Source organism: Sceloporus occidentalis, unplaced genomic scaffold (assembly GCF_023333645.1).
Source record: "Sceloporus occidentalis isolate IW3139 unplaced genomic scaffold, rSceOcc1.0.p SCAF_87, whole genome shotgun sequence".
Lineage (NCBI taxonomy): Eukaryota > Metazoa > Chordata > Lepidosauria > Squamata > Phrynosomatidae > Sceloporus > Sceloporus occidentalis.
In genome coordinates this window covers 2,429,116-2,554,354 of record NW_028317067.1, presented here as the reverse complement: position 1 = coordinate 2,554,354, position 125,239 = coordinate 2,429,116, and the positions used below count along the sequence as shown (strand labels likewise).

The following is a 125,239-nucleotide window of genomic DNA, read 5'->3' as shown; positions in this document are numbered from 1 at the left end:
ATCCGTTCTGCGTTGTGTATTAATGATAAATGTAATACCCTTGTTACCTCCTCCAAGAACTAACCTATAACTAGACTTGCGCATTCGTCTTCGGGCGAACATGAAAACGAGCACGAAGAGGCCGTTTTTTTGTTCGTTCCGAAGACACGCCGAAGAGAATACAGTGCCGGCAAAACGTAGGAAAAGACGAAGACTCACAACCACGAAGAATCGAAGATTCTTCGTGATCGTCTTCGTTTTTGCCGCGCAGCCGGCAAAATTTCAAACAGGAGTGAGCTGATCTCGTCTGTCCAATCAGCTCACTCTTGTGACGTCACGCTAAGGGTCTCGTCCAATGCCTGTGCTGCTGTTTTTTGAATTCTGAAGGCGCCTTTATAAGACCAGAGCTTGCCTGAGAGATCCATTCATTTTTCGCTGTGACTGCTTTGGCAACACTGCTGTGCTGCATCCGAGCGTTACAGAGAGATTGTTCTGTTCTGTGTGAGACTGGTAAGCCTTAGCCTGCCATTTCTCACAGTGTACTTCATCCTCACTTCAGTGCTACTTAATATAATTAATAATAATAATTTGATTAATTTAATTTTTTTTATTTAATTTGTCATCAACTGTAGTGTAAGTGCTGTTGAGTTGACAGTGCACCCAGTGCCTCAGTGGCACTGGGGTGCCCTTGCCCTGGGCTGGCACTAGTGCCTATTGCCTGTCCTGCTTAAATAAATTAAATAGAATTTATAAATAATAATTTAATAGAATCTATAATTTAATAGTTCATTATTATATATATATATATATATATATATATATATATATTTGTCAGTCATATATATATATATATATATATATATATATATTCTATAGTATACTAGTGTAGAGTGTACTGTAGACATTCATCTACTAGTGTCTAATTTAAAATCAGTAATATTAATTAATATAATTAATAATTGAATTCATTATAAAATTATATATATATTTGTCAGTTATAGTTAGTAATAGTATACTAGTGTAGAGTGTACTATAGACATTCAAGACATCTACTAGTGTCTAATCTAAAATCAGTAATATCAATAATTCTATAATTCTTTCTTGTCTTAATAGTTAATTAAATTAGCTATAAATAAAAGTAATAATATTAAATAATTACTACTAGCGTATAGTTCAGCTAATCTTATTAGTACTGGTGCTGCAGCTCTATAGTTTGTGCTTTGTTTTAGCAACAGCAAGAGACCAAGTCAATTTTTCTTAATTAATCTTTCATTTTATTTCATTTGTTTTGCTCACCTCAGTCCATCAGTGAAGTGAACTTGTTGGGCTAGTGAGTGCAGCCGCATAAGTGCTGTGTTTTTTTTTTGATCAGCAAGCAGTGACGTTAACTGTTTTGCAAAGATTTTCTCATTTATTTTACATTTTATTTCAATTTTATTAAAAGTACCCTTAGTGTTTTGCTCACCTCAGTCCATCAGTGAAGTGAACTTGTTGGGCTAGTGAGTGCAGCCAGCAGTGAAGCTAACTGTTTTGCTGTGACATTTTATTTTATTTCTAATTCTTTTCAAGAAAAATTGACTGTGACGAGCTGTACTAAGCAAAGCTTCAAGCTACTAGCTGTAGTACTAAAATAATTCTAATCTTCTTTAATCTTAATCTATAATATATTATAAATAATATATAACAATATAAATTCTAATTCATAATCTATAATATAAGTAATTCTAATTCTAAATTCTAATTCATAATCTATATTCTTCTATCTATAATACATAATATATAAGTAAATTATTTCTAATCTATTAATATTATATAACTTAATATTAATTAATAAATCATATACTGAATCTGATTTAACCTCACTTTAGCTTAGTGGGTTTGAGAGCGTCTGCCTAGAGGTAGACTTATAGTAAGCCTAAAGCTATATTTCCTAGCATAGTAGTAGGCTAAGCTCTTAGGCCCGTGTAAATTCAAATTAAAAATAAAATACTGCTAGTTATTAAATAGTTAATCTTGAGTTAATAATTTAAATAACTTTAGCACTTTGGCAGATTGCACACAGCACAGTGCAGTAGTGCATAGTTTTACTTTTTAAGCAGTAGCACTGAAGAGAACTTCCTCTAATTTTTTGTCTTTAATTCGTTTTTCCTTTTTTTTTTATTTTTTTTTATAGTTTTTTAAACACTACACTACACTACACACACAACACAAAATTTGAAATGGATCCTCCTTTTGGGACTAAGGAGGGACAAGCTCCATCTACCACCGCCGCCACCAGCACCACCACCAGCACCACCACCAGTTCTAAGATGCAGCCTTTGCGTCAGTCTAGTCGGCCAAGTAGGCCAAGCTCTCGCTTATCATTTGGGGAAGCATTGCTTGAAGGATCATCAAGTAAAGGAAAGGCACCAAAAGCAGGCAGTAGTAGTGCGGCTAGGCCCACAAGCTCTATGGTTTTTTACGGAAAGCCTAAAGCACCAGAAGCACATTCAAAGTTAAAGGGTAGCACAAGTAGTACCAGCCCAGTGACTAAAAAGAAGTGCCTTTTGCCCCAAGCAGCATCTTCCCCATCCACCAGCAGCATGCAAGGTACCAAGCAGAGCCAAATTAGCAGCAAGACTCAGAGGGGTCCCAAACCAAAGCGATCTCATTTCTTTGTAGGGAAAACCACCACCACCACCACCCCCACCTCTACCGCCTCTACCACCACTAGTGCTGCGCCTACTGTTCCCACTGGTACCGCCACGCCATGTCCTCCTAGTACCTCTAGCAAGCCACCAAGTCCTTACAAAATTTTTGTAAAGACAGTTAGAGAGAGGGCTACACATAGTGGAACTCCACCTAGCGAGGTAGCAGAGGAGCCTGAGACTGAGAGGCCAAGTGCAGAGTCTATTCTTCCTGCTCGCACTACTACTAGTCACGAGTCTCACGACGATATCAGTCTTAGCTCCAGCCTAGCAGGAATTCCATTCGATCTGGCTAATGAAGAGCTAGACTATGAGCCAGAGGAAGTAGAGGAGATGAGTGGTCAGGAATCAGATTCCTCAGGGAGCAGTGTCCAAATGACTAGTGCACAATTTTCCCCTGAGCCTCCACCTTCTCCGCTACGATCATCACCACCACCACCACCAGCAGCAGCAGCAGCAAAACCTAGCAAATCTAAAGCAATTAGCAGTCCCACTATGGCCAGTACTGTTACCACCAGTCCCACCACCACTAGTTCTGCCTCTGTTCATCCACCCCGAGCAGTAGGAGCAGCACCCAAGGCACACTCCAAGGCTATGCGCGCCCCAATTTGGGAGCACTTTGAAAATGTTGAAGAAGGGCGCTATGGAAAGTGCAAACATTGTGGGAAGCTAATAAGCAGAGGGAAAGTGTCTGGCCATTTTACCAGTGCTAGCATGAAGCATCACCTCAGCACTCAACACAACGCTGTGCTATTGGGGAAAGATGCAGAGGGAAAACTTAGTGCAGGCAGCATAGCTGGTGGCCGTGGAAAAACCCCAACAGCTTCTTCTTCTGAGCCAATAGCAGCAGCAGCAGCAACTAGTGCTGGCAGCCAGAGACCAAGGCAGGTTGGAGCACTGCATGTCCAGCCCACCCTGGAACAATTTGTGGCATTCCAATCCAAAAGGTCAATGCCCAAACAGCAGGCCAATAAAGTAACGCGACTGATTGGTCAGTTCATTGCTGTTGGAGGGGCATCCTTCTCTATGATCGAAGGGGAGCCTTTCAAACAATTGATGGCGGCTGTGGCTCCACAATATACAGTTCCGTCACGTTCCACTTTCAGCAGGAACATTGTCCCCTCATTGTATCGGTCCTGTGTTGCAGCAGTGAAAGAGGAGCTTTCCAAGGCTGCTGGTCAGTCTGTTCATTTCACTACAGATTTGTGGAGTGCACCTAGCGGCCAGCATGCCTTTCTTTCTTTGACAGCACACTGGTGGCAGCCCGGTGTGTCTAAGGAAGCTGCTGCAGCAGGCTACCGATCTTTCCTTCTCCATGCAGAAGTGATGGATGAAAAGCACACTTCCCAAAACATTCTGCATGCGATGAGGAAAATGTTTAGCCTTTGGGTGGGAGCAGAGGCGGGCACCAATGTTGAAGTTGGTTTTGTGGTAACTGACGGAGGTGCCAATATGGTGAAAGCGCTGCGAGATGGTCATATTGTTGGTGTGCGCTGTGCAGCCCACATCATCCATCTTGTAGTGAAGGCAGCAATGTCAGAAGGAACTAATGTGGCAGCAGTAGTTCTGTCCCGCTGCAGAAAGATCGCTGGGCACTTTCACCATAGTGTTAAGGCTAGCCAACTTTTGAGGGAAGAGCAAGAGAGGTCAGGTCTTCCCGTACACTGCCTACGTCAGGAAGTCAGTACACGGTGGAACTCCACGTTAGACATGCTCGAGAGGATTTTGGAGCAGCAGAGGGCAATCCATAATCTTGCCTCAGAGCACAATATTGGGATTACCTCTCCATTGAATAGGGAGGATTGGACAGTGATCGCCCAGCTAGTGGCAGTCCTTAAACCATTCAGGGATGCCACAGAAAATTTAAGCTCAAACACTGCCAGTCTGGCCCAGGTAATCCCAGTGTTCTCCCATCTAGGCAGCAAGATGGATGTGTTCCTTGGAAACCGTGAGGCTGTTCAAGGTGGCACTCTACATCCTGACATAGCAGCCATAGTCAGGAAGCTGAAGGATCTGCTAAAAGTACACCTTCGCAAACGAATGGAAGAGAGTCCCGAAATGATGCTAGCGTGCCTTTGCGATCCAAGAATTAAGGGAAAGCTAGCTTTGAAATTTAATGTTCTCAGTAGCTACCGGGAGCAATTGGTCAACAAGGTGCGTGACTGGCAGCGTAAAATGGGAATGCTGTCCGAGGAGGGAGAGGTGCAGGAGGAGGAAGAGATGATGTGGTCTGCTACTCCTAGCAGCAGCATCAGCAGCAGTGCCACAAGCAGCACAACACAGCTGAGTGGAGCAGCTGCGTTTTGGGAAGAGGCACTTGGGAGTATAGTTGGACCATCTGACAGAGCTAGCAGCAGAAAGGAGAGTAGTGCTGCTGAAATGGTCAAACTTTACCTCTGTGAAGATCCTTCTGCGCCTAATGTTGATCCTCTTAGCTACTGGGATGAAAAGAAGAGTGTGTGGCCTGCACTCTCATGGGTTGCGCAGCAGCTACTATCATGTCCGCCAACCACTGTTCAAAGTGAGCGCGTGTTTTCTATGACTGGAAACATACTGAGTCCACAGCGCTCACGCATGGCACCTCATCTGATGGAGCAGATTGCCTTCCTTAAATTCAATCTGCCCAAGTTGGGTTACCCAGCTTTTAGCTTGGAAAGTTAATTTTTTTTATCTGTAATGTTTAAGGTAGTTTCTCCCCCTGGTTGCACGTGTTTGCGGTGTGGCAACGTCTGCTACCTCCGCCGGTGTAGCCAATTTACGCTAGGGCCTAGTGTCTGAGTTCTGGAAGTCCGCTCCCAAACGCCATGGACTGACAGACTTTCATGCTTTGCCCTGGGGTGAAACAGGTGAGCGGGTCGTCAATTGCCCACTCATTCACCTTTTTCCTTTTCCAACGGTGCTGCTGGTGGTGGTGCCAGCATCTTTTGCCAGTTCGCTTCCTGGCTGAAATCATGCCTCAAATGTCCCTAATGGAGAGGGTAGTTTCTCCCCCTGGTTGCACTTGCTGCGGTGTGGCAATGCCTGCTACCTCCGCCGGTGTAGCCAATTTACGCTAGGGCCTAGTGTCTGAGTTCTGGAAGTCTGCTCCCAAACGCCAAGGACTGACAGTCTTTGGATGCTTTGCCCTGGGGTGGAACAGGTGAGCGGGTCGTCAATTGCCCACTCATTCGCCTTTTCCAATGCTGCTGCTGCTGCTGCTGGTGGTGCCAGCGTCTCTTCTCTGCCAGTTCGCTTTCTGGCTAGTGTCATGCCTTAAATGTCCCTAATGGAAAGGGTAGTTTCTCCCCCCCTGGTTGCACTTGCTGCGGTGTGGCAACGCCTGCTACCTCCGCCAATGTAGCCAGCTTACGCTAGGGCCTAGTGTCTGAGCTCTGGAAGTCTGCTGCCAAATGTCTAGGACTGACAGTGTTTGGATGCTTTGCTCTGGGGTGGAACAGGTGAGCGGGTCGCCAATTGCCCACTCATTCGCCTTTCCCAATTCTGCTGCTGCTGCTGCTGCTGGTGGTGGTGCCAGCGTCTCTTTGATGCCAGTTCGCTTCCTGGCTAGTGTCATGCCTCAAATGTCCCTAATGGTAAGGGCAGTTTCTCCCCCCTGGCTGCCTCTGTCTGCGGTGTGGCAACGCCTGCTACCTCCGCCGGAGTGGCCAGCTTACGCTAGGGCCTTGTGTCTGAGCTCTGGAAGTCCGCTGCCAAGCGTCTAGGACTGACAGTGTTTGGGTGCTTTGCCCTGGGGTGAAACAGGTGAGTGGGTCGCCAATTGCCCACTCATTCGCCTTTCCCATTTTTCAATGCTGCTGCTGGTGGTGGTGGTGCCAGCATCTCTTCTCTGCCAGTTCGCTTCCTGGCTAGAGTCATGCCCAAAATGTCCCTAGTGGTAAGGGCAGTTTCTCCCCTCTGGCTGCGTCTGTTTGCGGTGTGGCAACGCCTGCTACCTCCGCCGGAGTGGCCAGCTTACGCTAGGGCCTTGTGTCTGAGCTCTGGAAGTCCGCTGCCAAACGTCTAGGACTGACAGTGTTTGGGTGCTTTGCCCTGGGGTGAAACAGGTGAGTGGGTCGCCAATTGCCCACTCATTCGCCTTTCCCAATTCTGCTGCTGCTGCTGGTGGTGATGCCAGCGTCTCTTCGATGCCAGTTCGCTTCCTGGCTAGTGTCATGCCTCAAATGTCCCTAATGGTAAGGGCAGTTTCTCCCCCCTGGCTGCGTCTGTTTGCGGTGTGGCAACGCCTGCTACCTCCGCCGGAGTGGCCAGCTTACGCTAGGGCCTAGTGTCTGAGCTCTGGAAGTCTGCTGCCAAACGTCTAGGACTGACAGTGTTTGGATGCTTTGCTCTGGGGTGGAACAGGTGAGCGGGTCGCCAATTGCCCACTCATTCGCCTTACCCAATTCTGCTGCTGCTGCTGCTGCTGGTGGTGGTGCCAGCGTCTCTTCGATGCCAGTTCGCTTCCTGGCTAGTGTCATGCCTCAAATGTCCCTAATGGTAAGGGCAGTTTCTCCCCCCTGGCTGCCTCTGTCTGCGGTGTGGCAACGCCTGCTACCTCCGCCGGAGTGGCCAGCTTACGCTAGGGCCTTGTGTCTGAGCTCTGGAAGTCCGCTGCCAAACGTCTAGGACTGACAGTGTTTGGGTGCTTTGCCCTGGGGTGAAACAGGTGAGTGGGTCGCCAATTGCCCACTCATTCGCCTTTCCCATTTTTCAATGCTGCTGCTGGTGGTGGTGGTGCCAGCATCTCTTCTCTGCCAGTTCGCTTCCTGGCTAGAGTCATACCCAAAATGTCCCTAGTGGTAAGGGCAGTTTCTCCCCTCTGGCTGCGTCTGTTTGCGGTGTGGCAACGCCTGCTACCTCCGCCGGAGTGGCCAGCTTACGCTAGGGCCTTGTGTCTGAGCTCTGGAAGTCCGCTGCCAAACGTCTAGGACTGACAGTGTTTGGGTGCTTTGCCCTGGGGTGAAACAGGTGAGTGGGTCGCCAATTGCCCACTCATTCGCCTTTCCCAATTCTGCTGCTGCTGCTGGTGGTGATGCCAGCGTCTCTTCGATGCCAGTTCGCTTCCTGGCTAGTGTCATGCCTCAAATGTCCCTAATGGTAAGGGCAGTTTCTCCCCCCTGGCTGCGTCTGTTTGCGGTGTGGCAACGCCTGCTACCTCCGCCGGAGTGGCCAGCTTACGCTAGGGCCTTGTGTCTGAGCTCTGGAAGTCCGCTGCCAAACGTCTAGGACTGACAGTGTTTGGATGCTTTGCTCTGGGGTGAAACAGGTGAGTGGGTCGCCAATTGCCCACTCATTCACCTTTCCCATTTCCTTTTCCATTTCCATTTCATTATTTTCCTTCTGATACACAACCAACCAAACATAACACACACAATAACACAAATAAAACAGTGACATAACACATAACACACATAACACATATAACACAGTGACAAGTGACAACACACATAACACACATAACACATACACGTACAATGCAAAAATCACAAGGACCTTTCCTCTTGTTATTTGTCCTGGCCTTCATTTCTACACTCACTAGCATTAACGCTATAACTCACACTTCATACTATAACATTTTTCCATCCACATACCTGCCAACAGACCCAACTTTTTCAGGGACAGTCCTGCTTTTTTCCAGTCCTGTCCCATCTAATTTAGCTAAACTAGGTATGCAAATACACGTTGGTAGTTATAGCTCGGTAGGTAGCACTAGTATAAACATTAAATAAATATAATAAAGTACTAAATAATAAATCTAACTTTAAAATACATTTAAATAAACCCCTAATTTTTTTTTAAAACCCATTAAAATTAAATTATTATTTAGACATAATACATCTTTAACCAAAGCAGTGCACTGCTACTAATCTTAAACATAACCGTACATTAACCCTAAGCTATTTTTTAGTTCTTGTCCAACATTTTTCCATCCGCATACCTGCCAACACACCCAAGATTTTGGTGGACAGTCCTGCTTTTTTCCAGTCCTGTCCAGTAAAAGTTGGGTTGTTGCAAAGTATGCCATTGTAAATAGGTAGCAAATGTTAGGCATGTATTACAAGTGGTCCAAAATCAATTTAAAAATGTAAAATAATCCCTATTCTTTTATTAAACATCTATGGATGTGTGATTGTGTATGATAAACGGAGGCCAAGTTCCTTGGAGCATTTGTCTCTAGGTCATTTTGTGTACAGTACACCTCAGTACGTGTGTGCAACTCTATTGGTCGTTTCGGCAGGGGGCTGGCCTGCCATCAACGAATGAAGTGCGTTCTGCAATTCACTAGTTGATGCCAGACCAGCCCCCTGCCGAAACGACCAATAGAGTTGCACACACGTTCCTTCACGGCAGCTGCTGCTGCTCCGATGTGTTGTTAACCCCGTATTAACCCCTGCAAGGCAACCGGGAAGGAAACGAAGATTAAACGAGCACGAAGAATGTCCGCGAATATTCGCCCGAAGAGAAGACAGGAACGGGCGAATATTCGCGGAATACAAAGGTTTTTTCCCCCCCGAAGACGAGCACGAAGACGAACACGAAGAGCCCCCTGGTGCCCAAGTCTACCTATAACCGTATCCCCTTTTCCAGATAATATATATGTCTAGTTCTACTAAGGTTTTCTACCTGATATTACAATAAAACAGCCAACCCAAGATTCTTACCAGAGGGAGAGCTTTAATTAGAATCTACCCAGATTAATGTTACAGCAAAGACAAAACCAGATTTACAGTGATATACAGATGACAATCATTCATACCACTCACAAACATCCCATCTATCTAATATCTGCTGCTAAGTGTGTGTGCTGTGTGTATGCTGTGTGGGTGATGTGCCAAGGGTGAGACTCACCAATCCAGTCTCTTTCTATGTGTTTCTACAATGTCTTTTTAAGGGATTTCTCTATTGATGTGTAAATGAGATCCCTGTCCTGTGTTCCCAAGACCCCACCGTGTGATGTTATTGACTTGCTATGTTTCCCATGCCTATCTCCAGGTGATGCATTTCCTTCCTTCTCTACATAGTGTATAGGTGTGATATCTTCTTACAGCTGTCTTTCCTGTTACTTCCCCCCTAAGTGGCTTGCAGCTATCATACATACATATATACACACATAAACTTAATCAAGCACATATTAATTACAAATATACATACTTTGTATTTACCCCAACAAACATTATTCTATATTACGGTTTCCCTCATGCCGACATTTGCTTATTGTAGAAACATTTATTTGTTATGGTATTCGTGACGGGACGCCCTGTACCCCGACTGGGTACTCCTGCCAACTGTTGCTTCCTCCTGCCGGGACAGCAGCAATTAACCCTTTCAGCTGCTGCACCGGAGCTGCGTTGGCACTGTGGCTATTGTCCTGAAAAGGACAATAAAGGATCATAGCAGCTCACCCCAAGCACCAGACAGCACTCATCTTGAGGTGAAAACAGGATTCAGTTTATTTGGAAACACAGGGGTATTTAAAAAGTACAAGGGGTAATTTGCATACAATAGACATCAAACCACACAAAGTTCTCCATCAGGTCCTCCTTTGCACACGGCTCAGTATTTGCACTCGGCCCACCTCAGCCCAGTCTCCCTGACTTCTGGCTGAAACCTGCTGGACATCAGATTGAGGTGCAAATACTGGCCATAGAGGTCTCTGTCCTGTAAGTCCTGACCCGATGGAGAGTAATAACACGCATAAACCCCCTCCCAAAATGCAGGCGCCCCAAATCTGTTTCCGAGCTCCACAGTCTTTAGAGTCTCTGGTACTTAGGGGAAACGTGGCACTCCATACCAGGGCCCATAGTCTGTAGGAAGGAGGCTGGCACTCAGTCCCCTCCAGAAGCCCATGGCACGGGGGCTCCGATGACTGATCGCTGCTTCGCCAAAGGTCACCTTCACCACAAGTCATCTGGCCTAAGTCATCGTATTGTGGTCACCATGTTCAAACAGAGATATGAAGATGTATCCTAAGATCTCATCTGTGTAATGAACATGAAAGGATGTAAGGTGTAGCGAGGTGAGCTCCTGGTGATGCTGTTTATATTAGCAGCTGATCAGAGTCTTTAGTGGTCTATGAAATCTGATCTAAAGAAGAAGGACCAGAGCCCCCATGGAGCCACAGTGGGAACTGGATGCCCAACCTTCCTCTTCTGGGAATGCACTCCCTACATGGAAATGAATCCCCTTTCTTCCCTCTATGACAAAACTCTAAAGGAGGGACATATTTTCTAGGTCCCCCTTGTAGGGTAGACCCACTAGTAAATATCATTCAATCCGAAATCCCTGTGGTTGTCTTATATACAATTTTTGCGAATAACATAGGGTTATTTAGGGATATCAGTTACATTGATATCTGAGGTAGGATGGTGTTCACTCCCATCCCAAGTAAGGCGGCGCAGGAATGGATGAGAAAGCAGATTACAGAGATGCATCAGCTGTTGTGGTTTTGATATTTGGCTGATTGGCTCATTCAGTGTCATCCACCGGGAATTCCTTTGCTTTGTGTGTTACATATTTCCTTTTCCACTACTAAATTAAAGTACATACACTTTTAACATAGTGGCACCTTTGCCCCCAAACAGCTTTTCTGTGCCATCTGTTCCACCAAAGATATCTGTGCCATCTTTGTCTCCAAACAGCTTGTCTGTGCACCCAAACTGTCTGCCTGTGCCAACTCTGCCCCCAAAACAGCTTGCCTGTGCCACCTATGCCCCCTGCCAGTGCCACACCGGCCCCCTTAACAGCATGCCTGTGCCATTTCTGCCCCACACATTCATTCACTCATTCATCCATTCACCTTCCTGCACCCCCTTACATAACCTCCAATTTTCTGTGGGTCAAAAGCCAGCTAAGCAACACTGGGGCCACGTTGATGTCTATGCAGCCCAACAGCCACCTAACGCGCGCCCAAGGCTTGGGTGGCACCAAATGTAAATTCTACACAACAAGCCACATATTTCAGGCTGCCGTCATGTACAAAGTACCTTTAACACTTGGTTTTACATGAAAAAGGAGGAGAGTAGGGCTAAGTATGGTTGTTTTCTAGACTGTCCTGGGAGCAGCTGTCAGAGGAAAGCTGTGTGATCAGGATTCAACTAGTGTCAACCAGCTCTGGAGCTGGCACAGTGATATCGAGTGATGATTATCCAGTCCTGTACTTTGCTTTGTTAAGGAGGTTATTTTTTCTAGATCTAGTGCACGCATTCGAAAACATCACATGGGAAGAAATACGTATAGATTCAGTCCACAGAAATAACCCCATAATAACTACTATCTTTGGTCTGCATATCTTTGTTGCCATTGGTGTTTCTTTAATATAAGTAGTGTTTACATCAAGTGTTGCATTTATTATGACGTAAGGCTTGTGCTTCTTGTTTGCCAGTATGTGAAATTGTTTTAGAGACACTCTGTTTTTCTGCTTTACCATATGAAAGCTGAAATATGTGGCAGAACTCATTACCGTTTAATTTTATTAATTAATATTAACAATTAACTTCCTGTTCTGGCAGGTTATCGTCTTATCCTCTCTCCACCAAAAGTGTGTGTAAGTTTGTCAGGACTGGGTTGGGAGCTTTCAGGCAGATGGTGTAGACACCCAGAAGCAGGCAGTCCAAAAACAAATGTTAATGATCAGCATGGGCGTAGGAACCCCTAAAAATCTGGGGGGACAGCATTTTCCCCCATCAGATCCCCACTTTCTCCCCATCTCTCACACTATCTACCCCTTCTCACACTATCTACCCCCTCTCCCCCCCTCACACTTTCTTACTATCTGCCCCCTCCCTACCCTCCCTTCTCACACTATCAATCACTAGCAATCACACTCCTATCATACCCAGGCAGCCAGTACATGCTGGTACAGGGTGGCTGTAAGTGATGTGCAGACCCCATATTGCTGGCAGCATCAATACACAAGGGGGGCAGCTAGCTAGGTTTCAGCATGTACTGGCTGACTTGGCATGATAGGAGTGTGATTGCTAACAGCAATCGCAGTCCCATCATGCCTAGGTTCCAGCACTTACACATCCATGCTATGACACACACACTCATTCATTCATATACTCATTCATTCCCTCAATCACGCATACTCATTCAAACACCCTCCCCACCCCCTTACCTGCACTGCAGCTCCTCGATGCCGCTCACAGATTTCAGCAGGGGGCGTGGCCTCCCTCTGCGTTCTCTGGTACTGCACAGAGGAAGCAGGATGTGATGTGATGTCACGTGAACTCTGCTGGGTTCCGCTTCCTCTGTGCAGTACAGAAGACCCTCCCACAGGTAAGTAGCAGGGCTCGAGGTGCGGACCGCGTAAGATCGGTTGCCCTGGCTGCTGATCTTACGCGGGCCACACCTCGAGGTCTCGCGGGCCGCATTTGCGGCATTTCTATTGGGGGGGGTTCCTACGGCCCTGGGGGGGAGTTCTTCATTATCGGTCCCCCCCCGCATGAGTTACTGTCCCCCCCCCGGTTCCTACGCCCATGATGATCAGTCCAGAAGGTCAAAGGCAGGCATCACAGGATAACAAAAGGTTAACAAGCCAAGGTCGTGGAGCAGGAGATAATAACGTTTAAGTGGGGTAACGAGCTATAGCAAGTACAAGCGGTTGGTAACTACACATATACAGGTACCACCGCTTGGCAACACACAAGCAATGTAGTGTGGGTTAGCAAGGTTTAAATAAGGCTGCAGGTAACCACCTCCTCCAAGACATTAGAGTTGACTGACTTCTGCAGGCCTAGTATGTCCATTTCAAATTATCGACCAATAGGAATGCTTTGTGGACCAATTGGACAAACACCCCCTGCTACTTAAGGCCAGGGATGCGGCTTACCCCGCAACTGCCTGGACAGAGCACCAGGAATTAGGAGACCCAGGGGCCTGCCAGGGTGTTAATGTGTTAGCCTGAGTGTGTACTAGTTAGAGGTTATGGCAATGGACGTATTTGTGGGCGGAGTCTGGAGTACTACTTAACCCCCTACCGCTCACCCTCAGGTGCTATGCGTTGAGTCAGGGTCACGCTTTTCCCCCACCCACCCTCTCCTTATATTAATTCTCATTACTTGGGTATGCCCTCTTTTTCGCGTACCGTCCATCAAGATCATGGCACACCTCAGATCTTGTAGGTAGGCGTTTCGTCAGTCTCACTACTCTTGTTCATCACACTAATGTCCCAGACTCTGTACACAAGTGTAAGTATGTGAATATGTATGGTGAGAGCGTGTGTGTAAATATGTGTGCCAGTACATTGTGAATGGTATGTGGCCCTGCGGTAAAAGCAAGGCTGCTAGGACAGCGGTTGAGCAGCCAGAGAGAAAGCTTTGGGTGGGGTGAGTGACAGGGTAAGGGAGGGAGTATGTATATATGTATGTCAGAGTGAGCGTGTATGTATAAATGTTAGCATGAATGTGTATGTGTGAGGGAGTATTTGTTTGCATGAGTGTATGATAGTATGTGTAAGTTTGTGTAAATGTTAGCGTGTGTATGTCTATAACCATGTGCCACTGCATATGTGAGTTACCGGGGTGTGGGGCCACACCACAGGAAAATCCAACCATTCCCATGCATTTCTCAGGTATTGCTTGTTTTTGCTGTTAGGGAGCGCCCTGTTGAATGGTCTTTGGCCATAGTTCATCAAGATATAGAATTATTATGCCATCAGGTGCCAAAATGAGAATGTGACTGATTCAAACATGACACGTAGAGACGATATACAGCTGCAGAACTGAAACAAACCCGATCTGTGAAAATGTGGTCTCCAGGTACACTCCAGATGTGCTCATACTTAAAACACTGGAATAGGTACTATAGTTGAAATCGAAAACAAGAGTCCTGAGCATCCTAAAAACTTCACAGCACAACATAATGATGCTTTTTTTGTAGCTAAAGACATTAACACCATTGATCTAGCTGGGACCCCTCATTGAGATAATATGGTCCCAAACATCTCACTGATCAGGTCAAAGATAGGCTTAGTTCTAAAGGATCCCTGCAGCTTCAGCTGTTATGTGTCCCACCTTACTGAATACTTTTAGTCAATAGGTTTAAGTTTTTCCAGAGACCTCTGACCTCAGGTCTCAACCAAAAGATAATTGAAAACAAATTCTTGAGGTCATATTCTAATGGGAAATAAATTCCCTGTGGAACACTGGATTTAGCTTCTCACAGTATCTCACAGAAGTGTACACCCCTCACATGTTTGTAAATATTGTATTATATATTTTCATGTGACAACACTGAAGAAATTACACTCTCTTACAATGTAAAGTAGTGAGTGTACAGCCTGTATAACAGTGTAAATCTGCTGTCCCCTCAAAATAACTCAACACACAGCCATTGATGTCTAAACCTTGGCAACAAAAGTGAGTACACCCCTAAGTGGAAATGTCCAAATTGGGCCCAATTATCAATTTCCCCTCCCAGTGTCATGTGACTTGTTAGTGTTACAAGGTCTTGGGGGAGCAGGTGTGTTAAATTTGGTGTTATTGCTCACACACTCTCTCATACTGGTCACTGGAAGTTCAACATGGCACCTCATGGCAAAGAAGTGGAAAAAAAAAAGAATTGTTACTCTACATAAAGATGGCCAAGGCTATAAGATTGTCAAGACCCAGAAGCTGAGCTGCAGCACAGTGGGCAAGACCATACAGAGGTTTCACAGGACAGGTTCCACTCAGAACAGGCCTCGCCATGGTTGACCAAAGAAGTTGAGTGCACGTGCTCAGCATCGTTTCCAGAGGTTGTCTTTGGGAAATAGACGTATGAGTGCCGCCAGCATTGCTGCAGAGGTTGAAGGGGTGGGGGGTCAGCCTACCAGTGCTCAGACCATACGCATCAAGTTAGTCTGCATCAAGTTAGTCTACATGGCTGTCGTCCCAGAAGGAAGCCTCTTCTAAAGATGATGCACAAGAAAGTTTGTTGAAGACAAGTACTTAGTGGAACCATGTCCCGTGGTCCGACGAGACCAAAATAAACTTATTTGGTTCAGATGGTGTCCAGCATGTGTGGTGGCAACCAGGTGAGGAGTACAAAGACAAGTGTGTCTTGCCTGCAGTCAAGCATGGTGGTGGGAGTGTCATGGTCTGGGCCTGCATGAGGGCTGCCAGCACTGGGGAGCTACAGTTCATTGAGAGAACCATGAATGCCAACATACATACTGAAGCAGAGCAAGGTGATGGACTGGCCAAGCATGTCTCCAGACCTAAACCCTATTGAGCATCTGTGGGGCATCCTCAAACGGAAGGTGAGGGAGCACAAGGTCTGTAACATCCACCAGCTTTGTGATGCTGTCATGGAGGAGTGGAAGAGGACTCCAGTGGCAACCTGTGAAGCTCTGGTGAACACCATGCCAAGGGGGTTAAGGCAGTGCTGGAAAATAATGGTGGCCACACAACATATTGACACTTTGGGCCCAATTTGGACCTTTCCACTTGGGTGTACTCACGTTTGTTGCCAAGGTTTAGACATTAACCCCTTCAATCCCCTATAGACGTACCGGGACGTCCAAAAAACGCCCACAAAGAAACCCCTATGGACGTCCTGGTACGTCCAGCCCTTCGTGCAGCATCAGGGACACATCCCTGCCGCTGCACGGGAGACCAGGCTGTCATTTGACAGCCTGGACTCCCCTCTGGCAGCAGAAGCCGGCATCGCCGGCTTTCTGCTGCCCGATCTCCCGTAACAGCTTCCGGCATGAAAGCCGGTAAGCTGTTACGGTTGAAAGTGCCCGATCGCGCAGTTGCAAACGCGCGATCAGACATTCCCTTCCGGGTTACGTCACTGCTGGGATATCCTGCAGGGATATCCTGCCCTCCGATGAGGCAAAGAGACGCAGTGTGATCGGTGCAGGGGGATCGCGGGGAGGGGAGTGAGAAACCATCTCTCTCACTCCCCCTCCCGTCCTGAAAGAGAAAAGCAGAAAAAAAAAAAGTTAATTCATTTAAAAAATATTAAATAAATCATTAAAATATTTATATATAATACAAAAAAAAAAATTATAATGTGAGCTGTGATGTCATTGTGACATCACTGGCATGTTCAGGAGGTCCCTAGGAGGACCTCTAACCATTTCTGTGTAAAAATAATATATAAAAAATAAAAAATTAAAAAAAATATATAAAAAAATTATTAAAAAACCTTACTTCCCATTGCCCTAGCATAACATCTAGCCAGTATAACCCTTCTGCCCCCGTTCACAATCCCCAAACCCGTTAAGCCATAGGCATAAAAATTATACAAAATTGTACACCTTATAGTATGCTCCCTGGTGCTGGGAAAGTCTGGAAAATCTATATAAATTAGGTATTTCTGAAATCAGGACACCTGAATTGATAAACTTGGAGGTGATTTTCCATCACTTTATCTAATTTTGTGAGGATTCAGAGGGAAAATGTAAAAAAAAAATTAGTTTAATTTTCTAATCTTCGCTAGTTTTTACTAAATTTCTCATTCTAAATTTTCAGCTAATCATCCAACTATGGTATCAAACGAAAGCTCTATCTCTCCTTGAAAAAACAATATATAGTTTACATGGGTACACTATTCACAGGAAAAGAGAATCATCGCTAAACCGACATACCCCAAAAATGGCGAAATTGCTCTGGGCTTTGAGGTACCAAAAACCCCTGGGATTGAAGGGGTTAATAGCTGTGTGTTGTTTTTTTGAGGGGGACAGTAAATTTACAGTTATACAGGCTGTACACTCACTTCTATACATTGTAGCAGAGTGTCAATTCTTCAGTGTTGTTACATGAAAATATATATTTACAAAAACGTGAGGGATGTACTCACTTTTGTGAGATACTGTAGGGTAGCAGCCATTCATGTGAGCACAAGGGGAGGGGACTTTAGGGAGAATTAATTAGCAGATATTTGATGCACAACTTGTGGTTTTTTTTTTTGGTTTTTTTTTTTTTATTCTGTTTTAACACGGCTGTTTTGCATTTTCATCAATAAACTAATGCACCCAAAATGAGGACGCCATTGAATTCACCTTGTTAATTAAGCCAAGAACCTGTTATTGAGCATATCCATAAAACAAACATGCAGGGTCAAGTCTGCCAAGACATGTGAATGAAATATTTTATAACCAGGTTAGCGAGAACAGCCATTTATTTACAATAAGAGGCTATGCCTCAGAAGGAGAAATTATAATCCCAAAAGCCATTCAAAGCTTTGCAATTAATATAAAAAGATGTCACAACAGTGTTAATAATACACCCAGCTATCATCCTTATCTATTGTTATTGCAGCAGGTCAAGTTAACTGCTCCTCCACCCTGGATGGTTTTCTTGGAAGGACAGTGGGAAGACAACGGTGATCAGTGGAATACATTAATGTTTAAACATTAATACCATACTATATGCATAAATGGTAAAAGGGAAACTTTTTGCTATAGCAGAAAAAAGTTGGATACATTTATTTTCATCCAATTCATACTATCTCAGCGTGTACATTAAATAAGATATGGAATCACTACTTTGTTTATTGGCTGTTGGTGTTTCTAATTTTCATTAAAGGTATAGTTGTGTTTCAGCTCCTTGACGTCGCTATTCATTATAAACCCTATCCCTAACAAGCCTATGGTGCAAAAATAGCGTTGCTGGCCCTGTATAATGTATAATCAAATCACTACATTTTCTTCAAAGTCTCTTACCCATTGAATTATACAGGGCCATGTCATTTCTTCTTGGAGAATCCTTCCACTGTTGACCTCTTACAAATAGCGAGCCAAGGGATTTGAAATCCCAATTTGCCATTTAGCAAATAAACCTCCAATGTCATGTGATAAACATACGCACATACATTAAAAATGTACTGTTTGACGTTTATATAAAAAAAATACGGTAGACTTTATAGCTTCTGAAGGTCTTTATGAATTTCACCAAATATACCTTCCTTTCTGCTTCAGAATTGCTAACACTAAATTAACCTTTAGGACAAAGCAACAGAAATGGCATTAGGTAGCCAAATGCAACCCCCCCCCCCCCCCAACAAAACACCCCTTTATTTCAGGTGAACACGCGAGCTATAGCAGCAGGTTACACAACATAGCGGGTGAAAATGGAAAGTTACCAGCCATAGACTACACGCCTATCATATAGTACATGTAAACGATAACCTCAACGCTGATGACCTTGTAAGGGGCGGCGTGAACTTCTTACTATATATACTTTTATTACATACAATAATCATTCATTTAATTAGACATTTGAAGTCAGTTACACAATCAAGGCATGGGAGGCAGAGAGAACGAGGAGGGAGGACAGAAGTTAGAAGCCATCAAGCCCACTTGACCGCTTGCTTTAATACTCGCCCCCATCCAAATAGGTGCTGCTCACAGTAAAGCACTAGAAAGGTTTTATTAGGCTTTGGTTCCTGCATTTTTCACACTGAACAGGTATAAACGGATAAAAAAAAAAATTAGAAGAGGTTTGCCGTGCTAGAAAACAAAAATGTAGACCCTACGAGGGTTTGAGTGAAGTGCAGTGAGATACAATCCCCCACTTAACCACCGCGCATGAAAAACAGTGCAGCTGCTGCCGGAGAATGTCGGGTAAAAACCATTCCGAAGACCGCCAGGCAGCCTTCACTCTTCCTTCTTGTCCTTTGGGCCATCTTTCTGAGCCTGTAGAGGAAAATAAAACATATAAATATATATAAACAGAGTAAGGGACCGAGGTCTCATTTCTGCTCATAATATGAAGGGGGGGGGAAAGAAAAATAAGCTATTCTAGCATATTGTTGCCTAACTTGCCTTTATATTAAAGGGTGGTCTTAGCTAGAGGTGCCAACAGAAACAACCATAGTGTATAAATATGGTGTACTTTCTGACACCCCGAGACACACTAGGGGTTGGTGAAAATATCCTGGGCTACTGAAGAATTATATTTTGCAGCAATGGCATCAATAAGCTCCTAACAAAAAGGCATTATTATTATTATCATGCATTGTCTAACCAACCAGGTTTGCATGGTCTGAGGGGGGATCCCAAAAGTGTCTGCAATGAGAACTTGTATCGCTTAGAAAGAGAAAGCTGCTGTCACTTCATAATCGGTTGTCTAGAATATTTGTCGTTGATATTTGGCAGGAACAGCGTTTTACTGAATAGCGAGAATAGAGAATCCCGCGGTAACTCAGCACGGCAGATGGAGATTTTATTTCTGGGGTCGGTTCGGTCTCCTGCCAGAGCGTTTGGGATTCTTCGAATGAACACATAGTTAAACAATTAACATTGTGCATCACAGAGCCTCGTGTTTTGGAAACCCGGCTGGGTCTTTGACCCCTGGACCCATCAGTCAGATGTCTCTCCAGCAGATGAAAAGGCTAAAGATGGAACCTTGAAGCCATTAGCAGATAAGAACCAGTCGGCCATTTACTCTGCCCATTTTTCCTGATATAAAGACCTTAATCGGTCCTTCATCTCATCTTAGATACAGTATGTCTATCCCATTAGTGTTTAAATTCCCTCAATGTATTAGCCTCTACCACTTACACTAGGAGGCAGCCCCACGTATCTACTCCCGTCTAAATGTAAAGGATTGGGCTGTAATGTGAATGCCATGTTCAATCAATACAGTTCCCAAAATCAGGTTATTTGCCACACAATACTATATAAAAGCTGCCAGGCGGAGGTAAACGTGCCTTAGGTTAAAGGTAAGTCCGAGCCACGTATTCTCCGCGGCCTGAATATAGCTGCACGTTCCAGCAGTATATGCCGTGAAGCTGGAGCGGCGATGTAACGAGACGCCTGCGTGACACTAACGGTAAAGAGTATGTATAGATGTTGGCGAGAGTTAAGCCCGCTACGCCCAACTATTTATATCAGCCGGTAACGCAATCCATTTGATCTCAGAGGAATTTAGCAACTGGGCTTGGCACTATTTTAAAGGAAGAGTAGCTGAAAAGAGAACCCAGGATGTAAACTTATCGGCGAGCTGCCTCTTCTAATTACCATTAAAAACATCGGAGCTGGACGGTGATCACCCCCCCAGTTATATATATATATATATATATATATATATATATATATATATATATATATATATATATATATATATATATTCTCCCCTATTACGGCTACGACTCAGCAGGGTAATCGCAAGAATTTAGGTCACTAGTTTTTAAAATAACAATGTGTTTACATTGGAATTAAATGTGAGTTAAATAAAAGGATTTATTAGCATCTGGATGCACAGGAAAGTTTGAATTTAAAGAGACAGTCGCGCTATTTTTGGCAGGGACCAGTCAACTAAACGGCGCGTTTCATCGGTCTCCGTCTTTCAGTGAAACGAGCTGCTCCACTAGCGTTATAAACCCCAAAAGGACAATGAACGTCAATTCATCTGAAAGGAGGGATTAATCATCAGATAGAAGGTGCAGATAAAGCAGGCTGCGGCTTTGTTGACGCAACGTATGGGTAAGACTCCGTGCCACGTCAGCCTTTTAGGTTTTTGCAGTGTATGGAACATGTGACGGGCCGGCTCGCCGTAGGTAAACGCGGAGGAAGGCAGGTGTGTTGTAAATAACTTCGCGTCCCTGCAGGTTATCTTTATTACCGGCTCCTAAGCCCGACTCTAGATGTCCTTAAACAGAGACTCCGACCTTGTGACTGTAACTTGTCAACATGACAGTCCCGGCGGCACGTACACTGCCGGCCGAATTCCAGCAAAAGGCTACCGAGTTCCTCCAACCCCTTTCTCCTTCCTGGGGTCAACTCACAGCTTCTCCTGTTTCAGACCTATATGAAGATTCACTTTCACGAAAAGGCTCCAGGGCCGGCACAGCCTCGTGACCATCAAAGGGCAGACGGGTTGCAGGACACCCTGGCCATCACAGAGAGCTGTGAGGTCCCCCTAAATCATGTCGTCCCCCTTTGGAATTTCATGGGGGAACCCCCCATGTGCATCTGCCTCTTTGCTAATCTCTGTGCATGAGATGCATTCGGCCGAGCAGATCCCCCGCCATAGGATATACTTACCACCAGTCAGCCCGACGGCCGGCTCGGCGAACGTCACAGAGGGGTATAGTGACACCCCCTGTGTGCATGCGTAGAAAGCTCCCCCATTTATCTCGAAACAAGCTTCCCCCTACACTAGGCGCTTTACTTCTTTGATTTGCATATGAATGCATATTAAATGCACTCAAAGCACTTAAATAAGCGGTTAACCCTTTGTACAGCACGTTTCCTAACCACAAGCTAACGAAAAGGTTAAGCCGATCAAAGAAGGTAAAAAGGTCTCCCAAATCTTCCCCCCCCCCCCCCCCATAAACCGTTTAAAATCTTACGCAATTACCGGGACTCCCACACGGATTAGGCAGCGGTTAAGTCATGGAGAGAAAGTGCTCTGTATTTATAAAATCAGACAGAACAGCTAAACGCGTTAAAAGGGAACCGCGATCGCCATTTATCAAACAGGATCGCGTCCCTCGGGCTTAAAGGGGAACGGTGGCTTTCTGCATAATTAACGCATCCGGAGAAGCGCACGTCACAGCGGCTGCTCCCATACTTTATATGTAAAGGACGTTTCTAAAGCATTTACTTTACGACTGCATGCATTTAATGGAATGGAGAGTAAAATGTTATATTTGAGAAAAGCCACAGGTTTGCCATAATCTCCCATCGGATCATTGGACGCCAGAAGGGGTAAAGACAAAAGATTTCAAAAGCAACGCCATAAAGCCAACAAACGTGTGATTTACGAGTAAGGAGCGGCAACCAAGTAGCACGTGACTGATTATCTGCAGACGCTGCGGTCTGTAAACGTTTTACTGAAAGAAAATAACTCTGTTCTTTTTAAGGCTTTACTGCTCTACAACACATTAAATATGTTTACTTGGGACTTCCCTTTAAACGAATGCCCTGAGAGGGTTGATGACAGGACTACGGTGTCCAGACAATGTATACACTTCCAAAAGCAACCATGTGTAAGGACACGACATCTGCAGGCCCGGCACACCGTTCCGCAGGCCCGGCACACCGTTCCGCAGGCCCGGCACACCGTTCCGCAGGCCCGGCACACCGTTCCGCAGGCCCGGCACACCGTTCCGCAGGCCCGGCACACCGTTCCGCAGGCCCGGCACACCGTTCCGCAGGCCCGGCACACCGTTCCGCAGGCCCGGCACACCGTTCCGCAGGCCCGGCACACCGCGGTTTTGGGGAGGGATATGTTTTGCTACTGGTAGGAAGTCCCCTTGAGATAAGTGGGACTCAGAGCTGTCCAGAGGGCCAAGGTGGTTGCAGTGTTGCATGGCTTCCTCCACAAGGGGTTTAGTGAATTAATCCCCTGGTTCACTTCTGTAACATCTCGGGGCACTTAAAGGATCTAATTGTATTGCTCATATGCACAAAAAGAGCCATGGAATCAAAGGCAGATCCCAAAATAAGACTGAGGGAATCTTTATACATCTTCTGCCAGTGAGATCCCAAAAGCTCCCCTAAAGACCTGCAATTCTTTCCACAACCCATAGGCTCTAAAACACCTACATGAACCAAGATAATCAAAGTTCTCCAGTTCTGATGATATGGCGTTTGGGAGCTAGAATAAGTTCTGTAAAATCACTGTGAAATGATGTGATTTCTGATATCTTAGGGCTGCTAACACAAAAAGTTAGGGGACTTACAGGAGGCCAGGAACAAGAATAACGTCTATGCCTACCCAAGTTTGTAAGCTTGCCAGCCGGGCTCTCTCCACCTAATTCTCATCTTGTCAGAGCCCTTTAATATATGTATTGTATTAAGCGCTACATAAATTGTTGGCTCTATATCAATCAAAGATAATAAAATTAAATAATAAAATAATTCTATCATGAAAATTCCACTTCCTTCCAAAGTCCAAGGAAAGGCGAGCCTACGTTGAGCTGTGAGCCACGTGGGATGGGAAAGGGTGCCCGGCTGCCCCATGCATTCTCAGCGAAAAAGATTTATATCCAATTCAATGCACAGTGATTGATTTAGCCATTTGTCTTATTAGAAAGGTCAGGGATAAGTCAGACTTGACATTTGTACCCACCCCAGTGATTAAGGGGTCTCGGTATCTAAGGTATTTCTGTAAGCTGCAGACAGTTTCAGCCGTGATCCCTGCTACCGAAACATAGATGACTGCTGCAGCTTTCTTCCAAATGCGAAATCACACACTTGCACGGTCTGAACAAACCCGGACACAGATTATTGTATGGACAGAGGGCAGGAATCTGATGTCTATTCATTCAGGACCAGAAATATTACTTTTAGGCAAACAAGCCCACAGATAAAGCCATTATTATGCATTTTCAGTACATTTGAAATGGGTCTCAAGCCTAAAACCCCCATATCCTAAAAGAACGAAAGGGATAGAGGGGAGCATACATGTGCTTTGAAGTATTTGGCTCGATTACTTCCATTTTTGCTTATTTGTGACATTTGCATGTTTCAGATCATCTAACCTTAATATAAAACAAAGACAACGCAAGTCAACACAAAATGCAGCTGTAAAAAGATCACTTGGTGTACTGAAGGTAAAGAGTTAATCCAAACCTATATCACCCATGAGAAAAAGTAATTGCCCCCCATAAACCTAACAATTGGCTGTGCCCCCCTGTGCCCATTCTTCTTGGCAGAAACGTTTTAATTCCGCCCCATTGGAGGGTTTTCAAGCATGAAAAGCCTTTGGATTTCTTTAGCTCTCTGCATCATGCGCTGCTTTTCGAGACCTTTTGGCCGACTTCACTTTGTAAGACGGGTTCTGGTTAGGTTAGGGGCTGGCGGTTAATCACGCCTGGTTGCGAAATTGCACCCAAATCGTAATTCAATTGGGTTACCTGGTTGACTAAGGGGCAAAACAGCTTTTAAAAACTGCATTTTGCGTTCACTAAGGTTGTCTAATATTACAAAAGTGTGACAAACGTGCAAAAATAGAGAAAATCAGGTAGAGACAAATACTTTTTTTGGCAGCACATCCACGTCCCCCTTTAACGTTGGGATATAAGGGTGTAGACCCGAGATGCCTTCCAAGCCCCGGCGTGTGGATGCCCAGCACTACTGACCTGCAGCTTGGCGTGCTCCTCCAGCAGACGGTCGTATTCCTTGGTTAACCCTTCGCATTGCTTCTTGATGGCAATCACCTCATTGTCAGACTTGAGCATAGCTGTGGGAAGGTTTAGAGAGAAAGGGGGTCACAGTTATTCTGGCACACGACTTGCGTTCACTTACGTCCTTGGTCAGGGAGGAATGAACACCGAGCATTCTAATCATCGTGAAACGCTATGAATGACGACGTCTCAGCCGGCATACCGTAAAAGCAATTCAGATTTAATTCATGGAAGTATATTTTGCAAATACTAGAAACACACAATCCAGGGACAATACGGGTGGCTTCCTGGTTTATATGGAATCGAAAGAGTAGACTGGTGGACCATCTCGGCAATGAGTGAATTTAGAGTAAGTGTATTAATCCGGTTGCAAACCAGACCACATTTTCAATGTTTAATTAAACACATCCATGATCGCTGGATAGTAAGATTTACGCGCACATATTTCTGACAAGCGCCATATAAATCAGCTGCCATCTGACGGGAGCTTTCTAGGAACTTAGACAGAAGCCACATCTCAGCCGGCCAAGTATTATTACAGAGGGGTGCGATCTCAGGCTCCGGCGCTTATCTGTTATGCAATATGATGCGCATGGACGTTTAGACGGATTATATAGGAGAAGGGTGGGCTCAGCTGTCATGTGTCAGACTTTCAAAAGGTCAGAGCAAATTTTGGCAACTCATAAAAAGGGTGCCTGCCTTCTCATATGGGAAAGGAAACGTGTGCCAAGATTCATAAACATTCATCTCCCACTTGTTAGAAGCAGTGGAGGTTAAATCCTCACTTTAGATAATCCATACGCCCTTAATAATTAACTGGAATAATTACCCATACACGTGACACTCATTCAAAGCGAATGTACTGGTAGGTTGAAACACTTAGTTGCCATTGCAGCAGGAAAAAAAAAAGCCAACTTGTTTTTTCATGTTCAAAATATACGTAACAGGATAATGGTGGTCTGGTTAGGTTTCCTTGCTGGACACGGTAGTGCGCTCAGTTAAACGTCTATCTTAAGTGACCAGTGATATTCTTGACCTCTGAGCCCAATCCTTTCTGTTCCCTATTTTTGCCACGTATGTGCTCATTCTTCAAACTCACATAACACCGTGCCCTTCATACGATACTAAAAGTAAACCCTGGAAACCAGGTGACCTTTCAGACTTGTGTTTTGCAGACCTTAGCATAACTGCCCATTACTGATACATAGAGGACCAGCTGCTTAATAAAACTGCTTCAAGTAACGCAGACAAAAAGCTGGTCGGCATCCCTCCAGCAGGTTACTATTTTTTAAATCCAGCGCCATAATGATCTCCCGACGGCTGAGAGCACTGAACATTGTTTTCCGATGGCAGAGCGGGCAGCACAGATTGCTGCTTTAGATGCCAGGGGCAGGATCATGTTCCTCAACAAATGCACGTGATCCCTCTATGACTGCAATCAGCCCCGGGCGTATAACCCTAAAGGCTGACGCAGGGGTAGTTTCTGGTTATGTACTGAGGAGACATCTCCAGGAAACCTTGTCTGCCTGCCCTGCCTTGTCCATCTCTTCACATTCCAAACGCGATTAGAAAAGTTAATAAATAACAATAACTCAGAAGAGCCGCATTGGCATAATGGAACCATTGATGTCATGTTTGGGCTGTGTGGGGGTAAGGCACGTTCAACACTGACCGTATCCATAAATCCTGCCCGGGACGGGTACACGAAGTGCAATGTTTTGGTCCAGTAGGCTAGAGTATGATCAAGTCACAACTTGCTATCGGTACAGGAGTGGAGACGGATATTCAGGCCGACGGGCGAGGGACAGAATTTTACAAACGTCAGCAGATAGCAGGGCCCGGTCTGCTCACAATTTACATTCAAATTCAGTAACCAAACCTACCCTTGGTTGTGCATTTTGATTAGCGATATCGCTTTGGAAATATTTGGTCTAAAAGATAGGGGCTTAACCGCAGAAAAGCCCAAATCATTGGGGGAAACCAGCCTGAGTAATTTTAGGGATTAAATCCAACAATCCAGGGACCAGCCGTTTTATATTTATGGATAAATACATTGAAGCAATATAGATGTCAAGTCCAGATTGTGGAGGTGAAAGGTGAGACCTAGTATGTAACCCAGACACCCTTACCTTGATGAGAATGATCATGGTTAACCTAGGTCAACAGAGGAAAGCTCCTCGGTCAAGGCGCAATCCTTCACTGAGGAATTATATGTCTACTTCTTACATTTTTTGGTGGAGTCCAGCTGCTCCTTAAGTTTCTGAACCTCTCCTTTAAGCTTCTTGTTTTCTTCTGCGGTATCGACTTCTGGCAGGTCGCCCACCTCCACACCTGCGGCTTGTAATTGCTAGGAAACGAGTTTCAGGAAAGATGGAAACATTTACCGAGGGGGTAACAAATAAATTGGACTTCAGAGTTTCAGAACAATATGGTTAGTTTGACCATAAGCTATAGTTGTTGTTAAAGTGGAGCATGTAGAAGGCATTTCTTTCCATGCTTAACAGGCCGCCGTCTCTTCCTATACAAGTTTGAGGAGCTCACCAAGAAGGGAGAACCATGTCACGGCCAGTGCTATGGTGCAACCCTGCTTGGAGGCATCTCTTGTAACATTAGAGAGGAAAATTTTCCATCAACATATCAGTCTGATCCTGTCCCGAGGGCAGTAGAGAACTGAAATGTGAGGCACAAGGGAGCCAACAACCCCAGATGTACGTTTTGGTATTTATGGTCCTCATCAGTGGGGTCCAGTTGGCATCCCTCTAGGAACAAGAGAGCAAGGAGGTCCGTGTCTGGACTCACCTTTCCACTAGGCGTGAGCGTGAAAAGACCCCCGAAAGGTAAACTACCATAAAAAAAAAAAAATGATAGCCGACAGCGACTTCATAGCCTGCCCTACGGTGAGTCCCCGCTTGGGAGCTTCTCTAGCCAACCAGCCCAATGTGGGCAGCAAACTTACCATCAACCGCTCCTCATCCCTGAAAATTAATTAACTAGATCGCTATGGTGATTTGGAGTGAAAGTGAATTTTGAGCTCTATGTTAAAAATATACTTTGGCTTTTTTCAAGATTAGTCAAAGGGGCATTGATAGGGCTCTAAAGATGTTTCCCTTGATTTTAAAAGCAAGAGTAGGATGCGGCTTGTTTATGTTCATACCGTGAATACCGAGTGGCAAGCCCACTGTATGCTTTCACGGCATTTGGAGAAGAAAGACTATATGTATCTCTTAGAGAGTACTTGATACCTTCTTCAGCTTGTCGTTTTCCTCCATGTACTTCTTGGCAGCATCGCTGGCACTCTCAGCCTGTTTCTTGAAGGCCTCGTTGGAAGCCAGGAGAGTGGCTTGTTTTGAGATCAGAGTGACCAAGCGTCTCAACAGACTGCAGAGGAGAGAGAGAGAGCGAGTTAGAGTTACCCTCGGAGGAATGGTCGGTCTCCCCACACATTTCAGCAAACAATGGATCTGAGTCAGACGCCACTTCTAAGGAACTGGACTCACGAGTGGGATGAGTCGGCCGCATTAACTCCTAGTGAGCCCCATGAACTACACTCACCAAGTAAGTACACTCGCTTTTTAATGTGAAACTTTTCTCAACCAGACGGACCAAATCATTTCTAACTACACAAGTAAAATACTCCGGCAGTGCAAGGTAACTATTCTAAAGAAACTGCTATGGTCATAAAATATAAGGCTGAATTATTGTCAAAACACGGGAGAGATCCACCAGTCACGCCTCGGCCTAGATTGAGCCAGACCACAATATATCAGATTAATGGAATTATTTGCTACACAGTGAGCCAGAATCCAATTTCTTAATCATTTTTACAGTTACTACAGATGCATATTAAAAGATTTTTTAAACCTAAAACACTATAATTGGCCTTAAATTATTATTCACTTTTTTTGAGATCATATGCTGAAAAATGGTTGTATCCTTACAAAGCTTGCAGCTTTAATGTGTGAGGACATATCAGGTTTTACCCCTGCCTCTACCCTCAAACCTTAAATAACCCACGACTCCTCTGTGCACCCACTTAAACGGCTCAAGATACCGTACAGCGTGACACACAGGAGCGATAGCGGCTCGCAGGGTCATCCGATTCGCGGAATACAAAGTGCGCCAACATCACCCCTGCTGGCAGACAACGGTATTCATCTCTGACAGTCAGGGGGTTAAGCATGAATCAGGAGACACCGGTCATTTAAAGGACCTAAACATGACACAATATCATTAACAAAAACAATAGCGCACGTGTAGCAGTGAGCTGGAAACATTTCATTTCTGTACACCGTGAAACAGTAGCGCCCGGGCATTACCCAATACCGATGCTGTGATCCAAGCTGGAAAACTAGACTCAGGCTTCACTTAAGCTCTCTTCACGGACATTCGGCTACGATCACGTGAGTACGTATGGCAGAGGTGAAGCTTGGTCCTCTGGCCGTAGGGTTGATAGCGTGTTTTGAGTGTGTGGGTTACACGACACTTCTATGTTGGAGGTGGTGGTAAGCGCACCAAGCTCTTCAGACCTCTCTCTTATCTTTACTTGTCACTAGTCGCGCACACCAGCCCAAAGGGCCCACTTTTCTTGTATTAACTTTTACTGAAGCTTAATCCCCTTAACATGCGTTTTTTTCTGGTGGGGGAGGTGCGGCATCTCTTTTGGGAAGCCCCCTTTCCCAGACGACTCCAGTGGTCCTTCCCTGAGTGGAGGGGCCAAGAAGATCCGATCCTTCACGGCAGGGAAGGAAAGAAGGGGATCGCCTATCGCTTTGGGGAGTGCCCTCCACCCCTAGAACAGATTGGGGGAACCCTAGTGCTGACCTAAAGGACACGTTTTGCACTTTTTTCACCGTCTTTGGAGCTTCAATAATAATAATAAAAAAGTTCCCTTCTTGCCAATAAACTCCGGAATAGAATCCCAGGACGAGGTCTGCCGAGAATTTCCAAGAAAGCTGTAAATACGCTTCAGCAATGGCTACATCGGATACTGGCAGCACACGGGGCGACCAGGACAGAGGGGGCTACACACAAACTGAGGACTCATTGTGGACGTGTGTGCCAACACACAGCAAAAACAGATCACCGTGTACCTGCGTGAATACTGATCACATTCATAAGGACACGTAAACGGTATGTGAAGGCCGGGCTGAAAGGGATCCAAAAAAATCTAAATTAAGAAAAATTACAAACATGATGTTACCCTAGGATTTATATTTTTCTTAGAAATACGAGGGGAAAAAACAAACCTTGCTTGCTTTAAGTACTAGGGCCAAGACAAACCGAAGTACCGAGGAGTTTACTGCAAGTCATTTTAGCCCCTTAATGACAAAATGCATTGTTTTCAATGGGTTTAGGGACCGCCCATTGTCCTTAAGGGGTTAAAGAAAGAATACATGTCAAATTGTGTGCTCTCTTATTAACTCATGACAAGTCACCGCTGCTCCTATGATGTGATTTTATGTCACCGATCAGTGAAGCACACCAATGATCCGTCGTGCCGCTGGCCCGGTGCCCAGGGAAGGAAAGAGAGATGATCTGGGAGGTACGACCTTGTACGTGACATGCCGGGCACAGCGTTATCACCTTTCTCTTCATATGACTAGTGATAAAACTAATTTTAATGACGTTACCCAGAATCCTTAGCAGCAGTCATGGATCTGTATGAAACAGAATAGGCCTGTACGTGTTTTCTATCACTACTGCAGCTTTTTTTTTTTTTTTTTTTTTTTTAACCCCTTCACACATCGCCTTTAAGTCTGGTATGTAGCTGAAGAGTGAAAAAAATCATTCCTTGGAAATGGAATTAGATCTGCTCCTACCAGTCAATCCCAACGCACGCTCCCAGTTACTGTGGTACGTATGTGGTACGCGCAGGCACGCTAGGGAGGCTGGAATGGACGCTTGTCTGCAGCCGAAGCGTGCATTAATGCTCTTAAAATGTCAGCTTTACCAAGGAGCTCTACATGAGTAAGAGGCGAGAATAATTACTTGCGCCTTAGCAGAGCTTACAGACGCAGCCATTGTCTACAAGGCCTGTCAAGGACGGCCATAGTAGCTGTTTTGCCGAGCTTTGCAGGGAATTAAGTACCGCAGGGGCACAACCACTATCTTTGTAACATAATATACAGAATGCTGGCTTCACACAGTATTTAAAACATACATTTCTTGTGGCATTCTCCCACTAAATATTTACCCAGGGCACAAGAACCTTCACCAAGGCAATGTATTGATTAAATCAATCCACTTGCTGTACTAAAGGGTACGGTGTATGGCTTGGAGACAAATGGTCATTTCATTTTCCCACGAACACACACACAGACACACACTAGCGTTCACAGGTTTGGAGGCACTTTGAAATGTCCATTAGAATAACACTAAAAAGATTAGCAATACAGTCCAGACAGTGTTAATGTTGTAAATGACTATTGTAGCTGGAAATAGCTGATTTTTAATGGAATATCTTCATAGGCTTACACAGAGGACCCTTTTCACTCCCATCACTTCTGTGTCCCAATGGCCCTTTATCACTCCCATCACTCCTGTGTCCCAATGGCCCTTTATCACTCCCATCACTCCTGAGTTCCAATAGCACGTTCTGTTCACTGATGCAAGTTTATGTTTGAAAGGCTAATCAATCACTAGACACCCTTTCGGTTTGGTAAGGCACGTATGCGATTCAAGGTTACTGGATTGATCATTTATTCTTGACAGTCTGCTGCTGCCACCAGGTGTCCACATATAAAACTGCACTAATAGTCCAAATCCAGTACAAGACCCTCATCAAAAATGTAAATCAACTAATGCACCAAGGTACAGAACAATCAAGATCACCTGTGGTGTTTTTTTTAGTGGAACTAATAAAACACCCTAATACCCTGCGGTTATTAGTCAACCTGCACAGGTCTCAAAGCCCCATTATAAATTAATTCAGTAGATTCATGTGGCCACAAGTTGCGCATTCCCAAAGCTTGGAAAACTGGAGCGTTGGACATGGGTATGATTTGTAAAAAGACAGACATTGTCTTTGAAATGGGTCGGTTGGCAAACCCGACTGAAGATACTCTGGATGCCTTGTTGGAGGTTTGGACACCTTGTTCCATGAGTGTGTGTGTGTTGTGACCACTTGTATGTTACTGTTCTTCATGATAAATGTATAAATAGTGATAAAGTTCATCCTATAGACCTAGATTTCTGTTTTTTACCATACTTTAGTTATTGTTCACGATGTAAATGAACGTGTGCACTTCTGTCATCGTTCCTCTCCAATAAATAAAACAAATAGCCTAAAAGGCATATAGATGACAGATACGCAGATGTTATCTATGTTTTTTTTGTTTTTTTTTATCTCAAGCCTGTCACCCCCACCCCAGATAGCATGGTATGGCTATTTTGCAACACCGAATGACTTATTCCATGACAAGGTTTGGCTGGTACTGTACCGCGTACAAAGGTCAATGCCTTCGGTTTGAAACAGACCTATTTTTTAGTATTGGGATCAGTGAAGCAAACTGTGTGTCCTTCATTGATCCCAGTCATTCAGTACAGTGAGCGATGCAGCTCATTCTCTGCCCATGTGGGGTGCTGCTCCTGAAGGAGTATTCACGAGCCTCTCATAGAGTCTGGCGTAGCAGGACACTCAGCGGTTATATCGCTTACCGTGCAGAGGGAATGTTTCATGTAAAGACAGGCAATGGATTACTCACAAAGAGAGCAGCAGGGAGAAGCCAGCGATGTACAAGTTGCGCTGGGCTCTAAACAGCTTCATGTGGATATGCTCCACGGCCACTGGGTTGTTTTTGAGGTCCACCTGCTCTCCAACGCCATACTTCTGGATTTCACGGAACGCATCTAAGCACAAAAAATATAAACAAAATAATATGACGCTTATCAAAGGCAGAGTGGGGGTGACAGATGTGCATTTAACTTAATTATGTTCAACTAAGAAAAAAAGGAATCAAGCCTTATTAACATCCAATATTCATCTTCTATGGGGAGAAGGTGAATAAAATAAGTTCTGATGGTCCACACATGCGGGTAACATTACCTCTTTGTGTGTATCGGTCTCTGAGAACATGTTTGATATTTCTAAAAACATTTATATACATGACCCACAGCCTCTGCAAAACATTTACACGGCAAACACAAAGCAATGTTAAGGATTATTCTCTATTACAGGGGCGTCCAACATGCGGCCCTCGAGGTGCGGCCCGCGGGACCTCGAGGTGCGGCCCGCGGGACCTCGAGGTGCGGCCCGCGGGACCTCGAGGTGCGGCCCGCGGGACCTCGAGGTGCGGCCCGCGGGACCTCAAGGTGCAGACCCCATACCTGCTGACAGCATCAATACACAAGGGGGCAGCTAGCCAGGTTTCAGCATGTACTGGCTGACTTTGCATGATAAGAGCGTGATTGCTAACAGCAATCACAGTCCCATCATGCCTAGGTTCCAACATTTACTGGTTGCCTGGGTATGATAGGAGTGTAATTGCTGTTAGTCATATCGTTGAATTTTTTGTCCAATTTTGGTGTGTTAACCATACTTTTATTAAAAGTAAGTAACACACCAAAATTGGACAACAAATACAATAACAATATTAATTTATATATGATTGTTGACAGCAATCACACTCCTATCATGCCCACCCAACCAGTACATGCTGGAATCTAGGTATGCCTGAGATTGCTGTTAATCATAATTATATATATATATATATATATATATATTATTTTTTTTATTTATTTTTTTAACATTGGTTTTTTTGTAAAATTTTGGTGTGAACCCTGAATTTTCGGTTTTGGTCCAGAACTTTCATTTCGATGCATCCCCAAAATAAATAGAACTATTTCATTTTTACTTATCCAGAATCCTGAATTTGTAGTCACAAAACTTTCTAGGCCCAGAAATCAGTGAGAGGAAGAGTAAAGGTTTTGTGAGTGCGGCCCTCGCACGTATACAATTCTGATGACGTGGCTCACTGCAGAAAAAAAACTTGGACACCCCTGCTCTATTAGAAGAATATTTTGCAAATCTTAATTACTCAAGATCCTGCATAAACGCAAGGAGCAGCTTTTATTACAAAAAACTCTAATTTACAAAAAACTATAGGTATGGCAACGCCATACACATAAAATTAAGTCAATATGGGTAACAATGGAAGTCCATGAGGTCATTAGTGTTTGGAAATCATTTGCAAAAGTTATTTTTAATTACCTCTTCTCGCGAGAACAGGAGGAATATGAATGTATTAAGTAGGAGGCCATGTGTGATAGCAGATTCAAGAGTGTTTAGCACCAACCAACCTCCCAAAGGATAACATTTTAACTTTTAACATTACGTCAAGTATTCCATTCCAAACAGAGATGTTTGCTGTTTAACGGAGCTCTGTTTAGAGTGAGCTGGAAGAATTCAGCCCAGCCAACAACTGATCTGCATGAAGTAGCATTATTACGGATAAATCAGATGACCGGCATTGTGAGGTGCATGAGCCAAGAAAAGGATTTCAAAACTTCTGAGAAACAGCCTCCTGGACTTTCGTTGTTACTCTTATGCATATTCAAAGCATGTGATTGCGCATGTATGTGTTTGCAATCAGGCAGGGATGAACAAAAGATATGACGTACTGTATGTGTGTGGCATGTATTTTCATAGCAATCCCTGGGAATACACTTACCAAGTAGCAGAAGCACCAAGATCACTATCAAGACCACAAAGAATGTGTTCCCATATGCCACCAATAACTGTACCAAGCGAGATTTGAAGATTTTCTGCCATCTGTGCAAAGAAAAGATACCAAAGTTAATCACCCATCATGTATATCGTAAGCGTGAAAGGAGGCAGAAGGTTATGCAGAATGGGGATAGGACCTGCGACCTAGAAAAATGCACACAATATTGATAACGGATTATTGTTACCAAATGAAAACAGTTGAGTGCCAGTAAGATATTAGCAACATTTTGAGTGAACGAAGGCTGCCGAGCACTGGCTATTAAAGGGGCAGTCATGACCAAGTTCTTTCATGTCACTGACACTTATTATTTTAACGTCTTTGTCTTTCAGTGAATTGTGACCTTAATTTAATTAACCTTCCATTGGGCAACCTCCTGGTACGGTGGGGCAGAAGTATGTGCACAGGCTCTCAATGCGCATATGCATTAACAGGCACCCAAAGGATTCTCTGGAGTAGCCTAAACATAGGCAGTCTTCATAGTCTTTTCTACATGTGTTTCTATCAGAACGACCATGAAGACACCCATGCACTTTAATGCATATGATAAAGGTGAGGCCACTTTAAATTTTTGGCATGGTCTGCTTTGCAAACATACGGGGGAATTCTTCATGGCCACAAATTCTGTGCTTTCATTTGCATTTTTCTATAGTAGGGGAGTCAGGGACACTACACCGTCCCTTTAATGCAAATATATAGCTGCATACAATACTGGTTCGCGCATCGCATGGCCTTTATGCTGTTAATTTAATTTATAGAAATAACTTCTTTCTATAGAAAAAAAATTACATTATATGTTACAGCAGAAAAATAGCCTGCTTAATGTCATTTTCATTTCAAAATCAGATTTGCATAACATTGTCTCAGCCTACATCAGCTCTTCCTGGAACGTAAACCTATGTAAATGGAAAGAGCACGTGTATACTTTGGAAGCTGCCCCTTTGTATTTAATAAAATAAATAATTTAGTAATAATTAAAGATTTTTGGCCATGCGTACCTTGTGGGAGAAATGAACGGAATGCACAACAGCAAAACCAGAAACACTTCGGCATACAGGAAAGTTGCCACGGCGGTCCACTGCAGACTCATCTCTCAGCGATTCAAGGACACTGCGGGAAGACAGGAAAGTGTATATATAAATATATAAACCAAGAAACATAAGTTACGTTTCAAATTCACTTTCAATATTAGATCTGGAGTTCTTATACAAATAACAAAGGCTTAGGTGTTAAGCTGGAAGAGCTGGGAATTTAGAACTGGTTATATTTGTCTTGCAAATGATATGTTATGTCACCCCAGCTACATTCAGAAAATAGGGCTTGGGTTATCACCAGTCAGAAAGCAGATAACACAAAAGTCACAAAGTAAATTAAGCAACCTTGGATAACGGGAGGAAAAATAACCATTTTGCTGCCAAATGTCCTAGGGTGCCATTATGTCAATTTGAAGAACAATGTAGTAAGAAACAATTTCAACTGTACTGAAATTATATTTATATTCAGTATAAATTATATTCAGATTTGTACATTTGGATTCAAATTCGCAGGAATCTCCAAAAACGAGGAGGGACGCCCAACAAAAATGAAGGAAAAAGCTCTGAATTCTCGTTTGAATGTAATTAGTTATTTGACTCACACTCATTCATGCTCTCTCACACTCACCGCAAAAGTTCACCAGGAGACCCGATTCAGAAGCAGAGAAAGAAGACACGTGGAGAAGCAGCAGACGAAGAAAGAAGACAGAAGAACAAGATGATGCAGGAGAAGAAGCGGAGCTGTGGGTCAAGAAAACAGGGACACTGCAGCGATAGAGAAAGTGAATAACGGCGTGAGAGAGTGAATGAGAATGAGTGACCAAATGAATTGTTTCCAAATGTAAAAAAGCCTTCTGAATTTTGTCCGAACCGAAAGGGCAGGATGCAAAATCTGTCTATTTCAGAGTAAAGTAAGGTGTTAAAACGCCCCAAAAAACTTCTTCACAGCCATAGCTGGGCATACGCCAATGTCGGCGCGAGTCCAAACCTTTGACCAGCCCAGCTTTTCAATAGAGAAGTAGTATAAGCCAGACATGAGCTCATACAGATGCTTGCAAGAGCAACTCGTGTTCAGTAACTCCTGCCACACCAGGTCTAGAGTACACTGACAGGTAGCTAAGCACCATTGGGAATTGTCCCTCGCTCCCACAGGAGGTGCACACCTGACAAAATCTTTGCGATGAAACATGCATCAGACATGGGAGTATACAATATACACTCAGTTTTGAAACAGCTATAGACCTCTGTATCGACACCAATGATTTAACACTGAATTTTTCATGCGGCCAGTAGGAAGGATTCTTTTTTGAAACTTTATGCAAAGTAACTGATATTTATATAGCGCCATCATATTCCGCAGCGCTGCACTATGGGTAAACAGGACATAACAAGTGGATTTAGTCATATAAAAAGTAAGGCGGGCTCTGCTTAAACAACCCAGAAGCAGGTCGTTTATTATTAGGCATTCCTTATTTTTTTTTTTTTTTAAACACTCTCCTTATAACCGGTCAAGTCGTTCTTTAATTTCCTGATAAAAAGTTACGTTCTAGTTTCACATATTTTGGGTTTTTCTCCCACTTTAGTTTCTAAATGTAATCCCCCTACAAGTAACACTTCCTAGGGACAGATTTTAATTTGTTCAGCTCAGGGAACACCAATCCTGGGTGTTTAGTTTCTGACTACGAGATAGCGTGCATGTACTACATGGGGGAGGGGAGGATGTCATATATATATATTATTTAAGATCTAGACAACCAACCAGATTCGTTTAGGAGACAGAAAGGTAAAGAAAAATAAATCACTATAGAATAATAAGATAGGATACCCATATCAGCTATTTAAGAGTAGTTACTACCAAGATGGGTCTAATGGAAGGAAAGCTTGCGAGTGGGAGGGTGTGTAGTGTCAGTGGGAAGAAAAGTGGAGTGGGTGTGTTACCATTCTATAGGACGGCTTCGTGTACGTGCGTGGCTTAGGTTTATGGGAGTTGGTGTGTCCAGTACAAGTCCAAAGGAGTGGACTTCATGCTTAGAGTAAAACCAGTTAAAATGTTTATTTGCACCGGTGTATGACGTTAATCCGCTAGTGTATGTGTGCAGATGCCCATGGCGGGGAAAACGGAGAAATGTCCGGCTGCCTGTGAGAAAGGGACCTGTAATTAACTTACGCGTCAGTTCTGTATTCCTCTCTCTCTCTCTCTCAGCTGCCAAGTGCCAGCGCTCCCACACTCCCCGACTTCCGCTTTCCGGCCAAAGCTCTACTGCGCTGTCACAACGAGGCGGGGCACACACAGCAGACGCCTTTAAATAAACTTTATTAAACGTTACAGAGTAGTCACAAGCTGTGGCGCAGTAAGCAGATGTTTCGTAATACATACTGTGTGCAGTCATCATCAGTTGTATATAAATCTTTGCTTTAAGCACTTTGTCACTATTGCTGATGTCCTATTCACTATACCAGTCGGGTGTTCCTGTTTTGGGGGGAAATTCTTCCCACTACAATACCCAATATCCATCTTTCCCCATAACAAAACGATTAGTATACATTCTAAAACACTAAAAATAAATGGTGTAAATAAAATATATTATTCTTCTAAAATGAGTAGGTCATAAAGTCTAGGGGTGAGCCTGGCGTTAGTGGTGCCTGGGTGTGCTATTTCATTGGTGCTCCAAACTTCCCCCGGCATCCAACACACTTACAGATTCACAGACTAATTCAGGCGTACAAACACGCAAACTCACGCTAACACCCATGGTCGCACTCTGTATACACACACACTCATGCCAACACTAACACCCAGACACACACTAACACCATAGAGTAACACACACTGTCAAATACTCACACGCACACTCACTCTAACACACATACATGTAAATCTACACGGAGCCTATCTCCAGTACAGTTTACACTCTGCCAGCAGCTGCGCTACTACCGCAGGGTGTCCCCACTGGGAACCTAACTGTTTTGAGCCCAATCACCTTAATGTGCCCCTGACAAAGTCACATGACTTTACCTGCGCAAAAGCTGAAATAAGCCTTGTCAGGTTGGTATAGCCCTGCTCATCCGCTAGTTGGGGGAGGCAAATCCACAGAGGGGCCAGTATTATGGTGTCCCAAACAATTAATATGCCCCACAGGCAGTATCCATACCTGTCCTACACGTAGCCACCAACAAAAGGCTGCACAGAAAGCATCCAGTCTGGACTAAATGCTGCCTTTGGTCATTGTGTAACTCCAGATACCCCAGGGGTAGCATGTGGTATCCGCTTTAGGTATTGGCCCAAAATCTTCCTGGCCCCAAACCACACCATGAAGAACAAAGTGTTTCTTTTTCAGCGACTAGATTGTAAGCTCGCAAGAGCAGGGCCCTCTTCTTCTTTTATACCAATTTATTATTGTTTGTGATTTAAAATGTGTCCTACTGAATCTGATTGTAAAGCACTATGGAATATGCTAGCACTATATAGTTAAATGGAATGGAATGCTGGGATATACAAAGCAGTCTCTTCCTTGAGTATTTTTTCAGACAGCAGGAGATAACTTCCAGCATCTAAAGATGAAAACAACCAGCAGATGGAGTTCGTCAACAGCGTGAACTTCAGATAGCACAGAGATCCCTCGAGCCAGAAAAATCTTTCTAAAATGCATAGATCAAATATATATATTTCCTTCTCTGCGACAGCTCTACTGGCATGCGACCAACGAACCCATTTTCTGATGTGATCGGTTAAAAAGACCACGTCCCTCTTCATAAAATCCCTCTGTGTCATATATATCTGTCATCATATAGAAATCTAATATAATCCAGGCAGGGTGATGTCACTTGTTATTTCTGTGACATTGTTTTCTAGGTGGTTCTTCTGATGTTCCTTCACGCGATGCCCACATTAGACCCTGCTTTTTTTAGTGCGTACCTCCTAACTTTGCCATAGTGGGGCACTTTTGGCGTGTGTTTGGAGCCGGGACCAGGGATGGGCCTTATGGAAAATTGGTCACCTATTGACTAACACACTTAGAAGAAGTATAATATTTGAAGGGCTGAGAGGGGACATGCTTTTTCGGGGAGTATGGGTACAGGCTTTCATTTTATGAGACGCCATTACTTGTTATTAACTATTTATGGTACTTGGTAAACTACTAATATATTTTTTATGCAATTTAAGTTATAAATTTTTTTTTCTGCTGGTTCTTCACAAGAGACTTTTAGGGCTGTTGAACAGTCTGATGCGCTCACACCCAGCAAACATTCTTGGGTCCTAAAGAGGGACTGTTCCTCTTGAACAGACACTTTATAGATTTATTTTCTGAAATGGGGGAGAGGATGTTCCCGGAAGCCTCTTTTGCGGAGGTGTGCCAGGAGGCCTGATTCACAGACCAAGAAAGAACGAAGACCAAAGAAAGAAGACCAAAGAACAAGAACCTGCAAGATCAACAGCGGGCAAGGAGACAGGGACACAAAAGTGGACAGTGGAGAAGGTGGGAGACACTGACCGAGAGGGTAAGAGAGCAAATGACAGTCTGGGTATCAAATATTGAATTGCATAACTGGTATAGTCAATGCAACATTTAATCCATAAGGCATAATCCATTTAAGGCATAAATCCTGCTGTGGGACTGTCCAGACTGTTGGTAATTATGCTTTGCCAAAAAAAGTCAATGGCTATGGCCATACCTCTCCGGGTCAAACCGCTTCTCCGGGTCAACACCGGAATCCTCCGGATCGCTGGAAGCAGGGTATTGACATGTCCCACTTCCTGCCCTTTTCCCCATTCAATGGGGGTATTTCCCTGCGGGAACACCCACGGCTTCTGGTGGGACGTCGACGTCAGTGGGCAGTCCTGGCCGTGTACCGCAAGGGTAGGCTCCGGGTAGCCGGAGCCCAGAACTTCCTAGGTATGGCTATAGCCTTTCATTGATGACTGGCTTGTCTGCATACCTTTAAACTTCCCAAATTGAGCAGACTCTTGAAATATTAACCCTTTAATGGCTCATCATGAAGACCCTGGGAGTTCCCAAGTATGGTTGTCTGACTCAAAAACATGGCTGTTTAATAACACATACTGCTCATTGACACAAAATGTTAATTGAGTATACGTTAATTAAAAGAATTCTTGAAAGTGACAGGTTCATGACTTGTTGCGCTTCCCTGCCTAACAGGTTTACAAGAAGACTGACTTCAGTGAGTGTTGTATTGCGGTCATGTTAATAAAGTTATTTTTTCAAAAAAAAATCAACATGTCTCCGGGACTGTTTTTTTTCTGTTCCCGCCCCTTGCCATTTCCTACTGGCCCAGCGGCCTGTCAGTAGTTTGTTTGGGCGTGGCCTGCCACCGGCTCTAGCCCACTGTTACGAGTCGTGAGTGACGGTGACAGCAGATTTTAGGACGTGAGGAGGGAAGTGACAGCTGAAGGCCGGTGTCCGGTACTTCCTGGTGCTGGGTGCTTTCTCTGGCGAGCGGAGGGCAGCAGGGGACAGGTAAGGAAAAGTAAACATTATAGACAGTCGCTGTTTAAGTTCTTGTGTACACTATACATCCATACCTCCCATAGTTACATATAATTCTACTTTGCCACTGTATGTAAGTATTCTATAATGTCCTCGTATCATGTTTTTGCACTAAGGCATGATCATATCCACGTGGGTGGCACATACTAAGAAAGGCTGGTGTGTTGCTATGTTTACAAAGGCGTGTGCTTAGAAATCAGAGACATTTGGCATACTCCTATGTATAGCCATATATCTTGATTACTATAACTACACCTGCATTAAATGTGTATCGAAAGCACCATATAGGAGGAAAATACACCGACATTTGCATTTATGCTGATTTCCTTTATATGCATGCACTTACATACGTAAATATTTGTACTCACCATCTGTGAATTTGTTTAGGCTACAGTTTACGCGTATATACATTTGTATATAGAAGCCATCATGATGCAAGTGTGCCCGTCCCCTGTTACCCGAGCTGCCGTCCTGAAACGGGCGGCCGTCTTGGCGTTGGCTGCCTATGGAGCACGTCGTCTTTACCCGGTGCTGAAACACGCCTGTCTAAAGTCACCAAAGCATCAGAACTCCAATGGGCTCCCGGGCAAAACAGGAGAGGCCTCCCCGACTCCCCCTTATGAAAGGACTGGGGTGAACAGAGTTTTCTTCAGAAGACTGGCTCGTCTCCTACGTCTGCTCTTCCCAAAGTTGGCTTGCAAGGAGTTTGGACTATTAGTATTACATTCAGCGGCGCTCATCTCTAGGACATTTCTTTCTGTGTACGTAGCTAAACTAGATGGCCGCCTAACCCGCTGCATCGTTAAAAAACGTCCAGCCGGTTTTGTGTGGCAGCTGCTTAAGTGGCTTTTAATTGCCCTGCCTGCCACCTTCATCAACAGTGCCATCCGGTACCTTGAGGGTCAACTAAGTTTGGCCTTCCGTAGCCGCTTGGTGGCCCATGCTTACCATCTGTACTTTGGTAATCAGACCTACTATAGGGTGAGCAACATGGACGGAAGATTACGTAACCCTGACCAGTCATTGACTGAGGATGTTGTGGCCTTTGCCAGCTCGGTGGCACATCTCTACTCCAACCTGACTAAGCCAGTGCTCGATGTAGTGGTCACCACGTACACGTTAATCAGTACAGCCAAGTCTAAGGGTGCCAACACTGGCTGGCCATCCCTGATTGCTGGACTTGTAGTTATGATTACAGCAAAAGTGCTGAGAAGTTGTTCTCCTAAGTTTGGGAAATTAGTCGCTGAGGAAGCCCGAAGGAAAGGAGAGCTGAGATACATGCACTCAAGAGTGGTCGCCAACTCAGAAGAAATTGCCTTCTATGGAGGTCACAAGGTGAGATGGTAAACATCTGTGGTATGACTGTTCTTAAGGTCTATTTCTCAGCAGAGCGGTTATTTGTCCAGATAAAAAGTGACCAAGTTTGCATAGAACATAAAAATAATAATAGTTTCAAGTGTCCATGGTCAAGGCATTCAGTGTCGTTTAGCCGTTGGATGTTTGACCCTATTACTAACAATGTTTAGTAAGGGAAATGCATCCTCTTGAAATTATCCAGCGTAATCAAAAAATATTCTTCTAAACGTTTAGTAGATTACAAGGAAATTAACATATTAAATGACCCAACTCTGTAAGGAGGTGTTTAGTTTGAACTAGGAAAGTACAAATAAAAATATAGCCAATAAGTCCCTCCCCAAAAGGTTCACTTTAGGCTGAGATACAATCTTATTTTTTTTAATTACAATGTTATAGAATTGTGTTAGTGATCTGTTGGGGGTGTCATCGTCATCGGTAGCTTATGGGATAATGGCCAAGCAGCAGGCGGTGCTGAGGCCACAAGAGTATCTAGCCGCATCCCTCGGGAAGTTTGCTAGTTGAAAATGTCAAATGATCAACATGATTTAGAATATTGAGTCACCTGAGATATATTTAGAAAGGATACAACAGCACTCGTCTCAAATAAAGCCTCAAAATGAAAAGGTATTTTTAAATGTTCAGTACTAGCCAGACAGAAGTGTAGATGTTCTATACTTGCCACCTATACAAATGTCCATACATTGTAGTAAGCAGATCACTTCAAAATGTATAGATAAAATGCTGGCTTGGCTGCTGTAGAAGAGTGCATTGATATAACATGTTATTGTTTTGAAAGAGATCTAGAACAGGGCTGTCTCGGTTCTAGATGTTACAAGCAGTTTATGATTGTCTCTGTATTGTTCAGGTAATTACATGCATATGAAATATTTCCCGATAATCTTTTCATTGCCCGTAATTGTGTGACGCTGTATGAAGAACATGCTCTTGTTGAATTATAGGGTGGCCTGACATACATCTGGCATTTCTCCATAACAGCTAGGTTTGGCGGTAGTGATTACATTTGATTGTAGAACAGGTCAAGGTTGAGACCGCGTCCTCCTACCAAGGGCAAATTCCATGTCAGAAACTTGTTTTCCATCCAGCTTGTTTTGGACTTTTGCTCACAGTAGATATTGGGGAAAAAATCTTTATACCTTCATGATTATATGGCCAAATTGCTGTTTTCAGCATTGTAATGTATGGTCATGCTGGACTGTCATTTTCCGCATAAACACTATAGATCCTCTGCTATATTTTTAACTGGAACTGGCAACATGTTACATTTCTAAACCTGCCTAAACTATAACCTTCCATATACAATATATTTCTTATACAATGACTCCAGATATGGGTTGGGTTTCATGGGCATCCTGAATGTCAGCAACACAGATTTTTTTTTTCATTATTGTTTTTTATTTATTTTTATTATTACTGTTCCATTATATATAGAGTGCCTTATGTTTGGAATGAGGGTTATTCATATTTCCAAAAAATATTATTTAAGCTAAAATATAGAAAACTGATTTTAGAGGTTTTTCTTTTAACCCAGCCCTATATGAATGCAAAGATTCCCAGCTTCCTGCAGTTCGGCTAGAGTTGCCAACATGATCTGACAGCCTGTAAAAGCAATAAGGAAAAGCTGATCATTCTGCACATGCATAAATACTATTTCTGTATTGGGTAAGAAAGGCATAGTTTGGTTAAAAAATAATTATGGAGCAGTTAATATTTTAATGACTACAGAATTTTGTTGCCAGATGGCTTATTTGAGAATCATGAGAGCAAATGGAGAGATAATATCCTTCACCGTGGTCACCATGGTCGCTGATGCCAGAACGTCTTGCTCTGAAGTTATCGGAATGGGTCGGTCACTTGGAAGGAGCCATATTTAACATAGTGATTTTATACCTTAACTATTTCAACCGTAACTATCCTGAGATGAGAAGAGAATAGCAAAGTTCAGAGCTTTCCATGAAACTTGAGGTTATTTCAGGTTATCAGTCTTATTATAGCAATCTCGCAGTATCTCTTACTGTGACATTGTTATAACCAAAAGTCTAGAACAGCTATAGAGCTAACGTTTCAAGCTACAGCGCTGTGCTATGCCACAGAGAAAATTGATTTGCATTGTTGGAGCACAAATGGTATTTGAGATAATATTCCTTTTAATGGTAAAGAACAAGTTTAGCATTAAATATACCGAAGTAGTTCAGCCCAGGGCAGACCCATACCAGATTCTTTCTCAGGAGATTGGACGAGAGGTAACATAAAGCTTTTGTGGTTTTTTTTGACGCACATTCTTGCTGTTTTTATGAGCACTGAGAAGACATCTGTTCATGAAAACGGTCCCTTTTGAATTCATCCGGGCCACGCAATTAAGATTGCTTCTTATTCCTACCTGGGAAGTCTAAACATTTCTGCCATAAAAGTCTCATTTTTGCAGCTGTCCAACTAACAGCTGATGGACTGCAGACATGCGCACATTTCAGCCAATCAGCTAAGACCAAAGACGCACAGGGGGATCTTCTCTCACCAGCCCTACTTTAAGGATCACTCATATTGGCAATGAAGAGTATAGAGAGGCTGTAGAGAGGCTCTAGGTTAGATCTTGTCTGCCGATCAGTGAGCAGGACAAGTTCTAAAGTACAAGCTGCCTTCTCAAAAATGTCAATGGCATTAAAAATAACTTTGGCTTCTTTTAGAGAGTTATTTTATTTTTAAAACTTACTAGCATTTTACGAAGGCTCCAGGTCTCACGGCTCTTGAGGAACAGTCCATCGCAGGGTTCTACAGCCCTAGAATATCACGATACTGTGTATAGAAACGGCAAGCATTGTATTTATAAATTAATTTGTGTAAATCAGATACACAATAATGCTTCACTCACTTACACAAGTAACTGTTTAGAGGTCATGAAATCCCATAAAAACTCCCGAGGAAATCAGGACACTTTGGAGTTATGCCAATGGCTTTATTCATTACTTTGTCCACCAACATCCTCTCCATACTGCCGGTCTATGTTAAAAAAAAAAAAAAAAAAAAAAAGGAAGGACTGAGGAACAAAACTTCAGCCTAAAATGAACGGAGTGCCTTGTAGTTCTTGATCTACTGGTCAGCCCAGCAGAATCGTTTGTACGGTGCTTCCTAACCGTGTAACCTGCAGGTCATCAGTGAAGCCCAACTTACATTTCATTACCTGCCTAGCCAATTTGTCACAAAATAATTGTTTGTTGCCAAAGCTATATAACAGACAATATATGAATAAAAATACAACTAGCCATTTAGGCAAAGGTGCAAATACTCCCACCTGTGCCCACCAGGTATATGTATAATAATGAATATTATCATATATAATACGGAATATAATTCATTATTATATCTAATAATGAATATTATTATATATAATAATGAATATTATATATATATATAATGAAGACAAGTCATTTAATGGAGCAGTGCTCAAAAAATTTGAAAAAGTAGGTACAAAAAGTATCAGGTTCATTCCCACACTGATAAATAAATAAATTAAATACAACAAAATGACCAAAAAGGATTACATCTGAGAAAGACTTTACGTTGAAACATTGGAGATCTCGCTAGCGTTTTCCTCTCCTCTGTCACATACACTTGTCTTGAGTATCAACGTAAGTCCTTTTTTTGTGGTCATTTTTTGTATTTTATTTTTTATGTATCAGTGTGGGAATGAACCTGAGATACTTTTGGCCTCTTCTTTATTTAATTACTTTGTTGCCAAAGCTACCAATAACATGTTTTATATTGCACTAAAAAGGCTTTGGCAAACAGAGAGAAGCGCGTTTCTCTCAAGAGATATTAAAGCCTCGTAATGAATAGCTCACCCATTTTAAAAATTTTTGTTAATTTCCAAACGCACCGGAGGACACAAGTCAACTTCAGAATGCCTGTGAGGTCCCAACATATTAAGATTCCTTTCAGGCATTCTAAATAACAATCAGCATGTCTAAATCATTGAAGAGCACTTAGTCTCAATCTGCTTCAGAGACTTCTTTCAATGAGAAAAGCCTGGCATAGGATAAGAAAGCCCTATCAAGGGTTTGTATGAGACATGGGGAATTCTAGAAAATAAAAAAGATATTCTATCAAAAAAGTTGGAGTTCTATAAAGTTTTTCACGGCTTCCCAAAGTTTAAAACAAACATTTCTACCATTTTGCTATGCTGGAGTAGTTATCTTGTTGTGTACAGATGATAACCGTGTCCTATTGTAACCCTTTTGTCAGACAGTTCTCTATATGTGCGGCGAGATACATTATTCAGTGGCACGGTCTGTACGCAATCTCCGCTCGCTTGCTCACCTTTTCCCTAATTGGCTCTAAGTTTAGTTTCCCATACTCAGCCGTGGGATCCTGGCTTGTATGATCAGAGCGATCCCTCCTTCATTATTATGACCCCTGCATGCTAAAGAAAGAGCAAAGCAACGAAGAACCAAAGGAATGATCCTACTGGCAATCCAGTCTGCGTATTGCGCAATATTAGCGGGGGCAATCTGGGTGGAATATTTCCCATTTCAAAAGAGCTCTCCTAAGTACGAGCTTTAGGGCATGGAGCCGTAATTATGTTACTTATGTAACGTTTGCCTTTCTTTCCAGCCTGAACTACAATTCTTGTACGGCAAGAACAATATTCTCAAGCATTCTTGATGAGATATGATGGATGAGGGTTATAGGAGGTAGCTTGCGTTGAATATCAGCAAGTCTAGCGACGGCTGGGAGTGTTTTTCTTCTGAAGGGTTGTTTGGAAACTCCAGGCACGGAGGGAAAGGTTACTGTCGGACACTGTACTCTTCATCGGTTCTGCTATGGTTGGCAGGAGGCTTAAAGCACAGAAGGCTTAACTCTTTCATGGCATCTCGCAACAGAGCTCACCAGGTTCTGGGTTATTATACAGACCGGCAACGCAGGAGCAGAGAACCCCGACCAAATCCCCCGCTTCACATAACGATAATTACTGATCTGCAACTTAAGCTGGAAAGGTCCCATTTTGCTTAAGCAAATGCCCCCATTTGAAATCTGCTGGAAACATTTAGTGGTGCTGGACACTGAGAGGTTGCTGAGTAATCGGGAAGTGGGGGTTAGCCCGGAGGATACCGACTAATGCAGTGGTTTGTCAAATCCAGGCCTTCGAGGGCCGCAAAAAGGCCACGAATTCTGTGTATTCGTTCCTGAAAACAAGTCATTTTAATTGAGAGCCCAAGCTGGGGTACCCAACAATCACTGAACAAAAGATAAATGTAAAAGTGAAAGAAACAGAATGCTCTGTAAAGAAAGACATACATTTCTATATCTGACTATTTTAGAGATTAATGGGGAGGTAAAATCAGACGGCTCCTAAAAATAGTTAAAAGGACGCTCCGCTCATCATATACACTGTAATGCATGTGATAGCTGTATCCCCTTAAAAAAATGAATTTTTTCCCCAAATGCATTGAAGGATTTGTCCGAGTCTAGAGATATGCACCGTCACTATTTTCCCTGCCTCTCAGCTACTTGGGTTGCAGGAGAAGTGTTCCCCCTGCCATTGCGCATGCACACTATACTCCCTGCCAGTTCCAGCGTTGGGTCCCACGAGAGTCCCAGGGGGTTTAATGATACAAAGTACTTTAATATCCATTCTTTGATGATGAGGCTGTCCAAATCATCACAGTAAGTAAACAGACTGATATCTAAGAGCAGTTAGACTGTCTAAACCATTGGCTTCATAATGGATCTTTTTCAGAGGTTTTATCTTTATTAGTTATGAGAAGAATCTGTTATAACCTAATAAATAATATGAAAATAAAGATTTCAATGCTAAAGTGTTGCCTAGCCTTTATAAGGTTATGGGGTGGTTACTGTTAAATAAATGATGTAATAGAACCTGTGATCCTCCAATGATTATACACAGTAGACACAGTAGTAGTAGGCCAAAAATAATTCTATTCCCTCTCCGTTTATTCTGAAATTAAATTTGTCGCTCTCTCTGTCCCCCAGTCCTATCTGTGCCCTCTGCATCATCCCCTTGCCTTGTATTTTCCCCCTCCACCTGCTTACTCACCTTCTTCCACCATTTCCTTTGCTCCAGATGCAGAGACCATGACAGGTAGGAGGGGGGAGTCAGTGTGTGAGACAGGGTCCTTTGATTGAGATTTGTAAAGATATTATTAAAAGTTTAATTTTAGAGGGATCTGATGTAGCATTTTTTCCCAGTATAGATATCTCTGGCATTGCAATGGTTAACTATAACCTTTTATTTCTTTTTGCTGTAGGTAAGCCCTTGCACCCTAATGTTTCCTGTTGAGTTTGCATTTGCAAATACTTAATAAGAAGCACCTGTTAGATTTATTGTGCTTGACACATGTACCCACTTTGAAACTTAATCACATTTTCTGGGAATGCTGCCAAAAATGCTAATCATAGCTTGTTTAAGCCTGTATGACCCCAGATAAAGGAACATCTTAACTTAATTACTGGCAACCGTCCCAGGTCCCTCCTCCTTATCGGGCAATTTTCATTAAAAAGAACAAGTTTATATGAATCCGAATGGACAAGTCTAATGCATGGTATGGGCTGTGGACCTTAACTCAAATAGGTTGACCTTTAAAGCCCCCCTTTTTATCTTAAAGCCTGACCCACTCTTATCTCACCTGGCAGATGTGCTCTCCGTCCCCTAAAACAACCATAAAGTACCATCAGATTTCTAAAGGGGGTGACATGATTAACCACTGCATCTGTTAGCGAATGTTAGCGTTATATGTCAACAGTCTTTATACTGGACCTTCAGCCTTTGACCATAAGCCTCCATCAGCCATGTCATAGACTACGAGTATGGGCGCTTTGCAGAATGGGACTTACATGACATATTTGTTGACATGTGATCTCCTGCACAGGACAACCACAAATTGCGGTGCGGTACCAGTAAAAAAAAAAAAAATACACCTGTGACTCTGAGGAACTGTAGAGGCGTTTTAGCTAATCTGTTTATTTCTGGCCTTCGCTAAGCAAAAAACGAGGAAGCAGAATTATTCAATTTATTACTCACTCCTTATTGTCATATTGTGTAACGCATGTGTGATCATCCTCTTCCCCGGTCACGTTGAGTTTCAATTGTTTTTCTTTCTGCTGATTTGGTTGGTACGTGTGACTCTTTATTTTAATCCTATCGTAATCATTTACACACCATTAGACATTGTGCCATAGTCTACATACTGGTTTTAGACAGGGCTTTTTGTTTTTGTGCCCATTTGTGATGTCGGGAAGTCTATGCTGGTGGTCTTGAGTTCGTTGGAGGTTGGTAGAGGCTGTAGTTACTTTGTTTCATCTCAAATGTGTGATCCAAACCAATACATGAAGCTCATAATTAACGAACCCAAAAAACAATTAAAGGATAAGCATGTTGTTTTGTACACTCAGCCGGGTGTTTCCATATGAAATACTCTACAGAGCAGGTTGGCTCAGTCCCTGGCTTAGGTTTAGTCCTAGATCCATGCCCAAGGGGGACAGTGTATTGGGGGTTTGCAAACGTTGCCTACACATATGCACAGAAATCATAGAAGTTGTCGGCCGATAAGAACCATTCAGCCCGTTTTAACTGCCGTGGATGCCCAGGTGGTGTGACTGGGCCACACGCTTTAAAGATAAGGATCAGGGAAGCAATAATACACTATTAAAGTGTCTAAATCCCACTCATTTATCATATGAATGCAGAAATGTTTACTTCTAGCTTGTCACCCAATGTATCATGTAACCTCCATTATCTTGTTGACCATTTGTGCTCCTTCTGTTCCTTCTGTAGGTGGAGATGTCCCTGCTGAAGCAGTGCTACCGGGATTTGTCCTCGCAGATTAACCTCATCCTGCTGGAGAGGTTGTGGTACGTGATGCTGGAGCAGTTCCTCATGAAGTACGTGTGGAGCGCATCTGGACTGGTGATGGTGGCGGTGCCCATCATCACTGCCACCGGCTACTCTGAGAGTGGTAAGAACTTCTTAGGATGAGGTCTTTCTTTATCAAAAGATTCTGGTCGTGCTTAAAGCCCCCCTTAGGACACTTGCATTATAGTTTTGGGTTACTTATAAATAAAATCTAAAATCCAATATACATGAAACAATAGAATGATGATAAATGGTAGTTTATTGCTGCTTTTGATGACTTTCTTGTTTTTTTACTTGGAATATTTAAAGTGTGCGGTTAGTTGGTTATGATTTGGCTCTGTTAGTTTGACAACCTGCTGTTCCTTACATGCACCAGATTCGGCGGAGGTGAAGAAAGCCGCCATGGAGATGAAGGAAGAGGAACTGGTGAGCGAGAGAGCTGAGGCCTTCACAACGGCAAGGAACCTCCTCACAGCTGCAGCAGATGCTATCGAGCGGGTCATGTCCTCTTATAAAGAAGTGAGTCCTATATAAGTGTGATGGCTACTAAATGACCAGGTTTAGCTCCTGTCTAGAATAATAGTTTAAAATGGAACATCCTAGCTAAAAGTAATCGTTGCAACAGAAGCTCTTTACTTTAGAACTTCAGAACATTAGACAATTTAGAATCTGAAGATTTCATAACAAAAGGTAATTTTAAACCTATCAATAATTTAGTCTGATTAGCCAATTAATAACAGTTGGTTTTTACATTTTCTGTACGGGCTCTGAGAACTTTGGCTTCCTTCCTTCCTGATTGTCTCCGCATTTTATATATTTTTACATTTTATAATGACTTATTTTTGGTGCAGACGTACAAATTAACTATTGTTAGAATGGTCTTCGTATTGAAGGGGGTATTGCACGTTGTGTGTTTTCAGCTATGATTAAAATGCTGGTTTCTTATGGCAGATAACAGAACTGGCCGGCTACACTGCACGCGTTCATGATATGTTTGAAGTGTTTGAAGACGTGCAGAATGGCATCTACAAGAGACCAGGAGAATTGGAAGAGGCCAGCCCCAAGAAAGGAAGGGTAATCCAGCACGGTATCCGCATCGAAGGGCCCCTTGAAATAAAAGGTAAAGTCGTCATCCTGATATATAGATGGATAGATAGACAGATATATATATATATATATATATATATATATATATATATACATACACACACACACACACACACACCTTTGCCACATCTACTCACGTTTGTAGCCTCAAGAGTTTGTTCCAAGACCAATGATGTTGATTGTATTTTATTTTAAAATACAAATAATGTTTTGTGTTAAAGAAGGTTTAAAATGGAACAGTAGAACATAAAAAAATTCCTGTTGTATTATGGGTTCTTAAGTATAGCCGGAACATTCAAATAACTTTAGAAATAACTACCTTTTACCTTATGAAGCTTTCGTACTTTAAAGTGAGTCCAGCCTGCTTCCTACTGTATCGTAGTAAGTAGTATGAGCAGCAGTTTTGCCTAGAAAGTTGATTCACATAAAAAAAAAAATGTCTTGATGGCTTGAATAGCTATTGTCTGTCATTTAAAACGTGGTCACCAGCCTAGAGTCGCTTGTATTGTTCAGTACCGTTCCTTTAACTGAAATAAGGTCCATTTCCTCTCCAGAACATTTCCATGACTTGGTGGCACTCGTTGAGAGGCTAAGGACACTTAAAATATGATATAAATTCCCCACAGCATTTCGTGGCAGACTTAATGAGTTCTAAGGGCTTGGACGGTATAAAGGTTATTGAAAAGTCCTTCACTCTGGAATGTTAGTTTTTCTATGTATCAAGGAGAGAGACTTGATTTGTCCCGATGGTTTTAAGAGACTCTGTGGCATCCAAGAGGCTAGATTAATGGCTCTTCATATCTTAGTCGTCACCCCTTTCGATCACTTGTAGGAAATGTTATATGCAAAACCAGAGGATGAGTTTTGTGGTCTTCCCTTACCCATCATTAATGTTTTGATGCACAATAATGTTCTGGTTGCATTAGCGAGAGTCCTAAAGCAGGTATCTTGTCTTTGTGGAATATATGAAAACAAGAGGCCATAGTCGAAAACTGGAGGGTCAGAGGTTTAGATGTAATGTAAGGAAGTTTTATTTCACTGAGAGGGTGGTAGAGAAGTAGCAGGGTCTAAGACAAGTCCAAGGACTGATTAAGGTTTGAGTCTTTACATCATCAAAAATGGGCAGACTGGATGGGCTGAATGGGTCTTTTGCCATCAAATCTATGTTTCTATGTTACATCATGAGAGGCAGTCTTGTGTAGGTATCTATGATATGGACCTGATGCCAATTTGAACCTTGTTTGCTCAAGGCTACATGGTTCGACTCTTTCAGTAGTCAAATTGCATTGTTCAATATAGTCAACATAATTATAAAAAAAGGTTAATTCCTTAAAGTAAAGAAAACATGGTGGCTATCTTCCAGCAGTTTTAATTAGCTTTAACCAATAAATCTGTAACCTTTTTGAGTTGAGCCAGGCCATGATATCACAATATAATCCATGAGCTCTTTCTCTGGGATGAACCATGTGATGTACACTCAGAACCAATAAAGACAAATGATCTCATAATCACTACTTTTCAGAGATCAATTAACTGCCAAATGGCTGCTCGCCGTCATCCTAAAATTATCCCAAAATATTATAAATGCACACATTGTACGGGCTGTTTTTTTTAAAAAAATATGTATTTTATTAGCCGATTATGCAGTTAATTCACATGATCCATTATCTCACTTTTTCTCCAAGTGAACCTTTCTGTGTTGCCCAATGGCTTAAACTTCTATGCTGGAGACTTGCATGTGATGTTTCAATCGTTGATGTTGTTAATTAATGTTAATGAATCCCCTATGTCGGATGCACGGATACGTATTTTTGATTTTTCTTTTCTAGGACAAGTAGTGGATGTGGAGAATGGCATCATATGTGAGAATATTCCCATCGTCACTCCGACTGGGGATGTCGTAGTTGCAAGCCTCAATATCCGTGTAAGTGAGATTTCACATCAAGGGCCGCGTATAACCTCTCTTCACAAAGTACGCTGCGGCCGGCCAGAGAGTTTGGGGAGAGAGGTTTCCCCGCTCAAGCACATTTGGGCCACCAGAAAAAGACAGATCTACAGGTCCAGTTGTGAATTGGGTATGGACGTTCTCCATGGAGTCCATCGAGATTGGCTCCATAGAGCACTCTGGGACTCCTGGGGTGATCCCATAGGTTTGCATTTTTCAAGATGGTGCATATTACTAAGTGGTTCGCATGTTAATTGCTTGTTAATTTGACTCCTCAAACTCCTAAATCTTTGTTACCCTCAAGAACCGGGTTGGACACCCTTGCCCTAGATCTTGCAAACCTAGGACTCCTGAGACTGATTAAACTTTGTTCAGAACTGCTATATAATCGCGCTAACCTTTCTCCGAAAACATTTTGCTAGTGTCGTAAACACAATCAATATTTATATGTATGTTATCTTCTCCTTGCTGATAGATGCAAAGATGGCGAGATTAGCGCCTCCTAATCACAGATAATATTCTGCTCTGTGGTGGACCTTGTTGAGGTAGAAACTGTTATCTAAAGAGAGAATGTTTCCAAAATCAACTTGGTGGGCCAAAAAAACAACCCAGGTTGTAATTAAATTAAAGAGTTGAAATAACAATAAAGCAGAAGTAAAGCTGATAATCGTCTTTCTTGTTATCAATGTCCATTAAATAGTTCAAATGAGGAGGCAAAGTCAAACGTCCAGAGGCCTGATTGAAGAGGCAAAGATCCTTATTAATCCAGTTTATTTATCTTGTGCTTATCTTCCTGCTGGTACAACAGTCATGGCCTTGGGAACAGCGCTCGTTTGCACATAGCTGGCTCCACGTGTAGAATCATTAATTTCTACTGTAAGAACCTTGTCTAAAGATGATTGCCTTGAGAATGAGTCAAACACAAACTCACAAACACCACTGATGTAGAAGACACCCCACCTTATACAGTTGGGTTCCACTTTTGAAGGCTTGATGACCAAGTATAGTGCTTTGGCATTGTACATAAAGCAAATAAACTCCCCAAACAGCTCAGGGAACAGAAATCCTTGGTGCAGCGACTTCACTAACCATCCATTGTGCTCTTGTCCATGACAGGTGGAGGAGGGCATGCACCTACTCATCACTGGCCCCAACGGCTGCGGCAAAAGCTCTTTGTTCCGGATTTTGGGTGGTCTGTGGCCAGCGTACAGTGGAGTCCTTTACAAACCCCCGCCTCAGCATATGTTTTATATCCCACAGAGGTGACATTTTTTGTTTTGTTTTTTGATACAATTATTAGACTTTTATAGAAACAAGTGTTACCTTTAAGATCAAGCAAGTTTAATGAAAAAGTCTCTGTAATTTAGGGGGGGGGGGGTTACATTTTGTGTTGATGTTAGCAGGGTCATTGATGGGCATTGCATGGTTCAGGGGCTCCCAATAGGCTTTTCCTAGTGTATGCATCACCTGCCATGATGTTTGCTAAATGTGTGTTATAGTCAAGCCATATATTATGTCCATACAGTTTACTTTCCGCTTCTCTTGGGCTATGCAACATACTACAGCTGTGGCTTTGTTGGTGCAAAAGCATTTAACACCCTTTAAAGACCTGCATCTTTACTATAATCTCACCCTTGGCAGTTTGTGTTCTATAGCACCGCCTAGTGGTAGGATGCTTGTACCACACTAGGACTTGGTTTCTGTGTTCCCGTTGGTACCGATCACTAAAATAGGTTATTAAAAAGCTTTGCGATCATGAATTCACTGTACCTTGTGAAATACGAGGCTGTGTGCAGAGTAACTATAAACCTTTTCTAACTTCTTCTTCCTTATTATTTTTTAGGCCATACATGTCCGTGGGAACCCTCCGTGATCAAGTCATTTACCCAGATACTGTTGAAGACATGCGCAGGAAAGGCTTCACTAATAAGGACCTGAGAACCATTCTAGATATTGTGAATTTGAATTACCTGGTACAGAGAGAGGGAGGTTTGTGTACCTGCTACTCATTATCCTTACACCCTGTACCACAAACTCAAATCTGAAGTTCTTCAGGGTCTCATGCATGCTGTGTTGGTTAAGGGTTCTTAACATGCACTGTGTTATGTCTCATGGGGTTACTTCAGTGATTGTGTATTGTAACATATTCACTTGGAAATACCGTAGCTTATAATTTGTATTTTGTATTCAAAATTGGTAAATATTTGGTATATTTGAGAGAATAAAATTCCAGTGGAAGAAAGTTGAAGAATACTGCTGAAGTCCATTGGCTTTTAAATATGTGGTCCCCATGGGCTGCCAAGATGGTCGTCAAATGGTGTAAGGGGATGCAAGGGAGTATATGTGCAGCAACAATAAGCAATAATAGTTGAATTGAGGGTCTTATAGGGTCTATAGTTGAGGGTGCAGAGGCAGAGAAGCTGTTGGGGAGGGAATAGTTTCTTAACCATTCCAATCACTGGCATGTTCCATAAGACCCTTTCTTAATCCCCTGTCGTCGGTGGGCATCACCAGCAAAGCTCACATAAGGGAACATCTCATGATTGATTTGTCTGGTTGTGTATTGTTGCCGTATATCAGATTTGTTCTTTTACGGACACTAGCTGCTAAATCTTTATGGAATTAAATGTTCTGTATATGGAAACACCAGATCTGTTTAATTTCCCTCCTCCTCGTTCAGAAATTCATGTCGATATCTAGATAATATATAGAAATATATAGATAAATATGAGACTAGGCTTCTAATTTATCAGAACTAGCCCAGATATATTAATCGCACGGCTCCACCTGCTGGTGAGGAGTGGAATCGCTTGCTTGTCTTACTCAGATATAGCAATGGAGGAAAGCTCCTTCTAGAGTTTATAGCAGATTAGGACAATAGGGGGAAGATTACTTTTGTTAAAATTTAGTTTAGGTAGGATTCTGTTCTTGATCTTTTCTCCTTTTAATGTATATTTTAATTTATGTATTTCAAATCCTCTTTTAAAACAGATGACAGAATGTACTTGACTCCACACTAATTACCATTTCATGTCTCAGATTCACTGTAGATATTGCCATCAAACGGTAGAAAATATATTGTAGTGAATTAGTGGTCATGATTGGGGAAAAAAAAAGACACAACAGAGGGTAGTTTGGGCATATTGTATCTACTTTGTATAACCACTACGTGCTTCATAATCCTGTTTAAGAATAACAAGCTATTATCACATTTAAATGTAGCTGGAAGAAAAGGGGTGTGCAGGGATACTTCATACATAGTTCTACTTTTTTTTTACCGTAAATCCGTCTTCTGTTCTGGTTGTCAGTAATCGGCAATCCTCTTGACCGCGTAGGAAGATTTCACTCACCGACAAATGAAATTGATGGTGCGTGGTGAAGCGATCTGTAACCTGAGCTTCAGAGCTCTGTCCTGACAAGATATCTTGTTTTCATGCAGGTTGGGACTCCGTAAGCGACTGGAAGGATGTTCTCTCCGGGGGTGAGAAGCAGCGTGTTGGAATGGCGCGCATGTTCTATCACAGGTTAGATCTTTCAGCTTTTTGAATGGGTCAGCATTGATTGATGTCAGCAGTGCTTCAGTGCTCAGCCGGCATGAGACCCCGGGCTGTGTGGTCCTCTGTCTGCTCCTCGTTACTCTATGGTGTCTACGTTCTAAAACAGCGTGACAACTGTATTTTTGGAATATAAGATGTTTTTAAAAGAAAATAAAAAAAGACCAATTCTCCAAGTGTGTAGATCTATTTGGAATGTAATATATATGGATAATTTAAAAGGCATTTTTCATACAATTTATTCCAGAAAATATAATAATTAAAGAGCAAATTCTTTATCAGCGAAGGTGACAACTCCCTACAAGGTCCTGGATCTCTGCCGCTACGCTCAGCAGCAAAATATCGCTCGTGTTCTTTTTTTTTTTTTTTTTTTTTTTTTTTTTAAATGAAATATTGAATCATTCATGAGTCTGTAAACACTTTTCCTGCCATCACAGATGAAGTCAGAAGTCACAGAATGCATACTAATGCATTACTAACAATCGCCTTTGTTGCAGCAATCCACTAAACTAGAAAATTAGGTTTACAATATTTTAATGTTATATGTAGCGTCTAAGTCTACTATAGGAGGACCACGTTTTAGGGGATAGTATGACAATATTAATGAAACAATATTCAATATGTAGGTGTGTGTGTGTGTGTATATATATATATATTATACACACACGCACAATTGTTTGTTTTGTGAGCTCTGTTACATGTGCTTATTATGAAATAAAAAAACCGATTATATTGCTGCTAATATTCCTGTTACAGACCCAAATACGCCCTCTTGGATGAGTGTACCAGTGCCGTGAGCATTGATGTAGAGGGAAAAATCTTCCAGTCCGCAAAGGATGCTGGGATTGCGCTCTTGTCTATCACCCACAGGCCATCTCTATGGTAAGGCATAAAAAATTAGTGTACGCTGTGAACCCACATTTCTAGTGTATGCTGTGAACTGTGAGACTATGGTTCAGGTTTCAGAGACAGTTACTATTGACCAATTATTCAATTATTCCGATTTAAATGCTCTTACAGGTGATTATATATTATTAAATATGATAGCCCCTTTTCTAGGAAAGAATATTCAGATTAAGCTCAGATTCGGCACCATCAAACTATACTCCCATCCGGTGGTAACGTTGACGACTCCAATTACCACCGAGCTGAGTGTCTATTGATTACAGGTCACAGCAGCCCTGGGCTACCCGGCAAGTGGTGGATTTGCTCAGCATTAGTCTTATTCTTGGTAAATCCAGGGGATTAATTAAATATAATTGAAAATCTGGCTTGCAGGCGCTCGTGTTGTCTTTAAAATGAGATCTCTGAGTTTACAACAATATAGCAATCAGACATTTGACCGAAGATACCGATCAAGGTGTCCTAGAACACACTTCTAAATCTGTCGGAGGTTACTGCACTGTTTGGAAGGGTATGTGGGTAATGCGTGGTGTGATATTTATTCTCAACTGAAACGCATCATTTGCCATAAATGCGATGCCATGGAACAGGAGTTAATACATTTGTGTAGCATGCAAACGTGATTCTTGTAGGCGCCGGGAGCGATCTATTTCTATAGACTGCTATACATGTGCTAATAAGATGAGTAGTAAAAAGTAGATATCTCATTGATTGGCATTTTAGGTAAGTGGTTTTGTCTAGCGGGGTCAGCCAGTGGACGTCTAGCGGGGGCAACCGGTGGACGTCTAGCGGGGGCAACCGGTGGACGTCTGCACGATGTGCGTAGACAAACTCAGCTGCGACTCGCCACTTCCACCAGGGCTTCTATACCGGCGCTCCGTCAAAGAAGCCCCGGTGGAAGGGTTGGCAGCATCGGAAGCTGTCTACGCACATCGCACAGACGTTTACCGTCTGCCAGAGAGGAGGATACAGGTCTCCTGCAGCACTGCGGGGGATCCTCATCTCTGGCAGCCGGTGAGCGCCTGTGCAATGTGCTCAGACAACCTCTGCTGCTGCAGGCCAGTACTACTGCTGGGACTTCTACGGTGGAGCACCGGAAGGTCATGTAACGCTGGCGCTCCTTCATAGAAGCCTCCGCGGAAGTGCTGGCAGCAGCGGCGGTTGTCTGCATCGCGCAGATGTCCACTAGATGCCAGAGAGGAGGATTCAGGTCCCCAAAAAGAATTGCGCATCTCTGCGCTAAATCACAATTAATGGTCTTTAACATGGGGGGGGTGCGGCCTATAATCGGGCCAATACGGTATATCTTATAAACACACATCTTACAAAATATAGCCAAAAAACAAAGAAAAGCAGTTTGTAATCAAGCAGATAAACAAACAAAAAGTAACATAGTATGAAGTAGAGTACCCAGAGCCAGTCTACGCTTCCGGAAAAGACAAGAGCAGAGAACCGAGAAGCTGGAGGGGGTAAGGGGTTAAAATGTAGGCGCTTGTTTGCCAGTCTGAATTATTTGATCTGCTCTCCTTGGTCCGGTTCCTGTTACCCCTTTAACAGTCACAGTTGGGGTATTTGGCCAGCTTCCAGCCTTGGCAGCGTGAATGGAGTCTATTACACAACAGACTGTTTTTTGTTTCGGTCCGCTGCCGTAGGGCAGTGACATTCAGCAAAACACAATTCCGCATTTAGAGGAAGCGATAAGGAAACGTGACCGCGCTGCGTGTGCCCTAGAGCCCGCTTACAATTCAGTGTATTCCTCGCTACAAGCCAGGACCACAACGTTGATGAAAGGGGAACGGTGACATCCGATACAAAACCGCGGCTGAAAGCCATCTGTGTTCCTATTACGTTTAGTTAATACTCTGGTATTTCACTCATTCTTCATTTTCCACCTTTGACAACTCCCAAAAGCACAGCCAGGGCATTTAATGACATTGCCGTGATCGCACAGTGGATATTGCCTTTTACGTCCTATTGTCGGCCCAAATTGTAACCTGCTTCTTACTGCATTATTTTTCACAGACTGCGCTTGAGCGCCTAGCACTAAAAATCAGTCCTCTGTAAAGTCAAAGCGCCATTTAATTACCGCGTGAGAAAAGGATAAGACAGCGTGATCAACGGGTTGTATGTAGATGTAAGAACTTGGATCAGGAATCATTTACAATGAAACCGTTTGCCTTTAAACTATAAAGTGTGGGAGACATACTGAGAGGAGTAATGGCAAAATGGCAGCACAACAAAAAATAACAAGTGTTTTTGTAATAACGCTTTAATGAAAAGGGGGGGGAAAAAGCATGATTAATGTGTCGAATAGATTTTTATTGGCTTGGCTTAATAATAATTATTATCATTATTATTATCTTTTATTTATATAGCCCCAACAATTTAGCGCAGCGCTTAATACAATACATATAATCAAGGGGTCTGACAAGACAAGAATTGACAAACTAACACAAACAATGACAACAATACATAATGGATAGACCTCAAGATACATCATACATTATGTGATGGAACAAGGAGAATGAATGAGAGTGGAAGGGGGGGTCTAGGGGAGGTTCTACATTCATGATACTCAACTAACACAAGCACCTTCCTGATTGTGTCTCTTTAAGTGGATACAAGTCCCTCTGCTACAGTGAAAACCATAATTTGATATGCATATTGAAACATGGAAAGTCCGGCTACATCCATTAATAGTCGTTATTGTTTCAGATTAACTTTTATAGCACGCCATACTACTTAGCACAAGGGGAATGTTGCGGGGGGGCCTTGCGGGTATGTAAATGTATTTGGTATGCAAATTTAATCCTGCCGTCTTTCTTCGCAGGAAATATCACACCCACCTGCTCCAGTTTGATGGTGAAGGCGGCTGGAAGTTTGAGAAGCTGGACACCGCTGCCCGTCTTTCTCTAACGGAGGAGAAGCAGAGGCTGGAGCAGCAGCTTGCTGGCGTACCTGAGATGCAGCAGAGGCTCAGTGAGCTGTGCCAGATCCTCGGCGAGGATTCCGAGGTAGTCGGCACGGATAGCGGTCCCACCCCGGGACTGTCTGTGTAAGAGCATTACTGCATCATCCAACCATCAATGGTCTTCATCCTACCAATAGTCTTTGGGTTAAAGCCGGAGCATCTGCTCCCAACATCTCACGTGAACTCCTTTGCTTAGCTTAAAGGCATACAGTTGTAATGGAAGTCGTTGCAAGCCATTATCACTGGGAAGGAGTTGAAAAGCACTTCTGTGTCCCTGGGCTTCGCCCCTGTGACCATCTCCCAACTCTGAATGTGATCTTCCTTTAACAATTGTCAGCATATTTTTGAAAGATGAAGTATCTAACATTTCAACCCAGCAAATGTGAAGAAGGTAGTGTGGTGTTGTCCTTACCTTCCTGCGTTAAATCATTCTGTAAGGCCCCAATGCCCATAGGCATAGATCCCCTGCTTTCCCCATTTTGAGATACTGTAGGGTTGACCATAGAAGGGTCTCCCCACCCATCACTACTGGGTTAAAACCAGTAACACCCGCACCTTTATAGTTTAATTGTTTAGCAGGAACTGGAAATCGAGGTTTCACAGTCTAGCATACTTCAAAAGGTGGGAATAGAAGAATAACAACAGGTAGGTGCCATGATGTTCCTGGGCGTTGTCATTATCTTAATCCAGCCTTTAAACGACCAAGAGCTCACTGAGACTCATAGGAATTATAGTTTAATGACTCCTTGGATGACTACCCTGGTGCTTGGACACCCAGACTGTTTTTTTTTTGGTAGTTCCTGACCATCAGCATCTTGGATCCATAAACATTTCTTCTGTATATTGAGAATCCTAGAAACAAACAATAACATAACGTTTGCTCTGCCTTTGTTGTTTGCTTTGGTGGATCCATTTCTAAATATACAGTTGCGTGTAAAACGACCAGGGCAAAATGAAAAGACTTGGTTAAAGTAGAGGTGTAGTTCTCGGAGCCTTGGTTTGGCGCCGTGCCATTCCCAGTAGAGGATGATGGGCGCTCTAGAACCCCTTCTGTGCTCGGTGAACATATAATCATCTGTCTACCCCATTGGGGGTACCAAGTTTGGGGGACTTACAGAGAGGCTCATCCAGAGCATTATTAACCCTATTCTGTTTCCCTATTTACCTAATACACATCGAACCGCGAGGACAGCTGCTAGCCTTAGCCCCAACCCAGCAAATCCTATAAATTAAAAGATCAAATCACATGCAAAATGGGAACGTGTAGAGTTAAATTTGAGCGAGGCCCTATTCAAAACAGCTTAGGTATATTTGTAAAACTAGGACTGAAAAATGCATGCATTTTCATTTAGAGCCCACCTGAGGACATCTGTCCTGATGATTCGCAAATAAAGAAATTAGTTAAACTCGGTGTTCCTAAAAAAAAAAAAAAAAAAATTACAAAAATAAAGCCACTTTTAAAGGGTCTGTTCCTATCCCAAATGATCCTGTACACAGGGGGGTGCCCAGAATGCTATGGATGTCCATACTAAAAATATTCCAGCCTGCACCTAACTCATGTAAATGATTATTCAAATTCTGGCTTTTCAAACAAATGTATTATGGGGGAAAAAAAATACAAAGAATTTATATTTTAGTTAAATGAGAGGTTATAATGACATGTTATTTTGAAGTGGTCCGTTTCCTCTCCTGACGATCTCTCCATTCTCCTTACCAACTTTTTTCAGAGACTGCCTTAATTTACAACTTGACAACAGGGCAGCAGTAAATTAATGGGGAGGAATAATCATGCAAATTCCCGAGACTGTAGTTAAGGTGGCTGTTCCCATGGTATATATATACATATCTTGGGTTTCCAATGTATATTCACTGCTTATTTTAACCTACAAATGTAATTATACGTTACTGTACATTAATGTATAATATATCTGCTGATAAACATATATTCCGCCTGCGGTGTATTTAAAAACAACGAACCGGCACAGTGAAGTCAAAAAAAGGGTTAAACAAAAGCATATTGAATTCTTTGAGGTAGCAGGCAGGGTAATAATTACCCTGTAAGTGCAGTACCTGCCGAGCATCGGGTTGCAGCAGGGGAGTTAATGTTTGTGTTGTACACAATAGCCTTTGTGTGAATCTTTTTGCTCCGGTGACATCACGGCCTCGGATTTTCACCCCCGGGGCGCGTTCAGGTGTGTCTCCTTGTAGGAAGCTTTAATGTCGCTCGCGTGCTCTTCCCTTTGGCCGTTTAAACATCAGAAAAATTAGTTTAGTAGAGGGAGGTGTTTTGGGAACCTTCACGGCTCCTATCTGTTCACACAGGCTCAGCCGGGAAGGATACGAGAAATTATAATTTTATTCAACTTGTTGGTTTTTTTGCCATAGGGCATATTAAAATATTTTGTGGTTTTCTGGCAAAAATACGTGTGGGATAACAACACTGTAAGAACGTTTATTTTTTGCAAGTGAGAATTGGGCTCCATCTGTAAGGCGAAGGCTTAAAATAATATTACCATGATAGGGCTGGAGTGATGACCAAAATTCCCCTGGGTTGACCTGCTCTGAGGAACATATCCCAACAGCAATATTCTCTACCAACCCCACAAGTGTTCTGTAAAACCATTCATCTGTTACCATCTGCCCGTCATATAGAGGCCATATTTGGTCCTCGGCTCCTGAAAACCTGCACAGGCTCTTGAGTCCGATCACAGATGCCCCCATTAGTGTCTTTGTCATCCTAAAAGATCCACCCATGGTCCTGTGACTGCTCAGTGACCTCGACCTACCATCCAATATTATACATTCTTCAACTGACCCTGGAAGAGTTAGCTAGTTTGGAGGAGAAACATTAGGAATCCAGGCAGCGTTCTATATAGAACCAACTCTTTTTCCTTTCCTGTAGGGTTTTTTCCTCCTTTATGTGCCATTGGAATAAAGAAAATATCCACGCCACGCCCTGGAAATTATACCAATAGACACCAATAGAATCCGCCTGTGTAAATGAGTCATGACAAGTGTGTGTATTAATTCCCTTATCTGCACTTCTAATGTATGGCATGCGCAATAATTTATGTACAGATTAGAGACTTTAAACTACTTTTTTTTGAATAGAGGTTTAATTAGCATTGTATGTGCTGACCCGATACAGGTGTCAATCACCACGATAGTCATATAGATTTCTTAGCTGGTTTTTGGCTGGATAGAGCGTGCCTTGACTTTAAACCCAATCTTCCGCACTGCTTTATATACCTAATATACGATTTGCTGATCTTGCTGAGACAAGTTTTCTCCTTAGGTCGTGGCCATGACAGAGGCGCTTGGATCCTTTGTGACAACCAGCTGACATTCTAGTTAGCTTTTTTTGTGAACGGAGAACTTAAATATAGTATCTAAGTTGCAAAGTCAGCAAATGTTCCCAAAGTCATCAACAGCGTCAATAACCTACACTTTTATAAAGATTCTCTAGGATTCTCTCGATGGGAACCTTGGTTGGCCGGTCACTTAAGTCTAATTTTCCACCGTTCCCCCCCCCCCCCCCATTTCTTATCCTTTTTTGCCTGAGGAGTTTATTGACTTGTAGATAACTATGACATGGTGGGAGAAAAATCACAGATCAATAAATGACTACTAATGGGCCAACCGTGTCAATTGTCCGTTGCGAGAAGGTCTGATGTTGGCCTTTCATGATCCACGCATCACATCTTTCCTCGGCTCACGCTTCCGTGCAAACCCTAGATTCTCGAATCCGATACTCTCGTATCCTTCACTTCTAGATAAACAGGAATCCTTGTGCGGTGCAAGTCGGATTTAGACATACCACATAATTCTTCTGTTTAATTGATACTGCTGTAATATAACTACCTGTGACACATGGCCTTTTTGATGTCTACTGTGCCGCCCTGCTGGTGACTTCCATAATTGTACAAGACTGATGAAAAATCTCAGAGGAGTTTTGTAAACTAACTTTCTTTACTAACTACAAATTGGGCTGTTTTTATAAATCCAGTGGACACGGCTTGTGGGATTGTGCTCTTGGACATAAAATGTTAAATCTGAAGTCTGTTTTTGTGCAAGCCGATGGCTCTGGTTTCCTGGCCTGCACTGCTGTTAAAGGTCTTTTGAGCTCTATTGTTAGCGGGTGCTGTCCATTTGTCATTCGCACACTTGCCCAGAGGACGTGACTATGCAAACCACTTCAATATTTTAACATGGTCTTCTTTTTCCACTTTTATTGTCGCTTAGCATACCATGCCAAGGAATGCCATGTAAAATTGCAGAGTACTTAACAGCTATATATAATATATAATTATGAGCTATTCTAATAATGTTTTCATATATTTTTTATAAATATTTAACTACTTGGAGAACATATATACCTATACTATGTGGAAGTACCAGTAATTAGTGGAACTGTACCTTTAACATCATTGAGATGTCTGTATACAAAAAATAACCCTTTGAAGTTTTGTACACTGTATGCCATGTATCGAGTATTTATTCTGATGGAAATGGTACTATAGTAACCAATTGAATGTTACTTTGGTTGCTACGGTGATAAGACCACATTTCAAATTTTTAGGTGAGAATCACTTTTCATAACTTACTTTTAACTGCAGAACCATCTGATATATAGCATACCGAAGGTCTAATAAAGGTTTCGTATGTAAGCCACTAGTGGGTTTAAATGGATACTTTTGGCACCAGCAGCAAAAAAGGGTTTATTCACTAAATAATGCGTTTTAAGTAAATTGAGGTGAGACTGAAAATTTCATCTCAGTGTCTTAAGCTATTCGCTGCAAAGGGCCGATGGTTCCAACGTATCTCACAATTTAGTGAATAATCCCCTTTGACTATGTGACTCACAGGCCCGCTCCAATCTTGTTGTGAGACAACTTTTATAATTTCTGGTAATTACTAATAAAAAGCAGAGCAGACAACACTCGCCTCTGATCAGAAAGCTACTATCACTGCCTCCCGCAAAAAATCCAGATGAAGGAGATCAACCTCCAGCGTATTCCTCTTATTCGAACAGACTATGCAACGTTATTGCTCTTTCGTGTCGTCAATCATAAAATGTGCCTTAATTGTTCAAAGACCAAATGTTATTCTTGGATACAAATAAATCTATACATTTTAAAATCAAAACTTTGGTTTGTTTTTTGTGCAATAAAAACTGGTAAAGTGCAGATTTTAATGGAAGAGAAGTCCATACTACTGGAAAGAAATAAAACTTTTTTTTTTTATTAATTCCTTAGTATAAAAATCATTTTGTTATTCTTTAAAAGCCTTAATGTGAATCAACAAATAAAAACAGATAAAAAGAAAATCCGAGATATCACGTGCTATAAAGTAATAAAAAAAATTGAGACAGCAGCTTCCAAGAAAACACTCTTCCTTAAAGTGTATATAGCCAAGCAACGTAACATGGCGCGCATATATATGAGGAAAAAAATAAAAACACAATAGTGTAATAAATTCGTATACAAATTATAAAAATAAGTGTATGAACCACTCACAAGTGGACTTGAAGAATGAGCTCATCAAAGGACCAAACGGAGTGGATCTAAACAGCTGCAGATACAAAAATCAAGCCCAAATGGTGCAGTATCTTAGAAACTCATGTAGAGATATAACGGAAATGCACTTACAATTGAAGTGGCGCTACTAGAGAAAATGTAGTGCATAAGCGTATAGACGAAATTCAGTCAGAAGTAATGATAAAAATCCGGTTTATTCATATACAGTCCCTCGACGCGTTTCGCCGATTGCACGTCGGCTTCTTCGGGAGTGATTAAAAACATAAAATAAAATACAAGCAATAAACCTGTCTAAACAAAATCCGCGAGTCTTTATATATGGAAATACTTCCGGGTATGTCATCACGCAATCCTGCGTGAGAAGACGTGTCGGCGTCATCCATTCTAAAAGGTCTTCTTCTCCGTAATTCGCTGAGGGTGTTCCCGACGTCAATACATAGATCCCGGATGTAAACAGTCCGTGTAAGAGGAGAAATGAGTTGGTATACAATCGCTTGCAGCGGACCGTCCTATACACTTCTTCAATAGTGTGCGGAAATGTCCCACAACGGAGAATAAAATAAACGCTAAATGATAATGTAATATAAAAAACACAATACAAAAAACATGTAAATGTATATGAATGTCCGATCTGAATTAAGTCTATACATACTAAAGTGCATAAGAGGTTGCGACCTATTTAAGGTGCACAAAGAAAGACATTGTAAGCATCATCCCATAATATACATAAAAGTTAAGTATCATAGAGAGATAATATTCTGTGCAGTTCCATGCATATAAAGTGCAAAAGTGTAATCAATAATGAAAGTGCTATAAGTGCATAAAACACCCTATGTTTGGGATTTTCTGGACCAACAATAATAAAGTGCAAGTAATATTCAAATTAAGTGACATTTTTTTTTTTTATTAATCGTTCAAAAGAGCTACAACATCCAAATCGATGTTGAGACCCCCTGATTTATGTGTTTGAAATTTGAAGATCCATTGTGTCTCTTTTTTTGCCAGAGTTTGCTTAATATCACCACCTCTCCAGTGGGGTGAAACAAGGTCAATCCCTATTATTTTGAAATCAGCCAAGGAGAAGTCCTTGCATGTGTTACAATGTTTGGGGACACTGTGTTTTTGATTGTTGTTACGTATACCACAAAGATGTTCTAAGCCCCTAACTTTAAACTCCCTAGTTGTTCGACCTACATACCGGGCCCCACATGTACATTCAAGGAGATATATGACGTTTTTTGACCCACAATGAATGAAATGTCTAATGTCGTATTCTTTTTTTGTATTAAAACATTTAAATTTGGTGATTTTCTTGTCTTGTTTATAGCATGTTTTACACAGCTTACACCTTCCACACCTATGGAACCCTGGACTCTTATTGGATAAGAAATTATTACCTTTGGCTGTACTTTCATTTTCAGGTAGAATACTCGGGGACAAGATAGATTTTAAACTTTCAACTTTCTTATAAATGATGTTAGGTTTTTCAGGAAGATGGTGTTTCAGGACATTATCTTGCAACAAGATAGGCCAACATCTGGTAATCGCCTTTTTAATTTCAAATGCCTTATCACTATATTTTGTAAGAAAAGCAAAGTCAAACGATCTTATATGTTTGTGAGTTTTGTCCCCCAAAAAGGACTCCCTTTTCTGTTCTGCTATTGTTCTCAGTTGTTTTTGTAACAGCTCATCTGGATAATTTCTTTCTTTGAATTTATCAATTATTATTTTACTCTGGGCCAAAAAATCGTGGTCTTCGCTGCAGTTCCTGCGAATCCGTGCAAATTGTCCCTTGGGCACATTTTGCAGCCATTGTGGGTGATGGCAACTCCCATAATCTGTATAGCTGTTGCCATCAGTTGGTTTAAAATAAGTCTTAGATTTAATCTTATCTCCCTCAACGTAAAACGTGAGGTCCAGAAAGTTGATTTCTTGAGAGTGAATACATGAGGAAAATTTTAAATTATATGCATTGTTATTAATATAATTAAGGAACAAATTAAGTTCATCTAACGGTCCCTTCCAAATAATCAGTATATCGTCAATGTAGCGTCGCCAGAGGACCAAGTTCGCACCAAACGGATTGTGGGCCCAGATATAATTCGCTTCCCAATCTGCCACGTACAAATTGGCATAGCTTGGTGCGAACTTGGTCCCCATGGCGGTACCACAAAGCTGTAAATAAAACTCATTATTAAACCAGAAAAAATTGTGTTGAAGTATGAACTCTATACAATTTAAAATAAACTGATTTTGAAGGTGGTCCATTCCTTCATCCCTCTGGAGAACTTTCTTGATGGCCTCTATACCTCGATCATGGGGTATAGCTGTATATAATGAGCCTACATCTACAGTAGCCCAAAGATAATTGGATTGCCATTTAATATTTTGCACTATATTCAAGACATATTTAGTATCCCGAACGTATGATGGAGTAGAGCACACATATTTTTGTAAAAAATAATCAATATATTGTGAAGTGTTACTGGTAAGAGAGTTGATTCCGCTAATTATAGGTCTCCCTGGGGGGGATGTGATGTTTTTGTGGATTTGGGGCAAAAAATAAAATACAGCAACTTTCGGAAATTTTATATTAAGAAAATTATATTCGTGTGTGTTAAGGACTTTGTTGTTCTTTCCTTCTTGTAGTAATTTCATAAATTCAACTTGAAATGGTTTAGTAGGATTACTTGATAGCTTACGGTAAGTTATTTTATCTTCCAGGATACGACTCGCTTCCTGCATGTAATAGGCCCTATCCATAACAACTATCGCTCCCCCTTTGTCTGCTGCTTTGACAACAATTTGTTTTTCCTCTTTTAGTTTCTTTAGGGACTCTTGTTCTTTTCTAGATAAGTTTAAATGTCTTTTTTTATGGGACTCAATTTTCTCAAATTCCTGTAACAACATGTCTGAAAAAACCTGTATGTGTTCGCTTTTTTCGAATTCGGGATAGAATCTTGATTTAGGTTTATATGGTGTATGAGTGTAAGGGTCAGATGGAATGGAATCATATGTTTCAGAGATATTTTCCTCTTTTTTAAGAAAGAAGCGTTTCACCGCTAATTTACGCAAAAATCTATGTGTGTCCATAAAAAGATTAAAGCCATTCGGACCCTTACTAGGTGCAAATTTGAGACCTTTTGATAGCAATTCTAATTCTTTTGGCTCCAAGGGGATTTTTGAGATATTAATTATACTGTTAGTAGGTGGACTCTTATTGACATTCCTTAGTCTTACCCCAGTATGTAGGTCGAACAACTAGGGAGTTTAAAGTTAGGGGCTTAGAACATCTTTGTGGTATACGTAACAACAATCAAAAACACAGTGTCCCCAAACATTGTAACACATGCAAGGACTTCTCCTTGGCTGATTTCAAAATAATAGGGATTGACCTTGTTTCACCCCACTGGAGAGGTGGTGATATTAAGCAAACTCTGGCAAAAAAAGAGACACAATGGATCTTCAAATTTCAAACACATAAATCAGGGGGTCTCAACATCGATTTGGATGTTGTAGCTCTTTTGAACGATTAATAAAAAAAAAAATGTCACTTAATTTGAATATTACTTGCACTTTATTATTGTTGGTCCAGAAAATCCCAAACATAGGGTGTTTTATGCACTTATAGCACTTTCATTATTGATTACACTTTTGCACTTTATATGCATGGAACTGCACAGAATATTATCTCTCTATGATACTTAACTTTTATGTATATTATGGGATGATGCTTACAATGTCTTTCTTTGTGCACCTTAAATAGGTCGCAACCTCTTATGCACTTTAGTATGTATAGACTTAATTCAGATCGGACATTCATATACATTTACATGTTTTTTTGTATTGTGTTTTTTATATTACATTATCATTTAGCGTTTATTTTATTCTCCGTTGTGGGACATTTCCGCACACTATTGAAGAAGTGTATAGGACGGTCCGCTGCAAGCGATTGTATACCAACTCATTTCTCCTCTTACACGGACTGTTTACATCCGGGATCTATGTATTGACGTCGGGAACACCCTCAGCGAATTACGGAGAAGAAGACCTTTTAGAATGGATGACGCCGACACGTCTTCTCACGCAGGATTGCGTGATGACATACCCGGAAGTATTTCCATATATAAAGACTCGCGGATTTTGTTTAGACAGGTTTATTGCTTGTATTTTATTTTATGTTTTTAATCACTCCTGAAGAAGCCGACGTGCAATCGGCGAAACGCGTCGAGGGACTGTATATGAATAAACCGGATTTTTATCATTACTTCTGACTGAATTTCGTCTATACGCTTATGCACTACATTTTCTCTAGTAGCGCCACTTCAATTGTAAGTGCATTTCCGTTATATCTCTACATGAGTTTCTAAGATACTGCACCATTTGGGCTTGTTTTTTGTATCTGCAGCTGTTTAGATCCACTCCGTTTGGTCCTTTGATGAGCTAATTCTTCAAGTCCAGTTGTGAGTGGTTCATACACTTATTTTTACAATTTGTATTCGAATTTATTACACTATTGTGTTTTTATTTTTTTCCTCATGTATATGCGCTCCATGTTACGTTGCTTGTGAATCAACAAAGCCTGCATTTTTTATGTTTTTTTTATAAACTTTATTTTTAATGTTAGCCGTTTTCATACACCATGTGAATATTTTTAAGGTATTTTGTAATAAATATAATATATATATGTAATATATATATTATATGTGTAGTCCTTTTTGTCACCTGACGTGGTATGGCCCATTTCCTCCCCTTTGATACCACATTCAGTACAGGGCCACCAAAGTTCAAAGCTTTTATGGATCTTACAGATATTTTACGTGTAGTGCCAGAGGACCATGAACACACACCCTTCTAGAAATAAAATAATACAGTAAGGGAATTTAAACATACACAGAACAGGCCTATGTCTATCCTGAATCTGAGACCAATGACCGTGATTAAGGTCGGAGCGAAGAACACGCTGACTAGGCTGGCCAAATGGTTCTTACCTGCCATCAAATTCTATGTTTGGAGTATGTTACATATTTTTATGCCAGGTGTCTCCTTGCTGTCTGTCTGCACACAGCTGGCATTTCTGTGAATTGTAGGTTGACCTTGGTTTATTGCGTGCTCAGCATGCGAGCCCATAGAAAAGGGAAGTGTGGTACTTTTTACAACACATGGAGAAAAATTGTCAGCGTTGCCATGTGAAACTATTGCAAAATACGAGGCTGCAGCTTTGAGCTTGGGTCCAAAGGAGGAACACATGGTAGGTGTGTGGTAGACCAAGTCCCTCTGGCCTCCTTTCATGCCCTGCTGTGACTCTTTTTGTAGGAGCTCAGAATGTTTGGCAGAGGTAAATGCAAAGCCCTAAAGCTCACAATAGTATGTATATAAACAGAAAATATGTTTTTTAAACTGTGCAAAGTGTTGCCAAGAAGAAGAAACAGGTCACAACAGCACCCTGAAAGTCTTGGTAAGGTCCTGCCTACAGGTTATGGAATGTTGGGAGGAATGACAGTAGGTCTTCTCTATGGTCCCATAAGTTTGCATGCAGTCTAATTGGGTGTCCAGAGCAGTTTCATTACATTGGACCGAAATCTCCAAGCCTCGTTTCACAAATGAAAACCCAGATGCACACTTGGCAACAGCCCTGAACTGGCCATAGCGCATCCCTTGTATGAAGACCGCATGTAGACCGCGGTTTATTAAGTGTGGTCTGACCTATTTTCCACTAATCCATCCCTGGTTGACAGGTAGGATGTTGGTGAATGTTAAAATGACTAGCGAGTTGTGTAAAACCTCGGCAGTTGGGTTAACCCTGTAAGTTACAACAGTAGTAAGTAGGGCTTCCAGTTGTTTGTTGTCCCAGAGCAGCTGGCGGCGATGAATGTGTGGTGCCCTAAGTGGCCGCTGAACATCCGGAAAAGGGTTGAAGACTAAATATGCTGTGGATGGACCGCTATTACGTCACACCTCTGCCCATGTAATGCCCTCAAGAATCCCCCCAGATAGGGGCACACAGATCCTGGCAAGTTTGGTGGATTGGTAGCTCTTGAAGGATCGGAACACGTATAGATGGCAGATATGACAGGTATTATAGGGGAGTCACATCTGGAAGGGGGCCCCAGGGCAGATCCATGCATCAATGCAGTATGCCAGGCACTTAAAACGGGTTACCCGCAGGTCGCAACAATATTATCTATTATTTTAGGACTACAACTATTACTAAATCTATATCCATAACTAACAGTCTATCTGCAAATATATTGCAATATGAAATTGTGTAACTAGGTGCACTTAAGAGCTCTTTATGGCCATTATAAGTGGATGCAGTAGGGTATGACAGAAATTCACATTCCTTTCACTAAGATACCACAGATTTAGATTTTTATTTTCCTGCTCCTCATCTATCAGCATATTAGACGAGGCCTACAACGTCCAAGGCCTCAGATGAACCCCAATGACCCTCCTCTATCTATGCTATGCTTAATCTCGTCCGTCAGTCTGCAGGGGGTACAATCAGTACCAATACACTGCCCCCTTGTTTGTGGGAAGAAAAGCTACTTTTATCCATTAAGATAACATTAATCAGAAATACAGCCCAGGTGTTGTCAATTTTGTAAATGACAATTGTAGATGGAAACGGCAGAGCATACCTGGGATTTTTTACTCGGACCCCTCCTTGCTGGATGCGGCTAGGACTTCCCGCTGACCCCAGTGGATGGTCCCGTTGATGTAACAGGCAGACCCAGTAATGTCACCGGCAGACCCACTGATGTCAGTGAGCGGTCTCGCCGATGTCCGTGCATTCCAGCTGGGGAGTGGGGTGTGTCAGGACCCCGCTTCCCCGACCCGAAGGATTCAGGTGTCGAACCGGAGAAGCAGCAAGTCTCTAGGCATGCAGCAAAGTGACCCCAAACTTTTGACTACTAGCGTATATGAGGCTCAAGCAAGCAGGAGCCCACCGTTCCTGATCTGTCACAGGCCACCTCACTGACTGGGCCCTTGCGGCCTGATACCCAGTGTCTGGGGCTTTGAGGGGCTTTGAGGCCCAGATAGCCTCTTTCTGAGCATTGATGCCAGGTGGGCCATTTCCAGGGGCTGTAGCCCCATTACTAGCTTTCGAGGCAGGGGCAAGAGGTTGAGGTGGGACAGAGGAGGGAGGCTCTGTCTTTAGCTTCACACTGGGCACCATGACTTCTGATGGCGGCCATGACACCATCAACATCTAATTATTATTTGTGTGATTTCTCATGAGGACATTACATATGTTTACATATAAAACTGTAAATATTAAATAGCTTTTCTATAAACAGTCATGTTTTTCAGGTTTTAAATAACCACTAATTATTGGAATGTGCATAAAACCCAGATCATTAGTTGACTTAGGAATACCCTCAGCCTGCTTAACAGGGTTAAGGGTTTTGCTGACTAAACCGAAGGTGAATCGGAATATTGCTTGACGGAGCGTGGTGTTGCTGGCTCACTGCCAACATGTGCTCTATGCCTAATATCCCATTGTTACAATATTGCCCCAGAATAATTCTTTGACATTGAGAAGTCGCTGATCCTCATTTTGGTTACATATTGTTGTGACACGGTGAACCTGTTTCGAACCACATGTGAAACATTGTATCTGACTGAATAGGGTGACGCAGGATCTCGGAATCTGTGGCAAACCAATCCTAGTGGAGCGTTGGCTTCCGCGTCCTGTATATGATTATAACAATGACATTTTCGCCACAAATTTGTTGGATAACCTATGATGAACAGAGAATATGGCCTCTTCATGAATGAAAGGGTAGCTACCAACATTCAGTATGGTCACGGGGAGCAGACATGGACAACTCACTTGTTTGCTCTACGCCTTACCATCTCACATCGATGATCAGCGATCATGGGAGAGTAAACTGCAAAAAAGTGCATTTCAGATCTATTGCTGTCAGTGAGACACTTTCTCATGTGCATTTATGAGTTTCCAAATCCTTTTTCATATGGGCCGAAGCTTACTATAAATGTTATAGATACCCCTTAAAGCTGCTTTTATGTCATTCTCATACAGAGGCCTCTCCTTGTGAACAAAGTTCAAAGAGGTATGACAGTACAGTGACTCTAAAGCCACACAATAATCCCATGATGTATTGTAATGGGTCATGTGAAACACAGAAAGAAGGTCATAATCTGAAACTATCGGCTCAGAGGTTGAGGTGTAGTGTAATGAAACTTTATTTTACTGAGAGTGTGGTAGATTAGAGGAACAGCTTCACAGCGAAGGTGGTAGAGGCCAAGGCAGTGAGGGTATTTAACCAGGCATGGGATGGCAAGACCAAGGACTGATTAAGAGTCTTTACAGCAGGGAAATGGGCAGACTAGATGGTTCCTATATGCCATCCAATTCTAAGTTTCTATGAGACCTAATGATTATTGTGTCTTTCAGTGTGTTTCCTTGTAACAAGAATAATAAACTTCCTTCAATGAACCCAGCGTTGCTGTTCCTGCTTTTTCATATTATTCTCTCTTCTTGTAGTTCATTTTTATGTGCTGCCACGCGATGAGGTCATAAAACATTGTCTCTTCAAATAGGCTCCTTTTGACCTATGCATTTACTTCTGTAATGTAGAGAATGTACCTATTCTGTGTTTCCCCTTTTTAAATGTGGAAGATCCTTAATGACTAAACAACAGATGTTCCAATAGGCTATTAACCATTTTACAATACACAGAATGATGAAAACCAATAAAGCCGGGTAGAGCAGGTGATAGTATAAGACAGGTAGGCTAGATGGCAAGCTTACTGGGAGAGTTCTCAACTCCCGATGTGTCTGTACGTATTTATGTATATTTGTATATAGATACATATTTGTTATGTATGTGTTAACTGCCCCATTTACATTGTACAGTGCTGCATAATTTGTAAATAAAATATATTATTGTTATCATTATTATTATTAACAACAACACACCTTGCACATGGGAGTGAACTATGTTGCTAAAGCAGTACTCTAGGTGAGCACCAGGGGGCAGTAGCCTTTGCAGTTTTAGCACACATTGTTAAGGGGGCTGGACCTAGGAGCTGCTGCTCAGCTTCTGTCTGCCTCTTGTTTGAAGACTTGCAGGGAGTGGGAGTCTTTTTTCCCCTCTTGCTGGGAGTGGGAGGAGGTTGTTCATTTTCTTCCTTAATACAGAAGCTGCTGTATGTCCAGAGGGGCAGCTGCAACAGGTAAGTGAGCACCTACCCCTTTAAACCCTCTCCCAGCTCCTTGCCTAAAATTCCCTGCCCTGGTGTTATCTTACAACCTGCATTACAGAAAAGTTTCTTTGTCCTAAAATCACTTTGTTTTCTAGGCAACGCTTAGTTAATTCAGCTCCATGCTGTGCTGTGTAGGTGAAGTCAGAGTGTGTATTTGTGAAATAGCTCCAACCACCCAGCCCCCCCTCTATAAACACAGACTCCAGTCTTAATTACAGTCTTCCCATTAACCTAACCTGGCAGCCAGGGTCCCCTATGGTGTTTCATATAATGCTACGTCCAGACTTGCCTAGCGATACTCCCTATTATTGTAGAATGCTGCCGCTATTACTTTATATCAGCTACTGCCCCTAACCCTTTAACACCAGGGAATACTAAAATGTATCCACAAGTTGCCTTTGGAATTGACCCTTACAATATTTCAGCATCTTATTTTAAATAGTCTGGATTATAAAGTTACAGGTGTATATTTAAAAGATCAGATTTTAATTACACTTATTTCTGAGAAGAATGGGTTAACTGGTATAACTTCTGGTTTTTGTACTCTCTGCATGTGAAGCATATATTACAGTTTTTGTGTGTGTGTATATATATGTATATATATATATGTGTGTGTATATATAATATACCCGAGGTGGTATATTACTTGGAAGTGGATATTTTAAAGGAGCAGTCAGCCATCCCTAGTCACACCACTCTGACTAATATACCAATCGGAAGCTTCAGGGTTTAATCCTGAACCGAGCAAATAAGGGAGAATCCACGCATGTTCAGAGTTGAATGTGCATGCGCAGAGTACCCGTGATGCTGCCTCGCAGAGATCAGGAAACAGTGTTTGGGAGAGTTAGATCTGAAAATCGTTTATGTGGTCAGGTCTGGACTAGTCATCTGGCCACCTGGGAAAATGCCTGATGGACCGGTGGCCGAGGGTGCTGTACACGTGCCTTTACCGACAGATAAGCAGATCAGCCCCTTCAGCATGCGGGCATCGTCTGGATAAACCTGGCCGCACACTGTGAGCGTGTGAAAGCATAGGGTATGGTGCAGAGTATCTGGCCGCTGGCCTTAAAGTGCTAGGCAGGCTTTTCGTCTCTGGCATGACCCTGAGTCTAGGTATGATTGCACCTTTAAGCAGGTTTGGCATTAGTGCCGTAATCAAACACTGAGACATGTAATAGACTTAGGAATGTTTTCCTGGGGTTACTCAAAACCCTAACGCTACCTCCAACATCAACACCTGGGAACGAGATTTAGCCAACACGGTCCGTATTAAAATATTAATGACTGTTTTTTGTTTTGCCATCTCAGTTTTCAATAAAAGATTTCAGTGTTGTGACAAAGATTTCTGAATACAATTTGATACCTAAAAAAACAAACAACAAACGAAAGCAACTCTGTGATTGATGGCATAGAATAAGATCCATTTTTACCGACATGTTTGTAGGGTGGCCCAGTGACGAGAGGCTTCATCCGTGGTCACTGACAAATGTTTGAGGACATGCCACGTGGTGGCTCGAGTTCCAAACCGTTGATGCTAAGAAATTTTCTAGAGAAAGCAAAGTTAAAATATTCTTATTTCATAGATTTTATTTTTTATTTTGTGCGATAGAAAACTGCTAATGGTCCTTTGCAGTTGCTTGTGTATAGATCTAAACAGAAGGAAATGTTAAATATTTGCCATGATTATGGTGTAAAAAGCAAGAATTATACTTTCTATAAGTCTTTGACGGACCTGCCACTGTATTCTTTTCTCTGAGGTTTAATCGCATAAAACCAAGGTGTTTTTTTCTGTGTCTATGGCAACAACCTATGAGTGCGTACTTTTGTGTCACATGAGACTCCAGTGTTCCTGGCAAAAATTATGAACGAGACAACAGTTTACAAGACTAAATTATAGGAATGGTTTGGAATTAACATACTCAAAAGTATCCTAATTCTGCATTTAGTTAGGGAAGTGTTAAATTCAGCAGAGTTGGTGGAACAGCACCTTTTAAAGCAGCGTAAGATTCTCATATATTAAAACAGGAAGTACAATGTAATGGCAGCAACCCATTTCTCCTGGTAATACCAATATTGGTAATTTGTGAGAACGTCTACTTCACTTTTTGCTTATTAACACAGTGGCATATTGTGCCTGGGAGCTGTCCTAGGCCTGACCCAGGATAGCTGCCCCGACCGCCCCCCGCCATGCTGTATCCCATCATATCCTGGCATGCTGTGCCGAGTAAGTTCATTTTGGGACCGGGAAAGACGGGAAATGCACCCCTGTGATTCCACAGGCTGGAATTCCCACCCTAGGCCAGAATATCCAATGAGTCTAGATCACAAAAGATCTACGATGTCCATAAGATGTTCTAAAACCTGCTTCCTCTGTCCCCTTTTTATAGCATCACCATGAAACATCATATACAAATGATACACGGAAACCGTTATCTGCCATTCTGTTTAGCCAAGGGTCCCTTTCAATTGTAAATGAGAAATTTAATGTTGAGGATCAGCTAAGGGTTCAATGGGCCAGAACCTGGTGAGGAGCAGTGGGTGAACTTTTCCTTCGTTTTCTCATGGGCTCCTGTCTGCTTTTCTTCCTGTTGTCGATTTCTTGCTTTTTGTTTATACCCCACAGACAGAGGAAAACAGTAGGGGTTTTGTGCACACAACAGGAAAGATACATTTTATCAGAACGGAACATTCAAGTTTGGTGGGGGGTAGGGAGCGTGATAGTTTGACCTGTCAATAAGCTCAAGTAAGACTATTCTTTCCGGGAATTTTCTTTCGCTTGTTGGTCGTGAACGTGCATCCTGTACCTTTTCAAATATAGGGTGCTGTGAAATCCAGCAAAATTAAAACTGTAGTCGGTAATATATGTAAGGGTATCGCTCCATTTCGACTATGGAAAATGCTCAACTGATGGAACCATAGCCTACTTTAGGGTTTTTTGGGTTCTCAAGAACTCAGTGCCTTCTGGACCATACCAACTAGTTGTTGTGATTCAGAGTTGTCTACTGTGTTGGTTCACAACATATTGAGCAATAGACAAATTCCATTGTTGAGATTATATGAAATTATTATATGAAATTTTGTCAATGCACCCCCCCAACACACACACACACACACACACCTTGCTATACATTGTTGTCTCTTTGCGAGCTCCTATGAAAAAAACAGGCATCAGTCTCCAAAAGGCATATTAAGGAAGTATGATAGAGAGAGGCGAATTCATCTATGGCTCCTTGCAGGTAAATGCACAATTGCTACCCTAGGCGGAAGTGCCCGCCTGGATAATCTGTATGGTAAATGTCTCCAGGATCTGTTCTAGAGAGGCGGATAGTGGGAGATGCAGGAGCAAGAAGAGTTATTAGTACAAGAAGAGCTCCTGGGTCCTACCATTAGCATTGGCAGATTTATTTGGTGGATATAGTCCACACGTGTTCCACCCCACCTGTCACGGAGCCTCAGGAGTGTTTACCTCTGTCTTGAACCTGTCACAACTCAAGATGAGTCTTGTCGTGTTTTCGGCACATCCAACATATGAACCCCTTTCATGTTTAGCCAAGCAAGGAGTCCCAAATCCTACTGAAGACGGGTGACTATATTTGAGATCTAGCATTCTTGTTATGTGCTCGTGACAGGGCCCTCTGCCCTTTGAAGTTGTTTATTATGGAATTCTCCACTAATCCCCCCCACTGGTGAACATGGTGGGCGATGCACAGAAGAAACTAATGCAAGCGTGACGAAATAACTGTGTGCTCATATATATGAGATCAACTGCAAAATGTTTTAATGGATACTGCTTGTTCCAAAAAAACAAACATGGAGGGAATTTTTGTAGGACAAGATGTAATCTATACATTGTGATAGCCAGTTTACTAGCGTATGTTCCATGCTTATATCGGTACGACACCTGCGGGCTTGTGAGGTAGAACTACAGCGCATTCTCACATTTCGGGCGAAGAATGAAAATGGGACTGTGGGATTGCGGTCATGAATGAGTGGAATAGATTGGCAAAATCTAGACGGTCCTGCCCTAAATTGGGAGGCATTCAGTAAATACCAATCTGAAATTGCAAAGAAATATCCTCTATTTTAAGTTTTTGCTTTTAGTACCTTCAGGTCCAGAACCTAAATGGGGCCTCAGACTGAAAGGATTATAATGCATTAAACATGTAATAAGTGGCACTCGAACTCAGTCATAAAGGGAAGGAAATGTTTGTCTATGTTGTGTCTGCGTGGTTAGAGGATGCTCTGTCATATGCCCATGAGCTTGTGACAATTGCGTAACAGTACATTTATTTATGTGGCATAAGCAGATTGCCTAGTACTGTTACAATAGTGGACAGTGAAAATATTAAACATTAAAATTGAGAATATGTGGAAATGACAATAACGTTAATTGCTGTTAGGATATAAAGGTGCAGAAGGAAAAAAGCTACTCTTGCCAGCTGATGGCTGGTGCCGTGTTGACTGTTAATACGTTTTCCTAATATAAGCCATTTTATAACCTACATTTTATTTTTATTTGTTAATTTATTAAAATGATTTTTGTGCAAATGCTACCTTTTCCACTTTTTTACTTTCAAAAAACAAAACCCAAATATAAAATGCCATTTAATGAAAACATTAACAAAAAAATTAAAATTTTTGATCTATATATTTTGAAGCGGTTGGGCTAGCACAGCCCAGTTATCAAATAAAGGACTCATTTCATGTATTTGCTACCGGTGAGCATTAACGTTGTTCATGTTTCTATATATGTTTCTGAAGCATACGGCTATTTGTTTTTTGTCTAATATTGGATGGACTACCTGTTTGTTGGTTAGACTAGTGACATCTTATCCCTCCCCCACACCCACCGAACGTGTCTGTCTCTGGCAGCTCATCTTTCTAGCTGCGCAACACACCTGTCTGTAGAACTCGTCGTGTGATTTGTTGAGGTCTCTGTGTGTCTGCACAATTCCCAGTCTGCGGTCTCGCAGGGAGTTACAGCTAAACAAACAATGGAGCTTGTCTAGGCAGCTCTTAGGAATACTAAAGCGAGAGCAGGAGCGAGAAACTTGTGGCAACTCGGCATTTTCAGACTGCGACCAGAATCTTTAGCCGGCCGCTGGCTGAGGGTGATAGGGCTTGTAGTTTTAAAGGGGACGTTCCATGGAAAAATATTTTTCTCCAGCGCCGTATACAGTAATATAACCCCCCCTCAGTGCCGTGTACAGTAATATAACCCCCCTCAGCGCCGTGTACAGTAATATAACCCCCCCTAGCGCTGTATGTAGGTTGCCATTGACAAAAAAATAATGGTTGTATCTCTTTTGTTCCAATAAACTTCCTTTATCTGCAGACCTGGAGGCCGCCATTATTATCAGTCATGTGATATTTTTGGTGACTTTGCCTGCTCAGACATCACACTGAACTGATTCCTTATGGCAATGTTAATGAAGTCCGTTCCTCCATAGAGTCCCATTAGCCAGTGTTTCTGAGCCGTTCTATTGTTTACCTCCAAACATTATGACGAGGAGTCAAGATATATATATTATATAACATAGCTAGAACTTTGTTATTATTCTAATTTATTAATGATGGGTAACTAGTGCTGGAAAATATATGAATCTGAGACATCAAGCCTCTGCGTATGATGGGACTTGTAGTTTAAGAAACAGCTGAACCTCTTTGCTATAACCTAATCTGAAGATAAACCATTCTAGCACGTCCTATAGTGGATTTATTCTAGTTTTAGTTTCATCGTGGCCCTGTGCATTTTAGATTTGTTTTTCAAGAGAAACATAAAAACACTCAGACATGTTTTTTTGGTCTCTCTGGACCCCCTTGGCGAGATTCAGGTGTAAGGTATGGCTGATGTATGTTCAGAGGGGAATTGCTTGGTGTACTGGGAGTCTGTAGCAGTCATAATAGTGCTCTATTGGGAAAGAATGACTGCTTAGGAGTATGTATGTTTTTACTCCTACTTTCTTTATTCTTCATATCCCCAAAATATTTAATTTCTGAGTGTAAACATTGATGTTTCACAAAAGTATATTTTTCTTATAACCTCTGTTGCTCTCATGCAGCTAAAAGTTACAGCTAACAACTCTTATAACCCATAAGCTTATGGGGCATCAATTTGGGGGATAAAAATATAATTTAGCCCCTTTATCAATCAATGGTAAGGCCGCACCTTGAATGTGCTGTGCAATTTTGGGCACCTATTCTAAAGAAGGATATTATAGCACTAGAAAGGGTGCAGAGGCGGGCTACAAAATTAATAAAAGGAATGGAGCACTATAGTTATGAAGAAAGGTTAACTAATTTAAATATGTTTAGTTTAGAAAAAACAGCGCCACGAGGGGATATGATAGCATTATATAAATATATTCTGGGCCGATACAAACCATTGTGTGCAAATCTGTTCATAAACAGGACTATGCGTAGGACACGTGGTCATGCGTTCAGACTGGAAGAAAGGAGATTTAGTCTAAGGCAGAGGAAAGGGGTTTTTACAGTAAGGACAGTAAGGATGTGGAATTCTCTGCCTGCAGAGGTAGTTTTATCGGAGTCTGTACAGACGTTTAAACAACAAATGGATGAATGCTTGCAAAAAACATAATATTCGGGGATATAATGTTTAAATTATGGGGAAACAGCTTCTTGATCCAAGGAGAAATCTGACTGCCATTCTGGGGTCAGGAAGGATTTTTTTTCCCCTTCTTTGTGCAAAATTGGAAAGAGCCACAACTGGGGTTTTTTTTTTTTGCCTTCTTTTCGATAAACTGCTAGAAATAAACAGATATAGGAAAGGCTGAGCTTGATGGACGCATGTCTTTTTTCAGCCTATCTAACTATATAACTATGCTTCTGATGTGCTTTTACGCAGAAGTCAATGAAATATTGCATGATTAATTTTTCAGCACGGACAGAGTAACATTTTAATCCAAGCAGATCAGTTTCTTTATAACGCTATAATAATTTGCTGGTCGTTTTAGGGATAAGCAATCAAAATTTTTTAATTGCACGCTAATTAAAAAAAAATTCCTAAAAATGGCTAAAATGCACCCTGTAGAATTGCGTTTTTTGCTCCTGCCCCACCCATTGTATTCAGGCAAAATACATAATTTATCATTGTTTTTTTAATGAAATTGCCTATAAATACGAGTTTACATTCTTCCAACTCCAAGGATTTATCTGTATTCGTACAACTTGGTCTCTGCTGTTCAGCTTTCCCATTCATGTCTGCGCATGTTAATAAGGTGCCTGAGTTTCCTGTGCTGTGCGTGCGCAGAAACTGTGCTTTTTTTTTTTTTTTTTTTCCTTCTTCTAAATATATACTGTTTTTAGCATGTGATCAAGGAATAGGGAACAAAACTTCATATTTAGGCTACTAGAAATATTGAACAATCAAATATTAAAAGGAGGTAAATATAAACTTTAGTTGATTAACAATATTTTTGTAAATCTCCTATAAATGTATTTAAAAAAATCAAGATATGGTAATGTTTTTTTTTTAAAAGGGACAAATTAATAGTTCTGAGATGATATTGTACATTTGCTATTGCTACTTTTTGTTAATATGGTGCCGACAGATTCCACAGCACTGTACAATGACATTTATATAAAGACGTTCCCCCGGACCTCGCCATCTAAAGTTATATATCTGGGTATGCTATAATATAAATATTATAGTATAGAAATCTGGGTATACCTGGTAAACAAAATAAAATCAGAAGATATTCACCATTTTATCTTTTTTTTTTTTTTTTTATTACATTATTTTTATTAAAATATTTCAATCAATCCTTTCAAAAAGATCTGGGTAGGGACACAATATTTAAAAATGATATAATAGTAGTACTTACATGATGTAATATGCTATATATTATATACGTGCTGCTGTAAGCAGTGGACCTTTTTTATTCTTTTGCTAAACGCGCTGTTGCGTTGACAGGTCCTTTTTAGGAAAATGGTGCAGATGGCTAATTATGTGCATATTTCATTGCCTTAACCCTTTTCCTGCCGTATAGACTGTGCTCACTTCTCCGGCAGGCAGATGTTGAATCTAAGCAGGTTTTGAGGGTGTTTCTCTTTAATATGCCCATTTCGGAGCGTGAGGGGTGGGGGTGATTGATAGTTTAGAATACATTATGCCTTCCAACAAAGTGTACTTTGAGAAGAGAGAGGCTAGAACAAGAGGTCAAGCTTTGACCTGCTGGGTGGTGGGCTCAATGGAAAAAATAGGAGGATGTTGTGGTTCCGGGAGGGATGGTGGATCTTGGGAACTCACATCCAGCTGAGTTGGTAGAAATCTCATCCTGAACAAAGTCTATACACGCGTGTGTATGTAGAACACAAAGAGATTGTTAGGCCTATATGTCAAGGACCTCTGATGCATGTATACATGCTTTTCCTAACGTACCTTCACTAAAATGAGAATTACACCTGTTCCATGTAAATAAAATGACGACATACATGAATTGTAATAATGCAGTTGTTTATGGCCCTATGTTTAATGCTGACGGGGTTAATCCTCCTTCCTTCGGGAGATGCGTTGAGCTGGAGATTACAAGGATTAGCTGGAAAGCTCTTTGTGGAATATAACTGTTTGTTTTACACAATCATTTAGTAGAGACGGGTACAGCGTTCCCCAGACAGATTCCTGCCGAGCGCTGGAGTGTCAGGGAATCCCTGCACCCATTGTGTCTCCCCATCGTTTCATGCGAATAAACACCATCTCTCCTCCATCTTGCACACCAGTGTTTGAGCAGCCATGCTTTGTGTTTGTGAAGCCCAGCTCGTCTCTATCTACTGGATGAATGAGACTTTCCCACCGTACTGAACTGAAGCATTTCATTTGAGACAAAACTTTTTGTTCCTTTTTTCTCTGTTCACCCACGGAACTTTATAAACCCTTGCGTAGTGTGATGCTTATCTCCCAGGCACTTAAACAGTTAACACAACTCTGTTAAGACACAAGGAGCCATGGTTGAAGCCTGGTGGAGGGGGGAGGGGCGGAAGAAATGAAGGGGTCCGAGGGTAGTGGAGGGAGTTGCGAGGGGTGACTCACTCTTTCAATGTACTGGCTATTTGCATGATCTGACGAGAAGTCTTTTTGTTCATGAGGGACCTTATCGGAGCCCCTGGGACAATGAGGGGCTTTCACAGTCAGTGTTGGCACCCAGCTCCAAGGCATGAGGGTGGGAGGGGGAGGTCAGTCTTTGTGCCAGGGGGTATGACTGCCTCTGTGTGTGGGGAAGCAGGACCCTCACCTCCCATAACACGTCCGTGCTAATTACCCTCATTTGCAAATATGACCCACAATCTCGTACCATATTTACATATGTTGCCATTCACCCCTGATCCCGTGTCTACGTAACGGATACCGTGCATGTCTCGCCTCTCATTCCTTAGTATGAATGTACATGCACACATAACCATTGTGTACGTCTTGTGAGAACACATTTCATATTTAGTTCGGATCCCCAAAATCTGTTGAGTTCTCTGTAAAGGTATAGATAAACCCATGTGCCGTTGCATTTCCTATTAAATACTCGCAAGTGGATAGTCTGTTACCTATGAATACCTACTCTCGGTAATTCATCATGAGTTTTGACCCAGGCCTGACCAAGGACAGAATCCTTCCACCTCAAGTATTCTTTCTGATCTGAGATGCCTACGGAAGTGGCATGTGGAGCAGGGTCCTTCCATGGTGGTCTAGTGATTGTAGCACAGATCTGCACTTATCAGAAACCTGTGCCTGAGGAACACGAGTTTCTCTGATGGTGCCGGCTTAGGCCTAAATACGCCTCTGACCATAAGGGTGTCTAATAAATCTTTAAGCATATTGATTGTTACCGGAGTCATGTTTTCACTGGAAGGCACAATGGAATGAGAATTTCCATCGCCAAAGCATCAGACTAGAATTACTCTTTGCTAGTCTAGTTGCTGGGGAAGAGTTTTCGGTTGGAGACCGTCAGTGGGTAAATGAATGAGACAGAAGCGAATGCACCTGTGGGTTTCCTTATTTTTAGACGCTTTCAGCTACCTTTTGAAACAAGTTGAGGAAAGGAGTGTAATCAATAGAATATCCTCCACTTGCATAACAGCTGTCCTGACCGCTTCACAAATTAGAGATGAGAGTCCATGGGGAAGGCCTCTCGAATCAATTACCTAATTTAAATGGCAAAAGTTCCTTATCTAGACATCCCGTGCATCTTTATGACAAGTCTCTTGTATGCTGTTACAGTATATTTTAGAAACAAAGACAGCTCTCCTGTGTTTTCATATGCTGAACGTGGCTGGTGGTTTTGGTTACTATATACCTACTAGTATTTGCGCCTGCTTTCTTTGTGGTCTAGTGATGCAGGATATGATGTCATATTTTATTACTTAATAAAAACCTACAGCAGTCCTGAGAGCAAGAAATCTGCCTCTCCTACCTGACTGTCCTTGGCATGATGGTGCTATTTTTTAAAACTTGTCTCTCTTTTCCCTGGGCCACCAACTTTAGAGCCCCCTTATCTGTAATCAAGTAACATTTGTAACCCATATAGCCTCTTTTTTGCAACAGCATGTACGGTGTGTGTGTGTGTGTATGTATGTGTGTATATATATATATATATATATATATATATATATATATATATATATATATATATATATATATATATATATTATATTATATTTCACTTCATAGTGCTAATTTTTAAGCTTAAATAATTCCCTGGGACACAACGAGGATATCTGTCCTTCTGTCTCCATCTTTTCTCAATGCCTCTGGTCTTCCCATCATGGGAAAGTATTGGTTTGATGCTGCCAGGTCAATATGGCAGATAGGTGGGTTTAGGTATCGCCTCCCACCCATGTAAAGTGCTAGTAGGCAACATACAAATTCAGAAGGGGTGGAACTTGGTGGGAGATGATTGTATCGACTAGTATTTTTTTTTTAACCAGCTAAAGGGTTGTCTGGCCAAGGACAGGTTGTAGACCACAATGACACCACAGCCTCCTATCTGTGAAAACTCAATAGTGGTTATTACCAACATCTAGCAGAAAATGGTGAACTGCTGCACGTGAACGTACTGGTGGGAATACAAATGACCTAAATGATCTGAAGTGTTAGTATGTGTGTTGGCTAATTAGTTGAAGGCTGTAGGTGTGACTGTTTTTTGTGATTAAGGGTTGGAATAGCGCTGTTGGGTTTGCTCTTCAGGATCAGGCAGATGAAGCCATTTGCTGCTGTCAAAGTCTCGCTCCCTGGGGACATGCGTGTGATCTGTTCACTGGAGGACAGAGGATCGTTGTTATGAAATAATTTATCATTCTCATATACAGAGTGGTCTTACTGTCCCACATTCTCGGATCCGTTCCCCTTGCTCTCTTTGCCTTTGCTGGCATATAATGAGTTAATCTGCTCTGAAGGGCTGTTTCACCGACCCTTAAAAGGGAAATGTCACCAGTACTCTCGTTTGGCAGATGCTGTCACAGTGGCATGAGGAGGAGGGGTGGTGGGGACAGGGCTTTCCAGTCCCACAGACACTTTCAGCTTCTGCTTCATCTTCTTAATGTGCCAGCACCCCCTTGAGATTTCCCTCTCTGTCCCCACATACACACATCTGCCTATTGTTTCCCTTCTCATGTACAGTGCGTTCGGAGCAAAGAGCGGTTGAAGGTTTCTCAACCACAAGACGCACCAGCTTGTGAGTACTTGTCTATTTGCTCCATATATATATATATATATATATATATATATATATATATATATATATATATATATATATATATCTCCAAGCTAGCTTGTAGGTTCCCCTTTTGCAGAAGGCATTGCCACCTATAAGGTGGGTGTAGACAATGTCCCAGTTAGATCCCTTGGTACCAAATACAAGGAGGACGAAAAATAATTTATTTTCGTGAACACCTGATCTAGCTTTCTTTAACAAGGAGGTTTAAATAAAGTTTAAACCTTTTGGCAACAGTGGACAATAGAGCCTTACTCATCAATTGATTAATATACTTCTTAGTGTTATGTTTGCCTCCTGTGTACTTAATATTTTTATTTTTTTTGCTGCATTAACCTTTACCTCGGTCTACAAGGGCTTGGGTTGTTAGGTGTTCCAGTGTTTTGGTGACCACTCTGGCAATGAAGAGGTTAATCTTTTGCTGTGGCTGTTATGATACAGTGTGAAGGATGGTCCTTTTGTTTGTATGTGTCTGTATAGAAGTGATACTCTTGGTGGATCTTCACAGGGTTCTACTGTTTGTTGGGTTTTGTCCACCTAATTCTGTGGTCTTCACATTTTCATCTAGCCCTGTTGCTTGGCATTTTATAATATTTGTGGATGTTCATACCTATTGTCCATTTTTAGGAACAGGTATATTTTACAATACCCATGTTCTGTGTATTGACTATTACTGATTGGGGTATTTTTTTAATTTTTTTTTACAAATTTACATGCAACAATTTCATGAGTGCTTTTCGTATGCTGTGGGTTAACTTTTTAATTATTTTTTCATCTCTCGATTTAAAAGGTTCAACCCTTAAACACTGCTTCCTACATCAGAAACAGTGTATTTTATACACATCTCCTGCATGTAAAATAGGGGGTTGGGGCAAATGTTTTTCGAAGGATTCTAGAGAATCCCCCCTACATTATCTAGTTTGGCAGGTGGGATTTCATAAATGTCCTTCTACTTCTGTAACAACAATGTAATAATTATGTTGATTAGATAAAAATGTTGCAGTTTGAGATCATTCTAAGAAAATATTTGTGTTTTACAATTAAAATGTATCGGCAACCTCCTTTTTCCCATAGAAATAACGCTGCAGATTTTAGCGGAAGCATTTTGTCTTCTAAGAATGGTCTCTGTACACTCAATGTGACACTTGTTTATTAAAGCTGCTAAAGTATTAAAGTATCTAATATGTTACATGTTAACGTATACGTTAGTAGTTTTTATACACGGTGGTTACTGGGTCACAAAAGTCCAACATTTCTTTTTTTTTTTTCTTTTTCTTTTCTATTGTTGGTAGACAAAACTGGCCATCACCCTACCAGGGATGATAAATTTTTGCCATCACCCTGCCAGGGATGATAAATTTTAATTTAAGAGTAATAATCTCCTCAATCCATGGCCTGGCTCATGTCCATATGAGATTAAATGTCGTGGTATTAGTAGAGAAGAACAGGAAACAGGAGGTTAGAAGTTCATAACAGATAACCAGCGAACTTCGTTATGTTAAACAGTAATTATTACCAAAAAGGGTCAATACAGAAGTCGATCCATGTTGTCACCAGGGTTTTTAATGAATGGGCTGGGAGCTTCAGTCCCACCCAGTCAATCAGAAAAGAAGGCTGTGCAGAAACCCTTTTTAAATTTTCAGGCGACGGTACAAATGAGTCAGAGCAATTACAAGCTTAAATAACAAATAAATGTATTGATGATATCCTCCCAGTTTATGTACAGTTTTACAGACTGTATCTTGATGGTAGTCAACAGCGTTCCAATACTCAGAGTCTACTCATCAAATGGCAGAGAGTTTGACTATACACTAGTCACTCCCTCTTATACCCTGAGAACTAAAGTGGCGTTGGCAACTAAAAATATTTGTTTTACCTTATATGTGATGTTTGTATACTCTTAAGATCTGTTGATTATTTTTTCTAACATCTTATTTCTCCCTTTTTTTGTCCTGCTCTTCACCATGCCAGTTGATCGTGATGCTGGGTCTGCCCATTTTTCTCTGCACCTCTTTCTTCCTGTCAGTTTCCTCTTTCCCCTATTTCCTCAGACCCAATGTCACCTTCAACCATATGGCCCGTGACCCTGGCTCAGGCTTCATCTATATTGGAGCAGTCAACCGGATTTATCAGCTTTCCTCTGATCTTCATCTTGTGGTTGAGGACTCTACTGGACCAGAGTTTGACAGTCCTGAATGCCTTCCTTTCAAGGATCCAAAGGACTGCCTCCAGGCCACAGTCACCCCCAACTCTAACAAGCTACTGACTGTCAACATTCATAGAGGGGAACTTTTAACCTGTGGACACGTTTTTCAGGGTATCTGTGAGAAAAGGGATTTACATAACGTTTCAAACATCATCTATAAGACAATAGATCCTGGAGACAACCAATTTGTGGCTGCTAATGACCCCCAAGTCACCACTGTTGGAATAGTGGAAAGGACGTCAGAGGGTCGTGATTACCTTTTTGTAGGGAGGGGTCTAACAGCCAGACTGTCAAGTGGGATACCACCCATTACCATTCGGCAGCTGGAGAAGCCTTCTGTATTCTCTAACGAGGGTCTTGGCAAACTGGTGGTGGGAGACTTCTCCGATTACAATAATACCTTTGTGGGCATCTTTTCAAATGAAAGGCATGTCTACTTTCTGTTTTACCGTCGTGGATCCAAATCTCAAATGGACTACAAAACCTACCTTGGAAGTGTGTGCAGCCAAGACCTTCATCTCTACTCTTACGTGGAAGTGCCTCTCTTGTGCCATGGAGGGTATAACTTGGCACAGGCAGCCCATCTTGAAATTGTGAACAGGGAATTATTTGTGATCTTTGCAGCCAACCAGGGTTCCTGGCCTAATCCTAGCAATCAGAGGGCTCTCTGTTCATATAAGATGAAGGATATAGAAGAAAGAATAGAGCGGGCAAGAAGCCTGTGCTACACTAAATCAGGAAAAGGAGAGAATGATCAGGAAGAGTCTGGCATAGAGTATGGAGTAAATTCAAAGTGCGCCACGCTTCCTGAGGTATGTTTGACTTTTGATTCTTGATCCCGTCAACGTAACCAAGAAACAAAAAGGAATATTTGATTTAAAAAGTCTGTGTGCATCGAGCTTAGGACAGGGGTTCATGGTATTTTTTTCACTTCTCCAACAGGACTCCTCTCAAAATTTTCCATGTGGTGGGGAACATACACCAAGCCCTATCGCCAGTCGTGTTTCGGTTGATGCTCACCCGCTGCTTACAGACAGCTCCGGTCTCACTGCTGTGGCAGCATGGGTGGAAGACAAAAACACCATTGTGTTTTTGGGAAATGCCGCTGGAAACATTCAAAAGGTGATTCTCTTTGTCGTTCCTGGTAGTTTCCTTTGTAAGACATAAAAAAACTAAAAGATAATTTAACGATCCATTTCAGAAGGGTACCCATTACTTGACAAACCGGTCTTCTGGACCTCTGGCTTTAAGTAAAAGAATATGATATAAATACTTCCTGTATTCTAGAAGCCAACACATGCTCTTGACTTGAAGATATGTTACTGTTTTCAGCATTCTAATCTTCTCCTGAACCTGGCCTTAGGAGTACTTCCTGAAAATAAGAAAAGAAGCTACAGGAAGTGCTGGAAATCCATTTCCTGTCTCTTGTAGAAAACAAATGCAACCAAAATAAATAGGCGTAATTTAAGTGTTTGGTCAGTAGTAACAAAAGGAACATGGTCTTCGGTGATATCAAATGTGTCCTTTATAGGATAAATTGCAGTTGGGACCACCGCATGTCTTTCCATATTGAAAATGTCTTCTTTCTTTAAAAATTTTACCCTCCCGCACTTGACACTCTTGTATCTTTTCTTGCCTTTAGGTATTTGTGTCCTCTGGGAAAGGGCTGGTCTATGATACAGCAACTGCTGTTTCTGGCTCGCCTGTCAGCCCGGACCTTATTCTGGATGGTGGTGGAAGGCAGCTCTATGTCATGACAGAGTCACAGGTGTGGCATTTCACCTCCAGACTATAGGGCGTTAAAAATTATCACATTAATACAAATATAACCCTCACTCTTCCCCAAACATTTTATCCGTATGATGGAAAGTTACATGGAATCTTACTATGGTAACTATATCTTCAATACAGACTGCAACCCACCATTAGTCTGCCCTATGTAGTGTATTGTTAAATACTTTAATGGGTAGCAGACCTACTCAACATATAAGTGTATTTGTACATATATGTAATCATACATATTTGATGTAGTAGCTCTGTGTGTATCATAATTTGTTATAAAAAAAATAAAAAAATAAAAAGTGTGGACACATACCTATGTGGTTACCCAAGCTTAGCTCTTCAAAGTCTTGTCTTTACTCGCCTCCTAGGTTTGGTTTCTCGTCTCACCCTTAATTCTTTCGGCTGCAGGTTTCCCGACTGCCCATGGCTGCATGTTCTAGGTTTTCCACCTGTGACTCTTGCCTCCAAGCTAGGGATCCCTTCTGCGGTTGGTGTGTCCTGCAGGGGAAGTAAGTAGTCTGAGAATAAGACGTGCCATTAGAGCGTAGCTGCATGTTGGGTTAACTGTCCTGATGTTGGGGAGTCTTTTAAAGAAAGTGAATTTGTGGCCCCTAATACCTCTAAATGAGCACAGATGACCTGATGGTGCTGCCAGACCAAAGTCAGAAGCCACTTTTCGATGTGGAATGTTCCTCGCTGATTGTTCATTTTATTGCAGGTGCACAGAGAAGAAGTGGTGTGTGGATTATAAGGAGGACAATCGCTGGCTGTGGAGTTTTGGGAATCAGGCGCTCTGTCCGAGTATCCAGGATATCATGCCAGCCAATCTAAGCCGACAAGAACAAACAGAGGTGCGTGTGGCTCTAGTAGGACTCGGATGACCCCGCTGATCCTCAGGGTGGGTGTCTGGGTATTTTATTTGTGTATCACCCACATGGTTATATGTTTTCCCTTCAGATCTCCATGACTGTGCTACAGATGCCTGCTCTGGCAGATGGAGAAAGCTGGCAATGCCTGTTTAAAGAGTGGTCGACTGCGGCACATGTATACGGTACCCGGATCAGCTGCCTCTCACCGCCGCCTGAACTTCTGCCTCCAAATTCCAATGGGAAAGGTGAGAAAGAGATGGCTGGGCAATTTACTCAAGGCCTTTCCGTAACATTAGATGTGATTATCTCAAAAAGTGGAGTCATTCCTGGTTTTATTAATTGATGGCATGGAATTTGTCATATCTAATTCTACTCGGTCAGCGTGTACTGGAGGTAATACTGCTCCCTGCTAAGCTGTTTCAGTGTAGAGATTTTCTGGTTTAATACGGTGGCCCCATGTGGTTTGTCTATTACCGTATTTGCTCGATTATAAGACGACCCTGATTATAAGACGACCCCCCAAAATCTGAATATTAACTTAGGAAACAAAGGAAAAGCCTGAATATAAGACGACCCCAAAGGAAAAAAGTTTTACCAGTAAATGTTAATTCATGTAAACTATTTTTTTTAATAAAAGCTATGATTGAGAAAAAGATTTTTTTTGTTTTTATTTCTTGTATTTTCCAACCTGTCCCCCAGTTACGCACATCTGCCCCCAGGCTTGCCACTCCAATATGGCACTGTGGCCCATGATATGCCTTTTAACCCTCTATATGCCACTGTGCCCCATGGTATGCCTTTTGACCCCCTATGTGCCACTCTGCGTCCAGAAATGCCTTATACCCCTATATCCCATTCTGGCATTTAGGGGGTTAAAATGCATATTATGGGGCAGAGTGGCATATAGGGAGGTATAAGGCATTTCAGGAGGCAGAGTGGCATTAAGGGAGTTAAAAGGCATTGTACAGAGCACTCTGCCTCCAGAAATGCCTTATACCCCTATATGCCACTCTGGCATTTAGGGGGTTAAAAGGCATATTATGGGGCAGAGTGGCATATAGGGAGGTATAAGGCATTTCAGGAGGCAGAGTGCTCTATTAAATGCCCCCTTAACGCCACTCCAGAAATGCCCTATGCCCCCATTTAACACACACACACACCCTATACCCCCATTTAACTAACTAACACACACACACACACTCTCTCCCCCCCCTTCCCCCGCTCTCCCCCATCTCTTACCGGTGCTTCCAGCCGGGGCAGCGGGTTGACGTCGCCTTCTGCTGCAGCCAGAAGGAGGTGTGGCTAGCAGCGGGGGTTTGTATGCGTCCGTCGCGTATACTTTCCCCGGCTGTCAGAGATCAGAGTTCCCCGCACCGGTGCGGGGAACTCTGATCTCTGACAGTCGGGGAAGGTCTATGCGACGGACGCAGACAACCCCCGCTGCTAGCCACACCTCCTTCCGGCTGCAGCGGACGTTGTCTACGCGGATCGCGTAGACGTCAACCCGCTGCCCCGGCAACACAGCAGGAAGCACCGGTAAGTGTGTGTATGATGGGGGGGGGGGGAAGTCGGGTGAGACAGGAGGATCCAGGTCCCCTGCAGCGGTGCGGGGGATCTGGATCTTAGTCTCCTAATCAGACCTCTATTTGAGGTCTGATTAGAAGACGACCCCGATTAGAAGACGAGGGGTATTTTTCAGAGCATTTGCTCTGAAAAAAACCTCGTCTTATAATCGAGCAAATACGGTAATACTCTCCCAACGATGCATAAGAACACTTATACACGCTTCCCTTTGATGAATAGCTAGAATGAATTAATGTATTGATCCGCACTGTGGGGTGTTAAATCTATAATAATTTTTTTCCCGTTCTTTCAGTGGATCTTTTATTTTTTTTTTTTTTTGCCTCAAATCTCATATTTTACAGTTTTTAGTACTAAGTTGCACTCGTTAGGTGGCTGCTTCCACTGTAAGCAATATGTTTTCACTTGCTTTTAGCCTTTTTTTAAGTTGTTGGTTCTGAAAGCCTTTATACGAGTTTGAAAGGAGTAGAGAGAATATTTAAGTATGATGGCTATCCTAGTTTTGAAACAAATTTCAGCTTTTGTAAGGTAGAAAAAGTCCCATAAGAATAAACTACATATTGGTAAAAGAATGGAATTGTTTAAAAAAAAAAAATTAAAAACACATAGCGCTCAAGCTATAGGGTTTTACAAAATTCTAGTATGCTAAAAACTCTTGATGTCCCTGTGATTTTTCTTTCTTTTTGGTCTCCTATCTGCTGGTATTCTGTATGTAGGTCAATGGTCGGGGCTGAAGACCTTTGGCTTTGTTTGTACCGGTCTCTCTCATGGAGAAGTGAGACGCTGTCTCTCTGTCTGTCTTCGGTGTGGGGTCAGGCCGTGTATGAGGGGGGGAATTTATTTGTAATATGCGTGTGATATATAATATAATGTATATATGTACGTACGTATATAGAGCTATTTTATATAATATTTACGTAGGAATACCATACATAATAGTACAGAATCCTAGTATCCACAAATCTTTTAAATTCCCTTTCTTTTCCAGATCATGTGACCCTCCAGCTCGCCCTGGTTTATCACGACATCACAGTAGCCACGACTGATTTCACATTTTATGACTGCAACGCTGTGATGGACCTCGCTGTGTATGCCCCGTAAGTAGATTAACCGCGGATATTGATTATTTATTTAGTACCTTTATGTTGGCTCGATCAGCCCCATATACACACACCATACTTCTCCGTGTTTGCCGTGTAGTAAACTCTTCGTGTTTCTCAAAAACTCCTGTGTCTACTTGATGTTTTCCGTATGTCCATTTAACGTAAATGATTTCTACCTCCAGGTGCGGTGGGTGTGTGAGCAGCCCTTGGAGATGTAACTGGTGTGTGTCTGACCACCGCTGCACACACACGTTACAATGCAGCCAAGATCAGACCGTGATATACAGCCAACATGTGAGTAGCATATACTCCCTCCAGAACTGTGAGATGTTTGTGGGATTGTATCGAGAGCATTTATGTAGATTCTTCATCTCACTGGGACCCACCTGTTTTCAGGAACCATGGATAGTACATGTTGGAGGTGGCCCCAGGTAGTGGTGCCTCCACTGAGCCAGGAACCCTAGGCAGTTGCCTTTGCGGGTAGTCCATCTCTGGAGCTCGGTGTGGCTTGAGAGCTGGGCGCATGTTCTTCTAAAGCTGGCGCTGTAGTTTCTATGTTTAATATAATTCATGTGCTTTGTTATATACATCCAAGCACTTCATATTTTGCGTTTTCTTAAAAGGATTCGCACCAGCAGCTGTCGGGTCCAGATGCTTGTCCCAGGCTGGAGAGCATTGTGGATTCTCCCTTTATCCCCGTTGGCATTGAACGAGAACTGGATCTGATTGGACGGAACTTACATCTTCTTAAGGTGATATTAGAAAGCGCCCCTTTTTTACATTGATACAGAGCGTCATTGTGTTGGTTTGAGTGAGCCCCAGGTAATGGTGTTCAGAAATGTCCTGGGAATGTGTAAATATGGGCAGATTGATCTGTATCTCGCTGGAGACTCACTGTTAACATAAATCCAAGAAGAATACTCTACTGGAACCAGTGAACTTGAGGAATTCCACCTAAGCATCATCTACTCTCCGATTGAACATCTCCATTCATGCAGAAAATACCTCTTTGGTTGGCAGTAACCCCAGGCCTACATAATTAAAGACAACTCTGTATAAGGTTGATTGACCCATACCATAATACAAAATGGGACTCAACATTTAGATTTTTTTTTTATATATTTTATCAGAATAAACAATGTACATAGGTAAAGACCACTAACCACTATAAAACCTACCCAAACTAGTTAATAGGAGTAGTTATAATCTGATCTGTACCACCAAGCAAGTCAAAAATTATTTTCAAGTAGGGCAGCCAAAACAACGGCTTTTCTCATATCCATTGTTAATGAACATTTGAGTGATGGACTGTCTTCCAGTGGTCAGGCTGACCTTACCGGTGTATGATTAAGAGTACACCACCCCTTTAATGTGACAGGTGGTATGAAACGTTGGTGTCATATGTACAATGCGCAGTCGCTGTTTAATTTTTTATGAGGGAGCCATTTTGAACCTATTTTTTTCCACATTCAGGGTGGGGAACTGGAGTATCGTTGTGTTATAGAGACAGAAGGCAATGCCATTGTGTTGCGTGCCCAGATTGAACAAGTGACAGGAGAGGACAGTATCTACCAAGTACACTGCCAGACACACAAGGTGAGGGGGGGATTTTTGGGGACCGTAGCATTGATATTTTGTCCCGGCGTCTGTCCCTGTAGAATAACCGAGAGCTTCTAGTGTTATATTTCTTAGATTAATTGCACTCTTAAGAAGCTTTCGTTTAGTGGGAAGGGTTGGGGCGTATTTTATAAAACTGTAAAATTCAGCAGAGTAGGTAAAAAGGCAATTTTTTATGCATTCGATTGACGATCGATCATTGATGATCACTGTTGATTTTTTCCCCCTTAAAGTATGAGTACCCACTGCGTGAACTGGAGCAGCGTGTCACTGTGTATGCAACGAAAGGCGATGGGCAGCGTGTGGACAATAAGGGGGATATACAAGGTAAGTCCTGGACCCGGCTTGCCCTCTATTGCTGCGTCCTGCCTCTTTCAGCTTGTTGTTGCCCCGGTTTTGGGCAGTTTACTTTTTATCTTGCTAACACCATCCTCTTTGTTGCTTCTCTCAGTGACTGTGTACAACTGCTCGGTGGGACAGTCGGACTGCAGCCGGTGTCACGCTCTGAACTCTCAGTACAAGTGCCTGTGGTGCGGAGATGAGAGGACCGCTGCGTGTGTGTACAGGAGTCGGTGTGAACAGAACGCCATTGATGTTTGCCCAACGCCACTCATCAGTTCAGTAAGTGGTGGCTGTAGAAGCGGGCTGCCAAGCCGCTGAGCTATGGGTCTTGAATACACCTGCTGATGTAAAGTGGGACCCCCCCCCCCACAAGCAAATACACTGGGTTAGAGTTCAATACAAACTTTGTTATTCTTCCTTGTAACCCATGTAACTCTTTTATCATGTTTTAGCATTGGATGCTTATGATGTTTATCATGTCGGTTTCTTTCAGTTTTACCCTCTGACGGGCATCATTCAAGGAGGAACCACCCTGACCATCGAGGGTGTCAACATGGGTCAGAAGGCAGAGGATGTATCTGTCAGTGTGGCAGAGTATCCATGCGTTGTGAAGCCGGATCTGTATTTTGTGTCCAACAGGTAAGTCTTTATGTTCCTGGACCTTCACACGACAAAAGAGCTTATTCCACTTCTTACTGCGGACACAATTTCCAAGAGAGAATGATCCCCCAGCAAAAGCAATACTATAGAGGGGGTTGGAAACTTTAGTTATTTTAAATATATGGGACATATTTAAGCTTGCCAGCTTTACAGAAAGTTTGTTTTACTGGGATGGTGAAATGGTAGATTGGGCCATATCCATGAAGCTTCAAGGGTATCCTTAGTCCTTTCTTCTGCAGCATCCTTTAATGAGTGGGCTCTAGGCAAACGGCTGATCTCCCTTATGGAGCCTTCTGTTCTGAAGCTAGTGTAACATAATTGAGTATGGCCATAGAACTGTAAGAAAGTGGTGTCTTTTCTTTAGGATTGTGTGCACGCTGTCTGCCAGCGACACTGAGGATTCGGGGCTGGTGAAAGTCACTGTGGATGGACGTGAACCTGGAGTCTCCAGCCAGTATTTTACATACCAGGTGTGTAATATAGTTCAGATTAAAGATGTTTGTAAATTAATGTCTTGGAATAAGCTGAAATTACAATATTAAATATTAGAGGTATTATAATAAATAGGCATAATTTCATAGTGAGGGGTTGTCGTGTAGTAGGAGTAAGCACTGCTATTTAGACCTGAAACCTGAGACTTAATTGTGTGTATTATACTTGAAATTTTTATAGCGTGTGTGTACAAAGGGATTTTTGATCCTGAATTTGTGTTGGATAATATTGCGATTGCCTTAATTAGTGTCTCTTACTCAGGATCCTGCATTGTTGTCTTTATCCCCATTGAGAGGTCCTATGGCCGGTGGCACGCTGATCACCATCTTTGGTTCCAAACTGCTGACAGGAGATCAGATTACAGTGGCAGTGGGAGATCTGCCGTGTAAAATGTGAGTGTGTTCACCCAAATGTGTTGCTGTCTGTAAATAAATTCAGTTTTGTTCTGCCTGGGGTAACTATTTTGTCCCATGTTCTCATATGTCTGTGATCCTCCTGGGTCCTGATCAGTCTTATTGCCACCTTTTCAGATCCAGGAATGTAACAGAAGAGCAGATACAGTGTATCACCGGCGTAAGCCCTGACCTGCAGGAGCTGCCCGTTCATGTGTTCTATGGTACCACGAAAAAGATTCTCAAAAAAGTCATGTTTAATTATACAGAGAACCCAACCATCTTATCTGCTATCCCCACCAGTGGATTTTATGGGTAAGAATTGGAATTTTTGTTTCGGAAACATTCTGCTGTAAGCCTCTTTAAGGTGTGTGTCTCACCTGCATGCTTTTTGTTTTTCCTTCCCACACAGAGGTGGTCGTATTATCAAAGTAAATGGCTCACAGCTGGACGTGGTGCAGACTCCATTCATGAGCGTCCTGGCTAGATTGTCCTCTGAAGAGCTACAGGAAGGGAGCAAGGAGAGTCGGAGGAAGAGAAGAAGGGAAGTCAGTTCTGCGACAACGCAAGAGGTGAGGTATGAGTGTTCTTCCCAGGAGGACACCATCCAGACTCAAGAAAATATAAATTAACTGATTGAAGCACCATTCCACTCATACTCATTTTAAGTAAAATGCATACTGGAGTCTATTTTGCATGGACTCCGTTGGTACCTGCATTCCTTTTGCTATTGAAAGTAGCAACTGAGGCTTCTGTTGTTTTTCCTCCTTCCCCTTCCTGTCTATTAGAAGCAGGACGTGTACTTAAGTCCACATTTATTTTTTGACTTTTTTGGTGGGCTAGGTGTTAGACTTCTTCATTAAAAAAGTTTTGCTTTCAAAAGAAATCATTATTCCAAATGTCTTGTCTCTGTTTAGCTATTGGTATCCAAAACCCCGGCTGGTGTGATTTCAGATGGATCAGCGTAGACTAAGTTGTCCGTAGTACTTTTTTAATATTTAGTTTTCTTACCTCTCTTGTTTCCCTTTCCTCAGTTTAGCGAGCCATGCCACCACAACTCCTCCTCTGTTATCGAATGCGTGTCTCCCTCCGTCCCAGAAAATTATGTCCCTGTGGATGTTTTTTTTGTTCTGGACAATGTACGGATACCATTCAGCAGCCTGGGGGAGAGCTTCAGTTACCAGAAGAACCCATCCCTGAAACCTCTGAACAAAGAAAGCCCAAACAAACCATACAGCTTGAAACCAGGCAACGTGCTGGATATAGAGGTAAAATGGCTTGGACACCTGTCTCTTTGCACTGCGGATTATATCTCGGTGAGAGTTCCTCAATCTACCAGACAAACACCCTGACTTCTTATCATACTCCCTATGGTAAATGATACAATGGCTCATTGTTGATCAATCAGCAGGATATTCTGAAATAACGACATAATGAAAGTCTCTCGGAGCACTGGCCGTATATATATATCAGTGGGGTGATTTAGTAGGGAAAGTCGCCCAAAATATCACATGACTGACATTACTTTATGCAGCGCTGGGGATATTACCGTATCCAGCGCTGTTGATCTCCACATCTGCAGATTAAAAAAACAATGAACAAAATGAGTTAAAAATCATATTTCTGCTTAGAGCTCTGTATTTTATGGTCAAGCTGAAAATAATTTTCCATGGAACTTCCAGTTTAAGTTGCAGTACAAAATTTAGCCCGCTTGTTTAGATTTAAATCTTTTTCTAAAAATTACCTTAATATAGCTTTTGTACATTTAATAACAAATTGGCTAAAATAACATATTCTCTTTTACTCTTTTTTTTTTTTTTTTTGTTTAGTTTTACAATGGTGGCCATTTTTGTGATGTCCTGCTGTCCTCTCCTGGAAGCATCTTCTCTTGTGTCCCTTTTGTCACGGTTTGTCTAATGTCTCACATGTTTGTGGCAGGGAGAGGGCCTCGACTCCGGGATCAGTAAACAAGAGGTCTTGGCAATGATCGGAGATGGAGTCTGTACAGTAAAAACCCTCACCCACAACCACCTGTACTGCGAACCACCGCTGGTGGCACCACGGCCATTAGACGCCAGCTCATCCTTGCCAGAGTTTGTGGTGAGTGATCTGAAAGGAGTATCAGACTAGGACGCTTTCATCTCTCCTGCTCTTAGCAGCTGCTGATCCTTTTGGCCTCTTTTCTCAGGTACAGATGGGAAAACTCAGCTTTAATCTGGGACAAGTGAAATATGATGTAGAGGGACAGTCCAGTTTCCCAAAGGAAGCCAAAATAGGGCTGGCAGTGGGAGGTGCTCTGCTCATCCCTGTGGTCCTAATAATCATCTTTATGTACAGGTAATGTGTCCATCAGTGGCAGGAAAGCACTGCTTTCCATGCATGTGCACAAGGGTGTGAACAGACACCTGCCTTCAGTGATCATCGCATACACTTTATTGCATATGATAACTGCGTGGACCCATATATCACTGCGGCAACTACCTTAGTTAAGTGCTTTATTATTATTATTTTATTTTTTTGAAGAATGCTTATTTAAAGTACTCACATTAATGGTTTTATGATCCAGGCCTTATAAAGTGATTGTAAGAAACTGGAATGTTAATTCACTTCCTGGGTCCTCGCCACCAAAAAAGTCCCCTCAGCCTCTACTTGTGTTCTGTTCTCAATGTGCCAAGCAAGGGAAGGGGACTGAGAGTTGCATCTGAGGGCAGTAGGGGTTAATGCAACAATACATTCCCTGCATCTGGATTGTTGTTCCATGTATGATAAACAGAGTACGGTGAAATGGGTGATTGTTGAATCTGTTTTACAGGAGACAGAGCAAGCTGGCCATGAGAGACTACAAGAAGGTCCTGGTTCAGTTGGAGAACCTGGAGACCAGTGTGGGCGACCAGTGCAGGAAGGAGTTTACAGGTAATTTGACTGTGCCAGAACCTCGTGTGACGTGCCAACATTGTATGTCCTCTTCATGTAAACATATCTGTTTTTTTCCTGGCTAGACTTAATGACAGAAATGATGGATCTTACCAGTGACCTCGAGGGCTCAGGAATTCCCTACTTGGACTACACAACTTATGTAGAAAGGATCTTCTTCCCTGGACACACCAGCTCCCCCCTCAGGAAGAGCTTAGATGTGCCAGAGAGCAAAAGGAGCACTGTGGAGCAGGGGCTCACCCAGTTGTCAAACCTTCTCAATAATAAGCTTTTTCTTACTAAGGTACACCAGTTTTCCATGTTGACATCCAGCCATGTTCTCATTTACCTAATCCTCCCAGCTTTAGATGTTGCAGCCCCACACCTATTTTCTTAGGGTCCAAAATGTTTCAATTGATACTGTAACAAACATGTTTTAAAAAGTTACATTGAAGACAAAACATTTAAAACCCACTACAAGTACGAGATATATGAAGGATCTACGTAAAAAATACCAAAAACATATAGGCTATGTTTTAGAAACATTATAGAACTTGCGTGTTCTATTGTTAAAGAAACTGCATTTGCATGTAATGTGAGTGACAGGTAAAAAATTAGGTAATTATGTAAATAAGCCAAACTTTGAGGTTCTTTCTTCAGTGCTTTACTCTTTTATTCTACACAGCATTTATGTAAATAAAGCATATATCATGGTGCTCTCCCTTTAAAGCACTCTTTAATATTTGCTATTTTCTGTAGCTAATTGAGACGTTGGACTCCCAGCCCACACTGTCTCAGCGTGACCGCTGCCATACTGCATCACTGCTCACAGTGGCTCTTCATGGTAAACTGGAGTATCTGACTGATGTTATGAAGACCCTGTTGGCTAATCTGATACAGCAATGTGTAGCTAAGAACCCCAAACTTCTGCTTCGCAGGTATGTGTTATGACTACTCTCGAGAGGTTGGGTGCCTGCGAGCCATGAGCGCTCACGTATTGGTGATAACCCAGTCAGTGGACTGCGTCGGGCTTCGTCATAGTCTCCATATGAGAGAACATTGCTTTTGTAGACTTGGGCAAATGAACCAAAAATGATCAATTTTTCATTTTATTTTTGGTCCATTTGTTTCCAGACAATGAATTTCATGGTCCTTCAGTTCAGATGAAAATCTGCAGGGCTTTTTACATCTAGGTGTTCTATTATTCACAGCACTTTGCTTCATTTTTGTTTTTGTTAGGGATCCCTCCTCGTTTCAGAGATTTGTATGAATTGGCAAAATGAGCAAATTTCCTTGAAATTAGTATGAATCTGAATGTTTTGTTTCCAGTGATGCTGCAGACAGCAGTGTTGTACAGAACATTGAGATGACAATCACAGAATTTTGTATCTTGTAGGACTGAGACCATAGTAGAGAAACTGCTAACCAACTGGATGGCCATCTGCTTACATTCGTTTTTGAGGGTAAGTGCTTGACAACGAAGCTAGATGTCTTGGGGAAAAAAATACACAAAATTTGATATCCAAGAGTAAATCAGAATGTTTGTGAATTCCTCTGAGGGAGATGTCCTATACCAGTTCATTCCAAGCCCCGAAAGAAGAGTTCAACCAACAATTTTTCAGTTTTTCATTCCCTGTGCTTGCAGGAAGCAGCAGCAGAGCCCCTCTATATGCTGTTTTGTGCCATTAAGTACCAGGTGGATAAGGGTCCGGTGGATGCCGTGACCGGGAAGGCGAAGCGCACGCTTAATGACGGGCGTCTGTTGCGGGAAGACATTGAATACAAGCAGATGACCCTCACTGTCATGGTGAAGAGTGGGGGTGAGATACAGCGTGTTCCCGTGAAAGTGCTCGACACGGATACTATCACACAGGTCAAAGGGAAGATTCTCAACCATGTGTACAAAGGGACCCCCTTCTCACAACGGCCCCCGGCACACACGTTAGACCTAGGTAAGAACAGACAAGTGGTGAAAATCATTGGTGTTGAATATTATTACTAATTTATCTGTAAAAGGGAAGATGTCTAATGCCAAAATATGTCAAATAGTCAAGCGAGATATGTCAATTAAGCATTTCCCAACCAACTTGGAAGCCAAAGGGTGACTCCTCTTTGTTTTCAGTGGGGACCCAATTATTGGCCCAAACATTTAGTATCCAAATTGCTGCGGAGAACTTGTGGGAACCCTCATTTGCTCCTGTTTTATTTATTATTATATAGAATGGCGCTCTGGGAATGCTGGCCATTTGACTCTGTCAGATGAAGACCTTACTTCATTGACCCAAGACCAGTGGAAGAGGTTGAATACTCTGCACCATTATAAGGTTAGGCTGGATTGTTTACTGGTGACCACGTAGTTAATTTTTCGGTAGACCTCATACCGCCTAATGATTATTGCTTCTGTGATTTAGTATAATTAAGATAATTAAAGCAGTGCCTGAAACACATACAAAGTTTGTATTTGCCAGTCACAGATGACAATAACCCACCTTATTAATACCTTTTAATAGAAATACATTGTTCCTATTTCCTTAGTGTTTTTATGTATAATTAGAAATATTTTTTTACACAGATGCCAAATATTTCATATTTTATATGAAAAGTATTATTTACAACTTATTCAAAATAATGTTAATAATTGGTGCAGCCCCAATATGACTTTTTAAGAAGTAGCTGGTTAAGGGCCTTTCACATTCATTACTTTGTCTTCAGGTTCCAGATGGTGCAACTGTGGCTCTGATCCCTCGATTACACAACAATCAGTGTGAGACCCCAAACAACAGCTTTTTTGGAGGCGAGAGTGAGTGGAGAGATGGCTTAGAGTCTCCATGTGTTTCCATTCTTTATTTGAGATCTCGTGTTTGTGTTGTTCCAACATATTCTGCAGCATTTGCTTCTTGGTCTGTTTTTCATCTCCTTTAATGCATCTTGTTTAACGAGTCACCACCAGTCTTTATGTTCCACGAATCTGTTCTTTCTTTTCCCTTTTCCTGTAAAGTCACAACATACTCTTTCTGTATCTCAGAGACCCCTATGCTGGAAGACGGCGAGGAAGGTGAAATTAAGAAATGGCACCTGGTGAAGTCTCTAGAAGAACCTGAAGTTTGCAAGAACAGGAGGAGCAGTTTGAGGGAAAGAGAACGTGCAAAGGCAATTCCTGAGATCTATTTAACCCGCTTGCTGTCAATGAAGGTGAGTTGAGGATGGTCAGCTGAAAAGCCTATGGTAGCAAAAACATCAGAATGTCATCTGTATTTAACCAACAGTCCAAAAGTTTCAACCTTTAGAGTCCTTAATATGATTTAACCTGGTGCAGAAGATTTTCTTTTATGGTAAATTAATAAGTATACAAATATAATGCTTGACCACAGTACCATCAGTTTGTTTTGTTGTTGGTACAAAAATGGATATTGCCACTTTGGTCCAAAAGGCGATAGTCTTAAGGAGTTAGTTAGATCTTTTCTTGGGCTGACATTCGTAAAGGGCGATGCAGACCGTCAGAAACTTTAATGACCACAGTGGTCCTGCCTACCACATCAGAAGATCAGACACAAGCCTTAATAATGCTGAATATAGTAATGGTTAGTAATGGTTAGTCATCTCAATATAAACAATCATCAGACATCTTGATGAACACACAGTTTATATGTTAAAGCAGTTTGTCAGCATGACAATTAATTGTCTGTGGACGCGGTGGTCCATGGGTGGGTGCTCATTGGATCCCTATTTAGAGGCATGTTGTATACCTGGTGTTAATGGAGCTATAATTCTACCTTCCTTTACAGGGCACTCTGCAGAAGTTTGTCGATGACACCTTCCAGGTAATGTTGGGGGTGAACCGTCCTGTACCCATTTCAATCAAATATTTCTTTGACTTTCTGGATGAAATGGCCGAGAAGCATGAGATTCAGGATGAGGAGACTATCCACATCTGGAAGACACACAGGTAAGATCACAGTGTGTATAGAATGAGGTAAATGTGCTGACTGTACCACTGAAGGGTTACATTTGATGGCGTCATTATCTTTTATTTATATTGCCCCAACAATATGTGCATTTTTTTTGCACTGTGCATATATTCAAAGGATCTGACAAAACTACAAAACTAGAACTAACTGACTAATACAAAACAATACATTAAATAAGGGATTTTATGTTCCATTGAATGTACAATAAAATGACAGATGTGTTTTATTTCTTTCTTTTTAATTTCCATTGTTTAAAGGCCTGCGATACCTAAACAAATGCCAAGGCAGCACATTTTTAAAAAGGACCAGCTTATAGAAAAGTTGGAGATCTAACCTATCGGGAAGTCTTGTGCTTCTAAAAGACACTAATTCCTAGTAAAATATTTCCGATCCTTTGAGGTTTTAAAGCATACGCGTTATCCTAGTTGTACACACAGTCTTTTTTTCTGGTTCCAGCCTAATGCAGAGGTTCTGGGTACTGGTTCTGAAGCATCCTCAGATGGTGTTTGACGTTGAGGTATCAGAGAACGTGGATTCGATCCTGTCTGTCATTGCCCAGACATTCATTGACTCTTGTACTATCTCGGAGCACAAAGTGGGACGGGTGAGTTCATTACAGAGTGGGTTATTAAATTGAGGCGCTCCTCTAGTTGGCTCACCAGTGGTGATTATATAAACTTCTCTGTCGCAGGACTCGCCAGTCAACAAATTGTTGTATGCTCGGGAAATCCCACGGTACAAACAGCTGGTGGAGAAGTAAGTGGCATCATATTAAAGAATAATTTAACTAACGTTGGCTTCTCTGTACTGTTTGCCATGAGAAAGCAGCTTGTGACTTCTATGTTGGTTTTTGAAAACTTTGGGACTATTGTAAAATTACTTTTTCAAAAGAATCAGATGTGATTGTTCTTTGGACTAATAAACATACAGGATCTGTTAGGGAGCAGAAAGTGAGTTTACCGTATTCTTTATGCATCAGGTACTATAGTGACATCAAACAGGCCACCCCTGCCAGCTACCAGGAAATGAATTCTGCCCTTACAGAACTGTCAGGGGTAAGTAAAACCGTAATTACTTTATGGGTAAGCGAGGTCAGTTTCTGTAGGGCTATTTGGTAGCTTAAAAAAACTGTTTAACATGTCCTAAAACTTTAGTTCAATCTCATCTCATAAAAGACCAAAAGCTTGGTACATGGGGGGGGAGTAGAGCTGTCTTACTCTTTGGATTATGAGGTTACTTATTGTACTGGGCAAAAGGAGCAGGTTTTCAGTCGGGATCCCACAGAGGACTATTTTGCCTACTAGGTCAGCAATTTTGGGCTAGAAATAAATGAGGTAATCCTGTCTTCGCCCTCCTCCCCAAAAAAGATTGCAAGTTTTAAATAAGTCTTTTAAGCAAGTCTGTTCAAATAGTTGGACCTAAACAGAAGAACCTTTCGTAGGGCGGCTGTAACATTAAATATGGCCAGTGAATAATTCCTCTCTGACACTCTAGCTGCTAGAGCATCATGAGATCCATAACCTACAGCATGGCATAGATGGACAGTGCTTGCCGTGCTCTTCTGGATCATACCGATCATGTGACATTGCTTTTTGTAGTCCCTAAACACTGCTTTTCCCTCACAGATTCATTCTACTCAGTTCAGTCCTCTGCTTGCCTTACATGAGCTGTACAATTATATTATCAAGTACTACGACCAGGTGAGAGAAGAAGCCGCTTTTGTGCATCATGGTTTATGGGAACCGCTTTTGTTCTGACCATAGTTTTGAGAAGCTATTGGAGAAAGATATTATTGAGTAAACAGGGGGTCTAGTCACAAACTCATTCTGCTATTTAGATATAGCCGGGATGTATTACAAAGGGTGCATTTGGATAATAAAAAAAATAGTTCTAGTGTTCTGTCGCGTAAACTCATCGGAATCTGTCCCGGGCTGGTAACCATGCGCATTAGGAGACCCAACAGTCATAGTGTGACAGCTCGCATGGAGAGTAAAAGCCAGGGGGATAGAGCTGTATCATGCACTGAACATGAGTGGAAGAGATAGGGAGAGTGTGTATGTGTTAGTGTGTGTAAGTGTATGGTGTATGAGCATGTTTGTGTGCATGTTGGTGCATGAGCGTGTGTGGGCGCAGTGTATGGCATTAACGCATGAGTGTGTGTGAACCTAGGCTTAATGCCCTCTGGGAGAGAAAAGAGAGAGCTTGTATATGTGTATGTATGTGTTACAGCAAGTTTGTGTGTGTTTTAGTTACGGGGGGGGGGTGGGGTGGATAATGAAGAAATACTGCACCCAGGTGCCACTAATCCTAAACTTACTCCTGGCCTTCTGCTGTTTTACAGGGGTCTGGAATTTCGTTCCGTTTAGGAGAGCGTTGTTGTGTTTTAAGCTGAGTTTTGGAAGCCATGTTTACTGTAAATTAGAAATGGGTATTGTTAGGAAAAGAGAATAACTTTCTATGTGACTGATACATTATCCCTTTTTCCTCTATATAGATCAGCGCTGCTCTAGAAGCGGATCCCAACGGTCAGAAAATGCAGCTGGCCTCTCGCTTGCAACAGATCTCTTCGTTAGTAGAACTGAAAGTGACAGATCTTTAATTACCCCTCTCAATATAGAGGCAGTTGGCATTCACTCCCGCTGTTCTTCTGTGAACTTTGATTATTGATGATCGTGTGCATAGTTTAAAGGGATATACAGATCTCCAGCTCCCTGCGCTCTCTTGGGAGAACACTGTGCTATAGGTAGGATACCCAGTTCTACGCTACTCCATGCTTTACCTAAAATCATTTGACTCTATCTGAGCAGCCAGACAGTGCACTGTCTACCTCAGTGAAACTGTGTAAGTGCCTTAATATAACTGATAATCTGGTTCTTCCTGTGGTGTCCTTGGTGTCTCCAAAAATGTCCTCCCAGTGTAGAGTGTTTCTCTACAGACTAGCCACCCTATGACAGGCCATATATTATATTTTTGTGCTGTTTTGTGTTCTGTTGTGAATACTTGTGTGGAAAGATGCGTAACGGTAATGTCTGGGGATTAAAAACAATGTTTTGGGTTCCCAAATCTTTGTGAACTAAAAAAGTGATCTGTAGGACTTTCCTCCTTCAGATCCATCAGAACTGCATTCCACATTTTAGATGGAAGTCTTTCTCCTCTCTTGGTTCCCATAAGAAAATAGAGCAATATTAACTGATAGAAAGAAAAAATTGTGTTGATGCAATAAATGTATGTACTTTTACTGTGCCTTTGAAACTGTATGCTGCCTAGATATTGGGCTCACTGGGGACCCAGCTCTGGAGCTGAACTCAATAGAAAAAATCTCAATACCTGAGAGAATTTCACAGTGAAACCAAGAATTATTGGGTTTTCAACCCAGGGTTATCATAACTCGGGTGTATATGGGTCGCAGGTGGCTGTTTGGCTGGCTTGTCACTCCATGGTTTCTGGAATAGTGAAAGTGACACTAGTGGTCCGAGCGGTAATGCTAAGTAATGTATGTAAGTTTGCATCAAGTGTTGTATAGCTTTTTCTAACTTATGCAAAAGCTGTAAATAGACATAACTGTATTTATTGTCTTTTATGCAAATTGTTTTGTAAATAAAGTAATTTTTTTAGAAACTGTTAATTGGCAGAGTTCCCAATTTTTTTAATGGCTGGTATCATCTGAAATCTAGGGTCTTGTATCAACATCCTACTAGGAACTACTTTATGGAAGCTCTTGAACATTTTTAACATCTAAGGTGGTCCTGACATTCCTGACAAGAAACAAAATAAAATTCTTGTGGAATTATTTTAATCAAAAAGGTAGCAAAAAAGACAGAGCAATTAGTGGTTTCTAAGGCCTTGGTGCAGGTTGCAATACTGATTTAAGAAGAGCAGCAAATCACCAACTGTTAATAGCATCTGTTTCCAGGTCCTTGATTTCAATGGAAGTGCTTCCCTTGCTACTGATTGGCTGTTTAAAGTAGCCAATCAGTAGCAAGGGTTGTCAGACCATGGAGGAGGATAGCTGTTCCTGAAGAATGCATGTCAGGGACTTTAAACTACCCCTATAAAAAATAGCTATCAAAACACACTGGCAAATACCATTTTGGCTCATTTTACCTTCAAAGATGCAAAAACAGACTCAAGAAACCAAACGATAAATACATTTTACTTAAAAGATATATGCAATGTTTATTCTAGATAATGATTCTACATGCAATTCGGAAAAATGTATACTTAGTTTCCTTATTTCACTGGCCTTATCTTCATTTCTGAAATTTTGTAGGAGTAGTAATGACCTTTGCCGTGATACCAGTTGATACCGTTAGCATGGGAGCTATGCAGTCCAGATAAATACTGACCATTCAAGTTTGCATGGTGACAACTAGTATACCACCAGGCTCCCTTGAAATCCTGGGCACAGTTTGATAGATGAATATCATTGTCTTGGTCTTTGGTTGTGAAGAACATGCCGTTGTGAATTGTTAGAGAATCTCCTGAGAAAGGAAGAAGGAGCTGTATGAATAGAGAAGGAATTGATTCTATATTCTGCCTCATATTATCCCTTGGGTTCAGTCCATGATTAGGCAAAACCTAATAGGTTCCAAGGTATGACATTGTAATCTGGTGCAACAATGCAGCGCTTGATAGCTCTCCGCCAGCGGAGGGTCTTAAATATCTCGGTTGACAAAATATCTAAATGTGGTAAGAAATACAGGGTCTCTTTAGGGGAGCGACTAGAGAATGTAAACGGAAGAGATCACTTTCAACACTTTCTCTGTTTCCTACCACTGTACCGGTTTTTCTGAACTTACTTCAGTGGAAAGCCATACCAAGTCCAAACACACAAATATCAATGTTTTATCCTACAAATGGTGCTGTTGGGTTTGATTAAGTGCCTAATGAAATCTATAAAAGATACTTGCTTACCTGCATTGCCCTCTGTAAAAGCTCCAAGTAATAACTTGTACTTCTCAGACTCTCCCAGAACTTTAAAGGAAGTGTATTTGGCAAAATGCTTTGCATTTTCAAAGTCCTGCAGATCAACGCGCAGTTCCCATGTGCCTTTGGACAGAGAGTAAGTTTGAGCATGGAACACTTACTTTTAACTTATACATTAAAACATACTTCTGATGTCAGGTTGAAAAACAAGATGTTCTTATTTTCTAATACACACAACCTAAACCTTGTTAAAAAATAAACAGCAACAGGATTACCATGTCTGTAAGAATTTACAGGTACAGGTCGAGTATCCTTTATGCAAAATCCAAGTTCAGATGAAGGAAATTTAGATAATTCACGACTTAAGAGAGGAAATTAGAGAGGTGTCTGGCGTGTTGGCGTCTCCCAGAGCCCTTCCAGTCCATTTTTCAGGCTTCCCCAGAGTACTTTGTCTCCCTTCTGGGAAAGCCTGAGCAATAGACACAAAGCGATCTGGGCCTGCATGGAGGAACAACGGAGCGGACGCAGGTGAGAAGACAGATTTGTTATCCAAAATTATCCTTTATCCTAAATACTTCTGGTCTGAAGCATTTCGAATAAGGGTTACTCAATCTGTATATATTTTACAATGATTGTAATATCCAACAATGTAGGTGGACACAGTAGGTGTGGCCAAACACCAATCCCTTTAATAGTTTATTGCATTGTACAAGACCTTTAAAGAAAACAGGGTATCAGTTGAGAAAGAAGATTACACCTGAGCAACTTGGCTCAAGACAGTATGGAGCTAAACTCAATCTAAAACAATTTACAATAACTGAGGGAATCTGGCCAGCCTGTCTCTCTGTATCAGAGGAAGACGGAGCCAACGTGAGCATCACCTGATGATGTTAACATGTGAAGATTATCGTTCCCCAACCAAAACTCATTCAGCCGACTACCAAAGCCGGTCTTGTAAGACTTCCAGTCACGGAAAAAATCCACAGAGCCATCCCAGCGTCTCTGGAAAACCTGTATTAAACAGGAAAGATGAATCTGTATTCTTATTTTCACAATTTATATTAGGAGGAAAACTTCTATTAAGTGTGTTTAGAATATTTAAAGTGTAACAGAAGATGTACATGCCAAGATTAGGAAAAGTAAGATGAGTTTCATCTCCGAGTCCGACCATCACAGATGCTGCCACTCGGTGTTTGTTGTAAACTATAGTTTAAGAAATGTATAATACTGCCTTTTAACTAGAAACATTTAATGGTGTTGTCATTCTTCAAATCAAATTGTGAATTGTCAAAAAGCAGGCAGTGATAGGATGTTGCCATAGAAACTGAAAAAGCTCTTAAATGTTTTTGTGTTGCTTTTCTGAGACAGACTTTCAGAGGAAAGAATAAAATAAAAGTTTTTTTTCTACGTTTATATATGGTGAACACTCTACAAAAGCAAACTTGTTTTGTCTTTAAGAGATAAGATTGTTCTTCACTTACTATCCAGCCTCCTCCGTCGGTGTGCATATCACACAGCACCTTCAGTGGGTTTGTGCCGTCTGGGTTTATTGTGTACCAGTCACTCAGAACCATCCCCTGATCCAGAAGCTCCTTACAGTCCCTGGCAGCTAAGAGAGAACAAGACATAAAGGTATTTAAAAGGGAAACATCTGGAGAGCTTTGTAATTATATTGATACTGTTTACATATGGCTGAATGACCATACTACCGCAGCCATTGGTAGTCTGTCTCATGCGGTAAGATCTATAGGTTCTGATTAAATAATAGAACAAAAATGCTATCTACTTTGAAGGAACAGCCAACAGTACGTGATACATGCCATTCAAGTATAATGATTACCTTGCAACGTATAGAAAAGTTAGTTGCCCACATTATAGAACAATGCATTTGGTTCTGTTGCACCCACCAGTGGTGGTCCATATTCACAAGGATACATTACATTGTTAAATGTAAGACACACTGTATGATTGTAATAAGCATGAAAATAATGAATAGTAGTAATGGCAATATTTACACTTTACAGAGGTATGGGACGGCCATCAGAAACTTACCCTATACACTATATGACCAACAATATGTGGACACCTGACCATCACACCTATAAAAGCTTGTTGGACATACCATTCCTAAACCGTGGGCATTAATATGAAGTTGCCCCCCTCTCCTTTGTAGCTATCACAGACTAATTCTGGGAAGGCGTTCCACAAGATTTTGGAGAGTTTCTGTGGGAATTTTTGCCCATTCATCCAGTAGAGCATTTGTGAGATCAGACACTGATGTTGGATGAGGAGGCCTGGCTCACAATTGGTGTTCTAACTCATCCCTCTGGGCTGCCACTCGAGTTCCTCCACATCAAACTTGTCAATTTATGTCTGTATGAACCTTGCTTTGTGTACAGAGTGGAGTCATGCTGGAACAGGAAAGGGCCTTCCCCAAACTGGTGTCACAAAATTTAAAACCCATTTCATGAAGCTTGCAACAAACCGAGCTTGTCCTGATGTTCATACCTGGGAACTTCTGGGCTCCGGCTACCCGGAGCCTTCCCTTGCGGGACGCGGCTAGGACTGCACACCAACATCATTGGGTGGTCCCGTGACGTCGGTGGGATTTCCTGCTGACGGCAGCAGGCAACACCTCCATTTAAAGGGAAGATGGGCGGGGAGCAGGGCGTGTCAAGACCCCACTCCCGCGACCCGGAGGATTCGGGTCTTAACCTGGAGAACAGGAGAAGCGATGCTCACCCGGCAATCTCCAGGTCCTACCCGGTGAGTTCCCAGGTATGCCGATATTGCTTAGATCTCTGAACTGATGCTACTGAGGACAGGTGATTTTTAGGCTCCATGCACTTCAGCAGCTGGGCTGTTATTCCTAGATGCTTCCATGTCACAATAATAGCGTTTACAATGGACCGGGGCAGATCTAGCAAAGCAGAAATTTCACGGACTGACTTGTGGCATCCTATTAATCTGCCACATTTAGTCACTGAGCTCTTCAGTACGACCCATTCTAATGTATGTCTCAGGAGATGGCTGCCTATGAGCTGTTAGCAATGCCTGTGCCTGAAACCTAAACTCAATCAGGAGGGTGGCCGGCGGTCCATATACTTTTAGTCATATAATGTATGCCTGCTAACGTGGTCTACCATATTAATATGAAGTAACTTTTTAAACTTTTAACTATATGTAGGTTAGTAAATACAGTAGAAATAAGTACAATGATAAAATGATAAGTCTGGTGTTTTTGATTTGATGAAAGATATTTCAAACCCCAAATCACCTTTTATTAAAGTCAGTAAACCAACTGCCTCCAAAACCCAAACATTTTGTTCCACATACCTGTTTTACACTAAAAAACATATTAAGTGTTGGAACTCACCATACGTGGAGTCAGGTGGGGCAGAATCGCCTTTTTCTCCTGTTGGTAATATATATATATTATATTGAATGTAAGAGCCATACGTTAACCCTTAAATAAGCCTTTTAATCTTCTTTTGGAATTGCGGTACAATGTAATACTATGCAATGTTTTAAGACAGATGATTGGCATTCTGAGATGGAAACTTTTGTAGAAAACATAACTCCACGACAGGAACAGATCCCTATGATGTATCTCCAGGACCCTGAGCACTGAGGTTCAGTTTCATTCAATGAGTATATCGGAATTTCCATGCATTGCCCAGGCATTTGTATTCATTAAGGAGTTCAACTAGCAGTGACTCTGATTCCTGTACTTTTTTTACTTCTGATTGTTTGTTATAAGTTGCATTCCATTTGTGGTCTATTCTCCAGCCAACTTTGCCTATTTCTGAAATATTTTTTTTAAAATATTTTATTCTTTAAAAGTAACTCAGTGAGGAGGTTTAAATGCATTGAACGGGTCTATTCTGAAAAAGGACAGAAAAAGTTTATCCAATATATTAGTAATATTAGCAATAATATAATGATCAATGCTCTGATTTATACATTTTTATGGAAATGATGATGTGGCTTAGATGTAATTCATTTATATTTCCTCCACTATATGTGGGACAGTTTCCACATTATTATGCATTCTCTATAATTATAGGACTACGTGACACTGTATTACATGACCCTGTCTGGTTCCTGTGCTTATGAGAATTCTGGAGCGGCCAGAGGTGCCAACTGGCCCATGTCCAACAAATACAGTATGCATGGAGTGTTTAACGTACCTTTCTGCCCTTGCGGTCCAGCCTTCCCGGCGACTCCTGCTTGCCCTGAAAATTATGGATAGTGACAAATATGTCACATAATTAAAAGTATAATATGTTAGAAAACAAACTATATCTGTGAATTATGCAGAGCCAGCAAACGTTAGTATTGTATTACTATAATTGTGATACAGATGTGTTGTATACTATTAACTAAGTTATTTGGACGATATTTGCCTTGTACCTCTTGTATCATTGTGTCGTGTACAATCAAATAAAATATTGCTGAACTGAAACAGTTTTGTAAAGAGAAATTCTCCAAAATCCCTCCTGATCGCTGTGCAGGCCGGATCCGCAAAGTTAGGAAACGGTTGAGGTTATTGCCGCCAAAGAGAGTCAAGCAGTTATTCAATCCATACTTTATCCACCCTACACTGCAAATGTTTAAACTTTGTGTCAGTCTGACTGATTGTTATTAGATGAAGCAGACTGTGTCTGGCTATTGTTGTGAAGATAACATTTTATGACCAATAGATGCAAAACTCCAGGAAATTCGAAAGGGTTCACATACTACTTTTTCCCGCAACTGTCTATATTGTCTGTTCATACATCAGAAACATTTATAAGTCGTTAAACGGTACATGGGACAATGGAGGCCACATTCACCTTTCTCTCCGGGTGGTCCAACATCTCCCTTGTGTCCTGAAGGTCCCTGAATTCCTGGACACCCTCTGAGTATGGCCAGCCTGTCGGAGTCTCCAACTCCAACAACTTTTACTTCTATCAATAAAAACATGAAACAACAACAAAAAAAAAACAAACTGAAATATTCAGTGAATATTATGTCTATACCATAAAAAATTACAAAATCGTCTACCTCACTAATGCTAGTTGACTGTGGACATGAGAGCGGGATTTTGGTTCCAATATGGATGCATTAGGATCAGCCATTTGGAATTATTGTGAGACAAATATATTATTATAGACCTTAAGGGACTAGAAAGCCAAAAAGCTTTCAAAAGCTTTAAGAGAGGAAGCTTACCATTAGCAGTCAGAAGCTCAAATTGAATCTATTAATTTAAATGTGTTATAATATGATTGTCTGAGGGGGATCGAGGATGCCAAAAAAACGCCCAATAATAGATGTCGCAAAAATAAAGTTTATTATAATTATAGATATACCACATACTAAGGAAGGGCTGACATGACCTGTTACTTTAAAACAAAACAACAAACAAACAAAAAAACTTTAAATGCTAATTTAAAAAAAGATTACTACTATTAACTCCTGAATTTCCAATCAAACATGTAATTGGTGGGTTAAGAGCCCATACATAGAGTATAAATAGTAAAGATCATCACTGTGTGGTTTAGGAAAATGTCCTCTTTCAGGAATTTCTCTAAAGAAATGTATCAGTATCACGCAATAGTTCACAAAAAATACCTACAAATGTTCAAATAGAACATTAAAAGAATAATTGGCAGAGGTTGACAACATTATCGATAGAAGCGAGATATTTACCATTTACTAAGTTACCCATGACTTACCCGGACATGAATCTTCAGCATTACCAAGTGTGGTGAGGAGCCAGAATACCACCGTGGATCTCCACATGAATGCTGTCTGATTATTGGTGTCACGAGCCTCTCAATAGCTTCAACTAAGGATTCTTTAAGATGAGCCAGAGAAATTTTATAAGAAAATTAAGTAACTCCACCCCATCTAAAACCGCCCCTATTCCTGTGAGTGACTGATGATGTCACAGGTCTGACACAATACACTGTACAGATTCTCAGGGTCCCATAAGTCAACTCATGACCCAGAACAGGTCAGGGAGTAAAATGATTAATTTCTTCCTTGTAAGTGTATTTAGAATATTATGTTGCAAAGATCCTCACATTAAGTTACATTTTGTGCTTTAGGCAAAAGTCCGAGACAGACGGTCTCAAGGAGATGCTGTAAACTATAAGTCTTTGACCTAAGTGTCAGAAGATCTGTCACAACAACTCAGAATAACAAAACTCTTGCTTAAGAGCTGTCTGGATGAATAGAAAATATAACTCAGTCCTAGAGGCCCTCCAGAAGTCCATAGTTTTCCTTGTGGAATACCATTTGATAAATCCTACTCTGAGGACTAGGTTGGGGCCCATGGCTAAAATGAAATGAAATTCAACATGTACACATATAATAAAGGATGTCAGCTGACCATATAGAATATTTTTACCAATAAGAAACAAGGAAAAGGTTAATTGCCTATCTTACCAAGATTTAACACATTAGTAAAGTTACCAGCCACCATGAGACAGGGATGAGGCTTCATGCCCCCCCCAAAAAAATAGGCTCTGGGTTTGGTAGTCATCATTAGGGACCATCTAGAGGACACTGGTCCATGAAATATCAGAAGGCTAATGGATTATGAACCTACCTTTGGTCCCAATCAATCTTTTGGGGTTAGAATAAAACAAACTAGAACAGTAATTACAGTGTCAGCCTTAAAATTAAAAGATCCAGTAGCCTGGTCTGCTTTTGGAGAGAAATTGGCACATAAAGCAAATCCCCAAATCATCAGGGAGCTGCTGAACCTCATCGGTAAGGGCAAACACTTTTCAGTGACTGTCAAGGACTTTAGCAGCAGATTGCGCTATTACAACAACAATATAAACAGTGACAATGCAATGAACACACATTAAGACATACAGGTCCAGAAGGAGAAGAGTATGTATTCATTGATTTCCATCCTACATACTATGTTTGCACTTGAAGGGATAGTGACATTTTGTGCTTCATAAAACGTTTATAAAAAATAAGGATGAAAAAAAGACAAAATAGAAAAAAGTATGAGAAATAAAAGCAAGGAACAGAGGATGCTTGGGAAGACTTGGGAGAAGAAAAGGTGGGACTGTATCCAGGTACACAGAGAACAGGGGTTAGACACCCTGGACGTCATGAGTTGAATTCACTCAATGTAACTCATACTTCTTTCACATTTATTTTTATTGGCATATTGTGTTGCTCGTAACCAAAGCACAAGCACAGTCAACAGTTTGAAGTATCAATACATGCACTACCTAGGTCCTAAAGACTGTGCCCATGTGAGCCAAAAAAAAATCAAAAAAAAAATCTTTAATGACTAATGCTATAGTCACTTGAAGGTATAAACATATACAGTATGACAATTATACATAAGGGAAATAAAGTAATTTCTGAAAATAAATACTCTCCAACTTTATAATCCTTAATGATATCATTAGCATCCTGTATAAAAGTCTGTGTTTCAGCAAGATGTGTATCACGTTCTAAATGAATTTACATGGGATTGTTGGTGTTATTTTGTGATCACACATGAATTTGTCTTTTGTCCATAATCCTGACAGAGACAAGATGCAGAACAGTAATAGAACCCAACTGCTGCCTCTGAATTTATAATGAACACTAAAAAAACCAACAAATGTTGCTGTATTTGGCTTTTTTTGTGTTGTCATAAAATTAACATAGGTATTAACCCCTTAAGGACCAGGCTGTGTTTTACCTATTGTACCATTGGGACTGAGGCTGTTTTAATACTTTTGCGGTGTTCGTGTTTAGATGTAATTTTCTCTTCACTCATTTAGTGAACCCACACAAATTATATGTTGTTTTTTTCAGGACAAGAAGGGCTTTCTTCAGATACCATTGTTTTAATCATATTATCTAATTTCCCATAAAAAAAAATAAAATATGATGAAAAATGTAAAAAAACCCCCCACATTTTCTGACTTTTACCCCAAAAATCTTTTACTCATCCAAAAAAGCTAATGAAAAAACCTACTAAATATATTCTACTATTTGTCCTGAGTTTAGAAATACCCAATGTTTTTTTGCTTTTTTCTGCACGTTATGGAGCATTAAGTACAGGTAGCGTTTTGCTATTTCAAAACCATTTTTTCCAAATCTGGTAATTCTTCCCCCCATGTGCCATTTCGGGTATCTTTGAAGCCGGCCAATGCAATTTACCCCATCAAATCATATATTTTTGAAAACTAGACACCCCAAGGTATTTCAAATGCTAGTATTTTAACCCTTTCCATGCATAAGATTCTACCACCAGCCTTTGCCACACTTTGTGTTAGTATTTTTTTGGTATTTTTTTTTTTTTTTTTTTTTACACAAATTGTACTTTGGGTATACATTTATAGCTCCAGGTATACGTCACTATCAAACAACACCCTAATATGTGTTCAATAACATCTCTCGAGTACAGTGATACCACCCATGCATGGGTTTGACTGCTGTTTGGGGTTAAAAGGCCACATTTGGGAAGTGCGCTTTTTTTCCCCATTTCGGTCAGTCTGTGCCTATGCCCTATCTTTGAGCCCGGCCACTCCAATTTACCCCATCAAACCATTCATTTTTTTAAATTAGACACCCCTTGGGTATTTGAAATGCTTTTATTTAAATTTTTCCACGTCAGGATTTTTGGGAAGATACAGCGCTAATTTTAGCACTTGCTCATAATAATAAACTTTATTTTTTTATTTTACTCTTTTTGGACTTTTTTTTTACATTTTGCTGGAACTGGATAGTTCCTCTAAAGCATAATAATTTTTAAATGTTACCATGTTTTTTTTAAGCTTTTTCTTTTTTTTAATTTTTTTTCTTTTTTTTTTTTAAATATTTTACTAATCACATAGTGATTAGAAAGCTGGCCTCCATTGACTTGTATGGTTGAATGCAGTACCTGTATTCAACCAGCAAGTGGAGCCAGAGTTCTCTAGAAGGTCAGGAGACCGTCTAGCGAACTTTTTCAACTTTATTATTTTTTTTCCCGGACCGCCGCCATCTTGCGGATGGTGAAGACTGCGTGCAGCTGCGGCCGCTCTCCGGAGCGGTCACAGTCCATCAAGAGGTAAGTGTTTGGTGTCGCTGGATGCCTCCTGATCGAGGCATTCCAGCGACACCATTGAAGTTTAGGAGGTGATCGTTGATCGCCTCCTAAACGCTTTTAAAACGGGCGTCCGCCGCCATACAATGTATGGCGGCTGTTGACGCCCCGGGGAGGGGCCAGACATGGCCCATCATGCCGATCTCGGTGTTGCTGAATGCCTCGACATCATTGATCACTTTCTAAGCTTGTTTAAGTCTGATGACGTGTCAGGCACGTCATAGGTCGTTAAGTGACCGTTTTGCATGACGTGCCTGACCCGGCAATGGACGTTAAGGGGTTAATAAAAACAGGTCCTGGCAAATACAAATTCTACTCATTTCTGGCCTGAAATCAAGTGATAAAGAAATTATACCATGTATGCTTTCATTCCTTTATTTATTAAGAAAATATTCTGTTTACATGTATTTAAAATATGTATTATTCTGGATAAAGATTTCCATAGAATGGTCACAGATAAATACCTTTTTGCGTTTTCTTTTGTTTATATTGTAATACTACCTGAAAAAAAATCTCATTATTGCACAGGTCGTATCTTCATTTCAGAGATTTTGTATGAGTACTTATAGCCCTTGCCGTGATACCAGTTGATGCTGTCAGCATTGGAGCTATGCTGCCCAGATAAATACTGACCATTCAAGTTCGAAGAGTGACATTTTTCATACCACCAGGCTCCCTTGAATAGCTCAGCACAGTTTGATGGATAAATATCATTGTCTTGGTCTTTGGTGGAGAAGAACATGTCGTTGTGAATTGTTAGAGAATCTCCTGACAAAGGAAGAAGGAACCATCAATAAAAAATGTATTGATATTATATCCTGCGTCATGCTATCCCATGGTAGTGGCAAAGTTGTCTTGGCGCCGCCAACAGCTAGATATGCTCAGCCTGGCAAATCCATCCACTGGCAGCACACACAGCAGCTTCCGGTGTTTAAGATGGCCAGTCCTGGGCAAAACCTAGTGGACTCCAAGGTATGACATTGTACCCTGGTCCAAGAATGTAGTTCTAGATAGGTTTCTGCCAGTGAACGATGGTGTATCCCATGAAAAAAAGTTAGCAAAATAATTTGTAGTGGGTAATGCAGGAATCACCGGATATCTAAATTTGGTAAGCAAGTGTGAACTACAGGGCATTTATCCCTTCCTGAAGGAAGGGGCTGCTGGCAAGAATATGGAAAAGATAACTTTTTTACTAAACCATGACCATTTTTCCAGCACATATCATGGCTGAGAACTCCTCAATAAAATGAATACTAATTTTTGTTTTTATCTTATCAATCATACAACTAAATTATTGGGTTTGGCTAAAAGCCTCATTGTAATTCAGTCTGTAGCCACTAACCAGAGAGGACCCCACCAACACCAGAAGAGCCCCACCAAATCATTCCTCACTATGTGTCACGAACCAGGTCCATACAGACAACGGTAATAACCTAGAGCGCCCAAAGATTGTGTTCAGAAGTTATTGTGCAGTAGCGGAGTGGGACAGGGCCTGGTGCAGGGTGACTGCACTCACCGGTTGGGCGTCTAGGGTTGTGCAGCCACATACCAGCACCCTGACATAGCAGCGGATGATGACAGAACAGAGCAGAGCTTGGAGGTATCCTGCAGGCACCCTGGAGCAGGCATGAGGCATAGCACTGGAATCATGTGCAGGATGCAGCAGGCTGGGAGTAGGGAAGCTAAGCAGAGTATCAACAAAAATATAGCAAGCAAGGAACAGTGAGACCGAGCAAGAAACATAACCAGACAAGACATACATGATACAGGGCACAACAAAGGACAGGGAACAAGGCAAGGAAAACAGGGGATGGAGTGAGGAGCTGGAATCCTTGGACGCTTCTCCTTTAAGCAAGGATAGGACAACTTAACTGGGACATGGGGAGAGGAGAGAGGAACTAAAATCCTGAGATGATTCAGGGAAAGGAGGCAAAGGTACACAAAATACAGACACAAATGGATACAGGACTAGCCTAGGACCATGATATAACAATTGGAGATTCCGTCACATCACATGGCCATAGTATGAGACAAACAGAACACATGGGTGGGACACCTTATAAAGGAGACAGGAGCTGAAGCAAAGAGCAGAACTAGAATCCAGGAACCAGAAGCACAGAACAGAGCATATGGAATGGAGTACAGCAAAACATGGGAACTGAGGCAAGGCAGGGAAAAACCGAGATGTGCAGCTCCGCAGCCTGGATGGACCCTGACACCATGTACCGTTGGGCCAGAGAGATAAGCTTTCCCAGTCCCAGCACACCGAGTCTGAGCACTGAGATTTAGTGTCATTTCCCGGCCCTCCTGACATGGGCATCAAGGGTGTGTGTGTTTAAGTATGTATGTGTAGGTATATCACTGTGTGTATGTTGGTATATTAGTGTGTGTTTAAGTATGGGTCTGTGTGTGTGTTACTGCCTGTATGTGTGTAACTATGTTAGTGTGCAAGTATGTAAATATGTGTAAGTAATTGTGTTAGAATGTGTAAGCATATTACTGTGTGTGTAAATGTGTTACTGTGTGCGTCTGTGTGTTAGTATGTTAGTGTGTATAAGTATGTCAGTGTGTAGGAGGAGCTTGGGGCCCCCAATATAAGTCTTGCAGGGGTCCCTGGCATTTTTTTCATGCCACTGTCTGTAACAGACTTGCTTACCTGCATTGCCCTCTGTAAAAGCTCCAAGTAATAACTTGTACTTCTCAGACTCTCCAAGAACTTTAAATGAAGCGTATTTGGCAAAATGCTTTACATTTTCAAAGTCTTGTAGATCAACGCGCAGCTCCCATGTGCCTTTGGACAGAGAGTAAGTTAAAGCCAAGAGAATGTACTTCTAACATATACATATAAATATTTTGCATAATTCTATTGAATTTAACAAATTATATCAGGTTCAGAAATATTGCTCTTATTTCAAATCTAGCCAACCTTATGAAAAACCATCTCCCTCTGTTTATAAACCGACTCTCCAAAACCATGAAGAACAGATCCCCCCTATGAAGGAGGCCAAGGTAGGTGCAAGTCACAATAAGCGTGATTGTTCTTGTTATCGTTGGGGTATTATCACACCTGGGAATAAGTCTGCTTATAATGGTTTTAGGCTCAAGCCGCGATCAACCTCAACTCAAGGATCTGCTGAATAGTAAATGGGTGACTGCCAAACTGGGGAACTTCCCAAGATAGGCAACTTGAAGTGTTTTCTCTCTTCTGCCGTAGTGGACGCCCCAAGCTTTAAGGGGACAGAAGCGAAGTGAGCATGGCGCGTGCGGACTGTAAGCAGGGTGTAGGCATGAATAAAGAAGAAACCAAAACATACTTCACTATGTCGAACCCAGAGTTCCCAGTAATTTAATGCATTGTAGATTTTCATGTATGTATACATGTGTGCGGGAGGGAAATCAGACGTTACAAAGAGGATGAAAAATGTACAAGGCAGAAAAGCAAGATAAAACATAGGGGGGAAAAAAAAAACACAAAAAAAAAAAACTTTTCAGCGGGGGGGGGGGGGGGGGGGGAAAGCATGCAAGAGGCAGGAAATCCAGAGAAGGGGACATTCCTGTACCATTGCTCTGGGGCTCAAAGCTCCTTTATCCAGCCTTGGAGCTAACTGTATGTTATTCTAGATTCATGTGCCCATAGTGGCTACAAAAGCTGGAATTTGGCAGCCAACATTCATCAATTCACAGTAACAAGGGTAACTGAATCCCTGGTCAGCCTATGCCTGTATGTATCAGAGGAAGACAGAGCCAACATGAGCATCACCTGATGATGTTAACATGTGAATATTATCGTTCCCCAACCAAAACTCATTCAGCCGACTACCAAAGCCGGTCTTGTAAGACTTCCAGTCACGGAAAAAATCCACTGAGCCATCCCAGCGCCTCTGGAAAACCTGTATTAAACAGGAAATATGAATCTGTATTCTTATTTTCACAATTTATATTAGGAGAAAAACTTCTATTAAGTGTGTTTAGAATATTTAATTATGTACAAAGTATTCATTATAAATCTCTAACACAATGATGCATGATGGAGAATCAAACTCTGAGCCAGCTGAGAACTCCTTGCAGAAGAGACTTAACTTGGGTTGAACCTTCATAAAGCCCAGCGAATGCAGGGATTTAAGTGTTTAACGCACCTGGAAGTGCCTAGGTTAATTAAACTGAAAGTGAAACAATACAGATGAATATTAAACCTATGCAGAGTCCGGGCTGTTATACAAGGGTAATATTTTTTGTAGAAATAAGACGAGAGAAGGCACACAGAGCTTGGTCCATATAAGTGCCCTGTTCTATTGTCCATGCTAATCATCAGAACGACCATCACAGGTAACTTTGATGATGTTTGGCGTCACATCCATTGTAAGATTTTTGAAATTCTGCAGAAATTTAAAGCTACAATTTGTTTCTTTATTCATGCAACATTTTACACTTACTAGCCAGCCTCCTTCGTCGGTGTGCATATCACACAGCACCTTCAGTGGGTTTGTGCCGTCTGGGTGTATTGTGTACCAGTCACTCAGAACCATCCCCTGATCCAGAAGCTCCTTACAGTCCCTGGCAGCTGAGACAGAACAAGGGAAACTACAGAAGACCTTATTGCTAGTTAAAATATTTTTGAAGGCATCTCTATGCTATAAAGAGGCTTAGACTGACCATCATACCATGGAGGCGCTCCTAAAAATAACCACCCAGACACCTTTTAGAATTTACAGTTTAGGTTCCACTAATGGATGGATATTTGGCTATGGTGTGGCCAACAGTCACTTGTGCCATGACACATCAACAGATCTTAACATATATAGTTTACACATACAGTATATTGTACACAGAACACAAAGCTAATCTATTTAATTTATTTTGATTAACAACAAACGGTAGCTGACCTTGTGTTTCCATATGGCTGAACCATTAAGACATTAATTCATTAGCCATCATGATATAGTCACCTGTTGAAGCCATTGGAGATCCCAACTAGCATGGTGACTATTACAACCAGATTTCCATCACCGGGGCAATAGTCCAAGGGACCATCCTGCACATGTCGCCAAAGCCTGTGCACCACAAGCAACCCCATGTCCCATTATGACTGGGGTGTTATGACATTATAAGTAATACACTTCTATGTCATTTAAAATTGTCCAGTCTGCCATCTTTGTATGGATTAACTTGAGTTTTTAATTCTACCCGTAGATCAATAAGTGATCTAGAAATAAGTGTTTATCTGGTGTTTGACGTCTTAAATTTCCGATTTGATGAAAGATTTGTTTTATCAAATACCGAATTATATTTTATTAAACCAACTGCCTCCAACACCAAACGTTGCGCTCACCATACGTAGAGTCAGGGGTGACAGTGTCACCTCTCTGTCCTGTTGGTAAAAAAAATAAAAACAAAAATTAAAAAAAATTGTATTCTTATTTGTTAACACTAAAATAAACCTTTTATTCATGTTCTAGAATTTTATCAAAGTCTAAAAATATATATTTTAAATATACATGACATTTATTTTGAAACGGAGACACATAACTCCATAGCAGGAGTTCCATGCATTGTCCAGACAGAATGGACACCATTAGGACGCTGATATTTATCAGTTCTGATTTATACATTTGTAGATTGGATACACGGATTCAACATTACCTTATATATAAGCCATATGAACTTTACATGCGGTATGGGTCAAACTATAATGTGGTTGTCTGATACAAATAAATATATTGAGAATGCATGATAATGTGGAAACTGGCCCAAATATAGTAAATTCTTAATTTATTTTGCAATATACTATAAATTTGATAAGAATTCTTAAGAACCCTTTTGTCCATGTATTCCCTTTTCCCCAGATTCTCCCTTTTCAACCGAATGCCCAATCCTAATCCCGTTGGGGTTGATTAAACAGTTAGGATAATTTATAAGGAGAAGGCATGGTGTTTTTTTTTCACCTACCTTTCGGACCTTGCCCTCCAGCCACCCCTTTGGCTCCTGCTTGCCCTGAAAAATACGTATATTGACAAGTACGTTATATAATGAAAGTATAGTTTGCTGATAGTGTTACCGTCTTCAATATAATCTTTGAACTGTATTAAAAACAAAAGCGTCTGAATTATACAGA

At 41.8% G+C, this 125,239-nt stretch overlaps 5 protein-coding genes across 6 annotated transcripts in view; 2 read left to right on the top strand and 3 right to left on the bottom strand.

The window, feature by feature from the left end:
- Positions 1-19,230: 19,230 nt before the first annotated feature.
- On the bottom strand, positions 19,231-35,522 carry LOC149284915 (B-cell receptor-associated protein 31-like). 2 transcript variants are annotated; one of them, XM_089496126.1, is made up of 7 exons: positions 35,431-35,522; positions 34,379-34,479; positions 32,414-32,558; positions 27,946-28,088; positions 26,937-27,041; positions 24,666-24,766; positions 19,231-19,269 (listed from the first exon to the last, which is right to left on the bottom strand). In XM_089496126.1, exons 1-7 carry the CDS (start codon positions 35,520-35,522, stop codon positions 19,231-19,233), a joined length of 726 nt encoding a protein of 241 aa, XP_089352252.1. The 2 variants fall into 2 exon arrangements, with proteins under 2 accessions (XP_089352252.1, XP_089352251.1); XM_089496125.1 differs by having other exon boundaries at positions 26,937-27,057; positions 27,953-28,088.
- Positions 35,523-41,402: 5,880 nt separating this feature from the next.
- On the top strand, positions 41,403-60,782 carry LOC149284914 (ATP-binding cassette sub-family D member 1-like). Its single transcript, XM_089496056.1, has 10 exons — positions 41,403-42,308; positions 50,137-50,317; positions 50,591-50,733; positions 51,166-51,334; positions 53,151-53,245; positions 54,383-54,528; positions 55,110-55,255; positions 56,706-56,790; positions 57,577-57,702; positions 60,554-60,782. Exons 1-10 carry the CDS (start codon positions 41,403-41,405, stop codon positions 60,780-60,782), a joined length of 2,226 nt encoding a protein of 741 aa, XP_089352182.1.
- A 28,383-nt stretch (positions 60,783-89,165) lies between these two features.
- LOC149284913 (plexin-B3-like) lies at positions 89,166-107,709 on the top strand. Its single transcript, XM_089496055.1, has 32 exons — positions 89,166-90,203; positions 90,334-90,513; positions 91,034-91,159; positions 91,582-91,682; positions 91,892-92,024; positions 92,131-92,287; positions 94,612-94,720; positions 94,824-94,908; positions 95,350-95,478; positions 96,200-96,322; positions 96,577-96,670; positions 96,795-96,964; positions 97,179-97,324; positions 98,368-98,544; positions 98,642-98,801; positions 99,264-99,497; positions 100,168-100,329; positions 100,418-100,566; positions 101,042-101,142; positions 101,229-101,446; positions 101,902-102,080; positions 102,539-102,605; positions 102,788-103,094; positions 103,363-103,466; positions 103,855-103,942; positions 104,168-104,334; positions 104,928-105,088; positions 105,567-105,714; positions 105,802-105,866; positions 106,090-106,165; positions 106,736-106,810; positions 107,605-107,709. The coding sequence occupies exons 1-32, from the start codon at positions 89,166-89,168 to the stop codon at positions 107,707-107,709; spliced, it is 5,334 nt and encodes a 1,777-aa protein (XP_089352181.1).
- Positions 107,710-109,340: 1,631 nt separating this feature from the next.
- Positions 109,341-111,637, bottom strand: LOC149284912 (ficolin-2-like). Its single transcript, XM_089496054.1, has 4 exons — positions 111,518-111,637; positions 110,918-111,047; positions 110,025-110,159; positions 109,341-109,591 (listed from the first exon to the last, which is right to left on the bottom strand). Exons 1-4 carry the CDS (start codon positions 111,608-111,610, stop codon positions 109,341-109,343), a joined length of 609 nt encoding a protein of 202 aa, XP_089352180.1. The 5' UTR covers positions 111,611-111,637.
- Positions 111,638-119,644: 8,007 nt separating this feature from the next.
- Positions 119,645-125,239, bottom strand: part of LOC149284911 (ficolin-2-like) — a 6,753-nt gene continuing 1,158 nt past the window's right edge. The window contains exons 3-7 of the mRNA XM_089496053.1: positions 124,441-124,495; positions 123,561-123,726; positions 122,888-123,017; positions 121,784-121,918; positions 119,645-119,895 (exon numbers count right to left, since the gene is read on the bottom strand). Of these exons, the coding sequence (XP_089352179.1) occupies positions 119,645-119,895; positions 121,784-121,918; positions 122,888-123,017; positions 123,561-123,726; positions 124,441-124,495 (737 nt within the window). The remainder of the gene's footprint in view (positions 119,896-121,783; positions 121,919-122,887; positions 123,018-123,560; positions 123,727-124,440; positions 124,496-125,239) is intronic.

Excerpts from the sequence above, each read along its gene's own strand:
- LOC149284912 (XM_089496054.1), bottom strand. The coding sequence starts at position 111,610 with ATGGTTCTGAGTGACTGGTACACAATAAACCCAGACGGCACAAACCCA. Across the intron at positions 111,048-111,517 it reads CCGACGGAGGAGGCTGGATA|GTTTTCCAGAGACGCTGGGA; the intron begins GTAAGTGAAGAA and ends TGTTTAATACAG. Across the intron at positions 109,592-110,024 it reads TTTTACAGAGGGCAATGCAG|GAGATTCTCTAACAATTCAC; the intron begins GTAAGCAAGTAT and ends TTCCTTTCTCAG.
- LOC149284914 (XM_089496056.1), top strand. The coding sequence starts at position 41,403 with ATGATGCAAGTGTGCCCGTCCCCTGTTACCCGAGCTGCCGTCCTGAAA. Across the intron at positions 50,318-50,590 it reads CACCGGCTACTCTGAGAGTG|ATTCGGCGGAGGTGAAGAAA; the intron begins GTAAGAACTTCT and ends TACATGCACCAG. Across the intron at positions 57,703-60,553 it reads ACCCACAGGCCATCTCTATG|GAAATATCACACCCACCTGC; the intron begins GTAAGGCATAAA and ends CTTTCTTCGCAG.
- LOC149284915 (XM_089496125.1), bottom strand. The coding sequence starts at position 35,522 with ATGAGTCTGCAGTGGACCGCCGTGGCAACTTTCCTGTATGCCGAAGTG. Across the intron at positions 34,480-35,430 it reads CCGTTCATTTCTCCCACAAG|ATGGCAGAAAATCTTCAAAT; the intron begins GTACGCATGGCC and ends TTCTTTGCACAG. Across the intron at positions 24,767-26,936 it reads GCTGGACTCCACCAAAAAAT|CTATGCTCAAGTCTGACAAT; the intron begins GTAAGAAGTAGA and ends ACCTTCCCACAG.
- LOC149284913 (XM_089496055.1), top strand. The coding sequence starts at position 89,166 with ATGCTGGGTCTGCCCATTTTTCTCTGCACCTCTTTCTTCCTGTCAGTT. Across the intron at positions 105,715-105,801 it reads CGGAGCACAAAGTGGGACGG|GACTCGCCAGTCAACAAATT; the intron begins GTGAGTTCATTA and ends TCTCTGTCGCAG. Across the intron at positions 105,867-106,089 it reads TACAAACAGCTGGTGGAGAA|GTACTATAGTGACATCAAAC; the intron begins GTAAGTGGCATC and ends TTTATGCATCAG.